This window comes from Corythoichthys intestinalis, chromosome 3, assembly GCF_030265065.1.
Source record: "Corythoichthys intestinalis isolate RoL2023-P3 chromosome 3, ASM3026506v1, whole genome shotgun sequence".
Lineage (NCBI taxonomy): Eukaryota > Metazoa > Chordata > Actinopteri > Syngnathiformes > Syngnathidae > Corythoichthys > Corythoichthys intestinalis.
This window is the reverse complement of record NC_080397.1, coordinates 64,026,786-64,138,981: the sequence shown is the minus strand read 5'-3', so window position 1 is coordinate 64,138,981 and position 112,196 is coordinate 64,026,786. Positions and strand designations below refer to the sequence as shown.

At 41.7% G+C, this 112,196-nt stretch overlaps 4 protein-coding genes across 9 annotated transcripts; 2 read left to right on the top strand and 2 right to left on the bottom strand.

Moving 5' to 3' along the window:
* Positions 1-46,775: 46,775 nt before the first annotated feature.
* LOC130913356 (piggyBac transposable element-derived protein 2-like) lies at positions 46,776-96,630 on the top strand. Of its 5 annotated transcripts, none has more exons than XM_057831918.1 (6): positions 46,776-47,300; positions 47,614-47,868; positions 50,488-50,613; positions 64,769-64,930; positions 72,080-72,858; positions 72,982-73,125. In XM_057831918.1, exons 1-6 carry the CDS (start codon positions 47,123-47,125, stop codon positions 72,991-72,993), a joined length of 1,512 nt encoding a protein of 503 aa, XP_057687901.1. In that variant the 5' UTR covers positions 46,776-47,122; the 3' UTR covers positions 72,994-73,125. The 5 variants fall into 5 exon arrangements, with proteins under 5 accessions (XP_057687901.1, XP_057687903.1, XP_057687899.1 ...); XM_057831920.1 differs by lacking the exon at positions 72,982-73,125 and adding an exon at positions 96,360-96,630 and having other exon boundaries at positions 46,777-47,300; positions 72,080-72,653; XM_057831916.1 differs by lacking the exon at positions 72,982-73,125 and having other exon boundaries at positions 46,777-47,300; positions 72,080-72,911.
* On the bottom strand, positions 74,226-80,819 carry LOC130913359 (uncharacterized). Its single transcript, XM_057831924.1, has 2 exons — positions 80,400-80,819; positions 74,226-79,641 (listed from the first exon to the last, which is right to left on the bottom strand). Exons 1-2 carry the CDS (start codon positions 80,642-80,644, stop codon positions 79,212-79,214), a joined length of 675 nt encoding a protein of 224 aa, XP_057687907.1. The 5' UTR covers positions 80,645-80,819; the 3' UTR covers positions 74,226-79,211.
* On the top strand, positions 74,370-79,159 carry LOC130913357 (uncharacterized). The gene is made up of 10 exons (XM_057831921.1): positions 74,370-74,692; positions 76,219-76,469; positions 76,561-76,843; positions 77,014-77,298; positions 77,440-77,683; positions 77,799-77,979; positions 78,078-78,299; positions 78,383-78,554; positions 78,679-78,827; positions 78,944-79,159. The coding sequence occupies exons 1-10, from the start codon at positions 74,370-74,372 to the stop codon at positions 79,108-79,110; spliced, it is 2,277 nt and encodes a 758-aa protein (XP_057687904.1). The 3' UTR covers positions 79,111-79,159.
* LOC130913358 (uncharacterized) lies at positions 91,473-107,840 on the bottom strand. Of its 2 annotated transcripts, XM_057831923.1 has the most exons (6): positions 107,799-107,840; positions 107,458-107,680; positions 99,689-100,309; positions 94,788-95,118; positions 94,544-94,719; positions 91,473-91,692 (listed from the first exon to the last, which is right to left on the bottom strand). In XM_057831923.1, exons 3-6 carry the CDS (start codon positions 100,306-100,308, stop codon positions 91,473-91,475), a joined length of 1,347 nt encoding a protein of 448 aa, XP_057687906.1. In that variant the 5' UTR covers position 100,309; positions 107,458-107,680; positions 107,799-107,840. The 2 variants fall into 2 exon arrangements, with proteins under 2 accessions (XP_057687906.1, XP_057687905.1); XM_057831922.1 differs by lacking the exons at positions 107,458-107,680; positions 107,799-107,840 and adding an exon at positions 102,547-102,636.
* Positions 107,841-112,196: the final 4,356 nt, after the last annotated feature.

Sequence of the window (112,196 nt, the reverse complement as noted above, 5' to 3'; positions counted from 1 at the left end):
GAAGAACATAATGTCATGGCTCTCTTGAGTTTCCAGTTATTTCTACAACTCTGATTTTTCTCCGATAGAGTGATTGGAACAGATACTTCTTTGTCACAAAAAACATTCATGAAGTTTGGTTCTTTTATGACTTTATTATGGGTTAACAGAAAAAGTGATCAAATCTGCTGGGTCCAAAGTATACATACAGCAACACAAATTAGCAATTTCTTGTGAGTGATTATTGACTTGAACAATCATTGACTTGAACAAGTCAGGAAAGTCACTTGGAGCCATTTCAAAGTAGCTGCAGGTCCCAAGAGCAACAGTGCAAACAATGGTTTGTAAGTATAAAGTGCATGGCACTGTTTTGTCACTGCCACGATCAGGGAGAAAACGCAAGCTATCACCTGCTGCTGAGAGAAAATTGGTCAGGAGGGTGAAGATTCACCTGAGAATCACCAAAAAGCAGATCTGCCAAGAATTAGAAGCTGCTGGAACACAGGTGTCAGTGTCCACAGTCAAGCGTGTTTTGCATATCCATGGACTGAGAGGCTGCCGTGCAAGAAGGAAGCCCTTGCTCCAAAAGCGGCACCTTAAGGCTCGACCAGGGGTCGCGTTAACCGAATATTTTCCGTCGTTGACCGATTTTTTTAAAGCGGTGACGGAAAAAACAAGTCCATCTGTCATTTTGACAGGTTGCAATTCACACCCCAGACCACAGGGTGGCGAGTGAGCATATTAATTAGCTATTGTCTCTCTTGATGCATGACGTCGTTGGCCTTACTCTGAAAAATGTCAACTTGTCAAGGCAACTGAGTGTCCGAAGTTTCTTCAAAAAGCCCCAAAACGACGATGGTGTTGATAAAAGAGGTGAAAAAACAGGGACTGCACAAGCGGGCATGCAATTCAAGTCCATGCGCACCAGGAGGAAGGTGTGAGACTCTGTTCAGGCCACAGCAGGTGAACTGTTAATTTCATTGTTCCATATGTAGCCTACCTACTGGGGCCACAGTCAGCTGGTTTTGTCACTGCGGAGAAAAATGTGATGGCACGATGTGGATTCTCTGTTAAGATTGTTCGGACAGAATATTAATTTAAAATGAATGAAAACTAAATACTATTGAATATGTTGAAGCGGTATGCAATGTTAAGAGTCTTGTTAGCTCGAATTGCTGTGTCCAGCCGCTGTAGCTTTGTTGCTCTCTGTGAACTCTATTCAAGCCAGAACGTGCGCGGCTCTTAAGTGTGTCTGTCACGTGACTGTGTCGTAGCCGGTAACGCGCTCGGCCAAATGCCAAACAAAGGGTCACCACAATGTCATTATCATCATTTTAAAAATTTAAGTGACGGGTGAAAATAGATTATGACCGGATTTTTATGACCCTGTCAGTCAAAATGACAACGAAAAAGTCTAGCGCAACCTCTGTGCTCGACTGAAGTTTGCTGCTGATCACATGGACAAAGATAAGACCTTCTGGAGGAAAGTTCTGTGGTCAGACGAAACAAAAATCGAGCTGTTTGGCCACAATGCCCAGCAATATGTTTGGAGGAGAAAAGGTGAGGCCTTTAACCCCAAGTACACCATGCCTACCGTCAAGCACGGTGGTGGTAGTATTATGCTGTGGGGCTGTTTTGCTGCCAATGGAACTGGTGCTTTACAGAGAGTAAATGGGATAATGAAGAAGGCGGATTACCTTCAAATTCTTCAAGATAACCTAACGTCATCAGCCCGAAGATTGGGTCTTGGGCGCAGTTGGGTGTTCCAACAGGACAATGACCTCAAACACGCATCAAAAGTGGTCATGGAATGGCTAAATCAGGCTAGAATTAAGGTTTTCGAATGGCCTTCCCAAAGTCCTGACTTAAACCCCATTGAGAACTTGTGGACAATGTTGAAGAAACAAGTCCATGTCAGAAAGCCATCAAATTGAACTGAACTGCACCAATTCTGTCAAGAGGAGTGGTCAAAGATTCAACCAGAAGCTTGTGGATGGCTACCAAAAGCGCCTAATTGAAGTGAAAATGGCCAAGGGACGTGTTACCAAATATTAGCGCTGCTGTATGTATATTTTTGACCCAGCACTTTTTTCTGTTCACCCATAATAAAGTCATAAAAGAACCAAACTTCATGAATGTTTTTTGTGACAAAGAAGTATCCGTTCCAATCACTCTATCAGAGAAAAATCAGAGTTGTAGAAATAACTGGAAACTCAAGAGAGCCGTGACATTATGTTCTTCACAAGTGTATGTAAACTTTTGACCACAACTGAATATAGCACATTAATCTACATTGTTACAATGCCCATAGTGCTTTACATTAGCACACATTTACCCTTTCACGCACACATTCAAACGAACCAACGACCCTTCTGTCCCAGGACACCTCAAGCTATCACTGCGCCACGGCCGCCCCCGACTCCAAGAGACTCTCTGAAGCTGAGGATGCAAAATCCACGAAACTTGATTATAGGAAGCGATTGGTTTCTGTTAGTGCTGGCCAAAACTATTGGTACCCCTGCAATTCTGTCAGATAATGCTCAATTTCTCCCAGAAAGTGATTGCAATTACAAATGCTTTGCTAGTAATGTCTTTATTTATTTTGCTTGAAATGAGAGAATAGGAAAAAAAAAAAATCATTAGCATTTTACAAAAAACACTCCAAGAATGGGCCGGACAAAAGTATTGGCACCCTTTGAAAAATCATTTGATGCTTCTCTAATTTGTGTAATTAACAGTACCTGTTACTTGCCTGTGGTACATAACAGGTGGTGGCAATAAATAAATCACACATGCAGCCAGTTAAAATGGATTAAAATTGATTCGACCTACAGTATATCCTGTGTCCTTGTGTGTACCACATTGAGCATGGAGAAAAGAAGACCAAAGAACTGTCTGGGGATTTGAGAAGCAAAATTGTGAGGAAGCATGGGCAATCTCAAGGCTACAAGTCCATCTCCAAAGATCTGAATGGTCCTGTGTCTACACAGCACTCTGGCTAACCTCCATAGATCTGGATGGAAAAAAGGACGAGAGTTTTCAACCAAAGATTGTGTGGATGGTGAATAAAGAACCTCGACTATCTTCCAAACAAGTTTAATGAGTTTGCCAAAACTTACCTGAGAAAGCCAAAAACATTTTGGAAGAATGTTCTCTGGTCAGATGAGTTAAAAGTAGAGCTTTCTGGGAAAAGGCATCATCTTAAAGTTTACAGGGAAAAAACAAAAAAACAATGCCTTCAAAGAAAAGAACACAGTCCCCGCAGTCAAACATGGCTGAGATTTTGGGGTTGCTTTGCTGCCTCTGGCAATGGACTGCTTGACCGTGTGCATGGCATTATGAAGTCTGAAGACCACCAACAAATTTTGCAGCATAATGTAGGGCCCAGTGTGAGTAGCTGGGTCTCCCTCAGAGGTCCTGTGTCTTCCAGCAGGACAATGACTCAAAAAAAAAAAGTACAAAAAGCACTAGAAAATGGTTTGAGAGAAAGCACTGGAGACTGGCCAGCAATGAGTCCAGACCTGAATCCCATAGAACACCTGTGAAGAGATCAGAAAATGGCACCCTTCAAATCTCAGAGACCTGGAGCAGTTGGCCAAAGAAGAATGGTCTCAAATTCCAGCAGAGCATTGTTAGAAACTCATTAATGGATACCGGAGGCGTTTGTTCGCAATCATTTTTTCTAAAGGTTGTGCTACAATTAGGCTGAGGATGCCACTACTTTTGTCCAGCCCATTTTTGGAGTTTTGTGGAAAATGTTAATGATTTAAAAAAAAAAATTCTTCATTCCCTTATGTGTTTTTTCATTGCAAGCAAAATACATGATGATATTACTACCACAGCATTTGTAATTGCAATCATTTTCTGGGAGAAATTGAGCATTATCTTACAGAATTGCAGGGGTGCCAATACTTTTGGCCAGCACTGTAACATCCAGTCACAGCCTGAAAACCACAAAATGTGAGCTGACAGGCAATCACTGTTGAGTTTTAAGTAAATATTACTATTTGTTCTTAATAAGCCCATACATCTAAAAGTTGGTCTTTTTTCACCTAAAGCAAGAAAAATGTGCGTTTAAATATTGTTTTGAACAATATCGATTCTTGAATTAAGAACATTTCTTACAAGCTTTTTGCAAGATTAAATATACTAATTTATTGCTTAGAACAAGACTTTAAAAAAGTAGCTAGCTGAAAATAAGCTGATTTCAAGAAATCTGAGTAAAATTTGCTTAAAGCATGGGCTTTTCACTTATTTCACTTATATCCAGTGTTGGGCACGTTACTTTAACAAAGTAATTAGTTATAGTTACTCAAAACTTCTTCCAAAAAGTAACAGTTAGTAACTGAATTACTCTATAGTAAAAGCAACTAGTTACCAGGGAAAGTAATTATTTCCGTTGCTTTAAAAAGAAGTGTTGTATGTCAAAGAATTTGACATTTTCTGAGCAGTATTCTAGTCAGTTAAAGAGGGAACAGACAGGTAGTTGTGTTCTAGAACCTTGTAATATTTATTGCACCTCACCAGCAACAGATTTATCCTACACTTGAAGTGCAACAAAAATAAACAGTAAACAATCTAATAAAATAACAATCAGCAGTAAACTATATAAAGTGAGTTTAATCAATTACATCTAACTCTCACTACCTGAGAAAACTGGTCAAGCAGACATAGCCTACTTTACTTCAAGTATTTTGACTTGAAATAGTGTTTATATCTCCACCTCGTAAAGGACAAATTTTCCTCTGAATGCTCTGCCATCATATCCCTCTGCATCTATATGCTTCCGTTAGCTCAGATAATGGAACAGTATGACATCTCCTATCACGCCTATGCAGATGACACACAACTGTACATTTCTGTGTCCCCACATGATTGTACAGTAGTCCCTTAGTCTCCCTGAGTAAATGCATTCATCAAATCAATGAATGGATGTGCCAGAATTTTCTCCAGTTCAATGTGGAGAAGACAGAGGTGATCATTTTTGGGCCAAAAAAGGAAAGGTCAAAGATAAGCAGGCAACTTAGCACAATGTCACTTACAGCTACAAATCAAGTCAGAAACCTTGGCGTAATTATTGACTCAGACCTAAAATTTGATAGCCATCTAAAGTCCGTCACTAAATCCGCTTATTACCACCTAAAAAATATAACCAGAATTAAGGGGCTTCTAACTCAACAAGACATGGAAAAACTTATGCATGCATTCATTTCAGGCAGATTGGACTATTGCAACGGTATATTTACGGGTCTTGATAAAAAATCAGTCAGGAAGCTGCAGCCAGTACAGAATGCTGCAGCCAGAGTCCTCACAAATACAAGGAAGCTGGACCACATTACACCGGTTTTGAAATCGCTACACTGGCTTCCAGTGAGTCAAAGGATAGACTATAAAATAGTACAAAACACTTAATGGCCTTGGACCAAAATACATGCTTGACTTGTTAGATTCCTATGAGACATCTAGACCCCTAAGGTCGTCTGGAACGGGTCTTCTGCATATTCCAAGAACAAAAACCAAGCAGGGTGAGGCAGCATTTAGTTATTATGCTCCTCACCTCTGGAACAAGCTACCTGAAGGTCTGAAGTATGCTCAAACTGTTAGCTCTTTTAAATCAGGCCTAAAAACGCTTTTGTTTAGCACTGCATATCCATAACTGGCTATATATTTCAATCTACCTGCTTTCTATTCCTCTTGTGCTTATCTCCATTGCTGATTTCAATTATTATTAGTAGTAGTAGTTTTTGTTATATTTTTGTTTTATTTTTATTTATTTATTTTTATTCTATTTGTGATTAAATGCGATCTTTTGTCTTGGTTTTTACGTTGTATTGATTTAAATGTGATCTTTATGATCTCCATGTGATGTAAAGCACTTTGAATTGCCTTGTGTTGAATTGTGCTATATAAATACATTTGCCTTGCCTTTGCCTTTGCCTTTGCCTTTGCCTTTGCCTTTGCCTTTGCCTTTGCCTTTGCCTTTGCCTTGCCTTGCCTTGCGTTTGCGTTTGCGTTTGCGTTTGCCGGACGCGCTGTTCCGGTTTGTGTGTGAAAACACCAGCTCTGATTGGCTTACCATGACTCTAACCCTCAGCCAATCACGATCACTTCCATCGCATCTATCCAGGTGGTGCATTCAGGTAGCCTCGTCCCCCTACTCCTCCCATCACCCTCAAAGCGTCTGCCGTCCTCAAGGTGGAAGCAGCATTCTTACTGGCTGACAGTGGGGGATGGGAACGAGGCTAGCATTCAGGTGTAGCAAAAACAGAAACGTTAGCAAGCTTTGGAAAGCCTTGTCTAATTGAATGAGCAAGGACAAACATTCTGGAGTCATAAGAAGTACATGCTGTAATATACTGATACAGAATTATCCGAGGCACCCTAAAGTGCACACGGCACCAATATTGTTTTGCTCACATGATGCGGGAGTGAGTTAGAGACACGGCCTGCCGAGAGCCGTACGTTTGTGTTAATGTTGAAGTTATATGTGCTATTAAAGAAACAGAGTGCCAGCACGTCCTGTGTGGTATATCTTTGCTAAGAAAAAGCTCAAAACAAAACACGTGCACTATTCTCGAACCTGAACGCACCCCAAGTCTTGGATGACAAATAAACAGAGCAGAGTAGACTCGCTACGGCTGGTAGTTTCTTCAATTTATTCAGAGTGAGTAACGCACCGCTTTTGACTGTCAGTAACTGTAACGGTGGAAAAAATGATTACAGAAAAAATAACGCCGTTATGTTATTCCCAACACTGCTTATATCTAGTGGATTTAAACTGAAAATATGGGATTTTAAGGTGCGTTTTTGCGGTGTAGAAGATGATCAGAAGTTGGAGACTTGCTGAAGGCACGGAAATGTCACACTTAGACTCGGATAAAGGCAGCAAGTGGCCAAAACAATGTGATCATACATTGCGTGTGGAAGCACAGATTGTGTGGATGTCAGATTTCTGGTCGTGGTCGCCATGGGAACACCATGGCCAGCTGTCAACACATTGGACTCCTTGAGTCTCAGTGCACTGCAGAACAAGGATTGGGTACATGAGGAACCTGACTTTTTTTAGGGGGTAGGGGGGGTGTAAATTATGTGATTCGGACAAATGTATGACAAATAGAATTTTGATTTTTCACTATGGTGTTTCTGGGCGAACATCTTTACATTGCATGCAAATGCTACTATCAAATATTCTGTGTTCCTTGAAACATCATCAACGTCATACTCGTCTTCATCTGTCTGTCTGCTGCTCCCATCTCATTGTCTCTCCATAACCCTGTTAGGAAAAGAGGAAATGGAAACTCCTACACATTCATGTGAGCAAGAACGTTTGTCTCCTCGCGGTGGTGCGCGCACTTCTTGTGCTCAAGTGCCTCAGCTGTCTCGATGCCATCCTCCTACGACACGCTTTTCTTTCCCGCCGTAGCTCGCGAGGGTCACTTTGCACGTGGCTCTTGGTCCTTTCAAGTGACACTTTTTTTTTTTCCATCTTTTGACGTGTCATACTGTTTTTTGGACTGTAGTTCTCATCTACTTCATGTCTGTCACGTAGGCTTCCACAGATCCAAATAGGTCGATATTTTGTGGCATTTAGAGAGGAAAGAAAAAAAACGCAAATTTCGTAAAACAGGTTAGCAACCAGTTCCGAGCCAGAACTGGTCCAAAGTAGCAGACACTACATTAATGTATGGTCCGAATATGGCACTCATGTTACGCAATTTGGGCCAGATTTGTATCAAAACAGTCTTCAGTATCAATTTGGGGTCCATTTTGTTCAAGATATCACACTGTACTGTGTTTATAATGCAAATTAAATTTGCCTATTAAAAGCAATAATGACAACACTTCTTTTTCATGCCATCTATTAATGCTAACATATTAATGCACTATAACTATACAACATTGTTTTTTCACAAAAAATTTTAATTGGAACAAGCAACTCAACTTTAAAGGTGACCCATCTTTAGACTGTAAACAAATTATTGAATTTGTTAAGGTTCTGGGGTAACTGGGTCACCTAAGCGCAGAGACTGAGGCAAACTGGCAGTGGTAATAAGAGTTTCTTGACGATGAGATGGAGTGGCAGACATTGTCCGAAGAATCTCGTGGGCAGTTTAGTGATAGAACAAGTGAACTGGCATGCAGGCGTTCTGGCAGGCAAGCAGTACAGGATCGATGGGAAAAAAACAAAACAAAATTAAGCTTAGTATCAGCATTACAAGATTCTTTGTTAGCTGAAAGCTGGAGGCACAAACTCGCGTAGTTGTTAATCTGGCGATGAAACTCGAGTTGTTAATCTGGCGATGATGTGAGGCCAAGGACTGGTTTCAGTAAGCTGTTGACAATGATCACTGGCACCTGATCTCAGGCTCACCCATCCGTGCAATCAAGGCAGTGACACACATGCACAAACAAAAGGAGGAGCAAGGCTCAGAGGGCAGGTGCCCTAAAAGAGTTCAAACATTGAACAACAACTGAACTACATGAGTTTGTGACTCCAGCTTTCAGCCAACAAAGAATTTTGTAATCGTGTTACTGAGCTCATTTTTTCCCCCATCAATCCTGTACTGCTTGCCTGCCAAAACACCCGCCTGCCCATTCATCTGTTCTATCACCAAGCTGCCAACCGGATTCTTCAGACACTATCTGCCACTCCCTCTCATTGTCAATAAATTCTTGTTCCCACTGTCAGTTTGCCTCCCGTCTGCGTTTAGGCCCCCCGTTACCCCAGAACCTTAAATACAATATGTTGTTTACAGTCTAAAAATCTTCTATGTGGAGTTGCTTATTCCCATTAAAATATATTGCTAAAAAACAATGTTGTAATGTTATGGTGCATTAATATGTTAGCAATAATAAATGGCATTAAAAAAAATGTGATGTCATTATTTTGCCCATATCTGGGCCATACATTAATTCATTCACTCCCAGCCATTTTCACCGGTGCAAACCCCTTCGCTCCCGGCCGTTTTACTGGATTTTGACTGATTTTGCAAGGCCCACAGAAAATTCTGTTCTATTGCTATCTAAACATGGAACCCACCAAAAGAAAGATTACACTTAGTTAGTTCATATCGTTTTCCATTCTTTAGAAATCAGCATTAGAAAATAGCTTAGTTTGAGCAATATTCCAATTTCTGATTTAAAAAACAGAGAACTTGAGCTTTTTGTGAAAGCATACATTTCAAACATAACTTTGACTTTAACAGATATTTTTGCTTCAGTTACATCCCAGACCTCTAAATAATGTTTTCCTTTTACAAAATAACACAAACAACAAGACCAAAAGAGCTTTTGATAGCAAAGTAACAATTTATTTACGCATAACGAACTGAGAGATGACGCTGTTGTGGCCGCGACGGCCAGGGTAAACCTTTCCCTCATCACCGCCTGTCTCATAAAGATGGATTTTTTTGAGTCTTTCCAGCAAAGACTCAATGGCATCGTCCTCTGCACTGGTGGTTCTGCGTGGTTGTCTGGCGCCTGGCATCCCGGGTATCCTCCCGGTTGTTCTGCTCGTCTGGCATCCTGGACGTCCATTCGGTCATCTTCCGCCTGCGACCCGGCCGTGCGGCCCGTTGTTCATTCCGTTGAATCGGGTTGCGGGTCTTACCAAATGCGCTACTGCCCTCCAGTGGCCAGTTTTATTGCTTTAAAATGGATTTTCAGCTTTGTGCTTTGGAGCTAAGTTGAATCAGAATTTAGAGATGTCTCTTGTGAAAAAAAAAACGTAAAAGACGTATAAATACGTCTATAGGACACTGAAACAATTAAAAAAAGAATGTATACGTTTTTGGAAGCAAATGTGTTAATGTAGTTTCTGCTACTTTGGACCAATTCTGGCCCAAAAGCTGTTTGCTAATCTGGCAAATAAATCCATAATGAGTTTGGCCCATTGTTCAAAAAGACACTAGGACAGATGAGTTTTATGAAATTGGACTTTAATTTGCAGTACATCTGGCGCATGACCGCTCCATTTTGCTATCTGGGACTGCATATGACTTAGTCTTTTGGACAAAATACTTATTAGTCAAAAACGAAAATGAAAAAGGCTGCCAAAACCAGCGCTGGTAGGAAGTCTTACTTGCCATTTGCGAACCAGATTGAACAAGAAGGTGAAAGCAGACGATATTTGGCATGAGTCAAGCGCTCATTAATTCTCTATCACGTCCTTTTCCAAACGCGAGGATGACGCGTGTGATTCTACGTGACAAGGGGTCATGTATGTACATAACTTACGTACATCACACAATTGACGTGCAAACTCATTCCTCTGGAGGGATGCTCACTCGCCAGATCTCAAAGTCAATGAATCATGTGTCATCTCTCTTGTATCAAATGTCTCACGTCAGGTATGTTGTCGTATGTTATCTCTTGGATTTCTGTCTGAGGTCTTTCACATCCCATATTTCTATTGAAATGAAATGTCTCACATTTCAAGTCTTTCATGTCTCTTGTCTATTTTCAGATATCTTGCTTTTATCTGATATACTTGAGTCTCATGGAAAAAAGTGAACCATTCGGTACTGTCAGTCTGCCTTAAAACTTGCCTTTTTTTCTGATGAGTAGCACGCGCCGAATGTGATATTAAAAAAATGGAGTTTGTGACCCGCACGCCTCCGTAAACTTCACCACCTCCCGAAGAAAGAAAGCGCTGCTGTCTGTGTACGCGTGCCCGTGCTTGCGAGGCAGCGAAGCGGCGGTGGTTGTCACGGCAACCAACACTTCCATCGTCAGCCTCAACCTGCGAGTTAATGGCGTGAAGGTTGCAGGCGGGGCCGCCGCTGCCGGTGCGCTGAAACACAATGCTCGCATTACAGATGCCCCTGTCCTGTACACGCAAACACACCCACACAGCAGTTGGGTTTAGACTTCAGAAACATTAAAACTACATACCCCAAATAAACAATAAGTTCATTAAAGAGTCTAAATTGGGTGTCAACAACACATTGCCCTGTTATTTAAAAAAAAAAAAAAAAAAAAAAAAAAGCTTCTGAGTGATGGGACATTGTATAATTGCATAGCTGGAATTTATGGAGGGATGGGTGGCTTGCAACCCATTCAATAAACCAAACCAGCCACCACAACCATACCATACTATACCATACCATCGTCTTCCATTTGCTCTGAGTTCGGGTCACGGGGGCAGCAGCTTAAACAGGGAAGCCAAGACTTCCCTCTCCCCAGCCACTTCAACCAGCTCCTCTGGCGGGATCCCAAGGCGTTCCCAGGCCAGCCGAGAGACACGGCTCTCCAGTGTGTCCTGGGTCGTCCCCGGGGCCTCCCACCGGTAGAACATGCCCAGAACCCCTCTCCAGGGAGGCATCCAGGAGGCATCTGAACCAGATGCCCGAGCCACCACAGCTGGTTCCTCTCAACTTGGAGTTGGAGTAGCGGCTCGACGCAGAGGCCCTCTGGGATGACCAAGCTTCTCACCATATCTCTAAGTAAGACCCTGGACACCCTGCGTAGAAAACTGATTTCAGCCGAGATCTTGTTCTTATGGTCACCACCCACAGCTCATGACAAAAGATGAGGGTAGGAACACAAATCAACTGGTAAATCGAAAGCTTTGCCTTTTGGCTTAGCTCCTTCTTCACCACTAGGCATCCGCCTGTCGATTTCCCGCTCCCTCCTACCCTCACTCATGAACAAGACCCCAAGATACTTCAACTCCTCCACCTGGGGCAGGATCTCATCCCCGACCCAGAGAGGGCACTCCACCCTTTTCCGACTGAGGACCATGGTCTCTGATTTGGAGGTGCTGATCTTCATTCAATTCAATTCAATTTTATTTGTATAGCCCTAAATCACAACAAGGTTGTCTCGAAGGGCTTTGCAGAGGCAATATGATACACAGTCAGAAACAGCAAATGAAATAAACAAAGATGAATAAATAAAGTTCAAGTCCTGGGCATCCCCCATCCTTGGACCCTCCATGTCGGCAAGGAAAAAACTCCAAAAACTCCAAGCTCTTTGGGAGAAAATGAGAAACCTTGGGGACTACCACAGTCAGGAGAGACCCACTCCCAGGAAGGATAGACAGGATGCACCAGGACTGCTAATGGGAATTAGCAGACGGGGTTTCAGTCTGTAAAGGATCAGTAAAGGAACAAGAAGAGGTCCATTTAGCCAGATGAGACGGGGGTGGCAACGAGGACGTACATCCAGCCAGGGGTCCGGATAGTCAGGAGGCTGCAGCTGAAAAATAGCCCCTCCCCAAAGGGGAGAGGGGAAAAGGGACACCGGATGACTAGTGATGAAGAGACTAGTTAACAAGATATTAACATTGGAAAATAGAAATAAAGTAAGACAAGTGGTAGGTAGAGTGAGAAAAAGGAGCTAGAACTCAGTGGCTGTACTTCCCCCAGCATGATAGCTTCTAGTGCAGCTTAGACTGAACTGTGAGTCTGATCCAACTTCAACTAGCCTGACCATAAGCTTTGACGAATAGGAACGTTTTTAATCTAATCTTAAATGTGCAGACTGTCTCGGCTTCTTTAATATTAGCTGGAAGCTGATTCCATAAAACAGGGGCTTGGTGACTAAAGGCTCTAGCTCCGACAGTACTTTTAGAAACCCTGGGAACTACCAGTAGACCTGCATTCTGAGAGTGGAGTGTTCTGTTGGCGTGGTATGGAACCAGAGCATCGGTGAGATAAGATGGCCCCAACCCATTAATGGTCTTAAATGCAAGAAGGAGGATTTGAAATTGAATTCTAAACTTGACTGGAAGCCAGTGAAGGGCCTGGAGCACAGGGGTGATGTGCTCTCTTCTATTAGTTAAAAGTCTTGCTGTTCCGTTTTGGACTAGCTGAAGACCTTTTAGAGAACTTACAGGACAAGCTGCATGTAGGGAGTAACAGTACTCCAATCTAGATGTAAGGAATGCGTGAATAAATTTTTCTGCATCGTTTTTTGATGAAATATTTCTAATTTTGGCTATATTGCGCAGGTGGAAAAAAAACAAACCATGGAGGACCATGGTCCCTGATTTGGAGGTGCTGATCTTCATCCCGACCGCTTCACACTCTGCTGCAAACTGCTCCAGTGAGAATTGGAGGTCACAGCCTGATGAAACCAACAGCACTATATCATCTGCAAAAAGCACAAATGCAATGCTGTGGCCACCAACCTGGACACCCTCAACACTTCAGCTGCACCTAGAAATGATGTCCATAAAAGTTATGAACAGAATAGGTGAAAAAGGGCAGTCGACGAATTTGTCTTACTGCCGGCAATGCGGACCAAGCTCATCATACAGGGACCGAACAGCCCCTAGGTGAGCCATCACCTTATCGTGGTGGAGGGGTTTGTGTGTCCCAATGATCCTAGGAGCTATGTTGTCTGGGGCTTTAAGCCCCTGGCAGGATCACCCATGGCAAACAGGGCCTAGGTGAGGGGCCAGACAAAGCGTGGCTCAAAATGACCCCATATGACGAGTAAAATAAATGGACTCAGGTTTACCTTGCCAGGACGTGGGTTACCGGGGCCCCCTTCTGGAGCCAGGCCTGGAGGTGGGGCTCGAAGGCAAGTGTCTTATGGCCAAGCACAAAACTGACACTGACTCCATTTTTAAAGGTTTAAAGAAGGCTCACCAAAAACAAGTTGACAATTTATTCAGGTCGACAGCGATCAAACGGCAATGCGAAACAAACAGACTCAGGCAGGGAGGGAAGGTCACGCTATCAGACATCAACAAAAGGTTTCCGAGAAAAAATGACAACGCTTAGTTAAACATTCAGTCTTTGGAAGGCTCTCTCTGGGCGGGCCGTGGGCAGGAAGAAGGGTGTGTTTGGGATTATTGTCTGTTTGTGGATTGGACAGGAAAATTCGCGAGTTAGTGTTGTCAGGGCAACGGGGGTTGTGGATTTTGCCACCCCAGCGTAAAAGGGACTCTTTGAGTCTTGTCAGTCGTGTTTTCAGTTGGATATCGGGCGTTCTCCGGTGTTCCTTGTGTTGGAACAGGGTGTTCCGCCATTTGTTCTGGACTGTCTGAGAGAACTGATTGTGAGAGTTGGTGGTGCACACGTGCGCTTTTCAGCATCAATCTTGCTCAGTCAGTTGCATGATGCACACGTTGGGCTTCCGTGATAAGGCGTTTATCTCCTATGCCCTATTTTCTGCTTGTTTTCCTTAAACAATGGTATAAGTGCTATTTATCTTATATTGGGTGTGTTAGAGTAATATAACCAGTCAAACAGTAAATCTGAGAAACGATACTATTCCCTGATTGATTATATTAAGTGTGTAAGAGTAATGCAGACAGTTAGACGTTAGACAGTCTCCTTCACTATTAAAAGCAATAATGACAACTTATTTTTCATGCCATTTATCAATGCTAACATACAGTGGGGCAAATAAGTATTTAGTCAACCACTAATTGTGCAAGTTCTCCCACTTGAAAATATTAGAGAGCTCTGTAATTGTCAACATGGGTAAACCTCAATCAACCATGAGAGACAGAATGTGGGGAAAAAAACAGAAAATCACAATGATTGATTTTTAAAGAATTTATTTGCAAATCATGGTGGAAAATAAGTATTTGGTCAACACCAAAAGTTTATCTCAGTACTTTGTTATGTACCCTTTGTTGGCAATAACGAAGGCCAAACGTTTTCTGTAACTCTTCACAAGCTTTTCACACACTGTTGCTGGTATTTTGACCCATTCCTCCATGCAGATCTCTTCTAGAGCAGTGATGTTTTGGGGCTGTCGTTGGGCAACACGGACTTTCTCCCTCCACAGATTTTCTATGGGGTTGAGATCTGGAGACTTGCTCGGCCACTCCAGCACCTTGAAATGCTTCTTACAAAGCCACTCCTTTGTTGCCCTGGCTGTGTGTTTGGGATCATTGTCATGCTGAAAGACCCAGCCACGTCTCATCTTCAATGCCCTTGCTGATGGAAGGAGATTTTCATTCAAAATCTCTCGATACATGGGCCCATTCATTCTTTCCTTTACACAGATCAGTCTTCCTGGTCCCTTTGCAGAAAAACAGCCCCAAAGCATGATTTTTCTACCCCCATACTTCACAGTGGGTATGGTGCAATTCAATATTCTTTCTCCTCCAAACAGGAGAACCTGTGTTTCTACCGAAAAGTTCTATTTGGGTTTCATCTGACCATAACACATTCTCCCAGTCCTCTTCTGGATCATCTCTCTAGCGAACTGCAGACGGGCCTGGACATGTACTTTCTTCAGCAGGGGGACACGTCTGGCAGTGCAAGATTTGAGTCCCTGGCGGCGCATTGTGTTACTGATAGTAGCCTTTGTTACTGTGGTCCCAGCTCTCTGTAGGTCATTCACTAGGTCCCCCGTGTGGTTCTGGGATTTTTGCTCACCGTTCTTGTTATCATTTTGACGTCACGGGGTGAGGAGGGAGTTGAAAGTCCGTGTTGCCCAACGACAGCCCCAAAACATCACTGCTCTAGAGGAGATCTGCGTAGAGGAATGGGCCAAAATACCAGCAACAGTGTGTGAAAAGCTTGTGAAGAGTTACAGAAAACGTTTGGCCTTGGTTATTGCCAACAAAGGCTACATAACAAAGTATTGAGATGAACTTTTGGTATTGACCAAATACTTATTTTCCACCATGATTTGCAAATAAATTCTTTAAAAATCAAACAATTTGATTTTCTAGGGTTTTTTTTCCACATTCTGTCTCTTATGGTTGAGGTTTACCCATGTTGACAATTACAGGCCTCTCTAATATTTTCCAGTGGGAGAACTTGCACAATTAGTGGTTGACTAAATACTTATTTGCCCCACTGTACATGACAACAGTAACTCCCGAATCCTCCTGTCTAATTAACAAACAGGCAATAAACTAAACAACACCCAAGCACACCCTTCTTGTGCCCACAGCCCGCCCCACAAAAGCCGGGAACCCTTTGTTGACTTGTGATATTGTGACCTTGGAATGAGTCTGCCTCCTCGCCTGAGTCTGATTCTGTTTCGCCTTACCGTTTGTTCGCTGTCGAGCTGAATAAATTGTCAACTTGTGCTTTGATGCATTTTTTCAGTTTCCAAAATGGAGTCAGTACAAAGGGTTAAGACTAAGGTGAACGCACGGGGTTTGGCCTTTTGGCCCGGTTGCCGGTGTTTTGCCGGGCCGGGTCGTTGGATCTGCGCCAGCGCGGGTCCAGCGGTTCAGCTGGGGTGATTCCGGCAATATTGCTGAGAGGTCAGATTCCTTCAACGCGTAACGTGAATGTCGAAGGACTGTGATTGGTCCGCTCAGAACGTTTCTGGTTCAGTACAACAACACCACTGTTTTCAAACATTTCCACATATTTTCTGTGTCACCTACGCTTCAACATGTGTATTAACAGCATTTGTCTATTCAATATTGATTAGCTGCAGCTGCAAATACACACATTCCATCTTCGTTGCCATTGCTGTCAATGACAGGAGTCTCAGTGGATGCTCGCCTTCAGGGTGCGTGCCTTTGTGACGTCACACGCTGAACGTTACATTTCAGGTTTTTAGCGCGTCCGGTTTGCACGGTCCGCCCCAGACCAATGCCTCACCTATCATTTGGACAGTCAGATTGATGGTACGGGCCGCATCGGGCGCACTGACGTTAAGCGGGTGTGATTGCTATGCAGATCTGGTGAGCTGAGGCCGGATCCGGCAGGCAGTCGCCTGCTATTGGGTAGTCCCTCTGACCCAGAAACCGCGCGTCAAACAGTTCCCCTATAGGATAGATAGGGTATATTTTTTCAAGACTTTTGATTGTAAATTTAACCACCAAATTGTGTACCTTGGTTGTCTTTACATACTGTATGTGTGTTGTTTTTGTTCACTTTTGAACAGGGATTCATGCATGCATTTTGTTTATTTATTAATTATCATTTATTCTTTTTAATCCGTATAAAGTTCTGGATGTAGAACATTTTTACCATTTCACATGGAAACCAAATAAGAGAAAAAACAAATTCCCTCAAACACGACCCTCCAAACTGCTGATCACCCAAAAAATAAAAGAACATTTTGGATGTCCGTTTCCACGAAAATGAGGAGCGTTATAAAACACGGCGCGTGTCTATTTATCAAACACTCTCACAGGTATGAAGTGCTGTTCTTTTTGGTGATGATCTCATTTGATGTTGCGTAATGCCAGTGGGTTGAAGAGCGGGCAGCTGTATTGTGCGCTAACGCGGTAGAGACGGTGGGCTGACCGCTCACAAAAGATAATAGTAGCCGGCAGCAGCGCCGCTGGAAAAAAGGCCTTGATTACGTTGTGAGTAAAAGACCCGATCCCCTGTCCGCTCATTACTGCTCATTTGCGGCAACCGCACCGGTGACTCGATGCATTCGCCAGTTGGTGATTGGGCGAAACTAAGTGTTAAAGCCTTTAGAATCTCTCCTTTTGCACAATTACTGCGTGGGATATGTTCCTGATCCAATCCTGATAGGTATGAAAAAAAAAAAATTAACAAAATATTAAGGAGCTGTGAAACCGGAAGCGATGCCTTATGGCGCTATTGACCAAATCTCAACCCTTGTTACAGTGCCCTCCATAATTATTGTTTTTATAATAATTATGTGTTTTTTAGCTTCTAATATATATATTTTTTCCAAATAATATGGGACCTTAATGCAAAAAAAGAGAAAACCCCAACCTTCAATACAAGTGCATTTAATCAGTGGGGAAAAAGTCCCACATAAAGAAATAATTATTTGACATTAAATAATTTGTGCCACAATTATTAGCACCCAGGTGTTAATACTTTGTACAACCCCCTTTTGCCAACAAAACAGCACCTAATCTTCTCCTATAATGTTTCACAAGATGGGAAAAGAAAGAAAGAGGGATCTTCAGCCATTCCTCTTTGCAGAATCTCTCTAAATCATCCAGAGACTTGGGTCCTCTCCTCTGTACTCTCCTCTTCAACTCACCCCACAGGTTTTCAATGGGGTTGAGGTCTGGGGACTGAGATGGCCATGGGAGGAGTGTCAGGAAACGGGCAGGCAGGTGATGTGTGGACCCAAATGCAGGGAAAGGAGGTGAGGCAGATTGACGGTGCAAAATGATTTAATTATGGCAAGCGAAAAACAAAGTACCAACAAATAATGACGAGATTCCAAAAAACACAGCGGCAAACAAAACTCAGGGTACTAACAGAAGGCTGGGTATCAAAACTTACAGAGAGGAACACGAGGGCTTGGAGAGACGCGAGAATGCTGACCAGAACGTGGACATGGACGTCGACAGACTTTGACAATGACGCAACAAGGAGTGAAAAGAAAATGGGAGCTTATATACACACATGCAGACAAGGGGTAACGAGACAACAAGGAACAGGTGAGCACAAGAGGATACACTAGGAGAAGGCACATCAGATGAAATCAATGGGCAATCACAGGGACAAGTCACACTAGGAGAAAACAAACACAGACAAAGACAATGACCCTAAACATATGGCCAAATCTACACAGAAATGGTTCACCAGACACAAAATCAAGCTCCTCCCATGGCCATCTCAGTCCCCAGACCTTGTTTTGTTGGCAAAAGGGGGTTGTACAAAGTATTAACACCAGGGGTGCTAACAATTGTGACACACATTATTTGATGTCAAATAATTATTTCTTTATGTGGGAATTTTTCCCCACTGAATAAATGCACTTGTATTGAAGGTTGGATTTTTTTCTTTTTTTTCCATTAAGGTCCCATATTATTTGGAAAAAATATATATATTAGAAGCTAAAAAACACATAATTATTATAAAAACAATAATTATGGAGGGCACTGTATCTTGGACCTCCTTAAAAGACCTAAAATGTTCACTTAAAGACCCCATCATATTTTTTCCCACATGAATTAAATGATTGAATCTTGGCAAAGAGTATTCAAAAATCAATCATCAAGATTTACACAGATCCTTAGCTATAGAAACTGTGCAATCAAAATTTTTGCAACAGCCTCTGCGTCATTGAAACTGATGACGTAATCAAAGGCAGAGAGCATATGACTCGTTGGAAAACAGCTGTCGGGACTCCTCGACTTTTATCAACGGTATAATCAATTGACAATAATGTACTGTTTTCCTGTTGATTGTGTGGTGTTAGGGCCGTGCAGAAGAAGAAGAAGAAGTCGAATCTCGGATTCAGGAGGAGCAGTGTGGTTTTCGTCCCGGCCGTGGAACAGTGGACCAGCTCTACACCCTCGGCAGGGTCCTCGAGGCAAGGCAAGGCAAGGCAAATTTATTTATATAGCACAATTCAACACAAGGCAATTCAAAGTGCTTTACATCACATGAAGACCATAAAAATCACATTTAAATCAACACAACGTAAAAGCCAAGGCAAAAGATCGCATTTAATCACAGAATAAAAATAAATAAATAAAAATAAAACAAAAATAGAAATAAAGCAAAAACTACTACTACTAATAATCATTGAAATCAGCAATGGAGATAAGCACAAGAGGAATAGAAGATTGAAATATATAGACAGTTATGGATATGCAGTGCTAAACAAAAGCGTTTTTAGCCCTGATTTAAAGGAGCTAACAGTTTGAGCATACTTCAGACGTTCGGGTAACTTGTTCCAGAGGTGAGGAGCATAATAACTAAATGCTGCCTCACCCTGCTTGGTTCTTGTTCTTGGAACATGCAGAAGACCGGTTCCAGACGACCTTTTAGGGTCTAGATGTCTCATAGGAATCTAACAAGTCAAGCATGTATTTTGGTCCAAGGCCATTAAGTGTTTTGTAGTATTTTATAGTCTATCCTTTGACTCACTGGAAGCCAGTGTAGCGATTTCAAAACCGGTGTAATGTGGTCCAGCTTCCTTGTATTTGTGAGGACTCTGGCTGCAGCGTTCTGTACTAGCTGCAGCTTCCTGACTGATTTTTTATCAAGACCTGTAAATATACCGTTGCAGTAGTCCAATCTGCTGAAAACGAATGCATGCATAAGTTTTTCCATGTCTTGTTGAGTCAGAAGCCCCTTAATTCTGGTTATATTTTTTAGGTGGTAATAAGCGGATTTAGTGACGGACTTTAGATGGCTATCAAATTTTAGGTCTGAGTCAATAATTACGCCAAGGTTTCTGACTTGATTTGTAGCTGTAAGTGACATTGTGCTAAGATGGCTGCTTATCTTTGACCTTTCCTTTTTTGGCCCAAAAATGATCACCTCTGTTTTCTCCACATTTAACTGGAGAAAATTCTGGCACATCCATTCATTGATTTGATGAATGCATTTACTCAGGGAGACTAAGGGACTATAATCATGTGGGGACACAGAAATGTACAGTTGTGTGTCATCTGCATAGGCGTGATAGGAGATGTCATACTGTTCCATTATCTGAGCTAACGGAAGCATATAGATGTTAAATAAGAGTGGTCCAAGAATTGACCCTTGAGGGACTCCACACGTGAATTTGGTTCGTTCTGACTGATAATTTCCGATTGACACAAAGAAATCCCTATCATGTAAATAGGATGTGAACCACTGAAGAATAGTGTCAGTAAGCCCTACCCACTGTTCCAATCTGCTGAGTAGTATGTTGTGATCAACCGTGTCAAATGCGGCGCTGAGATCCAATAGTAGCAGAACAGATGATTTGCCTGCATCGGTATTCCGACGAATATCATTTAGGACTTTGATAAGCACAGTCTCGGTGCTGTGTTGTGGCCGAAATCCAGACTGAAATGAGTTAAAAAGATTATTTTGGATCATAAAAGTCTGGATCTGTTCAAGCACAACCCTTTCGATAATTTTCCCCAGGAATGTCAGATTTGATATTGGCCTGTAATTACTAATGGTTGAGGCATCCAGATTAGGTTTTTTTAGGAGAGGTTTTATTACTGCAGTTTTTAAAGTCTGAGGAAACTCTCCTGTTTGGAGGGAAGTATTTATAATCTGAAGTATGTCTGGGGCTATGCAATGAAAAACAGTTTTGAAAAAGTTTGAAGGAAGGATGTCAAGGCAGCATGTTGTGGGCTTTAGTTTTGACACAATTTCTGTTAAAGTGGCATAGTCCAAGAGGCTAAACTGTCTAAGATTGACGTGGGGGACATGTTGGGAGGCATTTAGTGTAACATTTGTTAATCCGGAGTTGCACACAGTCTGTCTAATCATTAGTACTTTGTGTGTAAAGAATGCTGCGAAATTATTACAGGACACCTCAGATGCCAATTCCTGAGGTATTGATGCTTGTGGGTTTGTCAGTTTGTCAACAACAGAAAATAGTGTGCGAGTATTGTTGGTGTTTCTACTAATGATCTCTGAAAAATATGATTGTCTAGCATTTTTCAGTTCCTGGTTGTATTTGTGAAGACTCTCTTTGTAGATATCATAAAAAAAAGGGTGCATGGGAGTTCGCCCAACCAGTCTACATGTTTTGTGGATCTGGAGAAGGCGTTCGAACGTGTGCCTCGGAGAGTCCTGCAGGGGGTGCTCCGGGAGTACGGGGTACCGAGCCTGTCAGAGTTTGGTCCGCATTGCCGGCATTAAGTCGATTTCGTTCCCAGTGAGGGTTGGACTCCGCCAAGGCTGCCCTTTATCACCGATTCTGTTCATCATTTTTATGGACAGAATTTCTAGGTGCAGCCAAAGCGTTGAGAGGGTCCGGTTTGGTGACCTCAGCATTGAATCTCTGCTTTTTGCAGATGAGGTAGCGCTGTTGGCTTCATCAAGCCGTGACCTCCAACTCTCACTGGAGCGGTTCGCAGCTGAGTGTGAAGCAGCTGGGATGAAGATCAGCACCCCCAAATCCGAGAACATGGTCCTCAGTCGGGAAAGGGTGGCGTGCCCTCTCCGGATTGGGGATGCGATCCTGCCCCAAGTGGAGGAGTTCAAGTATCTTGGGGTTTTGTTCACGAGTGATGGTAGGAGGCAGCGGGAGATCGACAGGCGGATCGGTGCAGCGTCTGCAGTAATGCGGACTCTGCACTGATCCGTCGAGGTGAAGAAGGAGCTGAGCCGAAAGGCAAAGCTCTCAATTTACCAGTCGATCTATGTTCCTACCCTCACCTATGGTCACGAGCTGTGGGTCGTGACCGAAAGAACAAGATCCCGGATACAAGCGGCCGAGATGAGTTGCCTCCGCAGTGTGTCCGGGCTCTCCCTTATAGATAGGTTGAGAAGCTCGGTCATCTGGGAGGGACTCTGCGTCGAGCCGCTACTCCTGCCACCTGAGGTGGCTCGGGTATCTGGTTCGGAAGCATCCTGGACGCCTCCCCGGAGAGGTGTTCCGGGCATGTCCCATTGGCGGGAGGCCCCGTGGACAACCCAGGACACGCTGGAGAGACTATTTCTCTCGGCTGGCCTGGGAACGCCTTGGGATCCCACCAGAGGAGCTGGTTAAAGTGGCTGGGGAGAGAGAAGTCTGGGCTTCCCTGTTAAAGCTGCTACCCCCGCGACCTGACCCCGGAACAAGTTGAAGATTATGGCTGGATGGCTGGATGTTTTCCTGTTGATTGTGTGGTATTAGGGCCGTGCAGAGACCAATGGAGGGGCATGTGCTCATGGATCAAAAAGGGCGCATGAACAAAAATTAATACACCTAAGAACAGCATAAGTTCCAGTTTAACGAGCTTTCCAGTATAATTGGCTGTGACTGGGACAGACTTTAATTTGGAGGGGGGAACAGTGAATAGAAATCAACACTGTCATCAACACTTTCTCTTCCTCTTTTTTTTTCAATCTATATCAAAACTTCTTTACTCAACTTGTTGTTCATCTGGGAACAAACCAAATATATTCACTGAGCCACTATCACCACAGATTTTTTAAAAAACTATTATTTCATTATTATAGAACTTTTTACCTTTCTAGATAACATTGTGAAGAGAACGGACAAATATGGTTGCCTGTAGAGAGTAGAAACACACGGTTCAAAATAGCCTATGGGCTAATTCATTACTAAAGTAGAAAAGTATATGAGAGAAAATTACATTTTTTTTTTTTTTTTTAAATCCACATAATACACCTGGTGTAAGAATTTTCACGACAGTATATACTGTAATACCATTTGTTTTCAACCTCCCGATGTCCTCAGACTCCTCACCACACACCCATGTAACAGAGAAACAGTGTGCGGGGGATTATGCCCTGGCTGAGAGGCACACAGGAAGCTTTTTTTTTTTTTTTTTAATTAATTTTTTTAAGGTGTTTTTGGTGTTCATGTAAAGTACTCGGTGGCATGCCTGCACAGTCAGCCAGCACACACATATGCACAAAAAAAAAAAAAAAAAAAAAAGCCCAGTCAAAAGGGCACTTTGGGCATGTAGGGGCAAAGGGGCAGGTGCTCAAGCACCCTCCTCCTACTGCAACATGCCTGTGTGTTATCATGGGAGGAAATGCTGCATTCAGTAGTTCAGACTGTTGGCTGGTGACCTCGCACCTACAATGCCGCAGGTTCGTTTTCTGTTGGCGCCTATAAGAATAAACTGAGTCAACGCATAAAGACTGAGAGTCTCAGGGTGCGGTCAAACAATCAGCCAAAGCTTTGATAAATGAGGCACACATGGTTTGAGATCTGACTCCCATATATATAAATCTCAAGCTAGTGGGCGTTATGTTGAACATGTTTCCCATACAAACAGGTATATATCATTTATTCTTAAATAAGCTCATAAAAGTGTCTTAGGCCAATCACCAAACGATTGAAACCAGACATCTCTGCATCCCAGCCAAAAGTAAGACCAAAAGTCATAAGATCCTGTTCGCACTGCAAATCTATAACATTTTAATCACATTATTTTTCTGAAATCTAATCAAATAATTTTCTCCATTTTGTTTTGCGTGTTCAAGACTAGTTAACAGATTAATGCGTCAGATTACTCCACCTACTCTAAGTAAATACAGTGGTACCGTGATTTAAGAACGTCTCAACATAAAGAATTTTTAGGTTAAGACCAGTGTTTAAGCAGAACTTCAGGATTTTTGACATTAGGCTTAATCTTCGAGTTATCGGGGGTTTAGTTAGTTGGTGGAGTTGATTTCAACAAATTCCGTTTCGTTTGCAAGTTATTTGTTAGTTTCAGGGCTCCAGGAGTGCACTGTAAAAAATTGCTGTAAATGTACGGCCAAATTTGAACACTAAAATACAGTTTTTGTGTTAAACAGTTTATTACTGTAGTTAGCAATGCATTGTGGGTAGTTAGCAATGCATTGTGGGTTACCAACATTGAAGCAACAAGACAAATGCCGTAAACGGTATGTTAATGTTTCACTTACATGCAGGGACGGACTGGGACTAAAAAGCAGCCGTGGACTTTGACTCAGCCCAGCCCACAAAAATCGCTATACGAAGGGAAACACAGACCCCCTAGGGGGGTCCGGGGGCATGCCCCCCCCCCCACACCCCGGGGATTTTTTTTTTTTTTTTACATTTTATTGTAATGCATTAATTTTGTGCACTTTGAGAGAAAATGCTGAAAATGTGTCTAGAGTGTGACTGTCTGACTTGGGGCGGTCAAAGTACTGCAAGGCTGAACTGGAGTTGGGTTCATTTTCTGTACTAGCTCTATGATCAACCTGAATAAACAAATGAAAGAATGTATTTTTCAAAGCAAGTTTTATGTATCCAATTGATTATAATATATCTCTATATATATCTGTCTATAAAATGATTTCATTGTTTATGCCAAAATTCAGTGGTCTCCAAACTATTCCACATAGGGCCGCAGCGGGCGCAGGATTTCATTCCAACAAAACAAGACAACACCTATGCACCAATCTGGTGTCTTACAAGTGTAATCAGTTGATTGCAGTCAGGTGCTGCTTGTTTTAGCAGAAACTTCATTGGTTAAACTGTCCGTACTCGATCGGTTGAAACAAAAACTAGGCCCAACAGCGACCCTTGAGGACCAGTTTGGAGACCCCTGCCATGATTAATCTTGCCATACAAATAATAAATTTCAATGAAAATACAATAAACATTTCAAGACAAATCCTGTATACATAACCTTAATTGGAAAGTATTAACCAGAAAACAAAACGATATATAAATGATTAAAAATATATATCATATCAATTTAACTACCTAAACTTTAAAGTACAACCATTCATTTTATTAATATTTTGTTATATTTCTTCTGAATCAATATTGCTGCTGCGTGTGCATACGTTGTTTTACAGCTAAAATATTTTTTCTTAGGAGAGTGATAGTAGGACTAGCATACTGCAACTTGACACGATTGCAAACGGACTAGCTGGCACTAACCCTTTAACTGTCATTTATTTCATTTAAAATGTAGCTAACTGGTGGATAACAATTGCCAGTATACCGAGCAAGTGACCCTCTTCATCCCTTTTTACTTGCCCTGCGCTTGTCTGGGGAACTTCCACCAGCTTATCATTACACCCTCCCTCTTCTTTTCTCTCTCCCTGCACCGGCTGCACGTCAGAGCGGCTGCCGCTCCCCCTCTCACCATCGCCGGGGGCTGGGCTGCTGTTACCCGACGTGGCCGTTGCAGCCAGACTGCTGCTAGCGAAAATATTTATCAACTTATGAAATTTTAATGCTTCGCTCTCCAGTTTCTTTTTTTTTTTTCTCACTAACCTTCTCTGCACCACCCTTCTCTTTTCTGTTTTTTGCCACCACCATCCATATTGTGCATTAACGCTCGTCTCTATCTTGCTTCCACAAGGAACCAATGAAGGCTACTTTGTTCTTTCTTCGTTCTTTTATCAGACTGGCGATGAACAGCCAGGCGCATTGCTGCCACCTGTCGGACTGGATGCGAACTGTAGATAATCAGAGGCTAGGGGGGATAAAACCAGTGCTGTATAACGAATGGCGGCCGCCAGCCGTCCAGGGCACCGGCCGTTCTGTGAGCCTCCAGAACCCACAGATTACCAGTCCGCCCCTGCTTACATGACACTACAGTATTTTTTATAAATAAATAAAAGTTTGCCGTTGACCGGTTAAAAACCCTTTAGCAAAAAGATCAACTATTTCTACAGTTTGGCCTATCATCCACACGCACATTTAAACCAGGGTTCTTAAGAACTCCTTGAGAAGTGAAGAAGTGCGAATTCTGTTTGTGGCGCTATCATGTGGGCACTGATAATCAAAGATTTAACTGTGGGAACGTCACTGGCTGCGACAAACTTTGTCCCCACGTCACACGAGACCAATGTTTACATTTGGAGTAAATTAGACCGGTGCTTTTTTGCTTCAATTTTTTTACGAACTCTCGCTTCTTCATGTTGAAGAACTATCAGGGAGTTGATCCTCCAATCACTCCTAATTACCACCACCTGCAACTTGTTACCAGCTATGCATGTAAGGCATGGCTGCCCAAAGTCAGTATCAGTTCGTCAACGATTCAGCACACTCCTGTTCATCGTCCGTTCTTGACCGATCACCACTTCTGACCCAACCGGTCCTGCTTGACCAGACATCGTCAGATCTCCAGTCCGATCAACCTCCTCAGCCTGTCCTGCTTGTCCAGACTACGCCAGCTCTCCAGCCTGCTCAGCCTGACCTGCACGAACAGACTGCACCATCACGATGAAATAAAACCTGTTCTCCTGTCTCGTACATAAAATATGCAATTTTTTCCTGTTCGAGACGGAAATAAATCCACTCATAGACCGTAAAGTCATTTTCCCAAATAATACCAATTAAAAAACAGTACTGTATATCGTTAAAAACACAGCATACTGCAGCTCCTCAGTTGCTACTGTGAATTCTAGTAATGCAGAAATATACAGTTTGTGCTGGATTACAGACTACTACTGTAAAGCAATTTTACATTATCAGTATTGTAAAATAACAGTCTATAAATGTCAACCCTGTTGCCAGCTCTTTATTGTAAATTCTAGAAATACAGAACACTACCGTTTTTCTGGATTACAGACTACTACTGTAAAACAATTTTACATTATCAAGACTGTACAATAACAGTATATAAATGGCAACCCTACTGCCAGCTCTTTACTGTTATTTTACACTGATTTTTTTTTACAATGTGGCTAAACTAGTGCGAGTCAATGGCACCATTATAGCATGCCAATAAAAAACATATGCACACATGAAAATCATCTATGACCCATGCAATCAATAGTGTTGGCTATGTTTTCAGGATAAAGTTATTAAAACTTACCATTGTATGTCAATAATTGCAGTATGAACAGCAACGTTTGTTATTCATAAGCTCTGCAGAGGAGCAGGGCCAAGTGATATCACACTGTTTTTGTTTTTTACCTGTCAGGTTTGCAGGCAGGCAGGTGGTGTGTGGACCAAAATGCAGGGAAAGGGAGGCGAGGCAGATAGATGGTGCAAAAATGATTTAATTCAAGCCAACAAAAACAAAGGCTGTGGTGATCCAAAAACTCTTAACAAACAAAAGTCAGGCTGACTAATAAACTTACTTTCCAAGCAGGACGCAGAACACGAGGAACTGGGGAAAAACGCTGACATGAACATGGAGATTTACATTGACATAGACTCTGACATTGACAATGACGCAACAAGGAGTGAAAAGAAACTGGGTGCTTATATACACACATGCAGACAAGGGGTAACGAGACAACGAGGAACAGCTGGGTATTACAGGAGGACTCACTAGGAGCAGGCACAACAGGTGAATTGAATGGGTAATCACAGGGACAAGTCACACTAGGAAAAAAACAACACAAAACCTAACATTACCGCTGATTTTTGATGTCGTAGCCAGAAGCAAGTGAGCAGTTTATATTTTTCGTCGTTCTTTATAGGGAATTTGTGGAAACTTTCTTTCTGTATCTTTCCACAGCCTCTAAATGCACATTTCACCAAGTTGCTGGCCGTCAGTTAACTCAGCAGACTGATGCTGCATTCGAGGAAGGTGGGAAGTCAGAGTTCCCAACCTCTGATCTGGAAAAATATGATTAGTGGGGGTGGGCGTGGGGTTGGTGGTGGACCACCCTGATCCCGGGGGGGGGGGGGGATGGCTCCTTTGCTGGGCTGCGGGAGGAGTGATGGGCTGTGCTGACACCCCCCCCCCCCGCGGGCTGGCTGGGTGGGGGCCGTGGCCCTGGGTTGGCGCCCGTGTGGTGTCTCCGCTCGTCTGCGTAGCTTTCGCGCGCTTGGTGGGGCTTGCGTTCGGCTGGATGTGGTATGGCTTGCTCGGGTGGGAGGTCCCGGTGCCGGGAGTGGCGATGGGGCGGCGTAGGGTCGGTCACCAACGGGCTTATACTCACAAGGGATTCACACAATTACTGGGTTCTAGATCACAGAGCTGATTTGTATACACTCTACCCCTTTCAATCACTTAGCTTATAGACTCCCCCACAACCCGTCCCCCTCTTTCCCTGGTCAACAGGCCCGCCACATGGTGTCAACCGGAAATGCATCCACAGTAGCTGACGATAGCACCGACATATTAGTAGTTAGTGTAGACGTTCAATGTATTTCTTGTTGTTGTTTGCTTTGTCATAATAAACGAGGTATGTTGAATGATCACAATGGGAGCATGTCATACTCTCAATCTGAAACATTAAAACTGTTCAGACCAAACGGGCACTTAGACTTCCATTCTCCGTGTCAAATAGCTGAACAGGACAGGTTTTAAAAAAAAGAAAAAAAGACTGTCATTATACAATCATAATTACGACATGACACTGTGATGAGCATTAATGAATTCTTATAACAGATGTCATTTAGTGTTATCCGGCAAATTATCTCACTTTTGCATGGATGTAAAATATCCAAGTGGAGTATCAATGAAATTAGTGACAAAATTTGCCCAATGTCACTTCATGACATCTGTCATAAGCATTCATTAATGCCCATGACAGTGTCATGTCATAATTATGACAACGCTGTCAAATAAAGTGTTAACTATTAACCCAAATAAATAAACAAATAAGCTGCACTGGACTATAAGCCACAGGTTTCAATATGAAGGAAATAAGTAGTGGCTTATAGTCCAAAAATTACGGTACATGGAAAACGCGTCTCCACTTACAGAATTTTAAATCAAAGAAACTACTTCCAGAACCAATTAATTTTGTAAGTAGAGGTGTATTACAATTTATTCTTATAAAGCCCAGACATCTAAATGTTGGTCACTTTTCACATAAATCAAGGAAAATTTGCTTTCGAATACTGTTTTGACAACAGCGATTGTTGAATTAAGAACATTTCTGACAAACAAGCTTTTTTTTTAAAGATTAAATATACAAATTTATTGTTTGATGTAAAGCACTTTGAATTGCCTTGTGTTGAATTTTGCTTTACAAATAAATTTGCCTTGCCTTACTTAAAATAGGTCTGTTACGCTTACAGTGGTATGAAAAAGCATCTGAACCTTTTGGAATTTCTGCATAAAATCACCTTCAAATGTGATCTGATCTTTATCAAAATCCCACAGATGAAAAAAACAGTCTCTGCTTTATCTAAAACCCCCCAAACATATATGGTTTTTCATATTTTAATGGGGATAGTATGCAAACAATGACAGAAGGGGGGAAAATGAGAAAGTGAACCATCATATTTATATTTTGTGACCACCCTCTCTTTGGCCCCTTCAACCAGACGCTTCCTGTAGCTGCAGATCAGTCTGGCACATCGATCGGGACTCATCTTGGCCCATTCTTCTCTACAAAACTACTGTAGTTTAGTCAGATGTCTGGCATGAATGTATGTCATGCCACAGCATCTCAATGGGGTTCAAGTCTGGACTTTGACTCGGCCACTCCAGAACATGTATTTTGTTCTACTGAAACCATTCTGAAGTTGATTTACGTCTGTGTTTTGGATCATTGTCTTGTTGCAGCATCCATCCTCTTTCTTAGCTGTCTGACAGACGGCCTCAGGTTTTCCTGCAAAACTTTTGAATCCATTCTTCCATTAATGATTGCAATTTGTCCAGACCCCGGGGTAGCAAAACAGTCCCAAATCATGATGCTCCTTCCACCATGCTTCACGTTGGGGATGTGGTGTTGATGTTCGTAAGCTGCTCCATTTTCCCTCCACACCGGATGTTGTGTATTACTCCCAAACAATTCAACTTTGGTTTCATCAGTCCACAAATTTTTTGCCAAAATTTCTGTGGCGTGTCCAAGTGCCTTTATGTGAACATTAAACAAGCAACAATGTTTTTTTTTTTGACAGCAGTGGCTTTCTCCGTGGAGTCCTCCCATGAACACCATTCTTGGCCATAGTTTTACATATAACGTAATTTTCGGACTATAAGGCGCACCTGACTATAAGCCACTACCCACCAAATTTGGCACGAAAATGGCATTTGTTCATAGATAAGCCGCACGGGACTTTAAGCCGCAGCTGTTCTCAATGTATTATGAGATATTTACACCATAAGATATTAAGCGGTAACACTTTATTTGACAGCGGCATTATAGGACTGTATAAGACCAAATTAACAACCATTTTTGAACCAATTTGCCGCAAAGCCTCATTGCTTCAAGAAGCTTCATTAGGCCATCACTGCTCCCTTAGGGGAGGCAGTCAACCTCTGCTGCCACCTGCTGTCAGCATGCCTCCTAGCATGCAGTGCAGCACTACAGATATAAATAGCAATCAAAATTCATGCTCTGTGCTAATTATTTATTCAGTTACTTTTCCAGTTTTATTAATTGCGAGTTATGGTATTTGATAACACTTCATTTGATAGTGGCGCAATATGACTGTACTTAGACAATCATAATTATGACATGACACTGTCATGAGCATTTATGAATGCTTATAACAGATGTCATTAAGTGTTATCTGGCAAATTATAACACTTCTGAATAGATGTAAAAGAGCCAAACTGGACATAAATTGAATTAGTGACATAATTTGCCGGATGACACTTATTGACATCTGTCATAAGCATTCAGTAATGCCCATGATAGTGTCATGTCGTAATTATGACAGTCTTATGACGCCGCTGTCAAATAAATTGTTACTTATTAACACAAATATATCAACAAATAAGCCGCACTGGACTATAAGCCGCAGAATTCAAAATTAAGGAAAAAAGTAGCGGCTTATAGTCCAAAAACTATGGTAGCTGATGTGCGCACAGAGATATTAAACTGTGCCAGTGGTTGCTGTAAGTCTTTAGCAGACACTTTTGGTATTCATTTTTTACTTCTCCGAGTGCTTATTTTAAAAAAAAACTTGACTTCAAGCATTTGCAGATAATTTCAATTAATTCTAGTAGATTTACACTGAAATAAGGGAATTTAACGAGTTTTGATGTCAAGATGTGTTTTTGCAGTCTGGGGTCGAAGGTGAAACTACAGAGGATTGTGTTAAACAGTATTAAAGTAATGACATAAATGTGAATACGTAACTTGGTAGTATTCTACAACTCATAAACCAAGTTTAAGATTACTAAAAATTTTTGTCCAAAAGACTAAGATGAAAATTGAAAACGTTGCCAAAAACAACACTCGTTCAGAGAAGTGTCCTTATGCCTGAGCATGTTGACCAGCTGCTCTTTCTCAAAGAAAAACATAGACGCGTCCGTGAAACATGGACATATCTCAGTCCAGGCTACTAAATCAAACTGCGGTACAATGCATCTGCCTCTGCTTTTTCAACGGAATCCAGTCAAACTATGTATCCTACTTATCTCTGACTTTCAAAGTTTGTGCTAGTATAATTTATGAATGACTTTTGGAATACTTTTCATACAGAAACAATGTATCTTCACAGTACCTGCCAGTCACGCTGCATTTTCTAATCCATAAATAATCCGTAAATTACAGTGTTGGTTTTTGACATTGGGGAGGTTTTCTAGAAGGATTTGCTTTGCACGTCATTCAAATATCCTTGACTTTCATGTTAAGGGGAGGGCGCATGAGTAATAGCCAAATCTTTTACACAAGTAAGATTAGCGTAAACTATTACAAAGTAAAAGTAGTCATCCCAAAAATGTACTCAAGTAAAGTATAAAGTGAAAAGAATACTTAAGTATTGAGTAATATTGAGAGTAACTGCTTCTAGTGTGTGTGTTTTTTTTTTTTTGGGGGGGGGGGGGTTGTGAAAGGTATTTGTTTTTTCTCAACACATCATCTATATGAACTGTTGTTATTGTTACACTGTAATATGGCAAATTAAATGACCATATTAGGCCAAAGAAATACACAAAAATCATCAAATCTCATCCAGAAAAACCATCCAAAAAAGCATGAGTGCCCTCTAGTGGGGAAAACATATTTCCTGCCATGAAAATGAAACGATCTTATTTCCAGTTTTCCATGGTCCATAAGAGCCGAATAAAAACTGGACGGCAGCTCAAAAAACGCGCTTTCCAGTAATGATGATTCTTTGTCAAATAGTTGGATTTTTACGGTGCTTTAAAGATGCCACGCGGTACAGTACAACCGGGCAGACGAAGACAGCCGCAAAATGTCATTGTTTCAGTCTCTCTACTCCAATATTTTTACAGGATATTCTTTTTATCCAAGTATTTTTCCCCAATAGCTAAATAAATGGCTTGAGAAGGACCAGTCAGCCCGTCGAGGGGGAACTATTCACAACAAGGAAAACGTGACGAAGAGAGCTGCAAAATGTCATTGTTTCGGTCTCTTTCCTTATTTTTTTTTAACAGGATATTCTTTTTATCCAAGTATTTTCCCCAATTGCTAAATAAATGGCATGATCATGACAAATAACAGTCTTGTGCTAAATGGAACATGAAATAATAAAAATGCAACGGCAAAAATTCTCCATAATGGTCAAAACTGTCGACTTCACCTTTACTGTCGCACCTCCCGAACGATATTTTATGACACCCAAATCGGACATATGTCATTTCCCTTCCCCGACTTCGGAGAATGTAAACAAACCAAGAGGTGTGACAGCTAGCCAACATGCTAACCCAAACCGAGTGATGTTTCAAAGTCTTCGAAGCGGAAAATCACACATAACTAGCCCGGATTATTTGACATGACGACTGGGTTGTCGATTGTCTTTGCGGACCGGCAAACCGCCTGGCGGAGAGCAATTTACAGCTCGTTCCCCGGAGGAGGGCGGCTGCAGTTGTTGTGCAGCTAACGTGCAGCTAATGTGCATGAGGAGAGCTTTTTACATGCCTATCAATGATCAAACGTAAGTAGTCCTTAATTCAAAGAAAGTTTGGAGTGTTTACTTTGTAATCGCTGTATTCGCGGCTATTTTTAATTCAAAGTTGCCATTTCTGATCGGTCGGAAAATTTGACAGAACACCGGGCACATGAGCACAATAAGCCGAATATAGTGCTCTCCCGGCGGATGGATGTGCGACAAGCCGCCGGTGTTGTGCCGAAAAATAGCCGCCCCGCATGCATGTCAGCCACAAAATGCAAGCCATATTAAAATGATCCCAGTATTTGACATAATACAAAACACAATGTTTACTGACTTCCTCATAAGGCCAATGGTCCCACAGTAGTAGGGCTTGTTTTGGCCAATATCCACGGTGAATGGGAACCTTTTGAAACTCCATAAAGGCGCACACGCCTCTCCCTCATACAGCAAGATTTTTCTGCAGCCGTTTGGCTGGCGTGATGCGAAACATAAACGTAATAATCCGCAAAATCAGCTGAATCCTTAGTCCTCATACACAACCGTACGGCTGTATAGCGAAGAGGACGCCTTCATCCGTACAAGTCACAGCGCCCTCCTCCTCAATACAAGACCGAAGCCGGAAGTCACTCATTTTCATGGCGCGGGATTCAAAAAACTAAATAAATATAGCGATCGCTTCCACACACATCCAAGCGGTCCATATCATTCAGGAGCATAAAATACCGCGTGAATTATGAAATAAACATGCTTTTTCGTGTCACATGCACTTTAAAGGCTAGTTAACAGATAAATGCGTGAGATTCTTCCACTTACTTTAAGTAAATATTACTACAGTATTTGTCCGTATTGAGCCCATAGATCTAAAAGTTGTCCATTTTTCACCTAAATCAAGAAAAAAATTGCTTTCAAATAATGTTTTGAACAATATTCTTGCATGAAGAACATTTTTTACAAACACATTTTTCTTATAAGATTAAATATACAAACTTCTGCTTAAAATAAGTCTGTAATCTTATTTTTTGATTGATTTCTTGACATAAGAAAAACAGCTGAGTAAAATTGACGAGAAGCACTGTAGCTGATGCAAAATTAGTAGTGTGTTCCCCACCTCCACAATATTGATGTCTTTTTACATTACTTCTACATTCTAATATCCCTCGTCTTCAAGGGGGGCGGGGAAGGCGGCATGTTGTAATTCTGTCGGGCTGTGAATGCGTATGTGTGTAGGTTCAAGTCATGAGCCAATCAAACGTGCGTGTGAGGAAAAAAATGGACTAGCACATTCAGCGAGTGAAAAGGGGTCAGTGTAAGTCTGAACATAATCAAAGTACTGTAATTCACTTAATAGTGGTAGGATCAATTCTATCCTCACAACACATAGGAAGACAATCTAAATGACCTACATAACTGAAGTCATAATGCAAATAAAGTTGCTTAAAAGTTGGTGGGGATAATTTCAGCATCCTGAAACGTTGGTAGTGTTATGTTCCCACCATCCCTATGCAAACCTACGCCCTTGCTGATTGGTGTAATGGAGTCATGTGATTATTAGTGTGATGGCTCATTGGTGAAACTGGTAGAGCAACTGTGAGCGACTCTAGGGTAGCCCAAAGTAGCGGAGTAAGAATAGCAGGGGTTAATGTGTGGCAGATCCTGCCGGAACAAGATCCAGGACCTCTTGATTTTGGCCTCCCTGTGTTCCGGGACTTATTTGGGCAGATCCGGCACCTCTCGTGTCTCGGGAATAATAATAATATAAAAATCGTATTTAAAAAATGTATTGTCATAGCCCCTAATGGGGAGAAAAAAGGAGAGGAGTCGTTATTGACTTTCTCCACTTTATTGTGGCAACAATAAGAAAACTAGACAAAATAACAGTGGACTGCTGCCAAATTCCACCGCTAACTTTTGGTTCTCGCTTGTCTCCCCCTCGCTTCTGACTACCTCACAGCTCTCCAATCCCAGCGTCTCCTAAAGGGACCATGCATGTGTAACCTGTGTGTCAGCGCTGCCCCGCGTTCCCACCTCTGACCAGGCCTGGACGCTAACCCGCGCGCCACGGCGCTTCCACTTGGCAGGTAGGGCCCATCTGTCAGCGTCCCCACATGAAGGAATCGGCAGGGAGGTTTCCACGCTCCGCTACGGACCTGCGTGCACCCGTTACACTCACCCCCCCGAAACCTTCGCTGCCGATCCGGGTCACGACACCAATGTAACCGGTGTGTCAGCGCCTCCCCGCGTTCCACTCCCACCTCTGACCAGGCTGGGACGCGAACCTACGCGCCGCAACGTCTCTACTTGTGGTCTCACTGGTGATTATTTGGGCAATTGCCTGTGCTGTGCAGAGTATAGCCTAGATAATTGGAGATTTTTGTCATAACTTTTATACCATGGATATTATCTGAAATTCAGGCTTGTAAGTCCCACAGCATGGCAAGTGGACATTTGCAAGTGGTTTTCAGCACCATTTTCTGCGTATGTTCTGGGACATGTGCCCGTCTCGTCATCCCTGTGCTGTCATATGTACTTTGCATTCCGGCACCTTATGATTTACAAATTAAGCACTGAAGAATAGTGTTCCTTATTCACAAATAGACTCAAGTAAAAAGTATGGCAAAGTAAATCTACTCTTAGACGTACACTTTTCTCCAAAAGTCACTCGCGTAAATGTAATGACGTAAATGTAATAGTACCCACTTCAGATTTTTCTGTCCATCCATGCCCGCTCTCACACGTGGGAGTCAATATAGGCATCTTTCCTGGCACAAATAAGCAAACGGAAACCCTCCTACGCGCGGAATGAAAGAAAGTTGAAGAAAAAGGCTCCTGGCAAGTTGTCCGTATCGGAAAGGAAGTTGAAAGGGGCTAGGCGCACGCTGACGTGACACATGTGCTACCAGATAGTCACGCTCATGTTGTCGGAGAGGAAATGCGTGCATACCGAGTGAGTGGGTCGGACGGTGGCAAATTTGGGGATGAAAGGGGAATACCACTCGCTATTGTCGCCGTCAAGGACGGCAGCGTGAATTTGCCATGTGAAAGGAGCCCAAGTGACGGCGCTGTCAAAACAAACTATTCAAAGACGCCAAATGCGCTCAGATTTATAATAATGAATCAATTACAAGCCCTTTGAGAGCATGTCATAGGATCATCTTCTCGTAAAGAAGGCCTTTCGCTTGCTCATATGCGGAGCAAACAAGGCTTAAATCAGTCCAATTTTCTTTGATCTTGAAGATATTGTACAGCATTCGCGGCAAAATGGAATGCAGCGTATGGAGACATCAAATGGAGCTTGAAATAAATACATTCCTTCAGATTTTAAAACGGGGAAATGCCAAAATGAGCCCTAACATGATACTTATTGTGTCTTTTAGGTCCATGGCTTCTTGATACATGTTTTAAATTGGAACCTCGGACTTCTAGGCTCTAATGAACCAAAATTGTTCTCTTTTACTAAAATATGTTATTAGAAACATACAGTGCCTTGCAAAAGTATTCGGCCCCCTTGAATCTTGCAACCTTTCGCCACATTTCAGGCTTCAAACATAAAGATATGAAATTTAATTTTTTTGTCAAGAATCAACAACAAGTGGGACACAATCGTGAAGTGGAACAACATTTATTGGATAATTTAAACTTTTTTAACAAATAAAAAACTGAAAAGTGGGGCGTGCAATATTTCTCGGCCCCTTTACTTTCAGTGCAGCAAACTCACTCCAGAAGTTCAGTGAGGATCTCTGAATGATCCAGTGTTGTCCTAAATGACCGATGATGATAAATAGAATCCACCTGTGTGTAATCAAGTCTCCGTATAAATGCACCTGCTCTGTGATAGTCTCAGGGTTCTGTTTAAAGTGCAGAGAGCATTATGAAAACCAAGGAACACACCAGGCAGGTCCGAGATACTGTTGTGGAGAAGTTTAAAGTCGGATTTGGATACAAAAAGATTTCCCAAGCTTTAAACATCTCAAGGAGCACAGTGCAAGCCATCATATTGAAATGGAAGAAGCATCAGACCACTGCAAATCTACCAAGACCCGGCCGTCCTTCCAAACTTTCTTCTCAAACAAGGAGAAAACTGATCAGAGATGCAGCCAAGAGGCCCATGATCACTCTGGATGAACTGCAGAGATCTACAGCTGAGGTGGGCGAGTCTGTCCATAGGACAACAATCAGTCGTACACTGCACAAATCTGGCCTTTATGGAAGAGTGGCAAGAAGAAAGCCATTTCTCAAAGATATCCATAAAAAGTCTTGTTTAAAGTTTGCCACAAGCCACCTGGGAGACACACCAAACATGTGGAAGAAGGTGCTCTGGTCAGATGAAACCAAAATTGAACTTTTTGGCCACAATGCAAAACGATATACTTGGTGAAAAGCAACACAGCTCATCACCCTGAACACACCATCCCCACTGTCAAACATGGTGGTGGCAGCATCATGGTTTGGGCCTGCTTTTCTTCAGCGGGGACAGGGAAGATGGTTAAAATTGACGGGAAGATGGATGCAGCCAAATACAGGAACATTCTGGAAGAAAACCTGTTGGTATCTGCACAAGACCTGAGACTGGGACGGAGATTTATCTTCCAACAGGACAACGATCCAAAATATAAAGCCAAATCTACAATGGAATGGTTAAAAAATAAACGTATCCAGGTGTTAGAATGGCCAAGTCAAAGTCCAGACCTGAATCCAATTGAGAATCTGTGGAAAGAGCTGAAGACTGCTGTTTACAAACACTCTCCATCCAACCTCACTGAGCTTGAGCTGTTTTGCAAGGAAGAATGGGCAAGAATGTCAGTCTCTCGATGTGCAAAACTGATAGAAACATACCCCAAGCGACTTGCAGCTGTAATTGGAGCAAAAGGTGGCGCTACAAAGTATTAACGCAAGGGGGCCGAATAATATTGCACGCCCCACTTTTCAGTTTTTTATTTGTTAAAAAAGTTGAAATTATCCAATAAATTTTGTTCCACTTCACGATTGTGGCCTACTTGTTGTTGATTCTTGACAAAAAATTAAAATTTTATATCTTTATGTTTGAAGCCTGAAATGTGGCGAAAGGTTGCAAGGTTCAAGGGGGCCGAATACTTTTGCAAGGCACTGTATTATTGCCATTCATTTAAATATCTAACATTTAGTACATGTTTTGACCTACGTAGGGCGCCATGTTTTACGCACACAATGCACGCTTGGGATGATGACGCGGTTGGGCTGGACTGGGAGAATATAGGTGTGCTAGCTAGCAAGCTGGCATGATTTGGTCCAGGCAGATTGTTTTGTTACAGAGCTGTGGGATGAGTTCCCGACGTCGTACCTGCATCCAATTCCAGCTCATCGGCAGAGTCTTTAAACCGATCCTAGGTGGCTTGCCGAGATATTGACTTGCTGCCATTTGACAGTTTGTATATCCCTTCGTTGCTAGTTGCATAATTGCCTTGTTTTTTTTTTGTTTTGTTTTTTTCCTGAAGGGAATAGTGCCTTTTCTCGTATTTACCGTTAGACTGTTTGTATTACTCTAACACACTTAATATAATCAATCAGGGAATAGTATCTTTTCTTGCATTTACTGTTTGACTGTTTGCATTACTCTAACACACCCAATATGAAATAAAAAGCATTTATATCATAGTTTAAGGAAAACAAGCAGAATAAGAGATACATGACGCCTTCTTATAACGGAAGCCCAACAAGTGCATCATGCAACTGACTGAGCAAGATTGACGATGACGAGGCAAGACATCTACAAGCCCATGTCTGCACCACCAACTTCCGCAATCAGTTCTTCCGGACAGTCCAGAACAAAAGGCAGGACATCTTGTCTCGACAAGGAACATCTGATAAGGAGGAACCCGAGCCTTAGAAGTGAGCTCTCACGTGGCGCTGAGGTGGCAAACTCCACAACCCTTTTTGCCCTGACAACAGTAATTCCCGAATCCTCCTGTCCAAGCCACAAACAGACAATAATTCTAAACGACACCCAAGCACACCCTTCTTCTGCCCACAGCCCCCTGCGAGAGCCTTCAAAAAGACTGAATGTTTAAGTAATTGTTGTAATTTTTCTCGGGAACCTCCTGTTGACTTGTGATATGGTGACCTTGGAACGAGTCTGTCTCCTCGCTAGGGTTGGGCATCGAGCATTGAGCATTGATGGGACCCGGTTCTAACATTCCGGTTCTCCCGGAACCGTTCGACTTTTTAAATTTCGATTCCATGTTTCGATGCCCTGACCGCCGGGCGGAAAAAATTGCCATGAAGAAGAAGCCCCAAGAAGCGTGTGCTTGTGCATTGCAACTTAATTACAACCATGGACACGGCGTGGCGGTGCTCAAAAATTTGGCTTAATTTTACAAAAAAAAAAAAAGACCAGTCAGCTCAGTGGAACATTTGCAACACAACTGTTTCATGCAAAGGTGGCTGCACGACCAATTATGCACGACCGGCCTCATGGAATATAGCCTAAGTGCCAAATGCAAAGCTAGCCGAGTGCTACTTAGATGACACGCTACGCCGTTAGAACCAGGTAAGTAAAACAAAACATTACGTCTGTCTTCTGCTGTTCCCGCAATCCGACCTCAGATTAAGCAGTAGATGATGAATGGATGGATGGATGGATGGATGGATGGATGGATGGATGGATGGATGGATGGATGGATGGATGGATGGATGGGTTTCAGATGGATGGATGGATGGATGGATGATGGAAAATATTACGAGAATAATTCGTATTATTACGTCGGGCTATAGTCGATATCATTTATATCGAACTAGATGCAAAATGACAGACTCGGCAGCGTTAAAATATAGATGCGAAATGAAAGACTCGCTAGCGGTAGTAAACAGCCGTCATCTTAAAGCAATGGATGCCTCCGTTAAAATCAACAGTATTTAAAGGATTTTTGTTTTGGAATCTGTTGTGTTGCTTATTTAGAAAGAAGTAGCCATATGAGGCATTCTATTACTTTTTAATGAACTCGTAGCAGTGAAAACATAGCATCACATCACAAAGCTTCCTAGCCAGAAGCTCTCATCTCTTCTTCTCCGCATTATACGTATACACTCCTACAGCGCCACTCACTGGCCTAACTGATATTGTTGCATCATAAACATTGCATGTGTCTGTAAACACAACAGAATCGGTTTTAGCAAAAAGGAAACCTTATTATTTTGCCTCATCTACATCACATTATAATCAATAGTAGAATTTATATCAATGCTTCTTTGTAGCTCCCAGCCAATGTACATGTATGGCAAAACAATAAAAGTAAAGGTTTTCTCCGTAAGCTTTTAGAAAATAACCATCGTTGTGAAAGTTCACTCCTGTGGAAAGAAACTTCATCACGTTTACGTTCAAAGACTGATATTTATATACAGGTTAAATTTTATAATTTATAAATTTTATATTAATCGAATTAATAATAAATAATCATTTTCATTTCATATAAATAATAACAATACATTTTAAATTCATATAATTTTTTAAAAATGGAGAAGTTAAGACATAAATATAAAATACTACATTTTTAAACTATAGATTTTTTGACCCTGCCTTTTTTTGGGGGGGAGGGGGGGGGGCTGCCTCTTAAAAGAATCGGAATTGATAATCGTTCCGAACCGGAATCGAAACATGGAACCGGAATCGTTCAATTTCAAATGATGCCCAACCCTACTCCTCACCTGAGTCTGTTTGATCGCTGTCGATCTGAATAAATTGTCAACTTGTGCTTCGAAGCCTTTTTTCAGCTTTCAAAATGGAGTCAGTGCAAGGAGTTAAGACTAAGTTGAACACGGCATTTTGGCCGGGTTGTTAGAGTCTCGCCGGTCTTTGGAGCAGTGTCAGCGCAGGTCCGGTGGTTCGGCTGGTGTGATTCCGGCAATCTGGCTAAAGTTCTGTCTAATCTAGCTAAAGTTATACCCTTGGACTGCAGGACAGTTTGAACTTGTTTGGATGGTAGTCGAGGTTCTTTATCCACCATTCGCACAATCTTTTGTTGAAATTTTTCGTCAGTTCTTCTTTTCCGTTCACATCTAGGGAGGTTAGCCACAGTGCCGTGGGCTTTACACTTATTGATGACACTGCGCACTGTAAAAACAGGAACATTCAGGTCTTGGAGACGGACTTGTAGCCTTGAAATTGACCATGCTTCCTCATAGTTTTACTTCTCAAGTCCTCAGACGGTTCTTTGGTCTTTTCTCCATGCTCAATGTGGTACACACAAGGACACAGGACAGAGGTTGAGTCAACTTTACTCCATTTTAACTGGCTGCAAGTGTGATTTAGTTATTGCTACCACCTGTTATGTGCCACAGGTAAGTAACAGGTGCTGTTGATTACACAAATTAGAGAAGCATCACATGATTTTTCAAAGGGTGCCAATACTTTTGTCCGGCCCATTTTTAAAATGATAATGATTTGATTTTATTTCCCATTCTCTTTTGTGTTTTTTTTCATTGTAAGCAAAATAAATGAAGATATTACTACCAAAGTAATGATTGCAATTTCAAATGCAATCATTTTCTGGGAGAAATTGAGCATTATCTGACAGAATTGCAAAGGTGCCAATACTTTTGGCCAACACTGTAATTATGAGGTTTATATCTTTTTTTTTTCCCACTCATTGACACATCCATCCATCCATTGTTTTTTTTCATGACAATTATATGAATCATCAATTATTTCTAGTTTTTGTCATCAACAACCTGCTTAATTATTTTGTTTACATTTTTTTTACGTGAACATTTTGCTATTTCGTGTTTTTTATATTTGGAAAAAACTGTAAATGGCAATTTTAAGCTGTGATTTATTTGCATGCATTTTTCTCTGATAGACGTGAGCGAATTCAAATATAGTCTTTCATTTACTCCCGTTATGACTCAATATTCTTCTTTTTTTTAATTAAAGTTCACAGGGTTCATATTTTGTGAGTGTTCTGTATTTGCATCTTTTTTAACTCGGTAAAAAAAAAAAAAAAAGTGATACGGCTTCTAAATAGTTAACAAAAACGCATCTTCTTCTAGCAAAACGCAGTGTGTGAGCGGAATTCTGTCACCTTTGAAGTTCTTTGTCAGCAATGCGACGAGTCACAGTCAGAAATCCACCAAAAATGAATGAAAAGCCAATCAGATGGCAGCATACAAGTCGGAATCTGAGTGTGAAATTACTTTGTTAAAAGGAAGAATGGACTCTGGTGTTTTTGTGCGTGTGTCTGTGTGCTGAACTGTTGAGTGGTTCCTGTTGCCTGGAGTGAGTTTTATTTGACAATTTTGGATGCTGTAACTGTGCAAAACTGTCCTCAAAACATTGCGAGAGATAATTGGATTTTGTTGTTGTTGTTAGGGCTGCAGGCATCGGTTAATCCATCGATTAGTTAGTTCTAATAATCGAGTCATTGGATTACGAAGTGTTGAAGAATAAATTTTAGGAGATGTAAAACAAAGAAACGAGTGTTTAACCCTGCAATAACATTTATTCTGGCTTGCTAAAATTGCACTTTCAAAAGAGCCTTAAATGTGAATACAAAATCAAATTCCTGAGTGTGGATTCTTGCACTTTCACTTCACAAGAGCACTAAATGCAAATAAAACTAAATTAATACAGTGGTATGAAAAAGTATTTCGAATACTTTTTCCTTTTGTAATTTCTCACATTTCTGCATCAAATGTGATTTGATCTTTGTCGAAATCACACAGATGAAAAAAAAACAGTATCTGCTTTAACTAAAACCACCCAAACATTAATAGGTTTTCATATTTTAATGAGAATAGTATATGCAAACAATGACAGAAGGAGGGAAAAGTAATTAAGTGAACCTTCTACCTAAGTAGACTTAAAGAGCAATTGATTTTTACTAGGGCTGTCAAAATTATTGCGTTAACGGGCGGTAATTAATTTTTTAAATTAATCACGTTAAAATATTTGATGCAATCAACGCACATGTCCCGCTCAGATTAAAATGACAGTATAATGTTCGCTTGTTACTTGTTTTTTGGTGTTTGGCGCCCTCTGCTGGCGCTTGGGTCCAACTGATTTTATAGCTTTCAGCACCATGAGTAAGAGGTGTAATTATTGACATCAACAATGGCGAGCTATTAGTTTATTTTTTGATTGAACATTTTTCAAATTAAGAGGGGTTTTAAAATAAAATTTCTATAACTTGTACTAACATTTATCTTTTAAGATCTACAAGTCTTTCTATCCATGGATCCCTTTAAGAGAATGTTAATAATGCTAATGCCATCTTGTTGATTTATTGTTATAATAAACTAATACAGTACTTATGTACCGTATGTTGAATGTATATATCCGTCTTGTCTTATCTTTCCATTCCAACAATAATTTACAGAAAAATATGGCATATTTTATAGATGGTTAGAATTGCGATTAATTACGATTAATTAATTTTTAAGCTGTAATTAACTCGATTAAAGATTTTAATCGTTTGACAGCCCTAATTTTTACCAAACATTTTAAATCAGGTGTGTGCCCAATCACTGATGAGTGGTTTAAAGCTGCCCTGCCCTCTATAAAACACACACCTGGTAAGAATTGTCTTGATGAGAAGCATTGTCTGATGTGCATCATGGCTCGGTCAAAAGAGCTGTATGAAGACCTGCAATCAAGGATTGTTGATTTGTATTGAAGGAATCTGACCGGAATCACGCCAGCCGAACCGCTGGACCCGCGCTGGCGCAGCTCCAGGGACCCGGGCTAGCGAGACTCCAACAACCTGGCCAAAAGGCCAATCTCCACGCATTCACCATAGTCTTAACCCCTTGTACTGACTCCATTTTGAAAGCTGGAAAAAGGCTTCGAAGCACAAGTTGAAAATTTATTCAGGTCAACAGCGATCAAATGGTAAGGCGAAACAGACTCAGGTGAGGAGGCAGATTCGTTCCAGGGTTACCACATCACAAGTCAACAAAAAAAAATGACAATGCTTCGTTAAACATTCAGTCTTTTGAAGGTTCACTCATAAAAAAATAAAAATAGGTTTGAGGATAAGCCTGAGAATGATTGGTGTTCTATCTGCTCCATATAAGCAATATTTCAACATTGCTTACACGGCCGAGAGTCGGGGCAAACTGCTCGTATGTGTGTGTGACATGCACGAACAGTGCGTGCATGCTATCGATCCATATACTTTGACTATAAGCCTAAACCGGGATTATATATGTCTGTTATTTGTGTCCTCTTTTTAATAGCAAAAAGCCTACGGCTACGTTCATACTACAGGTCTTAATGCACAAATCCGATTTTTTTTCATATCTGCGCACTAATTCGCAGTCCGACATGCACTGAGCAAGATGACCCGCTTACACAGAAGCATCAAAACAAATGACCATACAATCACACATGCTGGCTGTCATCCGTCATTCCAGGGATATCATATTTTGCTTATTAATTTCGATGTGTCTTCGCCTGACCCTGATATTTACAACTATCTTGTCCACACAAAATCAGCCTATTCTCACGAAAGTTTGAAAATCTTTAAGAGCTTGGAGGCTTATAAATGCTACGTTGTTGGTTGGGTGAAACAGGTCCTCGTACACGAAAATTCGGCAGGAATCTTGTGCTCGGGAAGGTGAGTTACGAAATTTTCAATTCAAAATCTTTTGTTCTTGCTAACATCCACTGTCAAGTCTAATGTATTTCATGTCATTTGTCAATGGAGCTAGGGCTTTTAATGTTTATATGGTTTAGCGATAGCACTCTCACTACATACATATATAATATGTAGTAAATATGAAGTGCGATAGCACTACTCCAGATTGTCCCTAGTTGAATTTATTTTTTGGCTTTTGACCTCAATAGTGAAATTGTAAATTAATTGTATGACAACTGTCTTATTATCCCCTTATAATTATATATTTTCAGGTAGTTCATTCACAACGTCTGAGTGTATGTTGTCAGCGATTAGCCTAGCAATGATCTTAATTGTGGTTGTCAGCCCAAAACCCTCTAAATATATATTAAATGCATCTTACCAGATATATAATGACTACTACATAATCTGTGGGAGTCGTTTGGAGCCCAGTTTTCTCGTCGAATTGCAGCAGTCCATCTCGCTCTCCTCTCCGGGTCTCTCGGAATACGGTAAAACTTCAAGTCTCTCCGTCTATCTTCTCTGTTTTTGCAACCGACCGCCACACACGACTTCATCATTTTGATTATTAATGTTAACGAGCAGAAAAACACGCCATAACAGGAGGAATTTACGAAGCGCTAATGCATTAACATGACGAATATACGGGCAACATGGCGCGGGGGCGTGGCTGTGACGTCACGTGAGTAGGGTCTATTAACGTCTCTGCCACAGTTTGGGATTTTTGGGATTTAGCAACAAAGTAACTGGCTTTCAGGGCTTTCTTAATTACCTTTGTAGTTTTTCTCAAAAAAGTTGCCCATTTCTCTGTGTTTTCACAAAGGCGTACAGAATAGTCCATCGACTTGTTCTGAAGCGACAGGCGTTCATTTGGAGATGACGTTCAAGCTTGTATGGCGCCATGGCGCTAGATAGCCGCTCGTGTCGCGTTCAATAACTGCCCGGGTTTCTAGCCCTCTCCCACCTTGCTGTCCTCGATAATGTGTTGGAATAAAACAAAGAGGGAGGATCAACGGTCGTCACGTATGGATTAAATGAAAAGGACTTTTGTGTATATCGACACTTGACGAGTCAAATAATGAACAGTAGACGTGCTGGGGTCCACATTGTTGCGGAGAGCAAGGTGGCTGATGGCTAGAAATCCGAGCAGCTCTTGAACGCAACACGACTAGTCTGCACACAACCGAGAACTTTTTGCTTACTCCTTCCTTCCTACTGCAACTTTGCCCGACGATGTTAAAAAAAAAAGCGACATTGGATCATTTCTCGCGGCACACCTGACGATCTCTCACGGCGGCGGCACAATCGGTTCAAAAACACTGGAATGTAGGGTTCATCCTCTCCGTGTGTGTATGTTTTTGTGGAAGATTAAAAAAAAACATTACACAATTCAGTTTAATCGAGCTAGGGTGGGCACGGCCATCCCTCAGGGCGGGCACGACCCCCTAATGCCCGCCCATGCCGCCGGGTCTGCGTCCATATTTTGTATATTAATCAAATTTTGTTGCACTGCATTCTTCAAACTTCTCACCCCAAAGGATTGTCAGAACTTACAGTAGATAGCGCCAAACCTTTTTCTAAAAGAGGAAAAGAACGAAGTTAAGGAAGAACTTTTATTTTTTTAAGCTTGTAATCAAGTATCAAAACTGACAAAAGACAAATAAAGCAAACTGCAGTAAACAAAATAGAATATAAATTAAACAATTCCCAGATTGGGGGCCCCCTAGTGGTCAGGGGCCCTAAGCAGCTGCATAGTCTGCGTATAGGCTGGGCCGACCCTCCTGGGGCGGAACCGTTTTACGAAATTTGCAGTACATCTGGCCTATGTCCGCTCCTGTTATATTTAGCTATCTGGGAGGACACTGTCATGAGTAGGGAAATCAGTCGATCGCACCATTTTTTCAGAGGATGAAAAGGATCGGGGTCAGGAGCCTGATCACGATCCTGATTATTTGATTCAGGTGTGTTGGAGGAGGGAGACAAGGAAAACGAGCGGAATGGGGGCTCTCAAGGACCGGGGCTTGGGCACCCCTGGTGTACTGTATAAACACTTCTGTTGAGGACATCAAATCCTCACACGGCGCAATTCTGACATCTGCTGGTCAGTCTGTGTAGTTTGACGTCACATGGATCTGACTCGAGGGAACTTTTTTTATTATTTGGCTTCACTTCACGCAGCTATTAATTTCTCATATGAGACCCAATGGGTGACACTATTCTCTATTTAAAAGCTGCTGATCAAATACTTGATGCTTTAGATCTGATACATGCATTCTCTGAAGCCTCTAGTCTCGAACCGAATCGAAAGAAATGTGAATTAATAGATGGGAGAGATTCTAATATCCATTTCTAATATAGAAAATGTTCAATTTAGTAAGGCTTCTGAGGGTTTTATTTTTGAAGAGCAGAACTTTAAAGCGGCAGACAACCGTCGCAGCGCTCTATATGCATCTAGCGCTCCTTACATGTGATATCTATAAAGTAAAGACGAGAAGAAGAAAAAAAAAAACACCAAAGAAGAAGAAAAGGCGGAAGTTAGCATCGCTTCAAAACAAGCGCCCGCCGACATCAAAATGTTGAAAGATATGGTGAGACAACGATTATTGACGGCGGCCGATGAAATCTTCGAATTGTTTGAAAGAACGATCGCGTCGTACGAGGAGCAACTTTGTCGCGCGAGAGAGGAGAGCGAGCGACAACGACGATTACTTGAAGACCTTTGCAACACTCCAAATGTCATCCGCACCCAAGGTTGGTTCACATTTCGCTTCCATTTGATTTTAGAACTCCAAAAGACATTCGCTTTTTATATGTAGTCGTCTTCACACATTGAAGCAATTTCTCCTTCCCGTGGACATTTTTTTAAAAATGGGGATGTACCTGTTGTTTTCATGTAATTATCTGCTGTTTTATTACATTGCGCAAAGAAAAGAAATAAATCACATTCGATCTTGGCGCACCTGCAAGTCAAAGTACCACTGTCAGAGTAAATTGTGTTATTCATGACCAAACAGTCTATTCTTTTACTTTGCAGCATTACTGTTTTGTTTGTTTTTTGTGGCAGAGGCTCCACAACTTCAAGAGAAACAAGAGGCGCCGGAGCCTGCCCTCCTCAAAGAGGAGGAGGAAGCGACTGACATCAGTGAGTTTCACTTGACGGGTGACAATGAAGATGACGAAGCACCCGTGTGGTCGCAGTTTCATTCTCACAGTCCGGGTGGAGAACCCCGTGCAGGATCCCCACCCAACAACCACATGGCGCCATTATCAGACAGCTATGAAGGGGAAGAACTATTGAGGACCCACAAACGCGCTGAAGGTGAAGACAAACAGAATTGAAGCGCAAAAGTCACTCACAGCAGGGAGTGCTAAGGATCTTTTTTTAATTTTTCTCCATCCAAATACAGCTGTTTCGGTCCAAATTTGTCATGCTTGCGTGTTTTCTCCGTTCAAGGCATGCACAATCGCAGTCCAGACGCGTGCTGGATAGTTTACGTACTACTGCTAGGCTACTACAAAGACAGCGTTGTATTTGACCTACAGTGTGTGGTGGAGTTTTTTTTTTTTATTGGAAATAAAAGCGCCTATTTATTATAATGCCAATCAGTAGCCCAACCAGTTTCACCAGTGAGAGGTCACAACTAGAGGTGTGCAAAATTTCCGATTCTTAGATTATTCGCGATTCGGCCGTGGAAGATTCGAGAACGATTCGCAAACATCCAAATTCCGATCATTGATATATGCCAAGTAAAGCGGAAGTACAACACACTCAGCGCGCCGCGCGGTCAATGAGGAACAGAGCGAGAGTAGCTAAACATCATGCTTCTCATTACCCGGCCCCTCGGGTAATGCCAATGCTCAACTCACGGCTCTAGCTCAACTCATGCCACGAGATATAAAAACACAACAACATACCTGACTGCTGCCGAAAAGCTGCTACAAAGTACATCCACATAATGTTACGGTAGATATCATTTATATATGATTAGATGCAATATGGATTCGGTAGCGTTAGCAGAACACCTACAAAAAGCTAGATGCGGGCGTTAGTAGACGGCCCCCATCTTAAAGCAGTACACCTCCCTGCAAGGCTGTTGTAGCGAACCTTCCAAGCAAACCTAATTAACTTTTTATCTAAAATACTCCTAAATCGGTAAAATATTGACTTGAATCTATCTTTAAAATAGTTTTAAAACTTTCACATGTCGAAAGTAGACAAAAGGGAAATTATGGAATAACGGGAGCAATTTTAACAACTTTAACGGTTGATTCACAGCATAAAATTAATTGAATGTAGTTTAAAGCTGCTGATACAGAATCGGGACTGGAGTTTTTTTATTTAGTGTTATTTTTGTATATTTGTTTACTGCTATATGTTAACTTGATACTGAAATAGTAATTTGGTTTAGCCTGAGAGTATTTTTGAACAATTTTGGAACTAATGTACAAAACATTTAAAAAATATATATATATATTATTTTTTTTTAAAAAGGAGGGCGGTGCATCAATAATCGTTTTATAATCGAATCGGAGCCTCTGTATCGTAATCGTAATCGAATCGTTAGGTGCCCAAAGATTCCCAGCTCTAGTCACAACAATAATCACATGGCTCCATTTTACCAATCGGACTCAAGCTTGTCGTTTTCCAGTCACGCCTTTTCAATCACGTGGCGTCTTAAAAGCACTGTAAAAAATGAAGTATTTGACATAGAGCGCCGCCGTCAACATGACTTGAAAGCGTGGATTTTAATTTGTCTCCCAGTTTATATTTGGCATCAATTTACCACGGAAAACCAGAGATATGATCCTTTTAGTCTCATAGTACGACATATGCTTTCTTCACTCACTTTTTGGGGGGGGGGGGGGGGGGGGGGGTTCCCCCCGTTCCCCCCATCGCCTCAATTCAATGTTTTTGTTGTTGTATTTTGTTTTGAAACAATTCCGATACTGCTTATGATCAATCACAGTATCAATGAAAATGAATAGTAGCGAGGCTGATACCCAATCACCAGGCTACAATGAGTTAATTTGTCTGTTATATCCAATCAGACAAGCATTCTTTGAGTAGACACTGCTTATAATCAATTACAGTATCAAATAATATAATAGTCACAACTGATAATCAATTGCTATGACTTATTATTAACTTCAGGATCGCGGATCGTCGGCGACTTACATGGACAGCAAACAATAACACTTCACTGCGTTAAACAAGCGGCACATTTTATTTAACCCACAGTATAAAGTGTACAAGCAAACAAGCAACAATTGTATTTCAGCTCATAGATTACATGCAATAACATAAATCTCATTACCGTGTGCTGGAAGGACGGAGAGCCGGGCGTCCTCGGTAAAGCGAGCAAAGAAATACCAAGGCTGGGCGTCCGCGCGCGTGAACCCACAGCAGACTCTGATTGTACTTGTCTCCGTCGCTTCTTTATAGCAAGTACCGCGCCCCGTAACTTCCCCTCCCGTTCGAGTTTCACACGGCTTTTGAGAATATTTGGATCTCCCTTAGATGTTTCGCACGGCCTACGGCCTTCGAGAATCCTTACTCCCTTTTTGGTAGCCAACTGGACGAGGTGACCTTACTCCCTTTTTGCATTCCGATTCGCGCGGAAAACATGTTATGTTCCTTATTTTGCGGTATCGGCGGTACCTTGCTCCCCTTTTCGCATGAGTCAGCTTGATAAGGTTGAAAACAACACATTCCGATTTATGTTACCTTGCAGCTTGATGTCAGTTGATGAGGTTAAAAACAACATTCCTTTATATAAGGCTTTGGGGCCTTGTCTTACATATTTCTTTGGCTTAATCTGAAAACGAGAGGTAGGATACTGTTTGGGCTCCAGGCACGGCCAGCACTCACAAGCCAAATGTTGAATGAATGACAACATTCTGCTGTGCTGTCTTGATTTTTTTTTCCTTCTTCTTCAAGGTAACTTGGATGACACTGACTGGGATCTAACCTTTGAAACAGAAGATGATGACAGTGCCTCACTTTTGGACAAAAGTGCAAGCAATGCATGCAATGCAGAACATGTTACAAATCAAGACTTTGAAGGTGAATATATATTTAGGACTATCATATTCGTATCCATTCCTCGAGCAGTGTACCAGACTGCGTCTTAAATGATTCTTTTGCCCCTAAAATTTGAGTCGATTCCGGGTACATCCGAATCATCAACAAAGCTGTCAGTGTTCAAATTGCTCTTTCATTGTGTTAGCATGTGCACAACCTCACATTCACCTTATAATACCTAGACAGAAATAATAGCAGGTCATTAAATCAAATGTCATTCAAACTCATGGTTTTAAAACAGAACATAAATGATCACATAACAACAAACTATGGCTACGTTCATACTACAGGTCATAATGCACGAATCCGATTTTTTGTCATATCCGTTTTTTTGGCGCGCCCGTTCAGACTGCCTTTGTCCATTGAGACCGTTCAAGTATTAAGCATGCGCACTAATTCGCAGTCCGACACGCGCTGAGCAAGAAGACCCGCATGCACAGAAGCATCAAAACAAATGACATACAGTGATACCTCAGCTCACGAACGCTTAAGCTCACGAACTTTTCGCCTCAAGAACATTAAATTCGCGAGCATATAGTCTCTGCTGACGAACTAGTTTTCGGCGGACGAACCAATTCACGCGGTCGAAAAGCGCCACGAGAAGCTGACGCACGCTCACGGCGTCCCAGTTCGTCCCCTCACTTTCGTTGAGTGCGGACGTGGTTTGTGTTTGATAGAGATTTTGGACCATATTGAGTGTACTTTTGCTATTATGGGACCGAAAAAGAGTTACCTACAGTCCTTATGGAAGGTGACTCGTGTTACCAATTCGCCCTCGACTGGTAATTGGCGGTGCTTTCAGCTTCCCACCGTAGTGAGAAGTGGACCGGCGAGTCACGTTGGCTCGTTGTCTTCGGTTCGCCCGATTTCCTCTCCAGAAAGGAGGCGGCGTGCATACAAACACCCAGAGGCGTCGGATGGCTTTTTGTGGGCACTTTTATTAACAACCAAAAGCATGTGGGGGGCACAGCAGTGGAGTCTACGCTAACTGCGCACTTTGCCGGTAACACTCTCCTTCCAAACAGTAACTCCCTCCCTCCCTCCTCCTCCCACTCCATTCCATCAAGCCATCAACTACCATCACAAAGGTAAATAAAACGACTTTATTATACAGTACAGTTTATTTCTTTAATTATAATACAATAGCACATTTATTATACATAAAATAAGGTATATTTTTGTGTAGTTTTAAGGCTTATTTAGTAGAAAATGATGTTTTATGGGGACCTGGGAACGGATTATTCTCATTTTAATGGTTTCTTATGGGAAATAAATGTTCGGAAGACGAACTTTTCGCCTTACACACACTTTCTGGAAACCAATTATGTTCGTGAGCTGAGGTATCACTGTACGTCATTCCAGGGATATCATATTTTTCTTTTCAAAAGGAGGACACAAATAACAGACGTAAATAATCCCCGTTTAGGCTTATATTCAAAGTTTATATGGATCGATAGCATGCACACGCTGTCCGTGAATGTCACACACACATACGGGCAGTTTGCCCCGACTCTCGGCCGTCTTGCAATGTTGAAATTAGGAGTGGGAACCTCAAGGCACCTCACGATAGGTGATATTCTACGATACAACTACAGTTGTATCGTAGAATATCATGTATCAAATTTCTGACCAATATATCGATATTTGCTGTATCGTGAGATAATCGTTATCGTGAGCCTTGTATCGCGAATCGTATCGTATCGTGAGGTGTCTTGAGGTTCCCACTCCTATCTGTAATTGTCGATTGCCGTGACTAGGAAGGCTCCGCTTGTTGTGATGCAGTTTTCTTACCAAGCAGTGAAAACTAAAGAAGGTGATAGTGTTTCAAATGAGCATGTACATTTGTTGTGTTGGCCTTGTTTGTTGAAACAACCTCCAAACACATTTTGCAGACTGGTTAGTCCTTTTTGGGCGCCTCGCCATTTTCATTTGGTTTAAAATCTAATATTCCCACACCGGGGCTGTGTTGTTTGGCTTGGAAATCAGCATTTTCCGTCCATTTTTGTCTTCCTCACTCCGCTCGCTCATTGCTGTACGCCAACAGTGCACTCGCCCCCGCCTCTCCCCATTGAATGATGGTCACGCAAACTCAAATGTATAAAAACGAACATACCCAGTCAATAAAACAGAGGGAATGCTCTTCACAGCATATTGCGCTGTTGGTAACAAGCCAGCCGAACTTTTAACAGCACGTCCGCCGCACATCTGCCGCGCGCACACGCACGCATGCACTCGAGGCGATAAATCGCAGCAGGAAAATGACCGCCTTCATTTTCATTTGCCGTGCGATAAATGGAATTATTGCATATCGCGACAGGCTTACTACCAATCACCTTTATTTTGAAACCAATACTGTATAAGATGAATCATGACAGTATAGAGAAACAGTATATGCCAATTTGTAGATTTGATCTCCTCTGGGTGGGCAGCTCTATTTCATTGTTGCAGCTTTGCAACGTTTGGCCGGACTAGTACCAATGGATGCCACATGCTTTGTCTTCTAGTTTCCCTATATTTTGAGCAACAGTGTATACCAGTACTTCTCAAAATAGTGGGACGCGGAGCGATGCCAGGGGGGGGCGCATGTGACCTCGGGGAACATGCTTTTTTTTTTTTTTTGGGCCGTACTGGAATAAAGTGTACTTGCACATACACTCAGTGGGTGGCAGTGGCGCTCCCATTTTCAGAGTGCGCACAGTATTTTTGAACCAAGGAAGAGCACTCAGCACACACAGAAAACAGATATGAAGAGCAGTGTGCCGCCGCCGTTTTCGAAAGCCGTTTTCCAACCGGACTCACTCACGCAGCGACCCACTTTATTGTCCGGTTCTCACGTCGCCGCCCGAGAAGTGCCATTTTCGGTTTGGGATCGTCACGACGACCGCCCTCACCTACGGTTCTACCTCGGCCGCTGAGAATGCGCTTTTTTCGTGCCGTTTGCCTTTTAGCTTTGACTTTTAATACAGTGGCTGATGAGGAAAGACCACGTTTTACTGTGTCTAAAAATAATTATAGCGGACAGCCAGAAGCCAAATCAATTAAGACGCCACTTAGACATTAGACCCCAATCTCATTGATAAGCCGCTTGATTGTTTTTCGGTGAAAACGTGCCGAATATTGCCAACAATCGTCCTGCTTTGTCAGTGTTTTATCAGTAAACCAGTGAGCATTGTTAGCATGCTCATTGCAAAATAACTCCACACCACAAGGAGGTAAATACTGTGAGCAGCAAAAATAAAAACTGTCCTTCTGTCCAAGGACACTCTTTTTTTCTTTTATTCAGTTTTGTTTTTTCGGTCAAATTTTTTGGCATATTGTCCTCATGAGTGAATGTTTCTAATCAATTATAATTTGTTATTATTTACTGATTTTATTACATTTTATTTTTCTGTATCAAATGGTCAAAAATGTACCTTGAGTGTATTTTTTACAGCTTGGATGTGACTTTTTTTTTCAAATTCAGGCAAATTGATGCGCGTCAAGTCTTCTCTGTTACAAACAAAACAATGTTAAAGAAGTTATACTTTATTATAAGTTGATCTGTTACTTTTTTTCTTTATTAGGAAAAAAAGGACACAATGTTAGGCAGATGCATATTTATAATAGTAATTTTATAGACAAATGATACTATTTACAGTGGCGGCCTTGGGGGTGCGTAACAGAAAATAATTGAGAAGCACTGGTCTATACTAAGGTTATTGACCTATCACCAGTGTTTACTTATTGATTTGAGTAGGGTTGCAGCTATCGAATATTTTAGTAATCGACTGAAAATTCTATCGATTAATGGAGTAATCGGATAAAACAAATATATTTTTAGGTGAAGAGCAATTATAAATATACATGAGAAAACAAGACATTTCATCTAATCTTGAACCATTTTCAGTCAATCAATGTCTTTATTTTCGATGTATATTGTTGAAAACAGCCAACAATTGCATCTCAGATGTAACTAGAATTTTTAAAAAAAGACTAATTCACTGCTTTCACTCAAAAAACTTTTAGATCTTATTAAAAAAAAATATATATATATATATATATATATATATATATATATATATATCTTACCTAAAAATGCATAACATTTATGCATAACAACAAAAATTGATAACACACATCACTTAAAAGTTAGGATTTTTTCCCACGTGTTTCAATTGAGTTTCTCTTTGTGTCAAGCCATTTTTAAGTTCTAGTTAAGTTTTAAGTTAGTCTAAACTGTAAGTCCTGATAGGATTTTGAGTTTTTGCAGTGTTCAAAATAAATGTATGATACAGGCTGTATTGGAGCACATTAGGGACCAGTGCTACTTGGTGTTTTATCCAGCAATGACTACTGAGCTAAAATTGATAGTTAGCATGATTTAGGTTTTATTTTACACCCTCATCACTCCACAATGCTATGGTATGTTAAAGCCTGTATGTAAGACACGTTAGCTACGCATCGACAGTGGTCATAATCAATTGAAACCTAGCCCTCCGCAGGGCTAACGTTACGTGAGCTAGTAGCGACAGTAACGTTAATCTTATTTATTAGCGCTTAGCGCTGTACTGCTTTAAGATGGCGGCTATTTACTAACGCTGCCCAGACGCGGCCGAGTCTGTCATTTCGCATCTAGTTCAACATACATGTGATCTCTATGAGACGCATCAGACGCTACCTGTACCAACGTAGCATCGTGCGGGCTAGTATTTAGCAACGTCGGCGTCGTTTGTGGCGGCTGTCGGCTGCAGTAAGTTTTTTTTTTCCTTCTTCCTCTCCGCACCTGACAGCGCGTTGTCCCGCATTAAAAGTAGTCCGAGCAAAACGTGGTGCTTAGAGCTGTCAAAATAAACAATTACTCGAGGTGAATAAAATTGCTCGGATCAGTTTTTACTCGAGTTGCTCGAGTACTCGTTTCAGCTCTAGATTTGAGTAGTCATTGAGGGTTCATCCTATGGAAAATGAAATCATTTGGGGTGAAGTTACACCCTATCAGAGGCAGATTTGATCAAACGCAATGGCAAAATGCGATGTTCATTTGACTGTTCAGTGAGCAAAACTGATGTAGCCTAAATTCCATTGCACATATTATATTAGTATATATCTTTGTTGGACTGGAGGCTTTTTTAGTAAACTAGCTTCCCGCATACTCTGGTTGCAGGTTTGTGGTGCGTTATGGCAGGCCGACAAAGATCTTATTCACTCAAGGAAGCCATTGAAATGGTTTGCCTTCCCGATGGTGCTTTATCAGAGACGGAATCCATTTCAGACGATGAAATTGGTGATCCAGATTTTGTTGAACCTGCTGAAGCATACGAGTCTGACTTCAGCCTTGACGATGATGAGTTACTGGGAGCAATAGCAATACCTAATCCAAACACACTTCATGTTGAAATTCATAACGTACATGCAGACAATGACACTGGGGTCCAAGATAATGATGAACCTCAACCCGGCCCAGCTCCAGTGAACAAAGTTTTTTCTTGGAGGCAGAGGAAACCCCCAGCAGCTGACGTAGACCCTTCATTCCAAGGACCTGCATTCTCACCTCCACCAGATGAAATACCAAGTCCAAAGTGGTATTTTGATCAGTTCATGGACGAATCCGTGTTTAAACTTATTTCTGACCAATCAAACCTGTATGCAGTTATGAAGAATGGCCCAGAACTAAAAACAACCCCTTCTGAAATGGAGCAATTCATTGGTTTACACATATTGATGACAGTAGTACGTATGCCATCGTACCGCATGTACTGGCAGACAACGACACGCTACGACCCAATCGCAACTGTCATGGGACGTAAGCGATTTGATAATCTGCGAACGTACATCCATATGAACGACAATACCAATGTGAAGCAAAAGGGTGAGCCTGGATACGATCCGTTGTTCAAGGTGCGACCAGTCCTTGAGAAAGTCCGTGCAAACTGTTTGAAAGTTGAACCGGAAGAAAACCACTCCATTGATGAGCAGATGATCCCCTTCAAAGGAAAAATCGGAATGAAACGATATATCAAGAACAAGCCGAAAAAATGGGGAATCAAGGTCTTTACTCGTGCAGGTGTCACTGGATTAGTCTATGACTTTGAAGTATACACTGGAAAAGGGACCCTACCCAATGAGCGTGGACTCTGTATCGCAGGTGAAGTTGTGCTTCGTCTCGTATCGGATGTTCCGAAAGGACTTAACTACAAGTGCTTCTTCGACAACCGGTTCTCGTCACCTGAACTCATTGTGGACCTGAAGAAAATGGGAATTCTATCAGTCGCTACCATCAATCGAAACCGTCTACATGGATGTCCCCTCAAAAGTGACAAGGAACTTTCAAAGGCTGGGCGTGGTGCATATGAAGTGAAATATGAGATGACAAGTGGGATGGCAATCGTGAAGTGGTATGATAACAAAGCAGTGTTACTGGCATCGTCCTTCGTTGGCCCTGATCCTGTTGATAGATGCAGAAGGTGGTCAAAAGAGAAGAAGGAATATGTGGAAGTGGACAGACCCCACATTGTCAAGGTGTACAATAACAACATGGGAGGAGTTGACTTGGCAGACACGTTTGCTGCACTTTATCGCGTTGAATTCCGCCCAGGTCGTTGGTATCTGCGCATCTTGTACTATTTGATTGACCTATCGCTGGTCAACGGCTGGCTCCTTTACCGCCGTCATCTCACCCAGAAGCAAGAGAAGAAGTATATGCCGCTTCTTGACTTCCGCGCTCAAGTTGCGGATGCCCTCATCAAGGTTGGCAAACGGGCTAACTTGAACAGTCGAAAAAGAGGACGACCGTCATCGGAAGAGGCTCCAGAACGCAGTCGAGGTGCCACATCTTCACCTCCAGGTCAGAGGATCAGTCCTCCATCAGTTGAGGTCAGACTAGACCGATTCGATCATTTTCCCATCCATGCTGATAAACGTGGACGATGCAGAGTGTGCAAGAATGGCTACACGCAAATGGCCTGTCGGAAGTGCAGAGTACTTTTGTGCTTTACAAAGAACAAACATTGTTTCTTGGACTACCACACGAAGAGGTGACCTTCAGACCTGGCCTTCTCAATTAGGATTTGAGACATCGGTATAGTGTTATTGGTATTATATCTCAACATTATTTGATGTAGGGGATGAAAATTTATTCTTGTTGTTCTTAATTATCTGGGTCTTTTTCAAAGACCCAGATAGTGTTATTCCGTTTTTTTTTTTTTTTTTTTTTTTTTTTTTTATGGGATTTTTTTCGGCGCGCCGCATAGCCCAAACCGTTTGACTGATCGGCACCGTTCGGATATCGAAACGACCGGAATTTTCACGCGACGCAGGGAATTTTCAGGGAAACGGCCCCGAAAAATTTTCCGTTTGCCCCTAAACGCCGATTTTTCACCGATTTTTTTTTTTTTGGGGGGGGGGGGGGGGGGGGGGATCAAAATGTATGTAGTCCTACAAATTTTGACTAAATCACATAATTTAGACATAAAAACTTCCGTGACGGTGAGGCATAAAAGTTGTATACAGTATTTTGAAAAAATTTACGGCTCCCCGGAAATTTGCCAAAAACTTTCCCATTCATTTCTAATGGGATGCAACGTTCAAATTTCCCATTCACTTTCAATGGAATTTACATTACATTGATGCCACTGACGTCCATGTATGTCGATTCTATTGATGCTAATGTACTCGGATTCAATTGGCGCATATGTAAGTCGATGCCATTGACCACCATGGACGTCCAAATTTCCCATTCATTTCCAATGGCATTTACATTGCATTGAAGCCAATTTAGACAGATGCAATTGACGGCCATGTATGTCAATTGTATTGATGTCAATATACTTGGATTCCATTGACGCAAATGTAAGTCGATGCCATTGACGGCCATGGACGTCCAAATTTCCCATTCATTTTAAATGGCAAAAAAACTAGTGTCTCCAAATCAACAGGAAATGACCAGATATCAATAGGACATGTCCCCAAATGACCAGATATGACCAGGACACGACCCCCCAAATGATGTGATATGACCAGCACACGCCCCCCAAATGACCTGATATGACCACGACACGCCCCCAAATGTCCCCAAATGACCTGATATGACCAGGACACGCCCCCAAAAGTCCAAAAATGACCTGATATGACCTGGACATGTCCCCGAAATGTCCCCAAATCAACAGGAAGTGACTTGATATTGTCCCCGAAATGTCCCCAAACCAACCTGGGCGGGGCTAAGATCTGTATCTCCACACAGCAAAGACTCAGAGTAAATTCTCTAGAAATTGCAGTTTCTAGTCTACACCAAGTTGTTTTTGTTGTTATTCTTCCACTGTAAAGTAGTTTGAAACATTTTTTTTCAAATGTTCTATGCAAATAAAGTTAGTTTTCATACCATATTAAGTTTTCGGCGTTAATTTACCACACCGGACCAATGTTGTAAACCTGCAACATCTCAGAATACATTACATGTGAAGCTCTTGCTAAAAAAAAAAAAAAAAAGTCTTAATTGTATACTGCTACCCAATATGACAATTTTCCCCAAATATCAGATTTTTCCTGTTACAAAAACTTAATTTGAGCCTCAGAGGGATATGAGGAAAAATGTGTCTTTAAATCTGCCATTTAGCTCGTCATCATAGTCATCATAATGAACGCCTGTGTCCCCTCGCCTTTTGTAATATTGTGAGATAGAATTATCCGAGGCACCCTGAAGTGCACGCGGCGCCAATGTTGTTTACTCACATGATGTAGGAGTGAGTTAGTTACGGCCTGCCCAAAGCCGTAAGCTGTGTTAATGTTGAAGCTGAATGTGCTAATAAAGAGACAAAGTGCCAGCACGTCACGTGTGGTACACCTTTGTTACGAAAAAGCACAAAACAAGACACCTTTCTCTGCCTCTTAGCTCTCAAGTGCGCCATTGTAATCTGTTTGAGGCAATGCATGAGCGGGTCATTCCGCGCATGCGTCAAATATTTTAACGTGATTAATTTAAAAAATTAATTACCGCCCGTTAACGTGATAAATTTGACAGCACTAATACAGGCATGTGCCGGCTACCGGTTTCACGGTTTACCGTGGTGTGAAAACGTCGCGGTTTCAAAACCACTAAAATTTTCCGTCAGACCGTAGTACGGTATTCGCTATTTTTCGTGTGTCAAAAATGCAGCCAGAAGTGGCTTGGCGCGGCAGCGCTCACCCCCTCCCGTTTGTTGCTGTGTGTGAAAGTGACGCTATCGGCTAGACAGCCAGTGAACCCAAAAACAAATACTCCAAACATAAGGCATACTTTTCTTCAATTTATTGAGCTCTCAAATCATGGTAAGTGAAATATACAAAGTGAATACATTTAAAATGTTGTACAATTAGATTTTTTCATGTGTGTAGCTTCAACAGATTAGCACCATGGAAAAAGTTCGCCAAAAACAAAACACACATTTTCCTTTCAAATTCAATATACAAACTAAAAGGTTACAAAGATGAATGTTAACCTAGGCTTAGCTGGGAGAGCAACTTCGTTGAGTGTGACAGCCGCAGAGTGAGAAAACAAGCTTGATTCGCTTGAATGAAGGGGAAAAGGGGATAGCATCAAAGATCGCTAATTGCGAAAGATGCTCTTGCCCTAAGCACAAATCCACGTTCGCTGGATCAAGGTGAGGTCTCACTCCCAATGTTTTTTGTTTGTTTGTTTGTTTGTTTAGATGAAACCTTTCCACAACAATATTTACAGTTTAAACTAACTTATACATTTTTAACTTATTAACTTATGAATTCTTTGTTTTTTAACACATAGGCATGACATCATGTAGACTAGAGCTGACAACAGTGGCTGAAAATGGCGAAACTTCACTTGAGCTTTTCCACCCTCAAAAAAATTATGCAGTAGATTTAAAAAAAAAAAAAAAAAAAAAAATTCAGAAGTGTTTTTACTTTTTTATGGAAATTATTTTGTTCTTGCTCTAATCTTGAGCAACTTGAGGTTATATATATATATATATATATATATATATATATATATTTATTTTATATATATATAATTTTATATTTTTTTATTGATAATTTATTTTAACAATATATTCATGTTCCAATTTGCAACTATGTTCGTTCTGAAAAATTAAAAAAAAAATCCTGTTCAATGGAATTTTTTTTTTTTTAACCCATACATCTCAAAATAACACATTTTGGAGCTATAATTGCAATAACGTGAAACCGCGGTATTTTTGCCCATGGTTATCATACCGTCAAAATCTCATACCGGCACATGCCTACACTAATATATATTTTGATAAATTAGCAACTCTGAGCTAGTTCAAAAAACAATGGGTAAAAAATGACACTTTGTGTGTATGGGGTAAAAAATGGCAGCCACTTTGGTTCTGGTGACGTCACAGAGAATGGTGACTAGAGGTGTGCAAAATTTCCGATTCTTAGATTATTCACGATTCGGCCATGGAAGATTCGAGAACGATTCACAAACATCCAAATTCCGATTATTGAAATATGCCAAGTAAAGCGGAAGTACAACACAAGCCGCGCCGCGCGTTCTTCAGGACGCAATGAGGAAGAACGGAGCGAGAGTAGCTAAACATCATGCTTCTCATTACCCGGCCCCTCGGGTAATGCCAATGCTCAACTCACGGCTCTAGCTCAACTCATGCCACAAGATAAAAAAAACACAACAACATACCTGACTGCAGCCGAAAAGCTGCTACAAAGTACATCCACATAATGTTACGGTAGATATCATTTATATAGGACTAGATGCGACATAGATTCGGTAGCGTTAGCAGCACATCTACAGAAAGCTAGATGCGGGCGTTAGTAAACGGCCGCCATCTTAAAGCAGTACACTTCCCTGCAAGGCTGTTGTAGCGAACCTTCCAAGCGAACCTAATTAACTTTTTATCTAAAATACTCCTAAATCGGTAAAATATTGACTTGAATCTATCTTTAAAATAGTTTTAAAACTTTCACATCTCGAAAGTATACAAAAGGGAAATTATGGAATAACGGGAGCAAGTTTAACAACTTTAACGGTTGATTCACAACATTAAATTAATTGAATGTAGTTTAAAGCTGCTGATACAGAATGGGGACTGGAGTTTTTTATTTACTGTTATTTTTGTATATTTGTTTACTGTTATATGTTAACTTGATACTGAAATTGTAATTTGGTTTAGCCTGAGAGTATTTTTGAACAATTTTGGAACTATGTACAAAACATTTAAAAAAAAAAAAAAAAAAAAAGGAGGGGGGTGCATCAATAATCGTTTTTAGAGCTGCAGCTATCGAATATTTTAGTAATCGAGTAATTGACTGAAAATCCTATCGATTAATCGAGTAATCGGATAAAACATATTTTTTTAGGTAAAAAGTCATTATACATATACATGAGAAAACAAGACATTTCATCTAATATTGAACCATTTTCAGTCAATGTCTTTATTTTCAATGTACATTGTTGAAAACAGCCAACAATTGCCTCTCAGATGTGACTAGAATAAAAAATAAAAAGACAAATTCACTGCTTTCACTCGAAAAACTTTTAGATCTTATAAAATATATATTTTTCTTACCTAAAGATGCCATTACGCTTGATAACACACATCACTTAAAAGTTAGGTGTTTTTCCCCACGTGTTTCGATTGAATTTCCATTTGTGTCAAGCCATTTGTAAGTTCTAGTTAAGTTTTAAGTTAGTCTAAACCAGGGGTGTCCAAACTTTTTGCAAAGGGGGCCAGATTTGGTGTGGTTAAAATGTGGGGGGCCGACCTTGGCTGACGTCCTTTACGTAAAACAATATATTTTAACACATTTTAGCAAGCCATTCTGTGTGTCACATTTGCTTTATTATTTTTTTTAATTAATAATTTCAACAATCTCGCAACTAGCCTTTGTGGCGTACTCTTTCGAATTTCGGGCTCTTGCGAAATACTGCTGCTGTGAAATTAAACTAGCTTCAAGTTGCTTCAATTTATCGCTACGTATTTACCCTGTAATCTTGTCGTACGTGTCAGCGTGTCTTGTTTGTAATATCGCCTCACATTGAACTATTAAAAGCAGCGACTGTCTCTTTGCAAATGAGGCAGACACAGTTGTTGCGTATTTCAGTGAAGAAATAGTCCAATTTCCACCTATCCTTGAAGCGTCGGCCGTCGCAGTCAACTTTCTTTTTTTTGTTGATTTTCGCCATTTTAGAAAATTGGGAGTAAAGGGTCACACGGGGTAATGTTGCTTAGAGTGCTGCTGCTTTTTAGTGGGTAAATGAGGAGTAGCATTTAGTGTGTAAGCTACTTCATATGCTGGTAGCAGTACTGCTGACCAATTTATTAAGTCTGTGTGTGGGCCAGACGTTATTGATTTTATGACAGAGGCTGGGGGCCGGATGAAATTTGTCCACGGGCCGTATTTGGCCCCCGGGCCGGACTTTGGACATGTCTGGTCTAAACTGTAAGTCCTGATAGATTTTGAGTTTTTGCAGTGTTCAAAATAAATGTATTGTAACATATCAGGTTATAATATGGCGGGGATATTTGCATGCGTTCCTGAATGCACCGCATGACGTGCGGGGGTGAGGGAGGTGCGGGAGAGCGAGAGACGTGCCTTTCTGTTGTTGCTGTCGTTTCACAAGATCCCAAAAAATAAATAATTGCAACCTAACGAAGCGGGTGACTCTTTGTCAACGTTACAGTATGATACCTGCTGTATTGGAGCACATTAGGGACCAGTGCTACTGGGTGTTTTATCCAGCAATAGCCACCTTTACATGCTGACTTTTATTCATACCGATTCAAATCATTCCGAATGAAAATTTCACATCAGCTGTTTACATGTCACTTCATCTATTCCGATCCAGCGTTTACATGTGTCTGTCTTTTATTCCGAAAGGACGTTTGACAACTGCTGTCTGACATGCGCAGATTAATTAAAACAAAGCGTCACGTTGCAAAACATGGAGATCGATCGTCAGATCAGCTGCTGTTTTAACTTTTCGAGTGGAAACAAAACTTCAGAATGATACGCCGTTCATTTAAAAAGTTGTGTGGGTGCGCTGTGCGTGTGCTTGGAAGCCATGTTGCAAGTGACGTTACTTACGTCACCAAGTGATGTCACCACGTCAGTACGGAGCATGTGCAGAAAGAACGCAACCAGACACCATTCCGCTTCCCTGTTTACATGATATAATTTTACTTCTAATCGGTTTGGGAAAAGGAATATTCCACCCCTGTGAATCGGAATGAAATTCCATTCGGTTTGGGCCTGTTCATTCCGAATGAGGTGTTTATATGGAACACATTTATTCGGTTTGAACAAATATTCCGATTGTAATTGGAATATTTGGCTCCATGTAAACGTGGCAAATGACTACTGAGCTAAAATTGACAGTTAGCTTTATCATATTTTCATTTTATACCCTCATCACTCTACAACGCTATGTTTTCACAGATTAAATAAAACCTGTATGTAAGACACGTTAGCCACGCGCAGGGCTAACGTTACGTGAGCGAGTAACGTTAATCTTATTTATTAGCGCTGTGAAGTGTACTGCTTTAAGTTGGCGGCTGTTTACTAACACCGCTGACTCTGTCATTTCACATCTAGTTCAACATACAGTGGGGAGAACAAGTATTTGATACACAGTCAATGGGAAAACCCATTGGCAGTGTATCAAATACTTGTTCTCCCCACTGTATGTGTGATATCTATGAGACGCATTCGATGCTACCTGCTACCGCGGTAGCATCATGCGGGCTAGTTTTTAGCAACATCGGCGTAGTTTGGAGCAGCTGTCGGCTGCAGAAAGGTATTTTATATTTTTTTTATTGCTTCCACCTCTACGCACGTGACATCAGCGCGTTGTCCCGCATTAAAAGTAGTCCGGGCAAAACGTGATGCTTAGAGCTGGCAAAATTAAACGATTCCTCGAGGTGAATAAAATTACTCTGGGCAGTTTTTAAACTCGAGTTACTCGAGTTGCTCGAGTATTCGTTTCAGCTCTAATCGTTTTATAATCGAATCGGAGCCTGTGAATCGTAATCGAATCGTTAGGTGCCCAAAGATTCCCAGCTCTAATGGTGACAGTCTTGTATTTGGCCAAAGACTTGAAATTAGTTCATTTGTGTAATATATTTCACTAAGTTAAAGGTACGGGGACTAATAAATACCTATATCGTTTCAGGGAGTATGGCCAGTTGCTCTTTAGGACAGGGAAAGCAACAAAGAAAGTACACTGTAAGACAAGTATTGGAACAACTTGAAGCTGATGACAGTGACTTTGGCGCAGAATTGGACAGCGATATTGATTCTGATGAATCATTTCAACCGCATGAAAGTGAGGTTGGTGAGTCTTCTGCCCAAGACAGTGACTCGTCCAGTGATGAAGATTTGCAATTTACCGACACTGCAAGCCCACAATTACACCCTAATTGTGCTGAAAAAACTTACAGTTGGCGAAAGAAAGTCTTTGAGTTACCTGACGTGAGTTTTCAAGGACAACAAGTCGAGTCATACCAGGATGCCACAGCAGACACACCGCTGGTTTACTTTCGCCGCTTTGTTTCCCTTGATATGTTGGAAAATATTGTAGAACATACCAATCGGCACAGTGTTCAAAAACACGGGAAATGTGTAAACACTTCAGTAAAGGAGATAGAACAAGTTCTCGGAATGTACCTCAGGATGGGATTAGTACAAATGTCCGGAGTACGTCAGTACTGGGAAAGTGAAGTTCGTTATGGGCCCGTGGCAGACGTAATGAGTCGCAACCGATTCAACCAGCTACTCTCTGTCATCCACTTTGTAGACAATGAAATGGCCAATGAAGAAGTCAAAATGGATCGACTTTGGAAACTGAGACCATTTTTGGATTCTTTTCGGAGACAATGTCTGACAATTGCTCCTCGACAAAAACAATCCATTGATGAGATGATGGTGCCGTACAAAGGTAAATTTGGTGGCGTAAGGCTATATATCAAAGGAAAGCCACATCCCTGGGGATTCAAAGTGTGGGCGCGCTGTTGTGTCACTGGCCTCCTGCACGACTTTGACATATACCAAGGAAAAGGTGGTGGCAATGGACAAAAAGGGCCAAAAAAGGGTCAGTTGGGAGTCGGTGGAGACATTGTAGTGAAGTTATGCGAATCGCTTGCAGAGAAAGTAAATTTCCTGATTTTTGCTGACGATTTCTTCACTTCCATGCCCCTCATTGAGAAATTATTAGCAAAGGGAATCTACTACACAGGAACTGTGAGGAAAACCCGAACGTCCAAGTGCAACCTGATACCTGACAAAGACCTGTCCAAGAAAGGCCGTGGATCCTACGATTATCAATTGGAGTCCAACACCAACACAGTTTGTTTGAAATGGCAAGACACGAAAGCAGTCAGTTTGATGTCAACATATGCTGGACCAGACCCTTTGAGAAAAGCAAGGCGCTGGGACAAGTCCAAAAAAGAGTACACCTACATAGATCAACCGAACATCATCAAAGAGTACATCGCTTCCATGGGAGGTGTTGACATGCTGGATGCGCATCTTGCACGCTGTAAATTTCCCATCAGGACACGTCGCTGGTATATGATACTTTTCTGGCACTTCGTGTCTGTCGCGGTGATCAACGCATGGCTCCTTTACCAGCGTGATTGTGAGGCACAGGGAATCACTGGATCTAAAGTTCTCAAGCTTCGCAAGTTTCAGGGTTTGGTTGCTCAAGGTTTGGTTGAAGTTGGAACAGCAAGAAAGCGGGGTAGGCCATCAACTCCGAGCTCCTCATCCCCGCCACCACCGAGATTTGTTCGAGTTTATCAGAGTGCAGATGTCCGTTTTGACCAAACTGGCCATTGGCCTGTCAAGGAGGAAAATCGCCGTCGATGTGCTGTGTGCAAGGACCTCAAGACTGAAATGCACTGTGAAAAATGTGCAATACCTCTCTGCATTAACAAAAAAAGAAATTGTTTCAAAGACTATCACAATGTCTAGTATGAGTTCTGACAGATTTTTGGATAAGAAAGACCAATGGTGTTTTTGTCAGGGAAGTTCAATGTTGAACCCCAAGACAAGCAGCAATCAATAGCTCAAATAAGAGAAAGAATCAAATCCAGCAAAGGACTGCCTGCTTGGAAGACTTTATGAACAAGATATATATCAAGGGTACAAAAATGATGTGATCCAGTCAAGTGCCGTGATCACTCAGAAATACAATGGGAATACACAAGTCAAGGGTTTAAAGTGCCCTCCATAATTATTGGCACCCGTGGTTAAGATGTGTTTTTTAGCTTCTAATATATATTTTTTTAAATTCAAATAATATGAGACCTTAATGGAAAAAAGAGAAAACTCCAACCTTCAATACAAGTGTATTTATTCAGTGGGGAAAAAAATCCCACATAAAGAAATAATTATTTGACATCAAATAATGTGTGTCACAATTACCGTAATGGCCCGAATATAAGACGATGTTTTTTGCACTGAAATAAGATTGAAAAAGAAGAGGTCGTCTTATAACTGCGGCCTAAAAAAAAAAAAAAAACTGCGGCCTAGACATATACCCATTCACAACGCTGGATGGCGCCAGTTATCAATGAATCGAATGCTGAACGCGACTCCGGCGGCCAAAGCGAACCCCTGACACGAAGAAGAAAGTGGTAAGAAGGTAAAGAGAAGAAAATACCGGTAATAGAAGAGATAACCGAAAATGGAGAAACTTCGCGACAATTTGGAGAAAAGTGGGTCGAAGATTGGCCAGGTTAACCGGCAGCTGAGGAGAAGTTATGACGCAAACTTCAAGTTGATGGTGATAAATGAGGCGGTGTCTTCAAACAACTGCAAAGCGGCTGTGAAATATGGTGTCACAGAGTGTAATGTATGGAGATGGAGAGCTCAAAAAGATCACCTAAAAAATGCTCACAGTCAGAGAAAAGCTTTCTGTGGTCGTTTCTGTATACAAATTAATTTGGTGTTCAAAAAGTCTTTTTTCAAACTTGAGTCTTGAAAAAGAGGGGGTCGTCTTATAATCGGGGTCGTCTTATATTCGGGCCAATACGGTATTAGCACCCCTGGTGTTAATACTTTGTACAACCCCCTTTTGCCAACAAAACAGCACCTAATCTTTTCCTATAATGTTTCACAAGCTTGATTTTGTGTCTAGTGAACCATTTCTTTGTAGATTTGGCCATATGTTTAGGGTCATTGTCTTGCTGAAAGACCCAGTGACGACCCAGCTTCAGCTTTCCAGCAACAGATTTTGATTTCAAATGTCCTGGTATTTCAAAGCATTCATGATGCCATGCACCCTAACAAGGTTCCCAGGGCCTTTGGAAGCGAAACAGCATCACTGACCCACCCCCATACTTCACAGTGGGTATGAGGTGCTTTTCAGCATGCGCATCTTTCGTGGCACGCCAGACCCACTTAGAGTGTGTTGCCAAAAAGCTCAGTCTTGGTCTCATCTGACCAAAGCACACGGTCCCAGTTGAAGCCCCAATACCGCTTGGCGAACTCCAGACGTTTGCGTTTATGAGTGTGAGTGAGGAAAGGTTTTCTCTGTGCATGCCTCCCAAACAGCTTGTTGGTGTGTAGACAGCACCTCATACCCACTGTGAAGTATGGGGGTGGGTCAGTGATGCTGTGGGGCTGTTTCGCTTCCAAAGGCCCTGGGAACCTTGTTAGGGTGCATGGCATCATGAATGCTTTGAAATACCAGGAAATTTTAAATCAAAATCTGTTGCCCGAAAGCTGAAGATGGGTCGTCACTTGGTCTTTCAGCAAGACAATGACCCTAAACATATGGCCAAATCTACACAGAAATGGTTCACCAGACACAAAATCAAGCTCCTCCCATGGCCATCTCAGTCCCCAGACCTTGTTTTGTTGGCAAAAGGGGGTTGTACAAAGTATTAACACCAGGGGTGCTAATAATTGTGACACACATTATTTGATGTCAAATAATTTTTTCTTTATGTGGGATTTTTTCCCCACTGAATGAATGCACTTGTATTGAAGGTTGGATTTTTCTCTTTTTTCCATTAAGGTCCCATATTATTTGAATTAGAAAAAAAAAATTAGAAGCTAAAAAACACATCTTTTTCACGGGTGCCAATAATTATGGAGGGCATTGTATATGCTTGTTGAAAGGGCGTTGCTTACTATGAAACGAAACCTACTATGAAAAAAATAATCTTATGACAGCTCAACCTTCACAGAAAAACATCCTGAGTTAACCTGAGTTGAGACCTTGGAAACTAGCTCTGGCTGGTACAAGAGGGAGTAAAATCAGATAAGGTAGTCCATAGAAACTCTTTGTATTATGTTCAAAGAAATACATGTGCAGCGCAAGAACATGGATGAATACAGTCTAACAAATGAATATAGTTTCACAGCAGTTATGTGTTTTGTAAGCATGAATAAAATATTCTTTCAGTTTTTTTGTTTTTTTTTTCCCAGCAGTGATTTTGTCCCTGTGTTCTGGTTTCCATGGGCCAAAGTGTGTTTGTACATTCAAAATCCAGTTCTAAAATGCAACAAATAAAACACAAAAAAATATATATATGGTTCAATGTAGCTGTGTATTTGATTGATTATTTTCTTAAATTCTAAATACATTACTGACAGTTTTCGTTATTCTGATTTTTCAAAATGATACTCCTAAATCCCAGAGGGTCAAATTTCGCCCCAATCCTAAATTAGGGAATAAAGGGTTTAAAAAAAAAACAAAACGTATATTTTGGTGTTCAGTGAACTTATAGCAGTCATTTAATGTATAATTCATAATTTTCCAAAGAAGGGTTCTTGAGTTAAGCCACTTTAGCGCCGCCTTATCACAAAGAGCTTTTTCCGTTGAAAATTCTTGTAAATAAATGCTTAAATCCCCGAATTCTTTATAGTTATGGACGTAAAACAGCCTCGATTCCTGGTTAAAAGCAAACTATACCGTGCAGGTAGCATTTATTTTACGTAAATATTGCGAAGTATAATGCCAATGCCGTAGCAGTTCCCATTCTCCCATTGATTTTTTTGACAACCTTTCAAAATGCATGCATGGAACAAAAAATATAATGTTTACCTTAAATCCTCGAACAAATCACTCCTGAGACAATCCTTCCTGTTTGTATGCGGTACAGCTTTCGTACTTTTTCAACCTAAATCCGGCGTTAGCATGCGTGTGCTTGAGAATAACTCCTCTTAATGCTTGGGGTGGGCAGGCTCTCTACTTGAAGGCGTGGCACTGTGTCTGACGGATGTGACACGTCAATATCATTATGAATTCTATGATTTAAGTATTTTCTTAATGCATTTTTAGTACGTTCTGCCTGTATGCATCTAAACGAAACAAGCTTAAAGCAGAAATGTGAAGTAATTTGATAACATGCCAAATAGGGTCACAATTAAAGTAATTAAACATTGTCCAACAAATAAAGCATGAAAAAATAATTTATACGTTGTATATTTGACAAAATAATCGCATTTCCGAAGTTCCAGCCTGAAAGGGGACGAACCCGGAAGTGATACGTCACACCGAGAACAGCGATGGCAGCGCTCCATACATACGGCCGCCATACAAAGCCCTTCAAACAATGATTCAAACAACGATATAAGCGATAGATCGAGCGCAAGGGAGCAGATCCAAGTTTTTGAAGAGTTGGAGGAGGTTGGAATTTTATTTTGGACCTAACATGTATTAGCCAGACGCTAATCAGGAGGCAAACAATGTGCCTAGACTACCTGACATGGAATGGATACAAGACCCATCGAGATTACAAGATTGGTAAGATATAGGCTGTTGTTATTTACATGATTTGAAGATGCAGGCATTGCACATAATTTTATGTTTTTGTCTGATTACATTGTTAAAAAAATAATAATCAGACTCCATGTTCATTTTGGCAGATCCGGCAGCTCTCGTGCATACAAAATAATCATATAAAAACGTTGGGGGGAAAGAAGGAGATGAGTCATTGATGGCTTTCTCCACTTTATTTTGGCAACAATCAGGAAACAAAATAATAGCGGACTGCCGCCACATTCGACCGCGAAGTTTTGCTTCTCGCTGATCTCCTCCTCACCTCCTACTACTCCAGTGTCTCTTAAACGGATCGTGCATAGTGTCTTGTTATGAGCTTTTTGTTTACAAATGTATCGCGCAAGCGACGTGCTGACAACTGTGTCTTTATTAACACATGGAGCTAACAGTTCGAACACAGCGCGGGGCTCTCTGCAGGAAGTGGCGTCTAACGGCGTGAGGAAATGTAGTTTTTTCACACAAGCGAACAGATTACAAAGCCAAGTGTTGTCCCGAGACTACATTTCCCATGATTCACTGCGTGACCTGCGCGCTCACTGATTCGCTGCTAGACATTAAAAGCAACACGCATGTTGTTGTCACCTGTCAGCGGCTCTAAAACATAAACTAGAAGGCTATCAAGCGATCACCGTGAAAGAAACGCCGAAACGTACAAATGCAATGCAATGCTTGATGCATGAAGGTGGAAATACTTAATAAAAATACAAATAAATTTGCACAAACCCACCGGCGGTGTATGTCTCTTACTGCAACGCCTTGAAAGGTGGAAAAGCGCTATATAAGTATAACACCATTTACCATATGCACATCCACACCCCTTCCCCGATTGACAGTGGATTAACCCTTTTGGACGAGATCGTAGATGACGCACAATTTAAACACGCTTAACCTTGCGAACGCAAGAACAACTATGATCGGGGATTGCCACGAGTAAACTTTCGGCTAATGTCGCTAGCTTATACTGTTCATTTCACAACAGTTGGCAGCTCTGCTTTGACAAAGTCATCAGTCATCTATCCAAAAATCACACTTTTTGGCAAATCCTTGATCATAAGTAGAACGGTTAAGGAAGCAGGCATCTTCGAAGTGTTTGCAGCAGAGAACACTACTCAATGATGGCGTGAGATTCATTCGCTTCATGCGAACGAAAGATGTCCATTTACGTGCCCTGCTATCCTTTGGCCACTCGTACAACTTTTCGTTTGAGTGAGAATAAAACATCGCCACACACCGCTGTGGCATCTTACCGAGAAGCAATGCAACAAACAATACTGTTCTATGGCGCACTTCCCGGTGTGACGTAATTTCCGAAGATTGCTGAAGAAAAGCATTTTCGTTGTCAAGGGCGTTGCTATGGGTTAAACAAAGAATCTGGAAGGGTTGATTAAAAAAAAAAAAAAATCACGAAAATATGTTTATAACTGTTTAGCCATTGATATTATTCAAAAACATGGTTGGCCAACCTTACTTCACATTACTGCTTTAAGCTAATTTTAAAAATTGTTTAAAAACGCAAACATCAAGAGGGGTTTACCTCATACTAACGTTTATCTTTTAAGAACTACAAGTCTTTCTATCCGTGGTTCCCTGGCATGTTGCGTTATCGTGTTAGAGGATTTTCCCCATATCGCACACCACTACTTGACGTTGGTTATGTCTAGCATCTGTGTCAATTTTAACTTTCAATTTCAGTTTCCCCGCCACTGGACAAAAGGAGGAGGCGTCGTCAACACGAATGGCTGAGGAGCAAAATGAAAGAGGCCAGAAACAAGGGCAAGGCCTACGTCAACACCAGAGGGATGCCCGTTCCGGAGAAAAACCTGGTTTCCCTACCTCACCATTTGTGCCGACACAAATGCACCGACCGGGTCTCGGAAGAAGAACGGCGGGCGATATTCCACAACTTCTGGGACCTGGGTAATTTCGATCTGCAGAACGCTTTCATCTGCGCTTCCGTCAAACTCGTCAACATCCAAAGACGACGACCGCAGCGACAGCCGCAAGACGCGGGGGAGCCCAAAAACCGCACCTACTCTCGGAAGTACCGCTTGACCACCGCCCGTAGCGGCTACGTAGAGGTTTGCAAGACATTTTTCCTGGCGACGCTATGCGTCTCCAACGGAAGAGTCGACCGAGCGCTTCAAAAACAGGTCGAGAAAGGCCACGGTTTACCCTCCGCCGACGGCAGAGGCAAGCACTACAATCGAAAAAGAGTCAGCGACGAGTCCTTGCGGGCCATCAAAGATCATATCGACTCGTTGTCAAGGTACGGGAGTGACTGCGCGCGACAGAACAGGACGTACCTTTCTCGGGGTTTGACCATCGCGCAAATGCATCGACTTTATCAAGAACAATGCCAAAAAAACGGACGAGAACCCGAGAAGGAATGGGTCTATCGGAGGATCTTTCTCGCAGAGTTTCATCAGTCCTTCCATCTCCGTGGCAACAGTACGCCCAGACTGTGTCCTCTCGTGAGTGCGACGCTCGAAACGCCGCTTATTTTGTAATTTCATCTAGAAAACAAGTTTTGATGAAATCTTGTTAAATGCGCGTTGTTTGCAATACGTCTTCCATCCATGTACTTTTTCCGACAGAATCCATCATGAACCGCTTATCTGAAGTTGGGTCGCGGGGGCACCAGTTTCAGCAGGGAACCCCAAATTTCGCTTTCCCTGGCCACATTAACTAGTTCTGATTGTGTGATTCCGAGGTGCTCCCATGCCGTACCTAGTCCTGGGCCCGCCCCGAGGTCTCCTCCCAGCTGGACATGTCAGGTACACCATCCTAGAGAGCCGCCCTGGTGGCATCCGCACCAGATGCCCGAACCGTCTGAACTGACTTCTTTCTACATGAAGGAGCAGCGATTCGAGTCTAAAGGCTGATTTATGCTTCTGCGTAGCGGTTACGAGGGACCTACGCTGTTAACGCAGACCCAATTTATGACCCTATGCCATACCTGTCAAGTTGTACGGTTTCGGCGTAATTTGTACAAGGGAGCGCTGATTTTTAAATGGGTACGCCGTACGTTCAAAATCTGTACGTTTTTTGTGCATTACATTTTTTTTTCTCCATTTGGGTTTTGTCATCGTTTCGGCAACGAGACAATGTGCGTTACTACATTGGTTGAATGACGCGAGAAAAGGCAGAGACACTGAGAGCGAAGTGTTTGTTGTGACTAGGGATGGGAATCGAAAATCTGATTCCAATTCCGAACCGGTTCCTAGTGTTTTGAGGCCTCGACATCAGAATGAAAAGCCTTAACGATCCCTTTAACGATTCCTAAAGGCGCATATTGCGTCATGACTGTCTTGTTGTCCAGACGCATCAAACTAGCATGGCGCCAAGAACAACCCGCTCCAAAGTTTGGCTACACTTCACCAGGAAAGAGGGTGAAAATGAAAGGTTACGATGGTTTAGCACGAGCATTGCGGCCATAAACATAACAATGACAGCACGTAGGTTCAAACGCTCGAAAGTGTGTCTTCACTTCACGAGGAAAAATGACAACAAAACGACTTGCAGTCATTGCAAGGTGGCGATAACTGCATCGGGAGGGAATAGACCGCACTGTCCTCACCGAGACAGCTATACAGCTAGCTAAACTCCGAAATGACGATACAGAAGACGTTGGTATAATTTGCTGACTTCATTCAACCATCACTTGAAGAGTGAAACCAAAAATAGAAATGAAACAAATCAATTTCGTCCCCAATAACAAATGGGTTTGCATCAACGTAAATCAGCGATCATTAGCTGCTAATACAGTAATAACAAAACGGTTAGCATGCGTTCGCTAGCAATAGCACATCGTTCAAACCACTACACAACTGGATTTAAAGGGGAACTTTGAAGTAAGGTTGGCCAACCATGTTTTTGAATAATATCAATGGCTAAACAATTATAAGCATATTTTCATTATTTTTTTTAACGCAACCCTTCCAGATTCTTTGTTTAACCCATAGCAACGCCCATAACAACGAAAATGCTTTTCTTCGGCAATCTTCGGAAATCTTCGGAAATTACGTCACACCGGGAAGTGCGAGGGAAGTCCGCCATACACACAGTATTGTTTGTTGCATTGCTTCTTGGTAAGATGCCACGGCGGTGTGTGGCGATGTTTTGTTCTCACTCCAACGACAAGTTGTTTGAGTGGCCAAAGGATACCAGGGCACGTAAATGGACATCTTTCGTTCGCACGAAGCGAATGAATTTCACGCCATCATCGAGTAGTGTTATCTGCTACAAACACTTCGAAGATGCCTGCTTCCTTAACCGGACTGCTTATGATCAAGGATTTGCAAAAAAGTAAGTGTGATTTTTGGATGGATGACTGATTACTTTATCTAGCAGAGCTGCCAACCGTTGTGGAATGATTACTTTGTCAAAGCAGTGCAGGCGCCAACTGTTTGGAATGAACAGCATAAGGTAGCGACGTTAGCCGAAAGCTAACTCGAGGCAAAACCCCAATCTTGCTGTGCATTGTACAGTAGAAGCAAGCAACGTTGGCCGAAAGCTAACTCGAGGCAATCCCCGATTATAGTTGTATTGAGTTCATTTTGTCTACACTTTTAAATTCGTCAACTTTTCTGTTATCCCATGCAACAGTAGGTGGTTTATTTACATGTTTCGGCGAACACTTCCGCTTCGCCGAAACACTTATAAATTCATCAAAACTTTTCGAGGGTGGAAGTGTTCGCCGAAACAAGTCAGGTAAATAAACCACCTACTTTTACCTGGGATAAAAGAAACGTTTTGACGAATCCCTGATCATGTTTTGGAATGAACAGCATAAGGTAGCGACGTTAGCCGAAAGCTAACTCGAGGCAAAACTCCAATCGTGTTGTGCATTGTACAGTAGAAGCTAGCAACGTTGGCCGAAAGCTAACTCGAGGCAATCCCCGATTATAGTTGTATTGAGTTCATTATTTCTACACTTTAAATTCGTCAACTTTTCTGTTATCCCATGCAACAGTAGGTGGTTTATTTACATGTTTCGGCGAACACTTATAAATTCGTCAAAACTTTTCGAGGGTGGAAGTGTTCGCCGAAACAAGTCAGGTAAATAAACCACCTACTTTTGCCTGGGATAAAAGAAACGTTTTGACGAATCCCTGATCATGTTTTGGAATGAACAGCATAAGGTAGCGACGTTAGCCGAAAGCTAACTCGAGGCAAAACTCCAATCGTGTTGTGCATTGTACAGTAGAAGCTAGCAACGTTGACCGAAAGCTAACTCGAGGCAATCCCCGATTATAGTTGTATTGAGTTCATTTTGTCTACACTTTAAATTCGTCAACTTTTCTGTTATCACAGGCAACAGTAGGTATTTTATTTACGTTTCGGCGAACACTTCCGCTTCGCCGAAACACTTATAAATTCGTCAAAACTTTTCGAGGGTGGAAGTGTTCGCCGAAACAAGTCAGGTAAATAATCCACCTACTATTGCCTGGGATAAAAGAAACGTTTTGACGAATCCCTGATCATGTTTTGGAATGAACAGTAGAAGCTAGTGACGTTAGCTTTTGGCTCGAGGCAAGCCCCAATCGATGCTATTCATATCAACGATGAGTACTAATGGCATGAGACAAATTGTTCTGGAAGTAAATTTCAGTAGGTTGGCAGCGCTGCTTTGTTGATGAATGAACATGACACGTCCTCTTGGGAAAACTGCCAATCATTTGTCACTCCTACCGCATTTTATGATTTATTTAATAATCAAATATTTAGTAAGACATAGGGTTAGATAAGATGTGATAGTATTTTTTTAAATAGGTTTTATAGGTTTCATGAGCAAAGCATATTTTTAGTGTCATCTCATGTTTATTCTGCAGGTTATTACTCAATGCAACTGCTGTCCCAACAATTCACCTGCCTCCACAAGACCAGCAAGATCAAAATCCACCTGTCCAGCGCACAGCAGCAGCTACCCGAGAAAGGAAGCGAACCTTAGCTGAGGCTATCAGCTCTGCAGCTGCCGCCGAACAAGAGATGGCTGAGTGTGGGGGTACGTTATTGCTGGATGAATCCTGTTCAAACAGCCATCAAGATGATGAAGTGACACCAACACATAGGGTGGATAAAAGTAAGTGATGATGATGATGATGGCCATTAGTGATAAACATATACATACAGTACATTGATTATAAACATATTTATCTTTTCAATTTGTTCAGTGGTGCAGACATTGAAGTATTGCCCTCCATGCGAGAAATGCAAGACAAGGGCAAATTACCGGTCCATTGGTATACAATGCAACTTGGGCCAACCAGAACCCAAAAGGAAGAAAGTTTGTATGCCACTGGTTGACACAGACAGTGAAGAGGAGAGTGACGTGGAAATGGACAGTCAACACCTCCCAGACCATGATGTGGAATATATTGCAGGGGAGGACAGCGATGAAGATGAACCAAGTTCCTCAGATGATGAAGTGACACATGACAGCTTTGAAGAAATCCGGTAAGATTATCATCATTATTTTCATTGTAAATGAGATTTACACAAATCAACATTTATAACCACAAAACTGAAATTGGCCAAATTGACAGGAGCATATTTCATTTTCATTGCACTTTTCAAGCTCAATTGATTCACATTCGTAATTGTGCATTGTTGAAATATATTTGCAGGGGCAATGAAAGTGAAGACCTTCACAAGCAGCGGAAGTATTTGGTGTTCGAGTCCTCCCTGATTGCCCTCTTGGCCGTTTGTGTCCTTTGTAAAGGCAGAAGCACTTGCTACCGCTATGTCAAAGGGACGCTGGTGAAGATCCAAGCTGTTTGCACTGTTTGTAGGAACAAGCATCAGTGGTGTAATCAGCCCTTTGTTAGAAACCTGCCTGTACTAAACGTCCTTCTCAGCTCAGCGATCCTGTTTACTGGAAGTTTGCCAAGCAAGGCTTTAAGAATATTCAGGTAAACATCAGGTTGAATTGTTATGATGGCCAAATGGAGCAAATTAAATGTATTTGTGAACTATGTATATAATGTTACACTTTTTGCTCTGACACGCGGGCTGTGAATTGAAAAATCAACATGTATTGTTTATGTTTTCAGATTCCTGAATATTCAGTGCCACAATAAGTGGGCATACTTCCACCACCAGGCCACGTATATCCATGAAGCACTGACAACCACATGGACAAAGAAGCAGTGTGCTCTTTTGGGGTCCATTACGGAGAAGGAACTGGTCCTTGGAGGAGATGGAAGATGTGACTCCATGGGTCACTGTGCCAAGTACGGGAGTTATAATTTGATGGAACTGGATCTCAACAAGGTGCTAACTGTTCATCTGGTGCAGGTAGGTGTAACCTTGTGCGACTAGCCCACAGCCAGTGAACTGCTTTGTAAATTATATGGGGCTTAATAAAATGACAATTGTTTGTCTTAAGACACGTATTACACTTATCCTTTAGAGTAACGAGACTGGGGGAAGCTATGGAATGGAACTGGAGGGCCTGAAAAGATGCCGTCAGGAGTTGGAAGGCTTCAATGTAAAAGTTGTCATCACTGACAGGCATCGCCAGGTGGCGAAATGGATCAGGGAGAATTGGACTCAAGTCATCCATTATTATGATTGTTGGCACATTGTTAAAGGTTAGTTTATTTCAATGTTTATAAATACGCTAGTTTTGGGATTATGTCTTATAAGTCATGCACGTCACTTCATGAGTTTTCATATATTAAATATACAGGTATGTGCAAGAAACTGGACTCCTTGGGCAAAAAGAAGAGCATGTCGATTGTGAAGGATTGGGTACAAAGTTTGAAGTGCCATTTGTACTGGTGTGCACTTTCCTCCCAGACACCGGAAGAAAAGAAGCAGAAGTGGCTGGCATGTGTGGACCACCTGCAGAACGTGCACGATAGTTGTTTACATCCTCCAATTACTACAAACAAAGCGTGGCTATTACCAGGTATTTTATTTTTTTGTTAGATGTTGCCTGCTAGTTTACCCTGAAAAATAAAATATTTTCATACCTTCTAAATTCATTGAAAGGTACTGAAGTTAACGTCGCAGTGGTGGAACTCCTGACAAAGACCATGTTTGTCAACGATGTCATGAAGATGTCTCACCTCGGACAGACCAGTGGCGTTGAAACTTTTCACAGTGTGGTGAATCACTTTGCTCCAAAGATGTACCACTTCTCGTACAAAGGAATGAAAAGCAGGTGTGTTTAAGAAAACTTTGACATGGATGAAATGTAAAACTTTGAGATATAAATATATATAAAGATATGCTATTTCATCACAATTTGAACATTTTTTAATAAGGCATTTTTTGTTCATTTCCAGAATCATTCTCGCTGCTATGCATTATAACGAAAATGCTGGGAGACCACAGAAAGTGACGAAGGAAGGAATACACTCCTACTGTATCGTTTATCCCAAATATAAGAGTGGTGGATATTCTCTGAGAAAGATATTGGTGGATGCAACTTATGGTAGGTTATGAATCAAAAATAATTCCAGGCAGATGCATTACATACTGAGTATAACCCATATGTTGTCCTAATATTTATCATCCCGATGTTTTTTTTTTTTGTTTTTTTTTTTGTAGACTATGTGAATGACTGCCTGTCAGAGGTGATGAAACTGACTGACATTCCAAAGAAGCACAGAACTGGTGATGTGTTAGTCGACCCACAATTTCTTACAGCAGCAGTGAACAGACCGGACAAGTCAATTGTTATTGCCGAGCACCATACTAGATTCCTCAGGAAATAAAGAATCACATTCCCTGTATTCAGTTGTCCTCATTTGTTTATTTTTATTACAGTATTTTGTAATGATAATTTCCACATTAACCACTATAAAACCAGTCTAAATCACAGTTCTGGAACATTTCTCTGTGAAACACGAAACCCTTTGAATACAGCTGACTCCTCTTCTCCCGGTGGTGGAAAATGTGCCCTGATACAAGACACTGCACATGCTGGGAGCACAACACGGTTTTCCTGACCAAGATAATTCCAGCACCAGCGCACCAGTTGTCTGTAGGCAATATGCCTATACTTGGCATCCTGTGGTCCATTGAATGCCTTGCCTTTGTACTGCTGCTTGTAGGTCATCCATGCCACCTGTAATCCATATGGGTCCAGGCACACCGCATTGAGTCCAGGATGGTTGGTGATGCAGGCCAGCACTTGATTGAAGTGTTCCTCTCCTTGTTGACGTACAGTCACTACTTCTTCAATTTCATGGCAGCAAACACATTCAACTGCTGTAGGCATTTGCTGGCAATTACCACAAGTACACCTGAAATATATATAAAAAAAAAAATACTGAGCGATGACACCATGAGCAGAAATTTTATTGAACAAGTGTATTGCTATACCAATAATTCTGTTTATGAAAACATTTGATTCAAAATATACAAGTATATGGATGGAATACTGTACAAAAGTTTAAAAAAAAAAAAAAAAAAAAAAAAAGTCAATAAAAATCTCAGGTACATGTGTAACCCTTATTTTTCGGGGCTTTGAGGCTGTGCGTGGATTGGGTTACACAGTTTAATTGTTGTGGTGCATTTACTCCGTCTTCTCTACTATGATGACCGACACGGCAGGACAGTATAACTCTGCGTCTTTATTTCTATCGCGGGGAGCCAAGAACTCCCGTGTTCAACTTAAACACATCCTACCACAACAACCGGGGAGGAACTAATGCACGAATAGGAACTAAAATTATACAACATAAAATATTGAATATAAATGAATACTGCATCACATTTAAAAACATAAATGCATAATAAAATTATAGCCTATTTAAATAAAATAAATTGAAATAAGCCAAAACACCAATAATGAAATTATAATAATGATGCACAATTCCTTCTTACACAAGTAAAAAAAAATATTTGCTGAAAAGAATACTCAAGTACTGAGTAGGCTAGCTGCTTGACAATGAAGTCTGATTATTTTTTTAAACAATGTCATCAGATAGACAAAAACATAAAATTATATGCAAATGCCTGCATCTTCAAATCATAAAAATAATAACAGCCTATATCTTACCAATCTTGTAATCTCGATGGGTCTTGTCTCCATTCCAAGTCAGGTCGTGTGGGCACATTGCTTGCATCCTCATTAGCATCTGGCTCATACATGTAAGGTCCAACATATAAAATTCCAACCTCCTCCTCTTCCTCCAACTCTTCAAAAACTTGGATGTCCTCACTTGCGCTCGATGTATCGCTTATATCGCAGTTTGAATCATTGTTGGAAGGGCTTTGTATGGCGGGCACATGGAGCGCCGCCATCGCTGTTCTCGGTGTGACGTATCACTTCCGGGTTCGTCCCCTTTCAGGCTCGAACTTCGGAAACGCGATTATTTTGACAAATATACAACATATAAATTATTTTTTCATGCTTTATTTGGTGGACAATGTTTAATTACTTTACTTGTGACCCTATTTGGCATGTGAAGAAATTAGTTCAAACTACAGCTATCGGACACTTAAAGCTGTAGAGTGGAAACATACAACAACAAAAAAGATTATACATACAGGCGTTGCCTCTGTAGATATTTTACAAACATTAACAAAGAACGTAGGGTCGTAGCAGTGCTTCCCTCTCTCACTAACTCGCTCACCCGCTTGGATGCGCCATTTCTTCTTCACGTGAGCGCGTTTTCTTCACGTGAGGAAGCGCAAGGGCGCCCCCACTTCAGCATGAAAGCACCATAAAAACTAAAAGGCATGCATTTCAATATACAGTACTGGTAAATAATACTTTAACAGGGGTCCCCAAACTCCGGCCCGCGGGCCGGATATGGCCCGCCCCGACATTTGGTCCGGCCCCCTGAACAATACCAGAGAGCATTTTGAGAATTTTTTTTTTTTTTCTCAATCGTGTTATTTATTTTCTGGCCTTTTTCTGTGAAGGACTCAGAGAGGGTTATTTGGTTATTTATTTGATTAATAGTGTTATTATTCTTTATATTATATTACTATGTTTATTTACTTTTGTTCCGTGAAGAATCCAGAAAGGGTTATTTGATTGTGGCTTTCTGAAAAACAAAAATTTTTTACATTTCGGCACTCCTGCAATCGTCACACTTTTTCTGTGTTCTGTTCAAACTGACCCTGGCCCCTCATCAATTAAAAGTTATGTGGCCCTCACAGGAAAAAGTTTGGGGACCCCTGCAAGTTTAATACATATTGCCAATGGCAGACTAACGACCTACAGTGCCTTGCAAAAGTATTCGGCCCCCTTGAACCTTGCAACCTTTCGCCACATTTCAGGCTTCAAACATAAAGATATAAAATTTTAATTTTTTGTCAAGAATCAACAAGAAGTGGGACACAATCATGAAGTGGAACAAAATTTATTGGATAATTTAAACTTTTTTAACAAATAAAACACTGAAAAGTGGGGCGTGCAATATTATTCGGCCCCCTTGCTTTGTAGCGCCACCTTTTGCTCCAATTACAGCTGCAAGTCGCTTGGGGTATGTTTCTATCAGTTTTGCACATCGAGAGACTGACATTCTTGCCCATTCTTCCTTGCAAAACAGCTCGAGCTCAGTGAGGTTGGATGGAGCGTGTATGTGAACAGCAGTCTTCAGCTCTTTCCACAGATTCTCCATTGGATTCAGGTCTGGACTTTGACTTGGCCATTCTAACACCTGGATACGTTTATTTTTGAACCATTCCATTGTAGATTTGGCTTTATGTTTTGGATCATTGTCCTGTTGGAAGATAAATCTCCGTCCCAGTCTCAGGTCTTGTGCAGATACCAACAGGTTTTCTTCCAGAATGTTCCTGTATTTGGCTGCATCCATCTTCCCGTCAATTTTAACCATCTTCCCTGTCCCTGCCTAAGAAAAGCAGGCCCAAACCATGATGCTGCCACCACCATGTTTGACAGTGGGGATGGTGTGTTCAGGGTGATGAGCTGTGTTGCTTTTACGCCAAACATATCGTTTTGCATTGTGGCCAAAAAGTTCAATTTTGGTTTCATCTGACCAGAGCACCTTCTTCCACATGTTTGGTGTGTCTCCCAGGTGGCTTGTAGCAAACTTTAAACGAGACTTTTTATGGATATCTTTGAGAAATGCCACTCTTCCATAAAGGCCAGATTTGTGCAGTGTACGACTGATTGTTGTCCTATGGACAGACTCTCCCACCTCAGCTTTAGATCTCTGCAGTTCATCCAGAGGGATCATGGGCCTCTTGGCTGCATCTCTGATCAGTGTTCTCCTTGTTTGAGAAGAAAGTTTGGAAGGACGGCCGGGTCTTGGTAGATTTGCAGTGGTCTGATGCTCCTTCCATTTCAATATGATGGCTTGCACAGTGCTCCTTGAGATGTTTAAAGCTTGGGAAATCTTTTTGTATCCAAATCCAGCTTTAAACTTCTCCACAACAGTATCTCGGACCTGCCTGGTGTGTTCCTTGGTTTTCATAATGCTCTCTGCACTTTAAACAGAACCCTTAGACTCTCACAGAGCAGGTGCATTTATACGGAGACTTGATTACACACAGGTGGTTTCTATTTATCATCATCGGTCATTTAAGACAACACTGGATCATTCAGAGATCCTCACTGAACTTCTGGAGTGAGTTTGCTGCACTGAAAGTAAAGGGGCCGAATAATATTGCACGCCCCACTTTTCAGTTTTTTATTTGTTAAAAAAGTTTAAATTATCCAATAAATGTTGTTCCACTTCACGATTGTGTCCCACTTGTTGTTGATTCTTGACAAAAAAATTAAATTTCATATCTTTATGTTTGAAGCCTGAAATGTGGCGAAAGGTTGCAAGACTCAAGGGGGCCGAATACTTTTGCAAGGCACTGTATATGCCAATATATACCAATATTTTTTATTTCTATAATAAAAATGTTTCAGTAAAATGTTACACATTCTTGTGCATTTGCCACTTATTGCCACAGTTAATGTTTAGGCTTTGGGCCTCTTTTGACCTCGTTGTTAGTTTGTAAGGTTGTGACTTCTGATTAAACAAACTCGATGCCAATCAAAACGTTTGTTCTTCTTTTTCCCCAAATTAGAATCGATAAAGAATCGAATCATTAAGCAATATCAATAATGGATTCGGAATCGTAAAAGTTGCAAACGCGATGCTAGGCTAGGTGGCTCCAATATTTCCTGACTGTAGCCGACAGCCTACAATCTACGCCTAGATATCTCATGCATATAGACCCTACCCACGTGACGTCACAACTCCGCTCTCCTGACTGGTGCCGCCCACTTGTCCGTCAACACATCGTGTTGACCTGTTACGGCTACGTACATTCCTCCTATTTACGGCGTGTTTTTCTGCTCGTTAACATTAATAATCAAAATGGTGACGGCGTGTGTGGCGGTCGGTTGCAATAACAGAGAAGATAGACGGAGAGACTTGAAGTTCTACCGGATTCCGAGAGACACGGAGAGGAGAGAGCGAGATGGGCTGCTGCAATTCGACGAGAAAACTGGACTCCAAACGATTACCACAGATTATGTAGTAGTCATTTTATATCTGGTAAGATGCATTTAATATATATTTAGAGGGTTTTGGGCTGACAACCACAATTAAGATCATTGCTAGGCTAATCGCCGACAACATACACGTATGTATGAAGTGGGAGTGCTATCGCTAATCCATATAAACATTAAAAGCCCTAGCTCCATTGACAAATGACATGAAATACATTAGACTTGACAGTGGATGTTAGCAAGAAGAAAAGATTTTGAATTGAAAATTTCGTAACTCCCCTTCCGAGCACAAGATTCTTGCCGAATTTTCGTGTACGAGGACCTGTTTCACCCAACCAGCAACGTAGCATTTATAACCCTCCAAGCTCTTAAAGTTTTTCAAACTTTCGTGAGAATAGGTTGATTTTGTGTGGACAAGATAGTTGTAAATATCAGGGTCAGGCAGAGACGGCGAAGGCAGCCGGTCAAAAATCATCGATTTAGGCATCAAATATGGATCTGGCGACTGTATAGAACGAGGCTTTTCCACATAACGCCTTTTATGCAACACATCCAGTGAGTTTACGGCATCAGAAAGCACCGGGTCTTCCATGAAATGCATTTTAAATTCCTCGATCAATTGAAACCAATGCTAATACAGAGACAAAATGACGGACAAGTGGGCGGAACCATACAGCGAGCACGTGGTTTTGTGACGTCGGTGGGTAGGGTATATAGAACTACATGCTAAATGACTGACTCGGGCGTGTTAGTAAACTGCCATTTTGAAGCAGTAGACTTCTCAGAAAGGCTCTTTTGTAGTGAACCTTTCTAGCGAACTTAAGTAACTTTTTATCTAAAATACTCCTAAATCGGCAAATTCTTCACTTGAATCTATCTTTAAATGATGAAACAATTTTAAAACTTTAACATGTCGAAAGTAGACACAAGGGAACTAATGCAAAAATGGTAGCAATTTTAACAACTATAACAGTTGATTCACAACATTAAACGATCTCCAAACATAGTAAAGGTTACTATGTTTTGTTTTGGTTTTTTTTTTTAATGGAAAAAAAAGAAACCATGAAAGATAACACCAGTTACTTTGCCAAGTAACTAATTACTCTTTCCTTCAGGTAACTGAGTTAGTAACTCAATTACTTTCTGGGAGAAGTAACTTGAAACGAATTAATTACTTTTTAGAAGTAAGATTAACAACACTGGTCGTAAAGATGAAGTCTGCAGAATGTAAAGTGACGAAAGCGGAGACTATATTCTGCCAATTTGTTGCCAAACACAATTTGCCCGCAACTATTGCTGATCACGTTTCAGAATTAGCAAAAGAAATGTTCCCTGACTCAAACATTGCATTGGTAAGTTCATTTTATCAATTGACCTTTTTAATTTATAATTGGACACACTAATGAACTACTACCTTCAAGACAAACTGAATTGCGGGCTGAAGTGCCATGAAGTGTAACCATCAAGACATAATAGAAATTGCCAAAATTACTGCATAAATTTATAACAAAGTCACTGTTAAATTTTAGTCATTATGATGTAGCTGAAGATATTGTTCTTCGATTGCACTAGGTTAAATGTTACAATATTACCAATAAATTCATATTGTTTAAAAAATTGAGATTTATTTTTGTTTCATATTGCACGCTATATAGAACGTTGTAAAATTAGTCACCAATTTGTAAGGGCATACAGTGGGGAGAACAAGTATTTGATACACTGACAATGGGAAAACCCATTGGCAGTGTATCAAATACTTGTTCTCCCCACTGTACGTCACTATTTGTAAGATTGCCAACGGCCTCGGGTTGACAGGTATGCATGACAGTAGCTCCAACTTCTTGGCAAGGACAGTACAATGACGTATAATGCATGGTTTTGGATGGTTATTTTGAGATTTAGGGGGGTATCTAGGGGTACTTAAAGGGTAAATTCAGTCCTACGCAGAAATTTGGGTTATGTCGCCAGCGCAGGAACGGAACTCGTTCGTAACCTTGGGACTACCTGTATACTTACTCATGGAGTTATGCAATTTGTGCCATGCCATGGTTGTTGTTGTTGTTGTTTAAGATGGCGCACTCTCGTGGAAGGAAGCGGATGGTGGCTGAGATTAAAAGTGTGATTTTGAAAATCGAACGTAGCGATTTTAACGTTTTTGACATTGTTTTAACCAGAAAAATCGAACAGCCTTAATCATACAATATGCATTTATTTCTTGCATGCACAGTAGTTTCTTGCATGCTTGTAAATATAAAGGCACCGTAGCACCTGATTTAGGTCCACACCCTTACTAGCTGACTAATTGAAAATTTTCCAACGAGACAATAACAGACGGAGTGCAATGAAATTTTTCCAGCGAGAATATAACCCAGAGAAATCACAGAGAATGTTTGCTTTGTGGCAGTTATCACGGAAACTATGTCATAAAAATAAAACCACGAGGGCAACGTTCAGCAGTAATTTGCGCTGGAAATGACCGGCATCACAAAGGTCGATCATTTTCCTTTTGGCACACATTCTGCGCCGTTCATGCTTAAACTGTTCCTCTTCCCTCTCGGGGCTTTAAAACTGAGATGTTATGATTATTGGCCCCCAAAAAAAGCATTTGTTCATGGGTTTTTTCCCCCCTCCAACTAGATAATAATACTCCCACATACCACTGCTGTTTCTCGCTATTAATTTAGAAAATTTGAAGGATTATCCAATTGTTGTCATTTGGACCAAAAGTAGTTCTACAGCCAGTCACTCCAATATAAGTTTGTATTTAGGATATAGAGCCTACCCACCGACGTCATAAAACCACGTGCTCGCTGTATGGTTCCGCCCACTTGTCCGTCATTTTGTCTCTGTATTAGCATTGGTTTCAATTGATCGAGGAATTTAAAATGCATTTCATGGAAGACCCGGTGCTTTCTGATGCCGTAAACTCACTGGATGTGTTGCATAAAAGGCGTTATGTGGAAAAGCTTCGTTCTATACAGTCGCCAGATCCATATTTGATGCCTAAATCGATGATTTTTGACCGGCTGCCTTCGCCGTCTCTGCCTGACCCTGATATTTACAACTATCTTGTCCACACAAAATCAGCCTATTCTCACGAAAGTTTGAAAAACTTTAAGAGCTTGGAGGGTTATAAATGCTACGTTGCTGGTTGGGTGAAACAGGTCCTCGTACACGAAAATTCGGCAGGAATCTTGTGCTCGGAAGGTGAGTTACGAAATTTTCAATTCAAAATCTTTTGTTCTTGCTAACATCCACTGTCAAGTCTAATGTATTTCATGTCATTTGTCAATGGAGCTAGGGCTTTTAATGTTTATGTGGTTTAGCGATAGCACTCACTACATACATACGTGTATGTTGTCGGCGATTAGCCTAGCAATGATCTTAATTGTGGTTGTCAGCCCAAAACCCTCTAAATATATGTAACCCGACCCGTGCGACCCCTCTCTGTACACCACGATGCTCTGCGTTGTGTATTTTTGTTGGTTCAGTGATGACGGGGTGTATGGCAGAAAGGACGAGTGGGCACGGGCGTTCTGATTTGCAGATTGGACCACGCCATTTAATGGCACAAGAAACTCGGCAACTTCTTCTTCACCAACCTTCATGAAATACAATGGGGCATCATTGTCATATACAGTATTGCAAATAAAACAAAAATAATATTCGTATATCCCAAAAAATAAAGTTCACAAAAACAAAAGTGCTTCAATCTGCATAATAGAAGGCAATATACTCAGAGCTAAAGAACAATGAAAAGAAAACTACTGGCATTCACAGATTCACAGTCAAAATAAATATGCAAAATGCACATTAAACTCAATTAAACTTTGCTCAAACTCTTTGTAAACATGTTAGCAGCCCGTTTAGCTTAACAAATAGACTGGATGGCAATATTTAGCCACCTTATACCAACTTCGATGCTGGGAGCCATTAACACACGTCTTACCTTCATGAAATACAATGGGGCATAAGGCCCAATGACGCCAGCACTGGAAGGCAGAGGAAGCTACTGGCGTCAGTGAAGGGTCAAAATGCACAAATTGTCTTTATCTCCCAGTTAATCAAAAACTCGCCAATGACATCTGGTGGCGTATTTAAATCACTAGCCTACATATATATTAAATGCATCTTACCAGATATAAAATGACTACTACATAATCTGTGGTAATCGTTTGGAGCCCAGTTTTCTCGTTGAATTGCAGCAGCCCATCTCGCTCTCTCCTCTCCGTGTCTCTCGGAATCCGGTAGAACTTCAAGTCTCTCCGTCTATCTTCTCTGTTATTGCAACCGACCGCCACACACGCCTTCACCATTTTGATTATTAATGTTAACGAGCAGAAAAACACGTCGTAAATAGGAGGAATGTACGTAGCCGTAACAGGTCAACACGATGTGTTGCCGGACAAGTGGGCGGCACCAGTCAGGAGAGCGGAGTTGTGACGTCACGTGGGTAGGGTCTATAGGATATAAATTTATGATTTAAATTAAATATTTAGTTCTGGATTTAAACATTCTGGTCTAAAACTTCTTATTAAAAACTAACTACTTAACTTGCTAAATTGGGTTGTAAATGTGCAAAAAAAAAAAAGTGACTCCATTTTAAACATTGTGTGGCGCTAAATGTGAGTAAATGATGTCCTAATTTTTAGCATGTAGGCCTACTGCTTTACAAACGACGATTTACGTAAAATAAACGCTAACTGCACGTTTTTTGCTTTTAACCAAAAATCGAGACTGTTTTACGTTCATATCTATGAGGAATTCTGTGATTTAAGCATTTATTCACATGAATTTTCAGCGGAAAATATCTAGTAACCTCAGGCGGCCGCTAGCTACATTCACTAACAGACTAGCATTGTACTTCGACATATTTACGTAAAATAAACGCTAACTGCACTTTTTTTTTTTTTTGCTTTTAACCAAAAATAGAGACTTTTTTACGTCTTGTCTTTTTTACACCCATATCGGTAAAGAATTTGGGGATTTAAGCATTTATTCACATGAATCTTCAGTGGAAAAGCTCTGGTAACATCAGGCGGCCGCTAGCTACATTCGCTAACAGAATAGCATTGTACTTCGAATATTTACGTAAAATAAACGCCAACTGAACATTTTTTTTTTTTTTGTGCATTTAACCAAAAATCGAGGCTGTTTTACGTCTTACCTGTTTTACGTCCATATCTTTAAAGAATTCGGGGATTTAAGCATTAATTCACAAGAATTTTCACCGGAAAAGCTCTGTTTAAATTAGGCGGCCGCCAGCTACATCCACTAACAGACTAGCATTGTACTTCAACATATTTACGTAAAATGAACGCTAACTGCACGTTTTTGTTTTTGTTTTGTTTTTTGCTCTGAACCAAGAATCGAGACCGTTTTACGTCCATAAGTATATTGAATTTGGGGATTTAAGCATTTATTCACAAGAATTTTCAACAAAAAAAGCTCTTTGTCTGTCCCGTCAATACATGATGAAGTCTTTGTACCGCAGCAGCTAGCCAAGATCACAGACAGCCAGCCAAGTCGGGGCAGTAGGGTGCTACCATGGCAGCAACTGGTTAGGTTCAGCGCCATCCGGACTGGGGGCCAGCTACAGCGGCAGCAGTCAGCCAGGTGGACCACCAACAGCCGGAGCAACAGGCCAGTACCCTTTTGAGAAATTCTGGTTTGGGCTGCACAATTTTTAAGATGGTGGAAACTTTGGGGCCAGAGAAGACGGCGGGAATGAAACTCGCAAAAGAATGGGTTTGTGTTATTATAATCTCCGATGAATGTACGTTACTGTAAATCCCATCTGTGGTTATGTGGGCAATTGCCAGTGCTGTGCACAGTATAGCCTAAATAATCGGAAATTGTTGTCATAACGTACTAGTCCTTCTCAAAAAATGAGCCTATTGTGGTAAAGTTCATTATTTTCTCTAATGTACTGATAAGCATTAGACATTCATACACACAACTGAAGTAGTTCAAGCCTTTTATTGTTTTAATATTGATGAATTTGGCAAAAAAAAAAAAAAAAAGTCAAGAAGAAACAAAAATCCCTATCTCAAAAAATGAGCATATTTCATCCAACCAATACAAAAAAAGTCAACCTTTAATTAATTATATCAGCTATTTACTCAATACTTGGTCGGGAATCCTTTTGCAGAAATGACTTCTTGAATGTGGCGTGGCATAGAGGCAATCAGCCTGTGGCACTGCTGAGGTGTTACGGAGGCCCATGATGCTTCGATAGCGGCTTTAAGCTCATCCTCAGTATTGGGTCTGGTGTCTCTCAACTTCCTCTTCACAATATCCCACAGATTCTCTATGGGGTTCAGGCCAGGAGAGTTGGCAGGCCAATTGAGCACAGTAATGCCATGGTCAGTAAACCATTTACCAGTGGTTTTGGCACTGTGAGCAGGTGCCAGGTCGCGCTGAAAAATGAAATCTTCATCAACATAAAGCTTTTCAGCAGATGGAAGCATGAAGTGCTCCAAAATCTCCTGATAGCTAGCTGCATTGATAAAACAAAGTAGACCAACACCAGCAGCTGACATGACACCCCAGACCATCACTGACTGTGGGTACTTGACACTGGACTTCAGGCATTTTGGCATTTCCTCCTCCCCAATCTTCCTCCAAACTCTGCTACCTGGATTTCCGAATGACATGTAAAATTAATTTTCATCTGAAAAAAGTACTTTGGACCTCTGAGCAACAGTCCAGTGCTGCTTCTGTGTAGCCCAGGTCTGCCGCTGGTTCAGGGTTAAAAGTGGCTTGACCTGGGGAATGCGGCAGACTCAGTCCACTGTTTCTGCAGGTCCCCCAAGGTCTGGAATCGGCCCATCTCCACAATCTTTCTCAGGGCGCGGTCACCTCTTCTGGTTGTGCAGCGTTTCCTGCCACATTTTTTTTCTTTCCAGTGAGGTGCCTTGATACAGCACTCTGGGAACAGCCTATTCGCTCAGAAATTTCTTTCTGTGTCTAAGCCTCTTGCTTGAGGGTGTAAATGATGGCCAGCTAAACAGCAGTCAGGTCGGCAGTCTTGCCCATGATTGCGGTTTTGAGTAATGAACCAGGCTGTTGAGTTTTTAAAAGCCTCAGGAATCTTTCGCTGTTTTGAGTTAATTTGTTGATTCAGAAGATTAGGTGAGTAGTTTCTTTAGAGTACCTTTTCATGATATGCTAATTTTTTTAGATTGGGATTTTTGTTTTTTCTGGACTTTTTTGGCAAAATCATCAATATTAAAACAATAAAAGGCTTGAATTACTTCAGTTGTGTGAATGAATCTAAAATATATGAAATTCTAATGTTTATCAGTAAATTACAGAAAATAATTAACTTTATCACAATATGCTAACTTTTTGAGAAGGAACAGTATTCCATGGATCTTATCTGAAATTGAGCCTTGCAAGTCCCACAGCATGGCAAGTGGGCATTTGCGTGTTGTTTTCAGCACCATTTTCTGCGTATGTTCCTGGACCTGTGCCCGTCTCGTCATCCCAAGGCTGTCATATGTACTTTGTGTTCCGGCACCTTATTATTTACAAATTAAGCACTGGTTAAAAGTCGTTATCAGACAACTCTACTTTGACTTTGATTTTCAAAAACTAAATCATTTCCATTTTTTGTTGCGCTTCCACACACCCCAAGTAATAACGTATAAATTAAGTTTTAATTAGCCCCGCTCGCTTTAATACACGGTCAACATTGGGAATCAATTTTTGATGAAAGTCCCACAGTCGCTTGTCCACGTGGAGCTGCTCCAACGTCAGAGAGCCCTGGAGGGGAGTACGGACGTGAATGATCCGGCACACTTCCCGTGGGACTTTGTAACTAAGTCCTGACTTCTGCAGCACTTCGTGCACGGATGTGTACTCTATCAACCTGGCGAAGGGAGAAACAAAGACAGCTGTCAATCGAGCAGAACGCCCTTGGTGTTCGTGCAGCGGTTTGGCCGGAAACCATTGAGTCAGAAAGTGAGAAACACAACATTTCCGTTTCCCCCGCAACGTTACTTCAGACGGATACAAGCAGTTCGGCGCAGCAGTTTTATTAGCGTGTAGTTTTGAGATCACATCCTCATTCAGCTGTCAACTTGAAACTGCAAAAAGATGATGTCCTGTGTATTTCCAATACGATTCAATGCTTTTTTTTTTATTATTATTATTTATGGGAGCTTTGTAAGGCAAAGCCCATCTAATAAAATTCCCCAACTTTATTGTTATTTACTAGAATCTGCAAATTCTAGAGAAATGATGATGGGGCTTTGCTGTGGTAGATAAAGATCTAAGACCCACCCAGTTGATTTGGGGACACTTCCTGTTAGTATCGAGTCACTTCCTATTGTTTTGGGGACATTTAAGGTACATGTCCTGTTGTCAGGTCACTTCCGGTTGATTTGGGGACATTTTTGGGACAAGTCCTGTTGAATTTGGGGTCACTTCCCGTCGATTTGGGGACATTTCAGGTACACGTCCTGTTGTCAGGTCACTTCTTTTTGATTTGGGGACATTTCGGGGACAAGTCCTGTTGATATCAGGTCGCTTCCTGTTGATTTGAGGACATTTTACGGACAGGTCCTGTTGATATCAGGTCACTTACGGTTGAGTTGGGGACACTTCAGGGACACCTCCTGTTGATATTGGGTCACTTCCTGCTGATTTTGGGGACATTTCGGGGACAAGTCCTGTTTATATCAGGTCACTTCCTGTCGATTTGGGGACATTTGGGGGACACTTCCAGTTGATTGATTTGGTGACATTTAGGGGACACTTAAAGTTGATTGATTTGGGGACATTTAAGGGACACTTCCTGTTGATAAAAGGTCACTTCGTGTTGATTTTGGGGACATTTCAAGGACAAGTCCTGTTGATATCAAGTCACTTTCTGTTGATTTTGGGACATTTCAGGGACACGTCCTGTTTTATCAGGTCACTTCCTGTTGATTTGGGGACAATTCGGGGACAAGTCCTGTTAATATTGGGTCACTTCCTGTTGATTTTGGGACATTTGGGGGACACTTCCTGTTGATATCAGGTCACTTCCTGTTGATTTGAGGACATTTTATGGACAGGTCCTGTTAATATAAGGTCACTTCCGCTTGATTTGGGGACACTTCAGGGACAAGTCCTGTTTATATCAAGTCACTTCCTGTCGATTTGGGGACATTAAGGGGACACTTCCAGTTGATTGATTTGGGGACATTTAGGGGACACTTCATGTTGATATCGGGTCTCTGTGTTGATTTGTGGGACATTTCAGGGTCCTATTCAAGTCCTATTTGTATTGAGTCTCTTCCTGTTGATTTGAGGACTTTTTGGGGACACTTCCTGTTTATCGGATCACTTCCTGTTGATTTAAAGACAATTCATTGGCACGTCCTGTTATCAGGTCACTTCCTGTTGATTTGGGGACTTTTCGGGGACACTTAGTGTTGATATCAGGTCACCTGTTGATTTGGGGACATTTCAGGGACAATTCCTATTTGTATTGAGTCTCTTCCTGTTGATTTGAGGACTTTTCAGGGACACTTCCTGTTTATCGGATCACTTCCTGTTGATTTGAGGACAATTCATTGGCATGTCCTGTTATCAGGTCACCTCCTGTTGATTTGGGGACATTTCAGGGACATGTCTGGTATCAGGTCACTTCCTGTTGATTTGGGGACATTTCAGGGACTCGTCCTGTTGATTGGGGACATTTGGGGGACAGGTCCTGTTGATATCAGGTCACCTCTTGTTGATTTGGGAACGTTTTGGGGACACGACCTGTTGATATCAGTTCACTTCCTTTTGACTTGGGGACATTTTGGGGACACGTCCCGTTAATAGGTAACTTCCTGTTGAGTTGGGGACATTTCGGGGACACGTCCTGTTGATACCAGGTCACTTCCTGTTGATTTGATGACATTTTCGGGACACGTCCTGTTATCAGGTCACTTCCTGTTGATTTGGGGACATTTAGGGGACATGTCCCACTAATGAGGTCACTTCCTTTTGAATTGGAGACATTTCGAGGACAAGTCCTGTTGATATCAGGTCACATCCTGTTGATTTGGGGGACACGTCCTGTTGATTGGGGACATTTCAGGCACACTTGCCGTTGATATCAGGTCACCTTTTATTGATATGGGGAATTTCGGGGACACTTCCTGTTGATATCAGGTTACTTCCTGTTGATTTGGGGACATTTAGAGGACATGTCCTGTTATCGGAACACTTTCTGTTGATTTGGAGACCCACTAGGCCCAGGGCAGGACAGGAGCCCCACCTGGTGGGGGCAATATCCCGTCAGCACTCAGCCGGTGTCCCGCCCCAGTGCCCAAGGAGGATATCCGGGTTGGAAAAGGAGGGGAAGGCAGAAGCAGGGGAGCGCTGAGAAGCCGCTGTGGGGCGGCACGGGACCGAAGCCCTGACCTCCCACCCCCACGACTGGCAGCCCTGGCGCCATAGAGAAAAGTGTGGGCCCAGCCTACTGCCCTATTACTGTGGCAGCCATTACCCAGCACCCTGATGGGATTGTGTGGGGAGGGCAATACAGTGTATGCATTAAACTAGGAGAGCCCGGCCCTCACCAAAGCCCCTCTGCGGAATATAATGTCTGGGGGTGGGGTCCAGGGGTTAGCGTTAGCAATAATATCGGTAAGGGATTTTGGAGTTGGACAACATCGGTTCAAACGTCATTATCAGACAACTCAAATCTGTATGAAAGGAAAATGGCCTAAAATGAGGTATACCTTGGCCGAATGATCATCTTGTACGGGTGATAAACAGCAGTGCTTGGCTCTTCCCTGTAGAAATGCTGCAGGATATTAATTCCCGGAACGCCTTCCCACTGAGGTAGTCGAAACTTCCCGCTGGGATCCGCCCGCGTCTTGGGGAATATATGGTTTTCGATGCGGAACTCGCTGGTCTGGCGGACGAAAGAGTACGATTTAGTACGTCCACGTTAAGCCGGCGCGACCGCGCAAAAGACTGTACGTAGGGATGCTGCTGCCGGAGCTCGCTCATCAGGGAGGGAAGGTCGTCGTGCCGGTACGGCATGATGATCTCATCCAGGTCGTTGAGTAGGACGTAGCGCGAGCGCTCCATGGACCTGTAGATGCACTCGTTCAGCGTGGTCAGCTGACCAAAGTAGTGCAGGTCGCCGCCGCTTTCGGAGAAGAGCCAGCCACTAGAGGGTGTCAGATGCCTGTCGATGGGCCAAGGGATGATCTCTAGGAAGCCTTCCTGGCTGTAGGTGCGCAATAGACGCTCAAGCTCTGGGCCGCTGCTGGTGTTGTAGATCACCACCTTGTCCACGCCAAGCAACCTGAGGATGTACGCAACAATTTGATGCAGCATCAAATCTGCGCTGTGCTAGCTCAGAAGGCTTTGGACCAAGTTTAAAGCAGTGTTGTTTTTGGTAGCCAGTTTAATTTTCATCTCAGACTTTTGGACAAAAATACTTATTTGTCTTAGTCATATTTTGGTCATTTCAAAATGTGTTAGTGTTCATCTAGTATTCGATGACGAAAACGGAGAGTATTTTCCTCTAGTCTTTGTCGACACTTACTTAAAATAGTTTTGTCTTTGAAATTCAAGGAGTCAAAAAAATAAAGGTTTCAAACAACTTTGAGGAGCACATTAAACTACATTATTTTCAATGAATGATACCAATCTTGATGCCACAAAGTAAAAAAAAAATGCTAGATTTTTAAGACTATGCTCGCCACGCTAAACACTAAGGCTAACGTAAATGCGACGAGTTACATTTAGTGTGTGATGATCACTCAGCCCAGACCATGAAAGGCGAAAGCAACATTGCATATTCTGTCTTGCCAAGATAAAGAGCAAATCTTACCATGTGTTTCAAAACAAGCAAGCCTGGAGGGCAGCATGTCACATGAGTGACACAACCAAACAGGGCTGCGATGCAGGCTAACTACACATATAATAAGAAAATGTCACACATTGTGGATATATGACGAAAGGGTGTGTGTATAATGTGTAAATATTGATACGGGTCATACACACGCGCTCTGTCACTTGCTCTCACTCTCCATTAATATTCAACTAGTTGTCATAGAAATAGTAGCTATCCTTAGGTCACTGGTTGAAATCCGGCTCGAAGGACCATTTAAATATCAAGTACAAATCCTTAATAGGACATTTATAAACATAACACAAAATAAGGAGAGAAGGCACTCAACTTTTTTAGAAACTTGCAAGGAGAACGAGAACTATACAATACAATACTAGACTACATAATACAGTTTCCACAATTGTTCTAAACCAGGGGTGGGCAAACCGGTCCTCGAGGGCCGCAGTGGGTCCTGGTCTTTGTTCCAACTGACCCAGCACAGATAGTTTCACCAATGCAGTTTCAGCAGAAATGCGAAGCACCTGACTGCAATCGACTGATTGCACTTGTAAAACAGCAGATTGGTGAAACGGTGTCCTCTTAATGGGTTGCAACAAAAACCCGCACCCACTGCGGCCCTTTGTGGAATAGTTTGCCCACCCCTGTTCTAAACCTAACCTTCCCGTTTTTTTGTTTTGTTTTTTTAATAGAGATGGCCCTCGCAACAGATGGGTGTCTTACCCTGATAACGAATTGAGGAAGCAAGCTGGCAAGACCCCGAAATAGATCGCCAATTAGCAGCATATTTATGCAAATCATTTATCAAACATCTCCAGCTTCTTTTACTTCTTCTTTCTACTTCTGCATACAGGATGAAACTAAGTTGAATTAATGATGCTTTAGCTCACAATAATCAACAAGCAAAGCGTACATGAAATCGGTAATTAACTTTAGCAAATTTATAATGAACCAAATAATTCTCAACAGTAGTAGTGGTATGTGTTTTACATAAAATCAATTTAACCATACACCGCTGGACAAAAGTATTGGCACCCCTGCAATTCTGTCAGATAATGCTCAATTTCTCCCATAAAATGATTGCAATTACAAATGCTTAGGTAGTAATATCTTCATTTATTTTGCTTGCATTGAAAAAACACAAAAGAGAATTGGGGGGGGGAAAATCAAATCATTATCATTTTACACAAAACTCCAAAAAAAGGCCGTACAAAAGTATGAGCACCCTTTAAAAAAATTAATATGTTGCTTCTCGAATTTGCGTAATGGACAGCACCTGTTACTTACCTGTGGCACATAACAGGTGGTGGCAATCACTAAATCACACTTGCAGCCGGTTAAAATGGATTCAATTTGACTCAACCTCTGTCCTGTGTTATTGTGTGTAGCACATTGAGCATGGAGAAAAGAAAGAAGACCAAACAACTGTCTGAGGACTTGAAAGGCAAAATTGTGAGGAAGCATGGACAATCTCAAGGCTACAAGTCCATCTCCCAAGACCTGAATGTTCCTGTGTCTTCCGTGCACAGTGTCATCAGTAAGCGTAAACCCCATGGCACTGGGGCTAACCTCCCTAGATTCGGACGGAAAAGAATAACTGACGAGAGATTTCAACGCAAGATTGTGTGGATGGTGGATAAAAAACGTCGACAAACATCCAAACAAGTTCAAGCTGTCCCGCTGTCCGAGGGCACAACAGTGTGAAGCCGTACTATCTGTCGGTGTCTAAATGAAAATGGACTCTATGGTAGGATACCCAGGAAGACCCCAATTCTGACCCAGAGACATAAAAAGCCAGGCTGGAGTTTGACAAAACTTACCTGAGAAAGCCAAAAACATTCTCTGGTCAGATGAGACAAAAGTAGAGCTTTTTGGGAAAAGGCATCAAAATTTAGTTTACAGGAGAAAAAAACGAGGCCTTCAAAGAAAAGAACACGGTCCCCACAGTCAAACATGGCGGAGGTTCCCTGAAGTTTTGGGGTTGCTTTTCTGCCTCTGGCACTGGACTGCTTGACCATGTGCATGGCATTATGAAGTCTGAAGACTACCAACAAATTTTGCAGCACAATGTAGGGCCCAGTGTGAGAAAGCTGGGTCTCCCTCAGAGGTCTTCCAACAGGACAATGATCCAAAACACACTTCAAAAAGCACTAGAAAATGGTTTGAGAGAAAGCACTGGAGACTTCTAAAGTGAGTCCAGACTTGAATCCCATAGAACACCTGTGGAGAGATCTGAAAATGGCAGTTTGGAGAAGGTACCCTTCAAATCTCAGAGACCTGAAGCAATTGGCCAAAGAAGAATGGTCTAAAATTCCATCAGAGCATTTTAAGAAACTCATTGATGGATACCGGAAGCGGTTGTTTGCTTGCCTGCCACCGCCAGACTACTCTCTCTGTATTTTTCAAACACTGTGAGAATAGTCTGGGACCCAACCCATTAACGGCCTCTCGAGCAAGAACAAATTTAACCATCCAACAGATTAGTTTATTTGCGTGACGTGTTCTTAACGAGCCACGTCACTCTTCCGCGTCGGACGTTGTCTCCACAACAACACAGATGGCAAACAGGAGAGCCGAGAATATGTTCCAATACATGGTAAAATCAGTTTTAAATTACCAAAAACACATCGACACAAGTCATTGACAAAATCTGTCTCGCGTCAGCCATGTTTAATGAGCTTTTCCGATCGCGCCGCGCTACTTTCTTGCCGCCAGGGCCCTGCTTGTCGCTTTACCAACGTCACGTTTGCTCGTTCATGATTGGTCCACTCCGCTGTCTGTTTGCTGTGGCTTGCTCTGCCCTGGGAATTTGATCTGCTGGACGTTCACCAGACTCAATCTCTGGAACAGCGGTGAGTCTGGTGTACCAGGCAAGTTGTTCGCAGTTATTTTGTCTGAAGGTTATGCAGCCAAGTTTTAGGCTGAGGGTGCCAATACTTTTGTCAGGCCCATTTTTGAAGTTTTATGTAAAATGATAATGATTTAATTTTTTTTTTTCATTCTCTTTTGTGTTTTTTAATTGCAAGCAAAATAAATGAAGATATTACTTCCAAAGCATTTGTGTTGAGGTAATTATCGAGGTTTGATTGATTAAATATTTGCTTGATTGATTGATTGAATATTTGCTTATGCTCATATATACCATCAATAATACATATTGCCATATTTTTCTTATTCATATAACCAGTAAATGAATATTGCTTGCTATATTAGGTAGTAGTATAATGCTTAAGTGTTACAAAGAGTAAAAGAGGGTCGGGATGACAACTGCCTTGTTTCATGGCCGCATCATTGCGTAACTAGACCTTCCGAGACATCTTCAGCACCTGGCGTCTGGACTTTGTCTAGACCTTCGAGGACAATTTTCCATCCGAGGACATCTTCCATGGCCGCAGCGTCTGAGTCATTTTGACCATTGTTTACATGAGCTTTTGCTTACATACGTGTACTCACTTAGTTCCACCTACATGCACACAGCTATCCAATCAAAAGCACATGGGTATCTCCAGCTTGCCTCTCCCTCCCTCAGGGCGGCATCCATTTTGTATTAGGACAAACCCCTAAATAAAAATACCAAGGAGGATTTTTCTTGAGATCAATTTTGGTGACTGTCACTAGTCACTCTTTTGCTCTCCTTGGCCAAGAAAACTGAGTGTCTTCTCTCCTTATTTTTGGGTAATTTTACAATATCTACCTAAGGATCTATTTTTGAACTTGACAATTTGTAATTGCAATCATTTTCTGGGAGAAATTGACCATTATATGACAGAATTGCAGGGGTGCCAATACTTTTGGCCAGAAGTGTACCATCAAATTCTCATACTGGCACATGCCTAATCTTGAGCATTCATTTATTCAAACGAGACGAAAAGTGCTCGAGGATTCGTCAACGAAAACTACACGAACATATGACTAAGGGTAATACGTAAGTAAATGCGTCCAAGAGGGCTACCAAAATCAACAGTTTTAAATAGTTGGGATCAAGATAAGGCCCAAGGGACCCCAAAAGAGAAACACTGACCTGTACATCTCCAGGGTCTGTGCCGCCTGCAGAACATTGTTAAGCTTTCCAAACAGGACGGAGATGCACACTGTCAAGTTGAACGGCAGGCGTCCCTCTTCCAGTCCCGCCTCCTTTTGGTTTCTCACGGGCAGCCACATCAGGTTTCTCCCACTGCGCTGGAAAGGAACCAAGGCCACGTGCGACCCTTCGCAGCCAGCCGGTATCTGACACAGGACGTCGGTGGTGACATAGGGGAAGCCGAAGTTGTCGGAATGCGGTCGAACTTTCGCCGGAGTCTTTTTGGAGAGTGAACCCTGGCAGCAGAAAACGCAAAGCAGCTTCTCCTCCGAATCTCTCTTGAAGATGGCGATGATGCGCACGTCGCTGCCTGGAAACCTGCGGTCCATGTAAGCCGACACGAGCAGGTGCTTGGTACCGTCTAGACGGGTGATCGTTTCCTTGTTTACATATCCGGGACACATGCTATTAGTCCATGTGGAAAAGGTCAGATGTCTCCCGTCAGTCCACCTCACGCTAGCCCAGAAGATGTAAACAATGGCCAAAGAGGCCAAAGCAGAGAGGCACAATTTCCTTTTGTAGGATTTGCCATTTTGCATCCAACTGGGTAATGGACTCATCCTAAAGAGAAGCACCAATGGGAAACACTTAGACCTGTTCTTCCAGAAGTAGACATTTGGGCCAATTATTACCAGTGTAGGGAATACCATAGACTTAATTGATACACTACAAACCTCCCTTATATTATTTAAAAAGATTATCAGGTATTATAAACTACAGATAGACCGATATTTGGAAATCTGACGTCCATCGGTATTGGCTTTTTTTTTTTTTTTTTTTTTTTTCAAATCCGACGGGCCAATATGAAAAAGTCAAATTAAAACCAGGGATATGGACTAGGCATGTGCCGGTTACCGGTTTCAAGGTATACGGTGCTATGAAAACGTCACGATTTCAAGACCACTAAAATTTTCCATCATACCGTAGTTACGGTATTAGCTATTCTTGAGGTCCCAAAAATGTAGCAAAAAATCTGTGGCCTGGAACGGCAGTGCTCACCCATCCCCTTCTAGTTGTTGCTCTGTCAGTGACACTACACCTTAGCTTTTCCCCCCCCCTTCAAAAAAGACAAAGTCGCTAGTATGGGAGTACTTCAGCTACTGAGGAGGCACAGACGGCCTCGGCTTAGAGGAGGAAGGACAGCTGACGTGCAGGCAACACCTCCAACATGATTTCACATTTACATGATCATCATCCGTCACTTTACACAAAATTTAAGGTAAGTAAATGCTGTCATGAACGTTTTCCCACCAGCTACGAGAGTTCACTCTAGCTGGTTTAATGTGTCTAACGATGGTAAAACAAATACTATAATGTAAGCTTGGTAACGAGGCAGATAACGTGGCTAGTTAGCATGCCAAGACGGATACTTTTGTAAAGTCCTCCGCCATTGTAAACATCTGCCAATTTGCAAAGATGTTGTGAAAAATAAACAAATCGTTTTTTTGTTTTTGTTTTTTTTCTAACCCATATATCTCAAAATAACACATATCAGAGCTATAATTGCGGTATTTTTGCTTAAGGTTATTAAATCTCATACCGTTTTTCAGAGGATCGGAATCAGGTGAAAAGAATTGGGTTTTTAATTTTTCAAAAAATATTTTTCTGCTTTGTGCTCATACAACCTCACTCTCCCTCCTGCTGCTTTTCTTGGTCAGCAGTGCACTGCGAGCTTTGCTTATCAAAGTTAACGATGAGTGACAGGTGTTGAAGCTTTGATCTTGCCGGATAAGCTTGGGATCGCTACCTTCAAAGATGCCGAATGTGTCAATCATTGTTTAGCTTGCTAAACACTAGTGTGCTGTGTGCTCAGCTGTAGCTCAAAAAGTCAAAATAGAGTGTGACCAAATATCGAAATGATATATTGTGCCATTTTTCAGAGGATTGGAATCAGGTGAAAAGAATCTGGGTTTTTAATTCTTAAAAATGGTTTTCTATTTTGTGCTCGTACAGCCCCACTCTCCCTCCTACTGCTTTTCTTGGTCAGCAGTGCCTTGCGAGCTTTGCTTATTAAAGTTAACGATGATTGACAAGCGTTGAAGCTTTGATCTTGCCGGAGAAGCTTGGTATCGCTACCTTCAGAGACGCCGAATGTGTCAATCATTGTTAAGCTTGTTAAACACTAGTGTGCTGTGTGCTCGGCTGTAGCTCAAAAAGTCAAAGTAGGGTGTGACAAAATATCGAAATGATATATTGTGTTATTTTGTCTACCAAAAAGCCATAGATGTGCTCCCACCAAAAAGGTGTCACTGTTTAAAAACGAAAGAAACCAACAGGTCGCTACCAAAATCCTCCATTAGAATAGACACTATTCTTCCATTAGAATAGCGTCTACGTTAGCTCACTGGCTGCCATTGACGGCGCTAAACATCTAATTCATTTTGACTGGATTGGACATTCAGTGACGTCATTGGCACTGAAACCTGAACATTCACTGCCAGTCTTTTGTGGGCATTTACAGGTCACTTCCTGTTCATTTTAGGGGATTTACAGGTCACTTTCTGTTGATTTTGAGTCACTTCCTATTTATTTGGGGACATTCTTTTCAGTAAGCCAAAAACCAAGAAGTGGCCTGTATCTGCCCCAAAATAAACTGGAAGTGACCCAGACTGCACCTCATCGAAAAGGGAAGTGACAGAAAATCAACAGGAGGAGCTGACAACCTCCTAGTTTAAACAGATAGGACGTCTACTCGTGATAAACTCATTCCAATTCACAACAAAAGGATGAAAAGAGCTGTCAAGGTGCACAGGCGAGGGGGGACTCCAACCGAAAGACTGGGAAACAAACCAACTTACTATGCAAAATAGGGGGGGTCAGGAACACAGGTAACAATGATGCCGAGATAGATGCAACATGAACTGATAGCACATGTGGATCAGTCGTGGGGGTAACGAGACAATGAGACACAGGTGGGCGACAGAGAGGGATCCGATTGGTGGATCAGGCTACAACAGGTGGCAATCACAAGGACAAGACACACAAGGGCAAGAATCCCCAACCACAGCGCCCTGGACCGGTACCAGTCCCTGGCGCATTTGCTACCGGGCCGCAGAGAAATAATAAATCATTTCTTAACGACCGCAATCTGGCCTGTGCCTCTTGACACATCAATATGTCCTACTCCATCATTTTGACTTGTTTGATACTCAAATCCTTTAACTATTTTAATGAAAAGAATGCAAAAGTGGCCACATTCAAGAGTAGCTCATAGTATGAGACCTGAGAGTATGGCAAGCTAGGCGCTAATGCTAATGCATGGCTCCATTGCTGACATCCTCCCTGCCGCTCTCACTCTTTCCTGACGTACAGGGGTATGATAAAGTATCTGAAACTTTTGGAATTTCTCACATTTCTGCATAAAATCACCATCAAATGTGATCTGATGTGAAAATCACACATATCAAAAAACAGGGTCTGCTTTAACTAAAACCCCCAAAACATTTATAGGTTTTCATATTTTAATTAGGATAGCATGCAAACGATGACAGAAGGGGAAAAATAAGGAAGTGAACTCTCTGCCTAAGGAGACATAAAGAGCAATTAAAACAAATTTTTACCAAACATTTTAAGTCAGATGTGTGCCCAATCACCGATAAGTGGTTTAAAGCCGCTTTGCCCACTATAAAACACACACCTGGAAAGAATTGTCTTGATTTGAAGCATTGTCTGATGTGCATCATGGCTCGGGCAGGACAACTGTCTGAAGACCTGCGATCAGGGATTGTTCTTTTTTATAAGGCTGGGAAAGGATACAAAACCATCTCTAAAAGTCTGGATGTTCATCAATCAACAGTCAGAGAAGTTGTCTACAAATGTAGAGAGTGGCACTGCTGCATTTCTACCAAGGAGTGGCCATCCACAGAAGATGATGCCAACAGTTCAGCGCAGAATACTCAGAGAGGTAAAAAAAGAACCCTTGAGTGTCTTCTAAAGACTGACAGAAATCACTGGCAAAGTCCAATATCTATGCTCACATATCAACTATATGTAAAACTATGCCTAAGAATGGTGTCAATGGGAGGACTCCACGGAGGAAGCCACTGCTGTCAAAAACATTGTTGCTTGTTTAATGTTTACAAAATGGCACTTGGACACTCCACAGACGTTTTGGCAAAATATTTTGTGGACTGATGAAACTGGACTTGAATTGTTTGGGAGTAACACACAACGTCATGTGTGGAGGAACAACGGAACAGCTCGCCAACATCAACATCTCCTCCCCACCGTGAAGCATGGTGGAGGGAGCATCACGATTTGGGGCTATTTGGCTGCCTCAGGGCCTGGACAACTTACAATTATTAATGGAAGAATGAATTGAAAATTTTTGCTGGAAAACCTGAGGCCATCTGTCAGACAGTTGAAGCTAACAGGAGGATGGATGCTGCATCAAGACAAAAATCTAAAACACAAGTAAATCAACTTCAAGATGGTTTCAGAAGAACAAAATACATGTTCTGGAGTGGCCAAGTCAAAGTCCAGACTTGAACCCTATTGAGATGCTGTGGCATGATCTAAAGACCGCGATTCATGCCAGACATCCCAAGAATCTGACTGAACGACAGCAGTTTTGTAGAGAAGAATGGGCCAAGATTAGTCCAGATCGATGTGCCAAACTGATCTGCAGCTACTGCAAGCGTCTGGTTGAAGTGATTGCTGGCAAAGGGGGGGCCACAAAATATTAAATGTGATAGTTCACTTACTTATTTTCCCCCCTTCTGTCATTGTTTGCTTACTATCCACATTAAAATATGAAAACCTATGTTTGCATGGTTTCAGTTAAAGCAGACACTGTTTTTTCATCTGTGTGATTTTAACAAAGATCAAATCATATTTGACGGCGATTTTTTTTGATGGGGATTTTATGCAGAAATGTGAGAAATTCCTCAAGGTTCAGTTTCATACCACTGTATTTCCTGCATGAATTTCGATTCGGGAGACTTGAGAGTTCAGACCGCAGCCACATTCTGGACAAATTTGACCTATATCGGAGATAAAACCACATATGAAATTGGCCTAGATCGGATTTAAAATGGTCCAGTTCTTTGTGAGTTGTCCCGTTCAGACCGTCAAGTTAATACCTCTCTCGAGTCGGGAAAACACAAAATCGGTACCGATTTATAGGTTAAAAAGCCGCAGTATGAACCTAGGCTTAGTATAAAATGAGGCTGCTTTTGTTTCAAATTTTGTTCGAGCTCCACTATCAGCCGAGGCGTGGGCTTATCAAGGCTGCAGCAATAAGAGCGTTTTGCAGAAATACAAATGTAAACAGTGGATGGGCATGGGGGGAAGTAAAAGGTACGGTAGGACTTTTTCAACAAATCCTGTGAGAAAATGCACAGAAACTACTCCAATCTGTGGAGAATGACTCAACCCATATTAAAAGCAGGTTTTTTTGTGCTCCTCCCATCTCAAACTATCTGTAATACTGCCAACTTCCCCACAGTACCGCAATAACGGTCATGTGGGTAGCTTAATACTGTGACCATGTCAATCTGTGAAATTGAGAAATCTTTTTGTGTATGTACTGTACATAGTATATTATATACATATAAAGTATATACATTGCTGGCCAAAAGTATTGGCGTCTCTGCAATTCTGTCAGATAATGCTCAATTTCTGCTAGAAAATGATTGCAAATACAAATGTTTTGGTAGTAATATCTTTATCATTTATCATCTTCATCATCTTTATCATTCATTTTGCTTGCAATGAAAAAACACAAAAGAGAACAGGGAAAAACATTAAATCATTATAATTTTACACAGAACTCCAAAAAAAGGGCCGGACAAAAGTATTGGCACCCATTGAAAAATCATGTGATGCTTCTCAAATTTGTGTAATGAACAGCACCTGTTACTTACCTGTGGCACATAACGGGTAGTGGCAATAACTAAATCACACTTGCAGCCAGTTAAAATGGATTAATGTTGACTCAACCTCTGTCCTTGTGTGTGCCACATTGAGCATGGAGAAACAAAAGAAGACCAAAGAACTGTCTCAGGACTTGAGAAGAAAAATTGTGAGGAAGCATGGGCAATCTAAAGGCTACAAGTCCATCTCCAAAGACCCGAATTTTCCTGTGTGTACCGTGCGCAGTGTCATCCATAAGTGTAAAGTCCACAGCATTGTGGCTGACCTCCCTAGATGTGGTAGCAAAAGAAAAATTGACAAGAAATATTGTGCAGATGGTGCACAAAGAACCTCGATTAACATCCAAACAAGTTCAAGCTGTCCCGCAGTCCGAGGGTACAACAGTGTCAACCCATACTCAGGGCCGGCCCAGGCCATTTGGGGGCCCTAAGCAAAATAATGCAAAGGGGCCCATATTTTTGGCCCGCCATTTTGTCTGAGTGTACTGTGAAACCCATATATGCAATCCAACCCATACATCCATATTTTGTATATTAATCAGATTTTGTTGCACTGCATACTTCAAACTTCTCATCCCAAATGATTGTCAGTACTTACAGTAGATAGCGCCAAACATTTTTCTAAAAGAGGAAAGAAATAAGGAAATACTTTTATTTTTTCTTAGGCTTGTAATCAAGTATCAAAACTCACAAAAGTCAAATAAAGCAAACTGTAGTAAACAAAGTTGAATATAAATTAAACAATTGCCAAATTGGGGGCCCCCTAGTGGTCAGGGGCCCTAAGCAGCTGTATAGTCTGCGTATAGGCTGGGCCGGCCCTGCCCATACTATCTGTCGGCGTCTGAATGAAAAGGGAGTCTACCCAGGAAGACCCCACTCCTGACCCGGACACATAAAAAAGCCAGACTGGGGTTTGCCAAAACCTAGCCAAAAACGTTTTGCAAGAATGTTCTCTGGTCAGATGGGACAAAACTAGAGCTTTTTAGGAAAAGGCATCAACATAGCGTTAACAGGGAAAAAAACGAGGCCTTCAAAGGAAAGAACATCGTCCCCACAGTCAAACATAGCGGAGGTTCCCTGATGTTTTGGGGTTGCTTTGCTGCCTCTGGCACTCGACTGCTTGACTGAGTGCATGACATTATGAAGTTTAAAGACTGCCAAGATATTTTGTAGCATCATGTAAGGCCCAGTGTGAGAAGCCGGGTCTCCCTCAGAGGTCATGTTTCTTCCAGCAGGACAGTGAACCAAAACAAACTTTAAAAATCACTAGAAAATGGTTTGAGAGAAAGCACTGGAGACTTGCCAGCAATGAGTCCTGACCTGAATCCCATAGAATACCTGTGGAGAGATCTGAAAATGGCACCCTTCAAATGAGCAGTTGGCCAAAGAAGAATGGTCTAAAATTCCAGCATAGCATTGTAAGAAACTCATTGATGGATACCGGAAGCGGTTTTTCGCAGTTATTTTGTCTAAAGGTTGTGCTACCAAGTATTAGGCTGAGGGTGCCAATACTTTGTTTCTGCCCAGTTTTGTGTAAAATGATAATGATTTTAAGAAGAAAAAAAAATCATTCTCTTTTGTGTTTTTTTCATTGCAGGCAAAATAAATGAAGACATTACTACCAAAGCATTTGTAATTGCAATCGTTTCCTGGTAGAAATGAAGCATTATCGGACAGGATTGCAGGGGTGCCAATACTTTTGGCCAGCACTGTACATACAATCAGTATTAAAGTATAGGTGACAATGCATGTAAATTACTTCTCTTTTGAAATATAGAGGAACTCAACTCACGCCCGTTTTTGCCATCTGCTTTTATCTAACTTTCCAAAACTTACCGGGTGCCAGGGAAGCGGCGATTCGTCAAGAAGGCTGTTCTTCTCTCGTCGTCATCACACTGAGCGTGTGCAATGCTTCCTCTCCATCGCCCAATGGGATGTGGCACACACAGCAAACCTACGCGTTACTCAAATGCGATCGGGACGAGACGAGGGGGGGAGGTACCCGAGAGCCTTTCCTTATCATTCCTTTCCATTCATGTCACAGTACTTCTACAGAAGTCTAAAAAACATGTTAAGACAAAAACAATCAACTGTTAAGATGTAATGAAGGGTTGACTCAAATGACAACCGCGCCCTGTGTTGCACTCGTTCCTCTTGCAAGTGTTGTTTAAGCTTACATGGAGATCATTAACAAAACTGGAATGGCTCATCTGGATCAGCCAAGCAGGAAGTTGCGACTTACAAAAATCTTTCATTTTTTTAAAAGAGCAAACCTGACTGTTGTGCAACATCCTCTAGTCTAACCCACCACCATAACAAAAAAAGGAAAATGGTTGTGTCATAAAGGTACGGAAGAGGACTGTGGGGGGGGGAGGTTGGAGGGATTCGCACTTTTAAAGTGACACAAGTATAGCTCTTACTTGTGCTGGGTTGTTGTGGCCAAGGTTTGTTAACACTGGAACTACCGTTATTTTTTTTTGCGGGGGGGGGCTATAAAGAAATACCAGAAGGGCGACGAATGATCCCGATAACAAACTGACTACTGGGCTATGTCAAACAATAGATCAGTCAAACAAGCAGGTCGCCCCCCTCCTACATACTCCTCTGCAGTCACTGCCTAGGTGTGAAGAGGGGGTTTCACTCTGGATAGCTGCAATTGGCATCTTGAATATTTGCAAATCCAGGGCTTCCTTGGCTTTGTCAAACAATCGGCCACTCCTTGGTGGGCCTTGCAAAAGAATTGGCTCACCCTCATGTGGGTGCAAACAGGGCGCAGAAGGAAACATTGCTTTGGCAACAACCTAAAAGACCTACAGTGCTGGCCAAAAGTATTGGCGCCCCTGCAATTCTGTCAAATAATGCTCAATTTCTCCCAGAAACTGATTGCAATTACAAATGCTTTGGGAGTAATTGTTACGCCCCAGTCTTGGGGAATCAGGACGTAACATGGGGTGTGCTTCTCCCTTGAAAACAGAAAATCAAGAGCAGTGTCTTTATTTGGCTCAGAGGAAGACAGTCGCCAAAATAACAAACAAAACAATCTAAGAACTAGGGTTGGGAATCTCTGGCATGAAGCCGATTCGATATGTATCTAGATACACAGGTTACGATTTGATTAAAAAACGATACATTTTTAAGGCCGAGCGATTCGATACAGTTTAAGAACGATACAGAGTGAAAGCGATACGATAGTAAACATTTGTTGTGTGTGTTCGTACAGTATTTTAAACATATAAAAAAGACCACATTTCTAGTAGCAAAATTAAACAACAAAATTTCATACCAATGGTATGTTTTATTTTTTTTATGAAAAAAAAGGCTTACTATATGACCGTCATTTTGTTGGATGGGATTGATAATAAAATAAAACTCTAGTGACAGACAACAATAAAGTGCAGTAATTCAATTACTGTATTTCCTGGTGTTTTGAACAAAAGAGGTAAGTTATTTCAGTGCAAACTTTCAACATAAACATCTTACAAACAAAAAATATTAATTATATACAGCAGCTCTAGAAAAAAAGAATTTAACCTGCTGGTGTTATCTTAAAAAAATAATTAATTATGCTTTACCACTGGTATAATTGGGGGAATAAAAACATGGCATTTTAGACGGACAGGTCAATAATCATTACTTTAACCTTATACACAGCAAACTCATTCGCTTATGCCTGTGCTTCCACATTTTTCATTCCTCATCACTGTGGATATCTTTTTTGAAGGGCATATTTTTCTTGAGGAAGATCAACTAATCCACATGTTCATGTTTAAGTACACTGCATTTTGTGGAAACAAAATCTCCAGAGGGTCGCGCTGGCCTTTCCACCATTGAAGTGGGTTATTTTTCTGGGTTAAAAACTCACGATCTCTGTACAGCTCAACACTAGCTCTGTCCCATGCGAACAGATCTGGCTCCCTTCATCACTTCAAAGTCCGACTTTTGTTTTCCTGGGTGCGTTGAAAATCAATCGCTGCTGGTCACTGGTGTCGGGACTCAAACTGTCCATTGTTTTAGCATGTTGCTTGGTTGCCACTACTAGTTTCGTTTTGGGCTGTGAAGAAAACGTACGTTACAGTGGATTTGTTAGCTCTCACGTTGTTATGACACGCCCGTGACGATCGGGTAATGACGGCGACTACTAGCGGTTCTGCCGAAATGAATGGGAAGTTGAGGCAACCACGACGACGGTCACAATCTAAGTGCGCTGTGTGGTGAATGACACAAGCGCAGCATGTGAGGTAAAAGCTAAATTATCATATTAAGCAATGCATTGAACTAAGCATTAGAAGCCGATTCTTGTGCTCGCGATAGCCGAATTCTATCTCTACTATCGGTTGATTGAATATTTAATGGCTAATTACTGTCGAATGGTAACTTTACTATCGATACAGCTGTATCTCTCACCTGTAAAACCGGATATCCGGTCGTATCTGTTTATCGTTCTCAAGCTTACTAAGAACCCCTGCCTTCCCTAACAAAAAGAAAAAAAGGTCAAATTAAAGACATTTCCTTCACCTGACACCTGTCAACGAAAAACAGGAGAAAACTGTGTAAAACAAAAAGGCATCTCCTTCCTACATTACTGCTCAACTATTTACACCACGGGTGCCCAATCCAGGTACGCGAGAGCCCCTATCCAGCTTGTTTTCCGTGTCTCCCTCCTTGAACACACCTGAATCAAATGATCAGCTCATCAGCAAGCTCTGCAGCAGCCTGATAACAATCCTGATTAGTTGATTCAGGTGTGTTAGAGGAGGGAGACATGGAAAACAAGCTGGATAGGGGCTCTCGAGGACCAAGATTGGGCACCCCTGATTTACACTATATACAAAGATTACATGAAACAGGAATCACTGCTGGAACCCGAACACTCGAACTGCCGTTTCTGAATGCTTGAGAGGAGGCAGAGTGCTTGTGGCAAGCTTCTTAAGTAGGCCAGGAAGTCCAAACTTTGGCCAATCGGGAGTGGCTGAATCAGCAACACCTGCACCTAAATCACTCAATCAGCAACCCAACTCACGCACACACACCAGTGGAAAAAAAGCAGTAAAAAGAACAACTGACACACAGGGTCATAACGGTGATATCTTCATTTATTTTGCTTACAATGAAAAAACACATATTAGAATGCACCAAAAAAAAATCATGATCATTTTACACAAAACTCCAAAAAGGGGCCGGACAAAAGTATTGGCACTCTCAGCCTAATACTTGCTAGCACAACCTTTAGACAAAATAACCGCAAACAACCGCTTCCAGTATCCATCAGTGAGTTTTGAAGGAATTTAGTCCTCCCAGCCCAAACCGCACGGGGAGGCCGGCAACAGAACGGAAATGTGCTCCGCCGCTGACGCCCCCGCAGAGCCAGGCGGGAGGAAGCTAAACTCCGCGCATTCCTGTGTTAACCCTTTGCACACTGACTCCATGTTTCAAAAGCTTGAAGAACACTCGCCGAAAACAGGTTGACAATTTATTCGTCGACAATGGTCAAAAACAAGGCAAAAACAGACGACGGAGGGACAATTCTGGATCCAAAACAAGGCTACATGCTTCCGAGCAGAAGAAATCTGTCTTATCTCAGTGTCCAGTCTTTTTGAAGTCTTTGCTGACGCGGGTCTTGTCGAAGGCGTTTCTGGGCGTTGCTTTTGGGCCGCCCCCGCTGTGGCCGGTTTTGGGCGGCTTAGGTTCGTGCGCGGATTGGGACGCCCGCTATCAACTTTGCTGTCCGGGCTGGTTGTGCTTGTTTTAGGACAAAGCGCTTTGTCCTTGGAGTTTGCTGGGAGAGCAGATTTGCCAGAGTTGGTGCGTCACTCCTGTGATAAGACGGCATTGTGTATCTCTTCTATTTCCTCTCATTAAACTATGGTGTTCTATTTATTTTATATTAGTAGCGTAGTCCTACCGTAAATATGAAAATGATACTATTTCCTGATTAATTATATTACGTGTGTTAGAGTAATGCAAACACTTAGACGGTGTCATATGTATGTGTTAGACTATATATGTGTTAGACTAATGCAGACAATTATATGGTGTGTGCGATGACGATATCGTTTCCCCTTCAGTTTCTTACAATGCTCTGCTGGAATTTTAGACCATTCTTCTTTGCCCAATTGCTCCAGGTCTCTGAGATTTTCAGATCTCTCCACAGGTGTTCTATGGGATTCAAGTCTGGAGTCACTTTAAGAGTCTCCAAACCATTTTCTAGTGCTTTTTGAAGTTTGTTTTGGGTTATTGTCCTGCTGGAAGACCCCTGACCTCTGAAAGAGACCCAGCTTTCTCACACCAGGCTCTACATTATGCTGCAGAATTTGTCGGTAGTCTTCAGAGTTCATAATGCCATGCACACGTTCAAGCCTTCCAGTGCCAGAGGAAGCAAAGCAACCCCAAAACATCAGGGAACCTCCACCATGTTTGACTGTATTATTTTCTTTGAAGGCCTCGTTTTTTCCCTGTAAACTCTATGTTGATGCCTTTTCCCAAAGAGCTTTTCTTTTGTCTTATCTGATCAGAGAACATTCTTCCAAAACGTTTTTGGCTATGTTTTGGCAAACTCCAGCCTGGCTTTTTTATGT

Excerpts from the sequence above, each read along its gene's own strand:
- LOC130913356 (XM_057831915.1), top strand. The coding sequence starts at position 47,123 with ATGTTGAAAGATATGGTGAGACAACGATTATTGACGGCGGCCGATGAA. Across the intron at positions 47,869-50,487 it reads GACCCACAAACGCGCTGAAG|GTAACTTGGATGACACTGAC; the intron begins GTGAAGACAAAC and ends TTCTTCTTCAAG. Across the intron at positions 50,614-64,768 it reads TACAAATCAAGACTTTGAAG|GGAGTATGGCCAGTTGCTCT; the intron begins GTGAATATATAT and ends ATATCGTTTCAG.
- LOC130913357 (XM_057831921.1), top strand. The coding sequence starts at position 74,370 with ATGCTTTTCTTCGGCAATCTTCGGAAATCTTCGGAAATTACGTCACAC. Across the intron at positions 78,300-78,382 it reads CAAAGCGTGGCTATTACCAG|GTACTGAAGTTAACGTCGCA; the intron begins GTATTTTATTTT and ends ATTCATTGAAAG. Across the intron at positions 78,828-78,943 it reads ATTGGTGGATGCAACTTATG|ACTATGTGAATGACTGCCTG; the intron begins GTAGGTTATGAA and ends TTTTTTTTGTAG.
- LOC130913359 (XM_057831924.1), bottom strand. The coding sequence starts at position 80,644 with ATGGCGGCGCTCCATGTGCCCGCCATACAAAGCCCTTCCAACAATGAT. Across the intron at positions 79,642-80,399 it reads CCATCGAGATTACAAGATTG|GTGTACTTGTGGTAATTGCC; the intron begins GTAAGATATAGG and ends TATATATTTCAG.
- LOC130913358 (XM_057831923.1), bottom strand. The coding sequence starts at position 100,308 with ATGAGTCCATTACCCAGTTGGATGCAAAATGGCAAATCCTACAAAAGG. Across the intron at positions 94,720-94,787 it reads TCCGGCAGCAGCATCCCTAC|ACCAGCGAGTTCCGCATCGA; the intron begins GTACAGTCTTTT and ends TTCGTCCGCCAG. Across the intron at positions 91,693-94,543 it reads AAGATGATCATTCGGCCAAG|GTTGATAGAGTACACATCCG; the intron begins GTATACCTCATT and ends TCCCTTCGCCAG.